The 144,179-nt window shown below is 33.2% G+C and overlaps 11 protein-coding genes and 1 long non-coding RNA gene across 23 annotated transcripts in view; 6 read left to right on the forward strand and 6 right to left on the reverse strand.

The window, feature by feature from the left end:
- Positions 1-15,087: 15,087 nt before the first annotated feature.
- Positions 15,088-18,765, reverse strand: LOC122520809 (protein Skeletor, isoforms B/C). Its single transcript, XM_043641085.1, has 13 exons — positions 18,509-18,765; positions 17,885-18,104; positions 17,713-17,821; positions 17,387-17,625; positions 17,138-17,306; positions 16,941-17,052; positions 16,725-16,861; positions 16,491-16,626; positions 16,237-16,426; positions 15,998-16,098; positions 15,664-15,918; positions 15,459-15,566; positions 15,088-15,372 (listed from the first exon to the last, which is right to left on the reverse strand). The coding sequence occupies exons 1-13, from the start codon at positions 18,573-18,575 to the stop codon at positions 15,185-15,187; spliced, it is 2,031 nt and encodes a 676-aa protein (XP_043497020.1). The 5' UTR covers positions 18,576-18,765; the 3' UTR covers positions 15,088-15,184.
- A 697-nt stretch (positions 18,766-19,462) lies between these two features.
- Positions 19,463-30,640, forward strand: LOC122520812 (fibronectin type 3 and ankyrin repeat domains protein 1-like). Its single transcript, XM_043641088.1, has 5 exons — positions 19,463-19,625; positions 19,698-19,943; positions 21,055-21,182; positions 21,282-21,558; positions 30,400-30,640. Exons 1-4 carry the CDS (start codon positions 19,465-19,467, stop codon positions 21,554-21,556), a joined length of 810 nt encoding a protein of 269 aa, XP_043497023.1. The 5' UTR covers positions 19,463-19,464; the 3' UTR covers positions 21,557-21,558; positions 30,400-30,640.
- On the reverse strand, positions 21,747-23,404 carry LOC122520811 (luciferin sulfotransferase-like). The gene is made up of 5 exons (XM_043641087.1): positions 23,180-23,404; positions 22,886-22,982; positions 22,497-22,801; positions 22,298-22,392; positions 21,747-22,072 (listed from the first exon to the last, which is right to left on the reverse strand). The coding sequence occupies exons 1-5, from the start codon at positions 23,373-23,375 to the stop codon at positions 21,776-21,778; spliced, it is 990 nt and encodes a 329-aa protein (XP_043497022.1). The 5' UTR covers positions 23,376-23,404; the 3' UTR covers positions 21,747-21,775.
- Positions 24,799-30,409, reverse strand: LOC122520808. The gene is made up of 5 exons (XM_043641084.1): positions 27,340-30,409; positions 27,118-27,249; positions 25,398-27,039; positions 25,154-25,325; positions 24,799-25,081 (listed from the first exon to the last, which is right to left on the reverse strand). The coding sequence occupies exons 1-5, from the start codon at positions 30,006-30,008 to the stop codon at positions 24,858-24,860; spliced, it is 4,839 nt and encodes a 1,612-aa protein (XP_043497019.1). The 5' UTR covers positions 30,009-30,409; the 3' UTR covers positions 24,799-24,857.
- On the forward strand, positions 30,503-31,310 carry LOC122520810. Its single transcript, XM_043641086.1, has one exon. The coding sequence runs from the start codon at positions 30,657-30,659 to the stop codon at positions 31,251-31,253; it is 597 nt and encodes a 198-aa protein (XP_043497021.1). The 5' UTR covers positions 30,503-30,656; the 3' UTR covers positions 31,254-31,310.
- A 1,274-nt stretch (positions 31,311-32,584) lies between these two features.
- LOC122520813 lies at positions 32,585-35,113 on the reverse strand. Its single transcript, XM_043641090.1, has 3 exons — positions 34,622-35,113; positions 34,166-34,339; positions 32,585-34,085 (listed from the first exon to the last, which is right to left on the reverse strand). The coding sequence occupies exons 1-3, from the start codon at positions 34,691-34,693 to the stop codon at positions 32,634-32,636; spliced, it is 1,698 nt and encodes a 565-aa protein (XP_043497025.1). The 5' UTR covers positions 34,694-35,113; the 3' UTR covers positions 32,585-32,633.
- A 128-nt stretch (positions 35,114-35,241) lies between these two features.
- LOC122520853 (ionotropic receptor 93a) lies at positions 35,242-42,151 on the forward strand. 3 transcript variants are annotated; one of them, XM_043641163.1, is made up of 17 exons: positions 35,242-35,339; positions 36,663-36,682; positions 37,139-37,300; positions 37,368-37,463; positions 37,579-37,728; positions 37,871-38,094; positions 38,239-38,403; positions 38,495-38,662; positions 38,739-38,972; positions 39,037-39,216; positions 39,685-39,915; positions 40,164-40,311; positions 40,541-40,892; positions 40,962-41,093; positions 41,212-41,372; positions 41,499-41,636; positions 41,924-42,151. In XM_043641163.1, exons 1-16 carry the CDS (start codon positions 35,320-35,322, stop codon positions 41,594-41,596), a joined length of 2,541 nt encoding a protein of 846 aa, XP_043497098.1. In that variant the 5' UTR covers positions 35,242-35,319; the 3' UTR covers positions 41,597-41,636; positions 41,924-42,151. The 3 variants fall into 3 exon arrangements, with proteins under 3 accessions (XP_043497098.1, XP_043497099.1, XP_043497097.1); XM_043641164.1 differs by having other exon boundaries at positions 35,242-35,334; XM_043641162.1 differs by lacking the exon at positions 35,242-35,339 and having other exon boundaries at positions 36,005-36,682.
- An 84-nt stretch (positions 42,152-42,235) lies between these two features.
- On the forward strand, positions 42,236-48,513 carry LOC122520854. Of its 2 annotated transcripts, none has more exons than XM_043641165.1 (7): positions 42,236-43,277; positions 43,624-43,925; positions 44,145-45,246; positions 45,327-45,532; positions 45,821-46,006; positions 46,458-46,680; positions 48,238-48,513. In XM_043641165.1, the coding sequence occupies exons 1-7, from the start codon at positions 43,241-43,243 to the stop codon at positions 48,375-48,377; spliced, it is 2,196 nt and encodes a 731-aa protein (XP_043497100.1). In that variant the 5' UTR covers positions 42,236-43,240; the 3' UTR covers positions 48,378-48,513. The 2 variants fall into 2 exon arrangements, with proteins under 2 accessions (XP_043497100.1, XP_043497101.1); XM_043641166.1 differs by having other exon boundaries at positions 46,458-46,599.
- LOC122520852 (serine proteinase stubble-like) lies at positions 48,489-89,442 on the reverse strand. Of its 4 annotated transcripts, none has more exons than XM_043641158.1 (9): positions 88,899-89,442; positions 56,146-56,235; positions 52,716-53,722; positions 52,344-52,606; positions 51,674-52,040; positions 50,891-51,402; positions 50,382-50,679; positions 50,159-50,284; positions 48,489-49,791 (listed from the first exon to the last, which is right to left on the reverse strand). In XM_043641158.1, exons 2-9 carry the CDS (start codon positions 56,225-56,227, stop codon positions 49,633-49,635), a joined length of 2,814 nt encoding a protein of 937 aa, XP_043497093.1. In that variant the 5' UTR covers positions 56,228-56,235; positions 88,899-89,442; the 3' UTR covers positions 48,489-49,632. The 4 variants fall into 4 exon arrangements, with proteins under 4 accessions (XP_043497093.1, XP_043497095.1, XP_043497092.1 ...); XM_043641160.1 differs by lacking the exon at positions 88,899-89,442 and adding an exon at positions 70,356-71,054 and having other exon boundaries at positions 56,152-56,235; XM_043641157.1 differs by lacking the exon at positions 88,899-89,442 and adding an exon at positions 70,356-71,054.
- Positions 89,443-104,256: 14,814 nt separating this feature from the next.
- On the reverse strand, positions 104,257-106,187 carry LOC122521055. Its single transcript, XR_006304645.1, has 2 exons — positions 105,845-106,187; positions 104,257-104,478 (listed from the first exon to the last, which is right to left on the reverse strand). It is a non-coding gene; the product is annotated as an uncharacterized LOC122521055 (long non-coding RNA).
- Positions 106,188-107,569: 1,382 nt separating this feature from the next.
- LOC122521514 lies at positions 107,570-111,778 on the forward strand. Of its 3 annotated transcripts, none has more exons than XR_006304785.1 (7): positions 107,570-107,764; positions 108,135-108,465; positions 108,537-109,165; positions 109,564-109,784; positions 109,852-110,006; positions 110,094-110,401; positions 111,604-111,778. XR_006304785.1 is itself a non-coding variant. In XM_043642340.1 (7 exons), exons 2-6 carry the CDS (start codon positions 108,151-108,153, stop codon positions 110,259-110,261), a joined length of 1,488 nt encoding a protein of 495 aa, XP_043498275.1. In that variant the 5' UTR covers positions 107,570-107,764; positions 108,135-108,150; the 3' UTR covers position 110,262; positions 111,604-111,778. The 3 variants fall into 3 exon arrangements, 2 of the variants coding, with proteins under 2 accessions (XP_043498275.1, XP_043498276.1); XM_043642340.1 differs by having other exon boundaries at positions 110,094-110,262; XM_043642341.1 differs by lacking the exon at positions 111,604-111,778 and having other exon boundaries at positions 110,094-110,436.
- A 588-nt stretch (positions 111,779-112,366) lies between these two features.
- The window catches only part of LOC122521515 (probable serine/threonine-protein kinase DDB_G0282963), a 57,587-nt gene continuing 25,774 nt past the window's right edge, over positions 112,367-144,179 (forward strand). For all 4 annotated transcript variants that reach the window (XM_043642342.1, XM_043642346.1, XM_043642345.1 and 1 more), the window contains exon 1: positions 112,367-112,587. The gene's annotated coding sequence lies outside the window, so the exon portion shown is untranslated. The remainder of the gene's footprint in view (positions 112,588-144,179) is intronic.

The raw sequence follows: 144,179 nt of genomic DNA on the forward strand, positions 1-144,179 counted from the left end.
ATTTGTGACTTAATATTCTTGAAATCTTTAGAAAATTTCAAAAAAGAGACGGAAAGAGAGAATTAAACGTTCTCTTGCGTTCAATAAGTATTTACTTCATAACGTTAAATTCTAAATGTAATCTCTACTGATTAATGCTTTTTGAGTAAGTTGAACGTTCGATTTTTCATTCCGGGTTATTAATTCGAGTAAAGTTAAAAAGATATATCCAGGAGCCTTTAGAAAGCTTTTTGACGAATATCGTTAACAAGATAAAACGTAAAAATAACTTGCTAATAATGATCTAAATGAATAAATAAATTGTAATACGTTATTTATCGAATTTAATGCATAGTTAATCAACGATTTATTATAGTACCATATATAAAGATTCGAAAAGAAGAAAATAATATTGAATGCATATAATATACTATGAATACGATATTAAGGTCGTATTATTTTTGACTCGACCTGTATTCGACATCTTCCTGTTATTCCACTCCTGTTCGTCAAGCTAGCAACCTTTCAGGTAATAGCATCGCATCACATTGAGTGATTTTACACTCTTCCGACTCCCCTGTCAATATCCTCGATAAATTAAGAACTCGAGATGGAAAAAATGAAGCTTAAGATAGGAAAGAACGAAGAATGAAGTGACGAAGATGAAGATAAAGAGAGAGAGAGAGAGAAACCAAAACATTCTTTTTACTCTTTGATATTTAAATTTCGAATTGAAAACCCACTGATACGTGATATGCTATTATTATTGTTGTAATTACGAAATAGATCAAATTTAGTAGAGAATATGTTCTCGTATCATCAGCTGCGAGATTCTTGTCTATTCTCGTGGATTACCACATTTACATATCCCATAGACAGTATAGAGATGAAATGAAAATGTCCAGTTCTCTAACCGAGAGAATTTGCACTGCAAACATTTCCAGGTAGCGCGCTGTGCAAATACCAAACACGTAAGTATGCCACGTTGGAATATTACACGTCGTTCTAAAATTTTCTCTCTTTCTCTTTTTTTATCTTTTTCTCTCTTTATTTATTAACGCACACGCGTGCTAACCCATATGATTTATCTACCTCGCAAAAACTCTCTTTTTATCATTGATATGAGAGACAAGAGAGAAAAAAATAGATGATGCAAATAATCGAGTGATATTTCATTTTAATATTTAATAGAAAAAATTTTGTGGAACAATTCATCAACCTACATAGAGAGGAATATTTATAAAGTATGTTATTTTCTTAATTGTGAAATTAAGATTATAATTATGAAAGTGGTCTAAGTCAAAATTAAAAAAAAATAAGTTTATTAGTTATTTAACACCACATTATTTTAAACTAAATTAATTCAATGTAATTTTCACGATATTGTCAAAAATGAACCGTTAAATAGTGTTTGTTATTTCAATATTATATAGAACTCATTTAATGTTCAAATGTAATCCTTTAAATATCTGGAAACAAGAAATATATATGACTTAGACCACTTTCATAATTATGGGCACAATTATTTTCTACGTTGTTAAACTTTGTCCGAATATTGTAATTTCGGGACACGATTATAGGAGCATTCATTATTAGAACCCGTAAATAAATACACGAATAAAGGCCCAGAGCAAAAGAGACAGACAGATAAATAGATAAATAAATAAATAGATAGATAAAGTAGACGTTTTCTTTTATTTCATCATAATGAAATTGAAATACCGTAAAATAAATCGTTTTTTATTTGACTTGTTTTATTTCACTTCTCTTATTATTTCACAAACTAATTGATTGAATGAAAACTGTCGGAATCACCCTTTCCGATTTTAGAAATCATCTTATTAGTCGAATTACTTGCGAAAATAAAGATCCAAATTTCTATTAATATATCTACTACGCTGTCCCTACATTTATCATGATAAAATAAACAGCTTTAAAATTTATATTTTTATTAACATTTACGAATTTTTAAAATAATTTCTACTCGTTACATGGCACAAATTTCATCGAATTCAATTTTTCTCAATTATATCTATCCATCAAAGCAAGAGCGCGTATCTTATTCTCTATATTTTATCTGTAAAATATTCTACGGTATAGATAACGTATTAAACTTTATATTTTATAGTACAAAGCCTTAATTGTTGAAGTCCAATAGTGTAAGGTCTGAATATCTAGTTGGTCAGACAATGTGTCCAGCTCAAGCAATCCATCATTTTTTACGGCAAAGTTTTATTCAGAAAATCAAGGAAGTTTCAGAAATAGTGAAATGGAGGTTCATCTTGTTAAAAAATCATATTGTGAACATCTAACTGGGGAATGAGAAAATTGATCAACAAGTTGAAATAGACAATCACAGTGCATATACACTTGAGAATTCTCTAACATGAAGAACTATTTTCCAAATCGTTGATTCGGATAGGTTATGTTGAAGTGATGAAAACATATATAAAATAAAATATATATATAAAATAAAAAACCTGATGGAGCCAACAGAAATAGAAGAATTTATTTCCTCGTTAAGCATAAAAATTCTTTTTTTACTGTATGTGAGTATAAAATTAGGTGCATATAATGTGAAAGAAATCAGCTAGATTGTCTCTCGTCGTTGGTTATTGTGCACTGAGGCGAATTATTATGGATAGTAATGACAAGTTGGGATTCACCTGGTAAATCAAGGTAGTCCTACTTATTTGTTGCAATGTTAGTGGAATAATGAGCTTGTTGGCTTTGCGCTTCAGCATGTCGTACAAGTGTAAAAAGATATGATGTGTGGTACAATAAGATAATTATAATTGAATATAAAAATAATTATTCGATCATTAAAATTCGTCTTTTTTGTTCGCGGCTACAAGGGGTCCTTGTGATGCAAAAATGGATGACCCGTTGTTTTTTCTTTCAAAAGATTTGTCTTCGAGATCGACCGACAAGAGAATCTTGCTCGCAGCTACAAGAGGGGCCTTTGTGATGCAAAAATGGATGATCCGTTGTTTCTTTCCAAAGATTTATCCCCGAGGTCGTCCGGCAAGAGAATAGAACGAACGTTTTCGGAAGCTGGCTCAGCAAAGGGCTAACTAAGAGTAAGGATGTGGTTGATTACCGCTTTGGAAAATTCCAAAAAAATTGAATACACATTTAAAAATCTACGGTCGTTTCCATTATGTACACATAATGACAGAGAATTGTGTGAACAAAAAAGTTTGCGTGTAATAAAGAAAACTTGATGTGTTATTGATCGTTAAAACAACATACCTTATATAGTAGTATTTCAAATAATTTAATCAAAATAAATTAATGAAGTTGTGTTAATTCGATTATGATACATTCTGTTATCTTTCGAATAATGTAATTAACGCGAAGAGACAATACCTTGGAAATCATCCCCGACATCTTTCTCGAAAGAAAACAATTACTAATTAAAAATTTTCTAAATTACCTTAGAAATAGCGTTCTTATTACACCATCTTTCGAGTTTTTTCCTTTCGAATTTTCTCAAAAAGGAAAACCAGAGATAACAATAAAGACAAAGAACTTCTGTTTTACGACAGGTTTTACATGATTTTCTCAAGTCGTACCTATTCCATTCTTCTCCTTATCGTTCTTATCGCTTTTCGTAATACGCGAAATACTTGCTTGTACTTATATAAACGATGAAATCAACGTAAGCAAAAATCACCAATTTGGTGGAAACTTTTGGCTATGAAAAAAGTTGAAAATATCTATGATAACAATCATTTTACTAACGCATTGTTACTCGACATGAAAATTATCTACACGTAATTATAACTAAAGAAAGAGAGAGAGAGAAAGAGAAAGAATAAACGAGAGGATAAAAAGGGCCAAGACATTTATTTATCATTTAGTTTAGCTTTGCACGCGATTCACGAGGGTATAATATTCTAGAATAAGAGGAAGAAGAAAAAGAAACAGAAGGAGAAGGAGAAAATGAGAAAATCAACGACGACGTAGAAGATGGACGAATGATAAACGTTAGTGTTGGGAAGAAGGATGACGAAGAAAAGGAAAACAGTAATACAAGCATGGCTCTGCGACCGGTGCGTTTTATGAAAAAGAGAGAGAAAGAGAGGAAAGATTGTCGAGGAAACCGGAGACAGAAAAAAATGAAAGAGGAAGAAACCAAGGGTGAGAAGCAACGGAGAAACGTTAAGGATCCATAAAAGAGAAAAAGGAATATAAAAAGATATAAAAATAAAAAATAAGAAATAAACAAGAAACACACTCTCTAGAAAATACGAGAACGCAAAAGCTAATGTAACAGATTTTTTATTCGTAAGTATGTAATCCATTGGATATAGGAAATAGTGATAGTAAAGTACTATCACCATAAAGTGATATTAAATTTCATAGAGTATGGCTTTATGTATGAAGTATAAAGGATATTCTTTAACGTGATATTTTTATTCCATTTTTTACAGCAATATGATTTCGTATTAATTAACATTGAAAATATTTTTAAGGAATAAGTAATATATCATTTAAAAGAAACGATTAATACACAAATTTAATGATTATATTATAGATACTATTTCATGTATTTTATTTTTTCTTATTTCTTTTCAATAGGAAAAATTTACAATTTTCTTCGCTCCTTAAAAGTAAAAGAAATGAAGGAGGAAAAAATGTTCTAGAACGAATCAATGCGTATACCCATTCAATCGTTATTTCCACTTCCTAGCAATTTTTTAACATTTCTCCATCGAAAACACTTTCCTCGTTAAAAACCTTTTAATCGAGTTTCCACGCAAGGAGCCATGAAAGAAGCGAAGCCCTTTTCGAGAATGGCGAACCACGAAAGCACAAATCACTCTCTCTCTCTCTCTCTCTCTCTCTCTCTCTCTCTCGTACACACATACACGCGCGCGCGCACACACACACATACGTATAGAGAATCTTTCCAAGAAAAGACAGACTCGCAATGAGTACTTTCGACCTCTTTTTCGTTTTTCTTTGACTTTCATCAATGAAAATGTACTCCAATAGATTTCTCCTAAAGCAAAATTATCCAAAAATACTATTGCAACATTGACAATGACCATCTGTGAACTCCGATTGGTCCATATTAAAATCTTACGGATTGTTTCGATCATCTACGAACACCGATTGGTCTATATTAAAATTTGACAATTCATTTCGATGTTTTCTGTGTTGTAAATTCGAATATTCATCTCCCTTTCCCTTTTCCTTTCTCTCTCTCATTCTCTCTCTCCCTCTCTCTATTGTTATCACAGTGTTATCTTAAAACACGAACCCTTGTCGTGATAGGCGTCAGAATCGATAGGAACAAACTCGTTCATTCGTATTTCGAACGATATCGACGCTGCTAATCTTTTCGTCCCGATGAAACTCTGACGTAAAACTGAAAAAAAAACAAACAATAAAATAGTAAAAAAAAAAAAAACGTAAACAGAAAAAGAAATATAGGATTGACAAAACGAAGAGTAAAAGTCGATCAGAGATGGAGAACGGCACTGTTCCGAGTTGTAGACGGAATGAAGGACATATATACATACATAGATCGACGACGTTGCTCGGATTAAAGGATCTCCTCTCTCTCTCTCTCTCTCTCTCTCTCTCTCTCTCTCTCTCTCTCTCTCTCTCTCTTTTTGTGTCTCTCTTCCTAGTAGATACATGAACAGGATGGATCGTTCGATAGGATTAAGAGTAATCGTTCCATGTTTTCTTGCTTTTTATTTATCCTCTCCCATTTCTTTTATATGCGAAATCTCTCAATGTATTTATATACGGGATGTCCCTAAAGTCTCTATACCAAACTGAAAATTTATAAATTATGTTGTAGTTATTTGTACTGTTAGGAATCGTGGACCAACGCATTATCAACAACGCTCTTACTAGAGATTCAAATCTTCAAATGAAAGACATTATCTTGCAATTCTATTTAATGAACCAAAAATTAATTTGCGATATTGTTCTTTTTCCATTATTCTAACTAAAATTATTATTGAAACACCCTTTATTGTATACAAATACGTATATTTAATTATATATGTACCGGCATAGTGGGAAATCCGACAATGCTAGCAATATCTCGGCATTGTCCGCAATGCAAAGCGTCTTTTGACAAAGTCGGAAATGTATTCATGTGAATATCGGTCTAAAGGTAATATAATCTTCTCTTACGATAAGTAACAGTGGGCCCTACATAGTAACACACCAGCATTGATTAAGTTTCAGTTTACAGAGGTATGCATAGTATAACGACACGCGCAGTCTCAACAACCAGCACCATGCTCGCTTTTGTGTGTGTGTGTGTGTGGATTGTTTGTGGGGGGTTGCGTATGCTGTGTGTATCTGTTGTCCGATAATGTATTCTTTTCAATATTGCCTAAGTAGCATTTGGTGTTCTATAGAATGCCTAAGTACTATGTTCAATGCTTAGGAAAAGTCCGTACAAATTCTTCTGTTTCCGACATTGTCTAGAGACGCTTTGCATTGCGGACAATACCGGGATATTGTTAGCATTGCCAGATTTCCCACTATGCCGGTAACATATACATATACATACATAAAACAATTAAATGTTTATCGAATTAAATTTCATTCTTATAATTATTTATGATTTTATTATGACAGATTATGCAAATGGAATTAGAAATCTCTACATAAAGATCTGATAAAATATATTATGACAAATCCCATATTCAAAAATCAAGGAACAAAGATACGAAATATGAGGAACAGTATCGGTTAGCTATTTTGATCGGTTAAATAATCGAAGCACTCTCCCAATCGATAACGACGCCATCTGTGCAGAAATAATTTTGATTGATCTGCGTTGTTATGGAATTAATTTCGAAGCGTGGATCCTGCTTTACAGGTCTGTGTTACATCATAGTTCACGCGGATCGGCATGGTCATTAACTTGCTTTTAGCGTGAAAACATTTTGCTCTAAGCGATTGATTCGATCCAAAGGTAGAGCTACTCCTACCTTTGAATGCTTTTCATTAACTTGGATAAGTGTATTCAATTTTCTTCGATAACTTCTTCCTTTTGATTTCTTTTCAACATTTTTTAATTTGATAAAAAATAAAAGAAAATTATATATTTAAAAATAGAAATTATTTATTATTTTATTAATCTATTTCTGTTTCTCTTTTTTTCTCTACACCTAAATTATTTATTATAACATTAAGAGCTTATATTATATAATTATATTGCTTTTTTTAATTGTCTTTTTTAAAGAAAATGTATGTTCTCATTCATGCGTCAAATTGACTTAAACCTAGTGTTAAAAGTCGCTTAGTTTATACACTTCAAAACCCATTCAAAACCAAATATGATACTAATCTATCTATTCAGTTAATTCATAAATAAATAGATACATAAACACGATATATTGTACAATCATAATTCCCTAGATATATTTTTTTGCATGATTATTAAATTGATTCATAATACTGTTATACTCTTAACGAAAAAAAAATATCTTACAATAAAATGATTCTTTTTTTACAAATAGAAAATTATATATTTGCGGTCTGAAATATTAAGACAAAAAGAAAAAGACAAAATTTCACAAAACAAAAAGGAGACAAGTTAAGAAAGATAAGATAATTTTGAGATTGGCGTTAGAATACGATACAGCTATCCCATTCGAATTATTCGAAATTAGAATTTGGAGAGCTGCCGGTGAGCACCGCAGACGCGCCCGGCGGGCAACTAGGGCTTGCCGAAGGGATGAATGCCAGACGGGAGGGGGTTGGATGTGAGGTGGATATGGGGGTAACTCGACGAACGGGCCTTGCTCTGTCTTCGCGGTGGGCTCGATATGTCGTCGCATCGAGGCCGACGCGCTATTGCGATTGACGTACAACCGCAACGTCGACGCCGCAATCACTAAACGCAAAACCGTGGATAGACGTGTATATATGTGTATTTGTGTGTATGTGCACACGACTTATTGCATCTGTATACGGGTATGTATATACGCGTGCGTACATTTGTATGTCTCTGGGTTCGTGTATTCGCCCGTACGTACCTTTCGGTTTCACTAATACGAAACGGCCCTCGCGCGCTCCGTTAATCTGTTTTGTTTCCCAAATTGCATTCGACGCGGTATGCATTACGGAGTCGGCCAAACGAAATTTGACGTGAGTTAGAGAGAGAGAGAAAGAGAGGGAAAGGATGGAAGAGAGAAAGAGAGAGAGAGAAGTTTGATTCTACGAATAATCGATCTCTAATAACAATCGATTCAACTTCTCACACGAAGATGTTTCCTTTTTCTTTAACTTGAAACAATCGATACAATATTAAGGTATGATCAAATTATATTATAATTATATAAGATTAATTATATCTTATCAGACTTTTTAATCATTTTAATTAGATATAAATATCTTTTATCGAAATATTATACTATTTCTTCTTTTGATCCTATTTAAATAATAAGATATTTTAGATAGAAGGGGGGATGAATTTTTATTCTTCGATGTATATTTTATGTGTCCGTATGTGTATATATATATATGTATATATGAATATATAAATGAATGTAAGTATGCATGTATATGTTTCTACATTTTCGTACTCTATCCGCAAGTACATCCAGTGATGCGAGATGATTTCCTTCGAAAAATAAAAGGAAAAAAGGTTAAAAAGAGAAAACCAGAGATTTTATCCGATTTTGAAGATAGAAGGTCTTATCGTTCACCAGTGAAACCAAGACGGATAGAGAAGAAAAGAAAAAGTGCATGTCGAACAGAATTACGATTTTCCGCCATTGAAAAATTTCAAATATTCCGAAAAAGAATGGAGAAGAAAGGGAAAGGAAAGAGAAAGAGAGAGAGAGAAGAAAAAAGAGTTAGATCATGTAAAATGAACTTTCTCTCTCTTTTTCGATTTTCTTTCTCTTTATCTTCTTCTTTTCTTTCTTTTCTTTTCTTTCGAGGGTCAAACGAAGCATCGACATCGTCGCTATTCACGTAAGCTGGTTCTTTAGGAATGCGAAAGAAAACGATAGGCGAACCCAAAAAATGCAAAGTTAGCCTCCAAAAAGAAATGGTTTTCGTGAGAGGCCTTCCGAATATTTGACAACGTGTTTTCCCCGACGATCATCCGGAAGTGAAAGCACGGCTAGATACCCAAATGTTAGGTATGCACACACACGACAAATACAAAGACAAACGAACTTCTTTTTTTTCTAGTGCTTAGCAAATATTTTATTTCCATGTTATTCCAACAAAATCCTATATGGAAAATCTTTATGAAATAATTTTATCAATATCGCTTATCGAACTATATATATATCAGTGCGTATATACAAATAATAATTAATATTATTACAAATCCTGACAAATTTAAATTACTATAAATAAATACATTGGATTAGTGATTAATTATTTCTTTACACTTAATATTTAACATCAAATGTCTAAAAATAGTTTTTAATGATACATTTATTTATAAGAAATTCGATTTTGTATTATTAAGCACTAAAATAAGGTGCTGCTATTTCTCATTCTGTTGCATGGTTTTTCTATTCCATTGTTAAAAAAAGAGGATTTCGAAAATGATTAGTACATATATGTATCATTATACATATATACACGTATGTATTAGTACATATATACATATATGTATAAATGTATATATGTATCTATGATTATTGATAATCACAGATTGAAAGACGTCGATAATTAATCATCTGATTGTTATCAACCTACGTCGATAAGTAGTTTACTTCATGTTACCGACATATGTTGATAAGTAGCCGACTTAATAATGGATACCGTCGATAACTGTAGTACTACTGAATTTTAATTTTTTAAATGTCACATCAAATATTTTTTATCTATATAAAATCTAATTCCGTAAATATACACATATTATATCCTTACAAACCTTTGGTATCTTCATTTTTTGACAATCCTAAATGCAATAAATGAACAAAATAAACAATAATGCCTTTTAATTATTTAATTTAGAAAATCCCACGAAATACATTTAATATTCACTCTCAAAAATAAATAAAAAAGAAATTATACTTTTCATAAGTAATCCAAATAAATAATAACTTAAACGTTCTTGATTTGTTTCAAATGCCAATATTAAAATAATTTAGGAAATAAGTAGATAAATAATTAGAGATAAAGATAAGATGTTAGAAAGATGTTATGAAAAGGATTGATATCTAAAGGAAACAACGATGAGAAAACGACAATACAGTCTTGGAATGAGCATACTAATTATAAGAGAAATTATCTTGGCTAGGAAGTCGAAATAATGTCTATATATAGTACATCGATCTAATTCCTTTAAACACAATAAGGAATTTCTAAACATCTTAGAGAGAAAGAGAGAAAGGAAGACAGGGAAGAAAGGGTTAACTGAAAGTGGTCGTCTTCAAACAAATGTGCTCTTTCTCTTTCTCTCTTTAAACGCAAATGTGAGATGAGTTCTAATCCAAAATTAGCCAAGTTAAGAGCAAGTAAGGGAAGAATAGTTCATAGACGAGATATCAGACAGAGCTTCCGAAGTTGTTTCCTTCTATGAACATAGAGAACACAACGTAAACCTTGTGGCATATGTTCGCACTTCTACGTTCTCAATATTGTACATCCGTTATGTGAACTTCAACTTCCAAAGTCACTTATCCTCTTCTCTCTCCTTCCTCTCTTCGTTCGCTCTCTCTTTCTCTCTCTCTTTCTCCCATATACATTTCTCCAAATTTACATTTAGTAAGTAGAATCCCAGAGTTGGCTTTCAAGCTTATTCGTGTATCTCTGTTGACCCACGAAACAATACCAAATGATTTCTATCGTTCAAAGGAACTTACGAGAGAGCTGACCATTATCAAATTGTTTTCCATTTATTAAAAATATCTCAACAATGCTTTAGCATGATAATGTTCATCATTATGAATATTATCATTATGAATATTATCATCATGTTTATGATAATAATATTTTCTGTAGAATGTGTAGAACAAATAATTAATTATAGCAACACTTGCTATTTACCGAGTATTTTTACGCGTATTAAAAATTAGTGTAGAAACAATCTTACCATTAATTATTCACAAATGTAATATGTTTAAAAGTCCCATAAACGTATAATATAGATTTTTAAAAATTCAATTGTTAATTATGAAACTTTTTATTTTTATGATATTCCTTCTTTTTTATTCCAATTGATTTATTTGATTGAAATTAGTTTTTATCTAAAATCTATCTAAATTTTTTTTTTAATATCTCTCGAACAAAAGAAAAATTACTTGTATTATATTTAGTGGAATGGAAAAATAAACTTTTAATTTTTATTAGTTTTTTTTCTTTTACTATCGAAAAATATACATACGAATAAAATAGAATAAAAGATCCCTTTTTTTCATTGTACGATTGTAAAGCGATGTTATCTCGTCGATATTATTGCCAAAATTTTATTTATATCTCTCTGTTGTCCATTGTATTCGTGTAAATTTGATTAAAACTCTGGCTCTACCAATGTATATATACATACTATAGATCGTGAATTTTATCACAGGCAAGCTTATCCTCCGTGCTGATGTTATATTGCCAGTGAACAAAAATTATAACCGAGAGCCAGGGGCCGATCGAATTCACAATTGACCGTCGGGTTGCGAAATATCTTGTGTACCTACGATATCACGATAACTATAAATTTAATTGAATTTCATGCTTAGTTTGCAATATCTCAAGCAATGTAATAACATCTCGCAAAGATATAGAAAAACAATATGACTTATTTAGATAGTCTCTGATGTTTTCCAGTACTTGATGCCCTGAACATGAAACCTTTAAGCTTCATAATACTACAAATAAAATATACGAATATTTCTTATCTTTTCAGTTACATGTGTCTGCACCTAAATCTTTTCATCGGGTTTAGTTTGGTAACATAAACATTTTCATTTAGAACATGCATTTACATAAATCACATAAGTTAATAATCGATACATGAGTTTTAAATTAAAAAAATATAGAACTTGAATTTTTTCTTTTTTTCTTATTACTTAGATTAGAATTCATAAACTGATAAACAAATTAAATTTTGTAAATGATTATTTTTCTTATTCTGTGTTTATTTTTATCATGACAAAGAAATGATTATGAAAATATAGCATTAAAAAGTTGGCATAGAACTTCAACAGCTGAAAAAAATGAATAAGTGCATTTAATTGCTAGCTATTTGCTAATTCAAAATCCATAATTGCTAACTTTTTTATTTAATTATTTAATTAGTAATGATAATTGAAAATGTGGAAACGTCACGAGTAGGAGATATGTTATACGCATGCGCAACTACAAATTCAAGGCGCAAGCGCACTTTGAAAAAAATCTCCCACTATTTAAATAATTTATTAAAAAAGTTAGCAATTATTGGATTTTGAATTAGCAAATAGCTAGCAATTAAATGCACTAATTCATTTTTTTCAGCTGTTGAGGTTCTATGTCAATTTTTAATGCTCTATCTTCGTAAATGCTTGACAAATTTTCGTATTTTAATATTCTTTCTTTGGTACAAAATTATTCGAAAGAAATAAAAAATAATTAATAACGATTAGACAATATGTCTTCTTCTTCTTCTTCTTCATTCTTTAGTTTAGGCAAATTGCCTGTTTCGTAACGACGTTTTTCTGCCTATTGCACTGTTAAATTGTCGCACCATCGTTTTCGTGGGCGCCCCGTGCTTCTGCGGCCTACCGGTGACTTATCCCGTGCAATTCTGACAATTCTTCCGTTGTCCATTCTGTTGATATGTTCGTTCCATTCTTTTTTTCTTTTTAGTATCCATTCGTTAATGTTTTCCACTTTGCATGTTCTTCTTATATCTTCACTTCTCTCTCGATCCAGTAGTGTTTTTTCAGCTATTCTGCGAAGAACTCTCATTTCGGTTGTCTCTAGTAACTGTTTCGTTTTCGCCGTGTCTGGTCGAGTTTCTGCGGTATGTGACATAATAGGTCTTAGACAATATGTATGTCAATTAATTTCATAAAAACATAGAATAACTTAATAATAATGCATTTCAATTTAAAACTAGTGCCAAAATATATTCTATTTTGTAAAAGTAAATTACCCCTGTCGGTAATTCAAATTCGTGTAGATAAGATCTTGTTAAATGTCGCATGTACATTTATCTGTTAATAGTAAGATCCTAAAAAAGTAGATTTCTTAATTATTTTACTCTACGTCGGTAATACTTTATATTAAAGTTACTGACGGTCAACATTATTAAAGTAGAAACGGCCATTAACAACGGTCAATATATTTAAAAAAAAATCTACTATTACCGACGGTAAATAAGATACAGGTAGAGCACTACTATTACCGATATGGTGCTTAGCCGGCCTGCCACTAAAGTGGCTTTTGGAGATATTTCTTCCAGGTCAATACGCCACTATAGTGGCTCACTCGAGTAGTTTACTTGCTCACCGTTTGAATTAAATAATCGTCTTCATAGTCATTGATATTTAAGTGAAATGTAAAAGTTTAAGTTTATACAATATATTTTTAAGAAAAATTATAATTTAATCATTAAAGAATCTTTATGATTAAATGTGTATAAAGGAAATAATACATTTAATTAATAGAATTTAAGATTATAACGTTCTGATTTTAGTATTTTTATCTATTTTATGTAATTATTTTAGTGCTCTTGCGTAGTGATAACTTCGAGGGTAAAATTTGTCTTTATTATAAAAAGAGTGGAATAATGTATTAAAATAATTATTAATTAATCGATGGAAATATCTATTATTGTTTAAAAACACCGAATATATGATCGGAGTACCGTCGTCTTTGAAATTCACCGTTGAATTGAGTCATTGTCCTCTGTGAAATTTCTTTTATTGAAAGTTGTTTATATAACTTTCCTTAAAAGGAAATTCTATTTATTACGAATATTATTATCGTTACACATATGTAGCCTTCGGGGAAAATCGTATAAATAAAATTTAATAAAAGAACTTTCACAGAGGACAATGAACCAGTCTAACGACAGATTTTGAAGAGGACAGTTCGTCGAATTTATACTCAGTGCTTTTCAACTACAATACACGTTTTTCTCGACTCATTATCAATAAATTAAGATATATCTAATAAAGTACTGTACTTTAATAATTTTTTTCATTCAATACATAAAATAATTTTAGGATACAATTCTATTATAACCCTTCACTTATGGTGGACTTAGAATTTTTTTTAGTCGTCTTATACGGAGTAGACACAGTCTCATTTTTTTTTAATAAATAAGTAATTTTTTTCCGTTTATTTCGTTTAATTGTAAAACAACATTTTCGCCGTTGATCATACCAATGGGATAATTCTAAATTGATTTTGACTAACGAGCTCTCATTTGAAAGATAAAAAATAAAAAAGTTATGAAAAATATAAATATTTCTTATTAATATATAAAATCACACATTTTATAAGAAACTACATAGTTATAAGAAATCGTATCTAAATGCATGTCAGAGTATAAATATATAGTTTTTAAAAATTATATAAAAATTTAGATTACAGATATTTATATGAATTTTAAAAATACTATTTTCTAAATGTACAGGGAAATTGATCACCCTATAATTTATAAGAATGCATAATGAACATAATACTTAACATAATCGTTTATATCTTACATCTTATATAAAAATTATTTCGTGATATAATAAATATATGTAGCACTTAATAATATATAATATTTATAAAACTTAATATACACACACATTGATATTCATATGAGTATTATGTTTGATACTAATTAAAGAATAATGCAAATGCATAAAAAACAAAAAGTATATTTAAAATCAATCGTCTTATCTATTATTTTATTTCCGATCAAAATTTGATTAAAAATTAATTAACAACGTACGAAGAATATATAAAATGCGTTGCTTTTGGCAGTTGTAAAATAGTTTCCTTTGGCACTATAATAACAAGCAAGGAACAATACATAGATGGAACATAAAAAAAAAAAAAAAGAAAAAAGAAAAAAGACGAAATATATAAAATGTCATGTGAGATGAGTGTGATTCTCATAATATGATAAACCTGAGTCATTCGATCATAAATAAAAAAACATTATAATGTTAAGGATTATTGTTGCCAAGTTTGACGATGAATAACGTTATCGAAAATTATTTATGAAAATTATTTCATTCTCATATAATAAAAAGGGACGATCAATTTTCTTAATTTGTATCGATATTTATAAGAGACGAAAAAACACAGCCACTATTCCAATAGACAGCGATAAATTATGTAAAATTGCTTCACTTCGGGAATAAGCATCAACGATGTATATTTTCCATCCCATATTAGCATGAGTAAAGGAATTGTAATAAACGATATCCGGCCACGTGGTATTAGGTGTAACTTGTAGAATACCTCCTTCGCCTATAAAAATACGATTATAAAATAAAATCATTAATAAAATCGTATAATTTTTGTTTTGCAGAAGATACACTCAATCAAAAATTTACCAGGTTCGCAAACGTATATGAGACTCCTGTTAAACTTCTTGAACGATGAAAAGTCATCATCTAATCTCCTGTCTCTACCGTCATGTTTGCTTAAACAAAGTGGACCCACTGTAAGTGAAATCATAATTTATTACATCTATCAATTGGTATAAGGTTAATTTTTTGTTTTGTTTGTTTGAAATAATAATTTTCTTATTCAAGGTACCTGCCGTTGGCCTTGGTCGGCCTCTTCTCGTAAATTCAACACCGGCCAATACTCTTACTTTGCTTTGTGCAATGTCGCTGAGCCTATCGTAACCCCCGTGAGGTTCATCTGTGATAATTAAAGGATGATACAAATTAGGACTGTGAGGATTATTACCCCCGTGGATAACGAAGTTGTAAGTTAATCCTCTGCGTAAGTACAATTCTGGTATTAATTGGCCTTCGATGTACCACGCGTATCCCATCGATGTTTGTCCTGTTACACACAAATTTTGATCATACTAAAAACATTATTAATTAAATTAGGGGGGAAGTGATTAAACGGGTGTATCAACCTGTTATTCCTCGGTAACCCTTCTTTCCTCCGGACGGTCCAATAGTAGCTTTAAAAGTTCGGATACTCCTATCGAATATTTCTGCCTTGTCCCAAGGTATCCTAAACAAAAAAAGTTTCATACAAATGAAATAAATGTCAGTATATTATATATATAATATAATATAATATTAATATAAAAGTATAATATATATATATATAATATATAATTATTAATTAGTAACGAAGTCTAATCCTTACACGAGCTTTTCATTATTTTCCGTAAAATCCATACAGGTATTTTCCGGTTCCTGACGATTCAGTTCCAATTTCAAGTCACCTTTAGGATAGTAATCATGAAAATTAGGTTCCTTATTTTCATCTAATCTTCCCAATGCCCAAATTACATAAACCGGCCTATCCGTAGGATATTCTTTATCTCCTGCATCAGCTAAAAATTACAAATAGTTATTAGTTACAGTTTATCGTAATTATTATATCACATTTGTACTTACATGAATTAAGGGTTCGCCTATATGTAATGATATTGATGCCATTTTCTCTTATCGCGGTATACATTTGATTGCTGTCTTGTCCGCCCAATAGTTCATCCTTGCAAACACCTTTATACTGTCCAAGAACTTTTCCACACTGTTTTACAAATTATCAGTCATTTTAAGTAATTTCTATGGGTATTTTTTTTAGTTTATTTTTTTCAGTAAAAATTACGAATGTAAATACACACGTACCGGTGCTTTCGCGGTAATATTATAATCGGTGGCATAACCACGCGTACCATCCATATAAGCAACGGTAACATCTGCACCTTCCATTTGACTGGAACTTTCAGAACCGGATAAACCGAAAGCCATATACTCGTCTTCGGCTATATTTGTTAAAGTTAAATCTTAAATATCCGATATAATAATTCAATTAATTTGATGTGAGATAATCAAATTACCTACCAACTTGACCAGCTAATTGAATTGTAATCTGAGGACCAAAGATTTCCCAGCTAACTTGATACCGTTTATGAAGTTGAACACAATTCGGTAATGATTGCGTATGTTTGACGACCTGTCGATCGATAATAAGTTAAATAAATTGACTTTAAACAAAAGTGAGTCATTTTTACATATCGCGACAAAATAATTTATTTTACTTTAACTAAAGACGGTGGTACGTTAAGACCGTCTGGTATAATAATCGAGCCATAATTCGATTTAGTTTTAACGTCAAATACGCTCAACCAATCGACGTTAAAGACGGTCATTTCTCCTGGCAATTGAATTATTATATCCTCTTTTTTATAAGCACGCAGTGGATCCAAACTGACGAAAAAGAAATGAATAGATGACGAAGATGTACCTCAAACAAAGTTTATTATATGAACATCATTTATTCTACTTACTATCCATACTCATCGGGAACTTTGGTTCCTTTACTCGAAGGTTGTGGGCCTAAACCAACCCAGAAAAACGTATCATTCCCGTTCCCATCATACGTGAATTGAGGTATACTAATCGTCTTAGAATCCAAGATCACTATCGACTGAGATGATACATCGTGAGATCTTTTTGATAGTTGAGAGATCTTTTGTGGAGCTGGTGGATCAAATTCTTCAGGAATATAAACATCGCCGAACGTGTTCTACGATATCGAAGATAATTTGTTCAAAATTATACGCGTAAAAGAATAAATAATTATATTTGAGAGAATTTTTTATAAAACAACAACCTGACTAGCCAAATCGTATACGGCAAACCATTTAATATCTGTTATTTTTTTGTTTTCCGGCAAAGACAATGTAAAATCCCGATTAAGATAACGGCCGAGTACGTTTGTCCTAAAAATCATTGTAAAAAGTTAAAAGGCATGAAAGTTAAGAGAATTATTCAAGGTTGCTTACTTGCCCCACTCGTCAGGTACGATGAAACCTTGAGGACCTGGCCGATTTGATGCACCAGCCCAGAAAAATGTATCTGCACCGTTACCATCGTAACTGAAGGAAGTTAGAAGCAACGTGTATTCATCTACCGCGTATAATTCACCAGATACCTGATGGTGATACGCGTTCAACCTTCCAAGATACTTTCCCCTGTACTCTTCATCATTTTCCTGCGCTAAAGCTGCAGATCGGATTACACATCTTGTTAAATCGATATAATTAGGCTTATTTACCTATTCACTCGGATTTATTTTAAATCAAGCTTTAAAAAAGAATATAAAGTTCGTAATCGATTTTTGTTTAAAACAAATATTTTTCATGCAATCAAGAAAAACAGAAAATTATTCTTCTAAACAATGACGCGATCCATATCGTTCTATTTATTACATTAAAGTGACTCATAATTCGGAATTTGAAAGTCGTGAAATCGAATCGATCCTCCCTTCGTTTCGAAAAAATTGAACAATGATTGAAATCAAAAAGTATAATAAAAAGAAATAAAATATAATTTGTGATAGTCTCCTGATGGAAAAAATTCATCGGTTAGGAGGAATGATCGCCTGCTGTTCGATCAATGACACGTACCGTTATAAAAGAAAAACAGACACGCCATAAGAGCGCACGCTCTCCACGTTCTTATGGTATTTGCCATAGCTTCATTTTATCGAGCTTCCCCACGAAGTTCAGGAAAATGTAAGTTGTGTTGTCAGATCGGATTCTCAGATCGCAAGAAGTACTTCGATTAATTATTATAGAAGAGAATTATCACTCGCACTCGCGCGTTTCAGATACGAAACGGTACGAAATGAAAGGAACGACGATACGAATGGGGAAGACCGAGTTAGTTTGTTCGACCGGTTGGTTGGTTGGTGATTCGTTACTTGAAACGAAGTATCTCGGTAGAAAGTAGACTTTAGTTCTCCGAATGGTTAGTACGCGAGCTAACGCACCTTCAACTGGCTTTGCTCAAGTGGTTTCAGCCTTCTTTTCAGAAGAGAAAGTATATGCACACTGCGTTAAAACTGGCTGCACGTATCTCTCAACACTGTTTCGAGTTGAGTCTCACGTCTTGCTTCGATTTTCATCGAATCAACCAACGTTCCTTCTTTCGATAGTCAGACGTTGACTTAGAATAAGTTTCAAAATGATCCTCGATAATCATTAATTAAATATAATATCATTTTTTCGCGCGAGATTTATATATTTATAATTCATTTCAAATCGGATCTCTCCGCTTTTTACGCATCTCGTTAATATTTTTATTTTATTTTTTCTTTTGTTTTTTTTTCTTTTTTCTTTTTTTAGGATTTAAGCTAATCAATGAGACGTGTTGCACGTACTTGTAAGATTAAACGTTTACTAAGGAATCATGTTATTTAACATCAAATGAGTTCTTCGTTTTTTCTTATGCATTGTAATAGTAATTGTAACACCGTACAAGGTAGATACGTTTGATCGATTTAAATTGTCACGCGCAGAACGGTGCTTTGATACATTATTAAATTTACTTACGTTATTTCGTTGGTTGTTACAATACAAGTATGTCAATGATTTCAAATAATTCGATATTGTACTTTTACGATGGTCAGTCTCATTGTTTTGTTAAAGATATTTTGGTGCCCGGTTATACCATCGAAGAGGAACTCATCAGACTCGTTGGATTTGCTAGTTTAAAGAAGATTAATGATTTCATTTCTAAAATGTAAGTAAGATACGTTAATTGAGATTTCAAGGTATCGTGTAAATTATATTGAGTTGTGCATATTTTCCATAGTTCCAGACATTCAATAAATTTGCATTATCCCACGTTCGACTTAAAAACACCCCTTTTAGAAGTTGTTCGTCGTGGCGATGTTCAAATTTTAGCATTGATTCTCGATAAGATTCCAGTCTCTTTGGATGATACCACTACGCAACCCTGTGGAAAAACTGTTCTCATGAGTGCTGCGTACACGAGCAGAAATCCAGAAATTTTACGATTATTATTAAAAAAAGGAGCTGATCCTAATAAACTCGATGTGTGAGCAAACAAAAGAAAAGATATGAAATTTTGTAATCATTTGTAATTTTAATAACGCGTATACGGTGAAACTGTCGCTTACAATCGTACACCGTTACTCTTATTAGATTTTTTTTACTTAAAAACTATTGATATAATGTGTTTCCGAACGTTACATATGTATAACGAAAATAATATATGTAATAAATAGAATTTTCTTTTTATGGAAAGTCATATAAACAACTTTCAATAAAAGTATTTACATAGAGGACAAAGGCCCAGTCTAACACGAGACTTCGAAGAGGACGGTGCTCCGAACATATACCCAATGCTTCTAAATTGCAATACACATTTTCTTCGATTAATTAATAATTATTTTAATACTTTAATTAACTCAATATATATATTATATAGGATTATATTCAAACAAATATACGTTGGTTTAAACATTACGTATCTATTAACATACTTTCAATATTCAATAATTTCGATTTGATATTCTTCTAGACGAAAATTTTAGCCTGGAAGTCATCACTGCGCAGGAGCATTAAAAAAATTACATAAAAATTAAAAGAAAACTAAAATCAGAACGTTATAATATTAAATTCTATTTATTAGATGTATTATTCCCTTTATACACATGCGCAACGTTCGGAAAGTCATATAAACAACATTTAATAAAAGTAATTTGATAGAGAGCAATGTCTCATTTCAACGGTGGATTTCGAAGAGGACGGTGCTCCGAACATATACCTAGTGCTTCTAAATTACAATACACATTTTTTTCGATTAATTATCAATCTTTTTTAGGTATATCGAATACTCTAATGTATTCTATTAATATTTTGAATTGTTTTAACGTTTTTGATCAGTGTTTATTTCGAGTTAAAAATTTTCATCTAATAATAGATATCAGATAGAAATTGTTTAATATTCGAAATATATTAATAAATATGAAAGCTTTTAAATGAAATTAATTAAATATATAATTAAGATATATTAATGTATTTATTTCGAAATTTTCTTTATCATATACACACTGTACAAATAGTTTTTAATCAAAAATCTAATAAGAGTAACGGTGTACGATTTTTAAGAGAAAATTATTATATGTATATATATATATTTGTAGTCGTAATTGGACTTGTCTTCAATATTCTATAGTTGGAGAACGTATAAAAAATGTAGAAATTCTTTTGGATATCGGTTTGGACATCAATGCTCGAGATTACAATGATCGAACACCGTTAATGATAGCCGGTAGGTATGGGCAAATATAACGAATACGAAAAAGTATTTATTATTAAAAAATGATTATTTAACGATGTAATATAATTCAAGTATGTGTATAATTATTAGTTATTTTATCAAACTTGGACATCGTTTCGCTGCTATTGAATCGTGGCGCTGATTTTATGGTCAAAGATCGAACAGGCTTCACTGCTTTACAACTTGCAATATTACGAAAAAGAAGAGATGTTGCTATTCTTTTAATCGAGAAAGGAAGCAACGTTAATTTACCATTACCACTGACCAAGATTTCGCTTAGAAAATTGTCCGAAATTACGTTGCCAAAGTTATTACCTTTTATTCAATACGATGATGACGTTCTCGATTACGACGATCAAGATTGAATGTAAGTTTAAGATGATAAAACGATTAGTATTTTCATTTTTGTCAATTTTCTATCGTCTACGACAATTATAGATAATTATTATTAACATTTCATATATTATGATAAATTCGAATTAGTATCTAAATAAGTAAGGTTTTTTATTAAAATATATTTCTCTTAGAATTTGATCAGTTCGAACAGCAATTACTTGGAAAACGCGAACTCATTCAAAAATCAATTAAACGAAATGAAGACCAATAGGATCGAACATTTTTCTGGTCAACTGGTCAAATTTTTCTATTATGTCAAGTGACAATTTTCCCTTCCATTGATTAACTTCTCCGCTTCGGATAAACGTACCATCGGTGACGGTTAATTTAACTTTCTTGTAACTCTCGATTATTTCTTCATAATTAACCGAAGGATTATTTTTCATATTCGTGAAACTTAGATGCTTGGCTAAAATTTGCACCTCGTCATCCGTAATTCGTTTATTTAAAAATGTTGCTGCTTTCTTGATTATCGACGGAAGATCCTACAAGTATTATCTTGATTTAAAACAGTAACACTGAATACGATGAAAATGTTTGAAAAAAAAATTTGTCGTTAACGAGCAAAAAGATCTGTTTCACCTTTCTTTTCTTGTTTTACATTTTAACGCAACGTTTTAATGGTCAAGATAATTGTAGAAAAAAAATTGCACATTCTTTAGAAAAATAATAACTCCTTCGTAAATATTATATTACACTTGATTACTTACAGACTTCATATCTTCGTATTTCAAGAACAAAATGTTCATGTCGTTTCTCTTGTTCCAATAACCAAGGACGTGTTTCCAATACGGTGCATAAGAAACTGACGAAAAAGATTAAGTATACGATGCACAGTTGTTAAAGTCCTATTATTTCGAATCGTAAAAAGGAAACAATTTGTACCGTTCGAAAAAAAAAGTAACTCACGTTTTCCACCCAAGAATAATTGACAGAATTCATCGAAATCACCGCGATAGCCTTCGATCAATTTGCTATGATGAAAATAAGAGATACACGTATCCTTTGGATTTCTGGCAACATTGATGATACGTGCTTTCTTCTCGCCAGATCTTAATTGTCGTGGAAGTAGATGAAATGGTAAATGGGTTTTGATATATCTCGGACTGGCTTGATTTTTCGTGAAGTTCACGCTATTTTTCATTATCTCGTGGTTCGCTAAATTTGAAATATTCGACGACGTACATCTTTCAAAGTCGTAAATAATTGAGACCCTAACATGACGAATCTTTCATTATTTATTATCAACGTTGGACAATTGATAAATGATTTCAACTAAATCGGGGGAAAAAACTTACTCGAAGAATGGAAATCTCTCAGACAATAATTGTTTCGCGTTTTCGAAATTCAAATCGTTGCCGATGCACCAAATCATTTCTTGCGTCCACGTGGTACCTGATGATTCAATCATATAACAAATTAAATATATAAATAATATAAAATGAAACGTAATCAAGTGTGTCCTAAATTTTGATTTTATTTCAACACTTTTACCTACGATTGTACATCCCAAACATCCTTAAGTTATTCATTTAACTAAAAAGAAAGTAAAAAATTTAATGCGTACAAGGATGCATTGGTTCAATTCTCACCAGTTTTTGGAAAGGTACAGACCCAAACATCGTCATCTCTGATCTCAAAATTTTCTATTTCTTCTGCAAAATGTTTATAACGTTCCGGTAAACAGACATCCCCCACAGTAACGTAACCACTACGAAATTCTGAGGTAAACTTTTCCTTTAGTATTCGATCTAATGTAACATTAGTGTTATCTATTTGCGGAGCCATTTTTATCGCTGTTATTCAATAATTTCTACTCAAATACTTGATTACTTGGATGCAAAAAATGTAATGTAAGAGATGTAATATGTAATGTTGCGTATACGGAACTGTGTTTTCACTGAAATATTACCACAAATAATTCTTATGTTTTATTTTATCTATAATGATCGTTGATAAGGGATGATAATACGGATTTCTCCAAAGCTAGAGAATCAAATTTGTACATTAGAATCAAATATATGATTGCATAAGACGATAAAACGTTCAAAAAGGAAAAGAAAATAGAATTAACTATTAATAATTAAGAAAAATCTTGGGTGTCGAGAAGTAAAACTTTACTGATTGATTTGAAAGTTATATTCGCTCGTTTATATATGGTACTGAGAGAGATAATTTCAGTGAAATCAGGATATGAGTACCAAGTAATTATCGGTAATTCTTTTTTTTTTTTTTTTGATAGTTTAGCGCTCGTACAAGATTGTAACGTGTTATTTAAAACAGGTCATGGAAACAAATTGTTTTTTTTCGAAGAGGAAAAAGTGTTCACATGAAATAAACTTCTTAATTAATCATATCACGAAAAAAATCTTTAATTTAAATGAAAATAATCTGAGTAAAGTAATATGTTCTTTTTTTTCTTATTTTTTAGACATAGGTACATTAAAAATCGTACAAAAAAGACAAGAATACATTAAAATACAATCTAGAACTGTTATTAATAATTTTTCTTAAAACTTACATCTAATAAATTTATTCTGTACTTCATTTCAGGTACTAACTACTTCTAGTTTCATAAGCGTTTCAAATTTTTCATGGTCGATGATTCGCTCTGACCAGAATAATTTCTTGTTTGTTTTCTTGCAACGCGATTAACAAATTTGATTATTGATGACTAAATTAAACAGGTCCATCTATTTACTGAAATAGTATACTAACTATGCTTGGTGTATATAAGAAAATATCTTGGCAAGACAAGAGCAAATTAATCTCATATAAATACTTAAACTAATACTTCGGTTATGCAACGTTTTAATATATTTATGCTATATCCATGCAATGATAATATCTTAAAATTGTTAATTTTTTCGTGAAATTTTTGTCATTCACGCGAATGATTTAAAATACATACATATATAGATGATTGAGGTAAATCATTGACAAAAATATATATATATATAAATTACTAGTACACTCTCTCTCTGCTATATAATAATGAATTCGTAAATTGTTCAATCGGATAAATAAATTATAAAGTAATATTAACGAAAAATTAAAAATAACACTGGGTATAATTGCATCGAATTAACTATGTAAAAATATTGATAATTATTCTAAGATAAAAACAAAAAAATATAATATAAGCAATATCATTAAATATAAATTTCGAAAAAAAAAAAGAAAAATTAAATATTCACGCGATATTTTTTCATTTCACAATGTAAAATTATAAATATATTATATAGAATTATCGTCAGTGAGATTCTAACATTATATATTAGATATCACACTGACACTTTGAGATAGATCCACTTGGCCCCTCAAAACTTTTTGCTGTAATTTTTTACAAAAAATTTTGGCCATGAGCTTATTACGACGCGTTTCTTCTTGCCTTTCTTGTTCTCGTCGCTTAACCCGTACCTCGTTTAGTCTGCGGTAACGTTTACGCAATCGTTCTTTTATTTCTTCGTCAGAAATCCTTTTTTGTACATTAACTAAATATAAAATAATCATTTATTAATAAACCCCATAAAACATTGCAATTAAAAATGATATTTAAAAATTACCTGCTGGTTTGTATGATTTGGGAAATTTAATTGAATTCGATGTACTAGCCATCGCGAGCAATTGGATACGTTTTTCTTTTCTTAATTGTCGAAGATGCGCTATCTCGGACACATACTGTCTACGCGTTTCAGCATTATTTACAAACTCTGGCTTGTTTTTTGATAAATAATCCTAAAATAATAAAATGTCATTTAAACATCTCAAATCGATTATAGATAATAATTGAAATATTTAAAACTTTACCTGAAGAGTTGTTTTATCATTTTTATTATTTTCTTTGTGCCTTTTACTGATACAGGTACACTTCTCCGATTTAATCGCATCATTGATCGTATTAGATAATGGCATCTTTTTTATTGTGCTAATATTTTTTTGACTATTCTCCTTGGTAAATGATATTTCATATGCCACTGGCTTTGGATATGTTTGACGGCAATTACATTTCCTTGTGTTTTGATACACCTTGCCGCATGTACGACAGCATTTATAATTTTTATTGGAATCATTGGAATTAGATCCATTAATATCGTTTGATTCCGTATTATGCTTCGTTCTATGACTGTTACTGTCATCTTCTTTTATTTTATTAGGGCAAGAACAATCCATACTGCAGTTGCATTTTACTCTAGTTTGTACTTTTGGTTGCAGAGAAGTTTCATTCTCTTCTGTGTTAACTAGATAATAAGGTCGAGTATGTATTTGATACCGTTCTGCTTTCGAGCAACTCTCAGAATGATATCTTCTGTTATATTCAGTCTTTAAATTTGAGCAAGTTTCATGCGACGCATTTGGCATACAACTCTCACTTTCGAGCTTATTCTCATAAGAATAATCGTTCGAACATCCACATAAATTAACGACTTTCTGTTGGTTATTACAATCAGTTACAGGTCTACTATCTTGAAGACAGCTCCGATCAGATCTCATAGTCAATATATTAGTTTGTGTTTCATCAATTACTTCATTTGTACATTTACATCCATTCATTGGCATGGAAGTACTTTCAATAGGTTGTTCTTGTTTTTTACAAGTACAAGAATTTCTATATGCACTATAAGTCCTTGCATGATATAGTTCACAAAAAGGTACATTACCAATGATTTCCATTGCGGGCTTTACGTGTATTGGACATGTTTCAGGTTGGGTATTTTGATATGTTGTCTTCTTATTCATTTTATTTATGCCACATTTACATTTATTATGATAAGCCTTCAATGTAGATTGACAATTACACGCGTATTTTGATTTAGATGCATTTATTTGATTTTTAGTTTCTTTTTGTTTTAATTGATTCTTGCTCTTATCCATATAACGGTGGTTTTGTTGGGAAGAATTTACACTATTACTATTTGTACAAGATAATCTTGTTGATTCTGTAGCTGTCTCGCTATCTTCTTTTGCAAAATCATATTTTATAGGAATATGACATCTATTTTTTATCGATGGATTTTGAGACTGGCCTTGTGGACAATATAAACACGCATTTGGTATAGCTTGTAAAGTATCTTTCTCATTTTGTTCTTCTTGATTAACGTATTTGCATTTATTTGGTGAATGTGTCAAATTTTTATGAATCAAACATTTTGAGGGATGCGTGGTTCCGTTTTGTATATACGAAGTAATTGGAAATATTTCCTGATGGTATGTTTGTATACCCGTATTAACTAGTTTCAGTGTATTTTGTGCTTTTGATGTTGTTATAATTTCTCCTCCTGTTCTGGAGTGTGCATCAACTACTTCAGTAGCTGTTTGCGACGAACTATTTCGTTTTTTTGTGCGTTGTATGTTATTAGTATAATCGGTATCAGTAGAATGACAAGTTGCTAAATTGCAATGTGAAGACCATTGCTCTCCAATGAAATTTCCTTTTGAATTTGATGGATTTCTTAAAATTTGTGTAAATTTATTTTAATATAATATTAATTATTTATATACTCTCATAATTTATAATTTCATTACTTACTTGTAGGCAAAATCAGTATCAACAGATTTTTCCTGCATCATTACATATACTGGTTTCGTTTTAAACAATGCAGGTTTTAATTTTCTTGGCGAACTTTTAGATCTTTCCAGTCTTCGTGGCTGTTCCAATAATCTAGAAAATAACAATATTTTTGTGAATATTTTCAATTTATACATTTAACTCCTAATAAGTATAAAATATGTACATATAAAAAAAACATACTTTTTAAGATTACTAAGATGACTAATTTCATTTGTTATCCAGAGAAGTTGATTTCTTTTCTCCATTTCAGCATAATCGACTAACTTTAAATCTCCTGGATTGGAACTTTGACATCGTTTCAATTCAAATTGTCTTTCCGATAATGTAGTAGGAAATCTCCATTGAGAATCTGTATTATTTTCAATAGTTTTACTAGATGAAGTCGAAGTTTTTCTACTTAAGACTGCATCTAATAACATTCTATTGCGATCAGGTGGTGTACTATTCGTAGAAGTTGTATCGTTTCGTTGCAATACTTTACATTTCTCTTTCAAACAAAATGTATTCTTCATCTTATTGCCTTTCTGATTTTGTTGTGGAACAAAACATTCCGAGCTTTCACTCCTGTCTGGTTCTGTTGGGGTATTACTACTTTGTGGACAGTCATCAGTTCTTAAACTCATTCTTGCTTTTCTTCCATCCATCTCGGTTCTGTCTGTATTTCCATCAAATTTATCACTATTACTACTTACTAAAGTTTCCTGTGTTAATATTTCTTGATCATTTTTCATAGACTTTGGTATAGAATAACTTTTCGTACTGGTTTTCCAATTATCAGATGAAGTAGTAGTACTATGTTTCTTTTTTGAAGCATGTAAACTTTCAGTTTGATAGACTTTTTGCCTAGCATCATCCGGATGCCATGGTATATTATCTTCTATATTATGATCAATTTTATCATCAGCATATCTGGCTGTTACAAGTCTTTTAACGACGTGATGTATCAATCGTTTTTTAACTTGTTTATCGCATTTATTGGCATCAACTAAAGATTTAAGTATATTAACGCTTCTTTCCAAATCTCGTACTAAACTGTTAGAATTGCCCCACAATTTTTCGCTTAAACTAGAACTAGTGTTAGGGAAAGTCGAATTGGATTCTCCTGTATCAATAGAAGAAACATGACTACCACTTCTATTTGGAACATTTTCATATATATGACCAGGAAAATATTCGAAACTGTTAACTCTTCCACTAATATTTTCTGCCTCATCAAATTGAGGCGTTAAAGGAGTTGATTCACTTTGCGATATATCTGAGCTACTGTGATATGTTTTGTTTCTTGTTTCTTTTCTGACACAAGCAACGCCACTTTTATGATCATTCCTATTTGTTTGGGAATTTTGGATCTTGTATGTACTCTTTGGATTCTTTAAAATAGATTGTAATGATCTTTGCAAACTAGTTCCTCTTTTAGGTAATGGTGGTTTTTCTTCTTCTTGAACGGATACTTGTATACCAATTGATTCTTGAGGAAATATATTTAAACTTGTTTGTATGACTTTATCACAGGTAGTAGGTTTATTTACAACTGTAGATATGGAAGATGTTGAATTAAAAATTAACGGTAATGTTACCTTGTTTTTATCTTTCGCATATAGATTTAATTCACTTTGACTTCTCTTTAAGATATTTTTAAAAGTCGTTGGAGTTATTGTGTTCATCGAGGTACTCTTTTTTAAAAGAGAGTTTGGACAAAAATCTTCATTATCTAAATTTTTGTTATTTATAGGCTGTTTTCTTTCCATCGAATATTTTACAGAAGGTACTTTTAAAATATATGAAGATTTTGGTGAATTCATACTTGAATCTTTCTCCTTTAGATTTTGAGTTGTAAGACTTAATTTAGAATGTTTGGGAGAATGTTTCTCTTCCGATTTGATATCACTACCCGTGATTATGCCTGGTAACATATTTTTCATTATAGGAGTTATTTCAATTTCACTTTCTGATTCAGAAATATTTTCCGTTATTAAAGTAGAACTTGCTTTAGGATTTTGCAATGATTTTGAATTGTGTTGCATTGTCATGCTTCTTCCAATGACACCAGATTCAGTAGTACCTTCTGGATCTAATCTCAGAGCTGCAGAACATCCTCTAGCCAATGCCATACGTTCTATGGTGCTTAATTTCTTGTTGTTATGTTTATTATGAGGTAAAGAATTGTAATATCCAACATCTGCACCGCTATCCCATTCCAAAGGTTTATGAGAAGTGACACTAGAAGTAGGCGAAGATATCTTCCTTTCGTTACCTTCTAGAAGTACTTCTTGACTTTCGTTTTTGATACCAGAACTTCTTTCAGAAGTTGTAACGTGCTTTAAATCTGGTGATGGAGATTGTGGATTTGTCAACGGTTGAATATATAGGGTAGAACTTTCAGTGCTGGAAGACTGACCAATTAATGGTGGTCTTACCCATCGACGTCGCTCTCTAGGAACATAAGCTGGTAAATGATATTCTTCTCCAATGCAATCTTGCCTGTTGTTACCTAATTTAGAATTTAATTCATAAACGTCGTAATAATACTTAACAGATTCCGTAGGTATATTCGATGCTGGTAATGAAAAATATTGATCCAAATTAGAACTATGGGAATATTTTTCATAATATTCCATTACTTGTGCGGAAAGACTTTTGTTGGCTGCATCTAATGATAGGTTTGGTTGCTTTGGTACGTCTTTCGAAGAATGGGAAGGTAAAGTTACAGAAAAATGTGACGCTTGACCACCCTTTTTTTGTTGTTGCTCTTTTAATTCTGAAGGTTCCTTCGTTGCTTGTAAATCTCTCAGATGACTTTCGCAACTAGATTCAGAATCATATTCCATATTCAAACGATATACAAACATTCACATTATTAATAACGTTCCTATGTAATGTCATACATAAATAATAAATGATTGTTTTTTTGCATTAAATTCATATACATTTGAACAATAGATTCTGAGTCATACACAATTGCAATTTAAATAAGTTTTTACAAAATGCTTTTCTTTTTATTTACCAACGAAGAACAAACTATTTTTATTTCTTTTGATATTCATTAAACATTATCGCACTAAGATGAAATTTGTAGAAGTAGACAAAACTTACGAAAAACTATTTATTCTACCTTATGTATATCGTTCAATTAACAAACACTTTTGGCGCCACTTTAACAAATTATGCAGTAGATGACTATTTTCGGTTACTTTAAAACTGAAATTGTTGTTTACATTTGCTCTAAATCTCTTTTTACAGCCACAAGATGGCGGTGAATGCTACAAACGATTACTGCACTAATCGATATGGAACTACTATCGAAATTAATTAAAGTCGATTCTAATGTTTCGATTATAGCTTTTGGCGGCCATTCCTGTTTAGAAGTCACGCATAGGAGAGCGGAATCTATAATTTAAGTTGTATAGTAAACATTATAATCTATCTGTTAATTTGTCCATAATATTAAGTTAAATCTGTATGTGAATATTTTTTAGTAGAAGAAAATTAATAAAATTATGTTCGGGATACAACAAGTGGTACGATTAGCAAGAAATATTAGTGCACAAGATTTCGTCAAATTTCGTCATGTATCTGCGTTCTTAAAAACATTCTCTACAAATACCTTACAACAAAAAGATGATCATTTAGAAGTCGATAAATCAACTAATAAAACGAATGATCTTAATAAATCAATTAACGAAAATGGCAAACAAGAAAACCAAAAAGTATTAACTAAAATAGAACCAAAGCTTCAAATAATTTTCACTTGTAAAAAATGTAATACACAAAATAATAAAACAATGTCCAAGTTAGCATACCAAAAAGGTGTGGTAATAATACGCTGCGATGGTTGTAAAAACAATCATCTCATAGCTGATAATTTAGGATGGTTTAATGATTTAAAAAAAGGTATAAATATTGAAAAAATCTTGGCACAGAAAGGTGAAACTGTATGTAAGATAAAATACGTACCTGAAGGATTTCTTGTTGTTCCGAAAGAAGAAAGAGAAAACTTTGATGAATCTAAAAATGAATTAAGTAGTCAACAAGAAAAAAAAAATTTAGATGAATCCGAAAATGAAATTAATTCGAAACAGATTAAAGATACGTAGAAGTTGGTAATAAAAAATTGTATACAATGGGTAAAAATATAAATGTAGACACGTTAAGGCTTTATTATAAATTTATTTTATAATATGTACATCTTCTGTTGTAAGGTAAATTTATAAATTTTTTGTAAATATACATAAATGCGTATATATATTTAAAATGTTTAAATTTTAATTAACATGTGTGCTATCGCATCATGGAAAAGAGATTCCAACCACAGCCCGAAACTTATTTTTTATGTTGATTATCGTCACAAATGTGTGATGCTGGATTCTCAATGGAACTTGGTGTGACACAGACATGCAACACTTATAGAGAACGTGTTAATATTACAATATCATTCATTTATATTTTTCTTAAAATATTTTAATTACAATGGTCTACAAAGAATATCTTTAATTCTTTAGCATCATGTTTTATATAATTATATTAAGATCATGTATATATTAGCAAATTATATTTGCTATTATTTGTAATATTATTTGTTTAAAGAACTATATCTAAAAATTGATAAAATATTTCAAAGCATGGCAGATCTTTACTTGGCACATGAGACGTATATTCATGTAGACACACTTCGCAGACTTATTTCAATAAAAATCTATTGTTTATATTGAAATTGTTCTATGTTAATGTATTTTTAATTAATATAGATACTATGTATAAACTATAGATCTTTGAAGAGGATTATATTGGTTTCTCTATAACATTAGGGATATAAAAATAAGTTAATACATTTTGTTTGAAATATAAATAACATTTTTGAAAATGGATGTAAATTATCATTCGTAACACAAATGTAATAAAGACATTTTTAAAAATCTAAGTACACTAAGGCACACGTTCAAGAAGTTATTACATTTTGATATATAAATTGATAAAAAATTCGAAGAAGTGTACTATAATATATATTCCAAATATAATTATTTCTTTTATAGCATTATCAAAGGCACCATGTCTGAATCAGTTATGCTTTATACAAATAAAAAAATCCATTATACGTCAACTCTTAAACAAATATTTAAAATAATCTATTCCTATTTTCAAAGTAATTTCTATATGTTGACAATGGTCAGAAAGACTAGCGTATAAATAATCATTATAGGAATTCTGTAATATCAACATTAATAGTTTGTGTAAACAAATGATTTTTTTAACTTGACATATTAATGATGAATTAATATAAAAAAAATTTATGTTCAATATCCATCTTTGTTTTCCTTCTAAAAAGAAAAGGAATGCTTTTGTAATGATTGTATAGACTAGCATATGTCTTATCTTATTTCAAATATTTAAAAAAAAATATAAATTGTGACAACTTTACAATAATTCATTCGCTTATTTCATGTTTTATATTAGGGGGAAGAAAATTTTTGGAGGTTTTACACCCTTTTTGGTTTTGATACAATTGCATATTCACCATCATTATAAACTTCAGGCTTTGGTCCCATATTCGCATTAATGGAAGTCGATTCAATTGGAATCTTTTTTCGAATAACAGCATATCCAAGATGACTGTCATCCGCTAATCTAACAGAAGAAATATCTTCAACGATGTCATAATTGGACCAGGTTGCATTAGAATCAGCTGTAGGATTTGATACCGTAGATTGAGCCGTATTATGCGTATTCTGAGTACTCGAAGATACGGTTGAAATTTTGTGCATAGATATTGGAATAAGTTTAGATGCTGAACCAAAATTTTGCAATTCGTCGTAGTCGGACGTATCGGGGGTTTTACAAGATGTAGTATAAAACATAGATGACGAAATACTAATTACTTCACTGGCATTGTTTTTATTTTTGGATAAATTTTGAAATGTGGTAACGGGCATCATTGTCTCATATTGACTATCCTCATTATTTTCTTTATCTGTATTATTTTTAATTAAAGAAGGATTATATTTTTCCGTGTGATGTACGTTGTCTGTACCATGAGTCTTCCAAGCATCATTTCTAACTTCTACTAAATCATAGGAATGTTTTTCTTCTTCTAGTATAGAACTACTAACACTTTTTTGCGACAATTCCGGGGAATTAGTATTACTGAAAGTTTTCTGTTCACTAGAACTAGGAGAATCAATATTATCCGAGTCGATATTTTTTTTATCTAATAAACCAGTAAATATATTTTTGCGTGGCGGTTTAGCAGGCTTTGGTCTGACGATGGGTGGAGAAGGTTTTGACGCAGTAGTTGAATCTGAGCCAGAAGATGAATTTAATTGTTTCTGCGAATTAGGAGTTATAGCAGCAAAATCTATATCTATTAAATTTGCAGAGCTATTAGGAGAAGGTGGCAGTGGGGATCTGGAGCCAGCTTCCATAGACAAGGCAGCATGATATTGAGTGTCGTTGCACTCTATGCTCGGGCTATTGTCTCCGTTTAATAATTTTTTCATAGATTTCATTTTTAAATACATGCAACGAAATATTTCTTGCTGGCTACCGTGCTCCAAACAAAAGGAGCCTTCTCCCGATTCGCATTTTCTCCCAGCTTCAAAAGTGAACTTTCCATCTTTATATCCGTATCTTCTAATATATCTGTAAGGCCATGTAAATAAAACTATATCCCCGTCCATCAATTTAATATCAACAGCGGCGACTACCAAGGTATAAGTTCTTGTCTCTAAACCGCAACGCTTAGATGCATCTGTCTCTACTACCTTCACAGAAAATACTCTTTCGCCATTGGTGCAATATAAGTCTGAATTCTCTTCTATTGTTTGCTTCGACAACTTATCTTTAAATGCAACTAATTGGAATGCACTGATCCAGTTATACATATCTGCTACCGAACAACATCCAAAGTAATGTACGCCTGATTTTGTAACCACCTAAGAATTAAAACATATATTATTACTATCAATCGCATAAAGTTAAAAAAAATCAAAGCTATATAAGAATCGATACTTGCAGTAAATACATGGGAATGATTACTCGGGGCAATTTTAACACAAGCTTCCAAAGTAACAATCCGAGGTGAATGTAATTGCAATATCGCTTCTTCATGATTATCATAGATCTCCAACCGTTCGATTCCATAATTACTTGCCTTGAAGAGCTGACAAAATCTTTTGTGCCACGATTTCTACAAAGTAACAAAGTTACATTGTCAACTTACTCTGAACTATAACAATTTAACTAAAAAAAAAAAAAGGAAAAGTATATCATAGATGGCACATAAGAAGAAGGAAGAACAATTCATTACAAAGTGAGGATAATAATAATAATAATAATATACAGTCGTTCCAAAGTTACATATCCAGATACAAGGTTATTGTATCTCAACAAATTGGAATGTTAAATCCTACAAAAGTAAATCCAACTAGACATAGATTTCATCGTGCTGGTAATCAACCAAGTAACCAACCTTGAGTTGTCCTAGCATTCCTTGCGGCGGTAGAAGAAGAATTCCCTGTATCAAAGGTACCTCGGGCTCCATTGCTTAGATCGATAGAGCATCGATCGACGATTTCTTCGATTAACTCCTCGATCGATCAAAGAAAAATTGGGTATCAAAATAACGACCTTTTTTACGTCGTTTTGATTTTCACCAAAGAAAATATCTATTTTGTTACTTTCACTCTGTGCAGAAGAACAGTACGCCTTTTCTTTTCTTCCTCTCACCGCGAGGAGATATCCCCTTATGCTCAAACACGTCTTTCTATCGTTTAATCTGACAGTCTGGTAAATGCTATCGCTACTTTGGATGACACTCAACCCATCATAACGACGCGTGGTGCTTGACATCTCACGAAAGAACGTTTCTATTTTCTTTATTCGATATCGCACTACGACCTCACACAATTTGCGATCCGAAAGCGCCTTTCCGCGTACCCGAGAGTGCGTGCGCGCGCGCGTTTACTATTTTATCGTTCAACATGGGAGAGAAAAAGAGAGAAAGAGAGAGAGAGAGAAAGAGAGAAGGAGATAGAATGAGAAGAAAGGAGAGGGAAAGAGAGGATGGAAAAACTAGAAGAGAGAGAAAGAGAGAAAAAGATGAGTGAGCGAGTGAGAGGAAAGGAGTGCTGAAGAACGAAAACTACCACACGTTTAACTAATGTGTTCATGAGATGTATGACGGTAACGTATGTGCATACAAACAACATAGGATCATGCATGATCTCTCCACATCGCATTCCGAATCAACGTCGTCCAAGCATCGAGCAGACGACTATCTCTCTCTTTCTTTTTTTCTTTCTATCTCTTTTTCTTTTTCTATCTCTCTTTCTCTTTCTTGCTTTTTGGTTCTCTGCTTCGTGCACGTCTCGGTGCCTTAACGATGACGACCGAATTATCACGAATGCGAAACCGTTAAAGGAGGAACGAATATGTTACTTTTTTAAAAAAATCTTCTTATTTTTGGTTAATATATTTAGTATTATTTTATCATATTATTCGCATGTGTGTAATTTTATATTAAATAATTATTTATTCTGTTATTGGTCTCTCTGGCGGTATCCTTAAAAGCGTATGTTGGAAAGTAGTAAAGAATGTAGTCGACGGAAGCGGTCTTTCTTATCGTACTGCTTGATCGTACGGAAGTGGTGCACCGTCGTGCCACATACTATACATTGAAAATAAATATTTTATCTTTTTAACCTTCTTTTTTTTTTAATTTATATTTTTTATTTTTCTTATCAGACTTGTTTTATCGTCTATATTTAATATATTATTTATTGTTTATCTATATTTATAATTTTTATGTAAATAAATATGTCGTATAATTCAGAAAGAGAGAGAAAGAGAGAGAGAGAGAGAGAGAGAAATAATTTTGAGAGACACCCTGTATAGACAAAAATGTTTCTTTACGAGGGACAGAAGGTCTACAAGATGTTATCTATATGCAATTAACGATATCGAATCGGTAGTTTCAATTTCCCCAGACAGAATCACCACGTTTATGGAATAAGTTAAAAGTTTATGTGTATATATATCTCTCTCTCTCTCTCTTGGTGGAGTGTATCAACTGATTGTAAGTGTAGTATAACTGGATCAATGATGCATCTTATTTCAATTTCCACGAAAGATTCGATCGTTTCTTAATAATTGATTGAGAGAACGAACGATCGACCTTTCCGTCGATTCGTTGTAGAAACAAACGTTGCTCTCTAAAAAGAAAAAGGGATTATATCACGCCCTATCGTTATTACGTTTGGTTCTGATCAAACCACCATCGCGATATAATGGCTGAAAGAAAGTAATGAACTTTTCTATTATTCATTAATGTCTCCCGAGTATGTATATATACATATATATAGTATGTACACGTAGAAAGCGGATATATATCGGTGAGATCGCATATCAAGTTCATCGATAGTAATGACTTCCTTCCTTTTCTTCCTTTTATTGAGCGTCACCGTCTTGCTGCTATTCACTGATGCTTCTTCGGACATTTTGCCTTTGTCTAGACTTAGGAATGCCACTATGGGTACGTCTATCTTCTTTCTTTATTTGTCTTTTTATCTTTAATATAGAAACTAATGTGTCTGTTGTGTATATCATAGTTATTCACGTGTAATTGATTTTCTATCTCATTATTATCGAATTAAATTTCTTTTCTTATTTTTTTTTAGTATTATCATATAATATTATTTTTCGTATATCAGAATGATTCATTCGTAATTGATTGTATTAAATTATCATCGAACGTAACTCGTTCTATCTTCGTTTTTTTCTTTTCTTTATCGTTGTATTCTCTCGTGCATCATAACTATTAGCGGTATAATTGATTTTATATGATTATTTTTAAATCTAACTTATTCTTTATTTATCTTCATTTTCTTTTTTTTCTTGCCTCCTTATCATAGTAAATATCTTATGCATCATAGTTATTTACGAGTAATTGATCGTATTCAATTATTGAATATTATGTTGTTATAAGTAGCTGTCGTCATTGACAAAGGATTTTTTACGGGAAGAAACTTGGATTATCGGAAAGCACGTACAATTATCTTAGATTCGATTAACGAAATTGCAAATAAAGATATGCACGTGGGTTATATAATTGTACGTGCATTGCAGGACACGAACGTTGATCTTCGCAAAGGTAAGATGTTCGTTAAAATTAGATAAATTATTTGTATCCTCTCATTGATTGTGTTACGATTTTACAGATTACACGGTACTGCTGTCGATTGCGACATGTGATAAAACGTGGCATTTACATGAATCAGCACGACAATCTGGAGTTGTACATCTCGCGATAACAGGTAAATATAGTGATCTTTAAAGATAATGATAAATAATCAGGATGATTAACGTTAGATCGAATAATTTTCTTCTTAAAATAGAGAGACCAACAATTAATCTTAATTATTATTTTAGATCCTAACTGTCCACGAGTTCGAATATCCAATGGTATAAGCGTCCCGTTGATTGTTCCTGGTGAAGAATTGCCACAAATATTTTTAGATCTTCGTACTGCTCACGCATTGTCTTGGAAAAACGTTATCATTTTACACGATGACTCTTTTGGTAATCGACAAAAAAACGTACAATTTTAATTTAATTTTATTTTTATTTTCCCTTTTCACACACACACACACATACACAGTCCACTCGAGGATATGAAAGATATGTGACAACTTTTTTGTTCCTTTTTTTTATGTTGTTTTAGAAAAGGAAAAAATAGACCACGTAATTCGAGCCATAACGGGTGATCTACCGAATACGAAGTTGAACACTATTTCCAAGTCGATATTTTCCTTTAAACATTTTACTTCTGAGTGGGTCAGGAGACAACATATAAGGGGTATACTTAGTAACTTTCACATACAACAACTGGGCAATTGTTTCCTTATTATCGTCAACGTCGATACGATCACAGATGTTATGAAAGTTGTAAGGATCAACGTATTCATTTTACTCTAATTAATTCATTCGATTTCGTACAATATATGCAGTGAACATTTTTGGTAATTCTAAACTTTCGATTGGCAATGCATATATTTATGTTTATGTATATATATATTTTTATCTTGAAAGGCTAAATCATTAAAACTGGTTCATTCCGGTAATCAATGGTTGTACGTACTCACAGATGCCGAAAAAAGGAATAAGACGAATGTAACATATCTTGCAGATTTATTGCCAGAGGGTGGAAACATTGCTCTTATTTATAATATCACTAAATCTGATGATACCTGCAATGTAATCCTTTTTTTGATTAATATAAATATTATTTAAAAAATATAATTTTGATGAATAAGTCTCGATTAACAAGAAATTTTGTATTTTTTAGGTCGATCTTCTCTGTCATGTCAACGATTTTGTTCGATATTTTGCGAATGCTTTGAAAAATTCATTCCAAATGAAGAATGATTCGTCCAAGAACATCACCGATATGGAACATGAAATTTTCAGACCAACCAAGTTTCAAATACATCGACACATTCTCAAATACATTGATGTAAGGATTATTATTATTAAATTGTTCGTTAATGAGTTTTATAATTAACAGAAATGCTTTCTCTTGTATGTTTTAGGCGCAATTTTTAGAAAAGTCACACGTATCTGATAGAAAATGCGGGCATTGTTTGGTTTGGAAAATTTCTTCGGCTATTACTTGGGGAACTTATTTTCTTCACTATAGAAAGGCTGCTATTCTGATAGAATCGGGCACTTGGATGCCAAGACGTGGTGTTAATTTGTCTGACGTAATATTCCCTCACGTTGAGCATGGATTTAGGGGTATAAGTTTACCGATAGTGACTTTTCACGTGAGTAAACTTTGATATAATCAAAAATATATTAAACTTCATTAATATCGTTTTTTTTTTTTAGAATCCACCATGGCAAATGGTAAACGCGGTGAAGAACAACGGGGTGATTTACGGTGGATTAGTATTCGACGTGATCAAATATCTGAGTAAAAAATTAAATTTCACATACGCGGTTATTGTTCCGAAAATTGGAAACAACACGAAAGCTCGTGGTTCTACTAAAACGTTAAAAGTTGGAGAGGTCAGTCTTTCATGTTGATTAATTTTTAATTCTGACAGAAAATGTAAATCAATGGAAGAATTTGGAAGAATGTTGCGTATTCTAGGGTATACCTTGATATTTAATTTTTGTATAATAGAAAAAGGGTCTATGTTGCATTAGCAATGATTTAACTTGTCATAACTTTTTCTGGTTCTCTTATAAAGTTTGCATTATATAACGCAGCCTCTTTTTTCCAGACACGTTTAATTATTACTTCTATCAGTAAGAAATTACTTCTAAAGCCCCTGATAATAGACAATAAGAATTTTTTAATACTGTATGAACGGGTTGCCTATTTAAGGGGCGTCGACAAAAATTTCTTACCGATAAGTGATATTTGCAACCATCATTACCGACCATGTATGATGTGAAATCTATATCTAGGCGCACTATTTAAACTTAAAATTAAATTAAAATCTAATATATACAACGTATATAAATTTGTAGAGACCGCACGGAACTTTGACATCAGCAACGAGAAAATTACCTGAAGAGGTGTTAGAAATGGTTCGAACAAGGAAAGTATTTCTTGCTGCTTGCGCCTATACAGTCAATGATCTTGAGAAGAATGCCATTAATTTCACAACACCTATCTTCGTTCAAACTTATAGCTTCTTAACGTCAAGACCGACACAATTGTCGAGAGCTTTGCTCTTTACTTCGCCATTCACCAAAGAGGTATATACGATTTAACGATAGTGTTCATCATTCATACCAAAGTTCAATTAAGTAACTTCGAGAAAACTTACTTTACTTGTCTTACCTAAATACAGTGAAACTTAATGTTGAAATAGACATTTACGTTAAAACTATCGAATTTCTGACTGGCCAAATTACCAAAGTTAAACCAATAAAGTTTTGACGTTGTATCTTTTGAATTTACGCATGTTATACCATCATTCACGGTTGTTCGTCTTCTCTTTCAGACCTGGGCATGTCTGGCCGCAGCTATTATTATAATGGGTCCAATCTTATACCTGGTTCACAAGTACAGTCCAAGTAGTACGAAAACATCCGGCTTGAATTCATCCTGGCAGTGTGTCTGGTATGTCTATGGTGCGCTTCTTCAACAAGGTAATTATTCATCTTCTTCTCTAATTTATTATCTTTAATATAGTTGAAAAGAAAAAAAGACAAAAGAATTCTTTCCTTTTTATCTTCATCTAATCAGGAACAAATGGAAATAAATTCATGATTAATATTAACAATTTAATAATAATTATTAGTATTACAATAAATTTTAGATACATTTTCATGCATCATAGAATGATTGGTGGCTAATATTATGTAGTTTCGATTTTAGGAGGAATGTATTTGCCTAAATCAGATAGCGCGCGCATATTGGTGGGTATTTGGTGGTTGGTCGTAACAGTTCTTGTAGCAACTTACTCCGGAAGCTTAATTGCATTTCTGACATTCCCGAAAATGGACGATCCAATTTTAACGGTAGACGATCTTCTCGCACACAAGGATAGATTAACATGGGGTTTCCCGAATGGTAGCTTTCTCGAGGAATATTTACAAAATTCGGAAAACGAACAATATCGTTTGTTACTTTCTCGTTCAGAAAGGCATAACGATACGGAGGAGACAGATATTATTAGACGAGTTAAAGAAGGCAAACACGTTTTCATTGATTGGAGAAGTTCTTTGCGGTACATATATATATATATCTATTTGAATTTTATTCGTTAAAATAAATAATAATTATTTTCTAACGATAGGTTTCTAATGAGAAAGGATTTGTTATCCAGCGGTGTTTGTCATTTTTCTTTGAGTACCGAAGAGTTCATGGCTGAACCTATCGCGATGATCGTTCCTAATAACAGTCCTTATTTGTCGATCATAAACAGCGAGTAAGAGATTTTACAATATTTTTAAAATAAAAGAAAAGAAAAAAAAGCAACGTCTTCAATAAGTTTTATTGCGATAGAAATAATTTGTGTGATTTTCTTTTCTTGTTTTATATTAAAGATTGCACCGTATGTACGAATCCGGTTTAATAAATAAATGGATATCGGAAAAAATGCCTACGAAGGACAAATGTTGGGTAGGTGCAAATTCTAACGAAATCGTGGACAAACGTAAGGTCAACGTGGCCGATATGCAAGGAATATTTTTCGTACTTTTCATGGGTAATATGACAATAATTATGAAAGATTAGCGCTTAAATAAAAATATAATGTGCAATAGAATATGAAAAAAAAAAGAAAAAAAAACAAAACAAAAAAATAACAACAAATTAAATTAATTTTCAACAGGAATAGTTTTAGCGATCATATTTCTCTGCTGGGAATTTTATTGGCATAGACGAAAAGTATTGAAACAACGTAAATTGATCCAACCGTTCGTATCCTAAATAGAATTTTTCTTAAAGGAATACACACACATGTCTTTACGTAAGATCATTATAATTGTTATAATTTTAACATTCTTACAATAATATTAATAATAATAATAATAATAATAATAATAATAATAATAATAATAATAATAATAATAATAATAATATCGAGAAGAATAAACTATAGCATTATTCTTGCAACAATGTTTAGAAACGAAGTTTTACAATTAGAGAAATATCGGTTTACCGGTCTTTATTGTTTTATGGTTAAACGGAAACCAGACTTCTTGAGTTTAGGTTTGCAACTCTTATGGTTGCTCAAGTCCAAGTTGATTATCCTAGGATTTCGACGATGGATCGGCGGAAATGGTCGGCAAACGGAAAAGGTCCTGCACGCGCGTAATATTATTATACCGTGTGATGGGGAATTGCAAGTGCGAGTTAATTATCGCACGTGAGGCCACTCACTGTCGATCCTCTCAATGTATTTAGCAACGATTTGTGTGATGGTGGTGCTTACCTGGTAAGCAAGGTAAAAGTCATGAAATTACATAATGTATTTGCTGTGGATATATCCTTTTCTTCTTCTTCTTCCTCTTCTTCTTCTTTTTCTTCTTCTTCTTCTTCTTCAAACTGTCTTCCTCGAAAACCGGGTTTTCGCATGGCGTGTTTTTTCAACCGCTTACGTTAGAAACGCGTAATCAACGAAATTTATAACTATATAATACGCAGTAAGGTATCGTTGAAAAGCAGGATATTGCATTTCTGTAATACTCAAAAAACATTTCGCAAAGGGGAAAAAAAAAAGCTCAAACGTAATAGGCTCTTCCTACGTTTAGAGAGAAGTTAAACGACACGTTTCGGCACGGTAAGAGTAAAACTAACTATATAATAGCGAATAACGAGATATTATAAAAGATCATTGGAAAAACTTGTTCGTACATTTACTATAACTATAAGATGGATCTTCGTGTTAAAGGGAAAAACATAATTGTCTCAAGAAACGAACGAACGAATTATTTCTAATAAACTTTCGTGTATATCCAAACATTTCGTATCACTTTTCGAGAAAAATAAAACTTATAAATATATTCAAATCAACTTTATCTTTCGAGGAATAAAAAAAAACAAACGTAAAAATAAAGAATGAAAAGTAAGAAAAAAAAAGAAAAAAAGGAGAACAAGAAGGGTACGCAATTAGGTTTATGTCAAAGCTAGGAAGAAGATCGAACGTTGGTAGGTGGGAAAGCGATAGGAGGAGGAACGGCAGGATGCGGGGTTGTCCACCTGATGACCTTGCCGTTGAAAAAATCCTGGAATGGCCGGCAGCGAGCTCGGAACTGCCGGTGTGAGCCATCTGCGAGCCAGTTCAGTCGTAGAACCCGCGAGACTAGGACTAATCCTAATAAACGCCGACGTCGTCACTGAAGTCGGATAAACGAGCACACGACGAGTTCTTAACTATACTCTTTCAGTCTTATAGTCTTTCAGTTAATCGAGAAATTACGGTTCGATGAGTCGTTTGCCGATCCCCATGAGGTGAGATCAACTCTTACGAATACCGAGAGAGAGAGAGAGAGAGAGAGAGAGAGAGAGAGAGAACCAGATCCAAAGTTGAAGAAGAACGTCACGTGAGAGTAAAACGAGAAATAGAAAGAAATGGGACTATCACCGATCTGTATCTTATTATTGCAACGTAAGTATTATGGTTTTTATTCTTTTCTCTTTTTCATTTCCATACCGTGATTCTTATTTTTACGAGAATTTTATTTTTCGTTTGATATTTTAACGCCTGTTATTCTTTGATTTCCTTCTTGATGCTTGTTCTTTTCTTTTTTTTTTTTTATCCCTTCTTATTATTCTTCAGCTCGTGGCATTTATGGACAATTATTGTTGATTCAAAATGTTAATAAGAAATGATTGAATAATAGTATTAAAATAACTTCAAAAACTTTGACAGATTTTCTTCGATATTAGTATTTAGTAATATAAATATGTTATATGAGATAATTTTATGTATTTTTTGTCTTTTTTATTATCAGTGTCATCCGGTATCGCACACTCGTATCAAAAAACAGATTTCGATGGTTGGTATCAACCGGTTGCACGTCGACCAGTCGACGTTGTTACCGATATTGTCAACGATCTCGGGGTGAAGATACTTCAACAATACAATAATATTGGAAATGTTGCATTTTCACCGATCGGAGTTGCATTCGTTCTTGCTGCACTTTACGAAGGATCAGCTGGCGGTGGAAGTCGTCAGATAACCGATGCATTGGCTCTGCCACACGATCGAGATATCACCAGAATTGGTTTTCGTGATATTCATCGTCGACTAAGAGTAAGAATTCTAATGATTTGCAATGTTGCGTAAATAATTTCGATATAGATCGTGGCTCGTTTCGCGACATTAGTTTTCTTTCCCTTTTTTATCGTTTAGTTTATAATTTTCTTTTTTATCGCGGTTACGAAATTTCTTCGAAAGAAACGCGCGTCGTCAAGGCGTGTATTGCTGCTTCAATGAATTAATTATTTTTCTTGTTTTCTTTTTCTCTTCAAGACTTACCTGAACGCCGACGGTTTTTTGGGCGGTTTAACGTTAAACAAAGAAAATACAAAACTTCGAGCAGAATACGAGGACATCCTACGATTTTACGGATTCAATCTATCTGACATAGATGAGAAAGAATTAAACGATACGACGACAACGTTTGCACCAATTACCGAAGCTACGAATGCACCTATCACCGAATCAGAGGATTCGACTAAACCAACGACAATTATAATCGACGTTAGTCAACCCTCAGTATCTCCCACAGTTATCACAGAGTCTACAGAGTTACCCGTAACTTCAACGGTATCTCCTATGACCGAAACATTTGGAACTACGATCGATGAGAAAATGGTATCGGACAGTCTAACACAATTATCTAATATTACTACTGCGATTTCCAACGCGACCGAGGCTAATACCTTTCCAACAACTGCATCCGATGTTAATTCGGAAACTACGTCTCCAAATTCGCCAGTTTCTACACAATTGCCAGCTGTTACAATGCCATCGGAGACAATGCAAAGTACAAAGATGGTCGGCCAAACAACTATCGGAGCTACGAGTACAATCATATCGAATATTCCTGATACGACTACAACGATGACGACGATGATGATGGGTGACTCTCAGACAACGGTTAACACTGCTACTACGAATTCAATGGAAAATGTGGGAAACACGATGACGCCAACGAGTACGTTAACTGTTACTACGATAATTGCACCAGTAACATCTTTGGATATGCAAGGTAGTTCAATGGATTCGACCGGTGGTCAGACCGAGGCAATGACCTTGCCTATGGATATATCGTCGACACCGATCCAAACGAACATAACAACGACTTCGGTTTCCGACTTAACGGCAAGCATGCCGAGTAATCTCGAGGTCGTAACTCCCACCGAGGAAAGTACCGTTTCGACAAATCAGCCGACAACGGGTGGACCAATTACCATGCTCGGTATTGTGGACCTTGGAACTACGAATTCTATGAACCAGGATGGACAGCAAGGAACTACCACTGTTCCAGTTACGTTACCAGATGCCTCGGGGAATCGGCTTCGCAAACGAAATACTAGAAATTCCCGAGGCTACTTCTCCAGTTATCCAGGTAATTATTAATTATTTATTATCGATTATAACGAACGATCATATGATGGTCATTAATCTTATTTCATCTTGTTTTTTCAGACGAGGGTATTTGGATGCAGGACCTTGGCATTTGGAAAACCAATCCGATCGTCAAAAATGAAGCTTCCGTTAGGGATTCCACTGAAATATCATTTCTGGTGAACGGTTGCGACGTGTCCTCGGTAATGGCCACCAGATACGTTGCGGTTCTACCTTTTGCGTACTTTCCATCGTTGCAAGCTGTTGCTGTTGAATTTCCCTTGGACGTAAGCCGCAAAATTGCTTTTTAAAACAAATACGAATGCACGAATTCAATTATACAGGACAGTATTGTGGCTGAGCTTACGTGCCTCGTTGAAGTATCTCCGTTATTTTTTTGTTTTCGCAAAATGAAATGCTGAGCTCATTGGATGATTGGATACACACACATCGTGTTTTTACTTTTAAATTTAAGGGACTAAGAACGCGTATTTGAAAAACATTATAAGCTTCCTCCTGTTGTGGTTTGTCTCGTGAAACACGATGAAAGATTCTTCTTCTTGTTTTTGCTCAAGGATCCGAGATACAACATTCTTCTTCTTATGCCAACGGATAGAACAGATACGCATCGTCTTGCGAGAAATCTCGGCGGGAAGTCATTGAGATGGTTACGGAAGCAGTTGCAACCAGCTTGGGTCAGGGCCACCATACCTTCCTTCATGCTACGAGGTTTTGTCACCCTTACGCCTTTCCTTCAAAGAGTGAGTAGTCAACTATCTTTTTTTTATTTCTAGTTTTTTCACACATTCTTCATCCCAATGTCGTTTAAAACGTCTCGGTGGTCATTGTAGCGTGTTCCAAAAGAAAAAAAAAATATACAAGACAATTTCAAAAGTAATTACTATTTCTATCTTCCGGGTTAGGTTGCTCGATATTGCATCATTAGTCTCGGACATTAAATTCCTAATTACTTAATCGCGTTATAATTCGCTTAAAAATCTTCATTCTATATACCTGCTACGAAAAAAATCAAATTTCATTTCTCTCGGAATCATTTAGCGCTCGCCTCTACGGTGTCGTACAAAATATTTTCTTGTTTTTCTTTTCTTGTTTTCTCTTTTTCTTTTTCCTTTTATTCGACTTATAGTTCGATTTTATTATTTGTCAGATAGAAAATTAATTATTAACGTTTCTTGTGTTTTATTCTAATAGCTTGGAATAACCGATGTTTTCGAGCCAAGAGTAGCCGACTTGTCACCGATGACTCCGGATTTGGGTGTCTACGTTAGAGACGTCCAACAAAGCATAGGTGTTAATATAAGGAATTACATGAAACCGGACAGGACCCACTCTCGTGAGTCAACTAATATCGAATCACCGATTCTTCCCGTCGTACAACCTCGTCGGGATTCTTACCGTTTTCTACTTCATTCAGGTTTTATTCTATGCTTTGTACATACTATTGCACACTATCTTCCTAATATATATATTTTTTGTTTTTTTTTTTTGTTTTAACTTATCAACCTTGACCGTTTCTCTTCGAAACACTTGTTTTTTTTTCTCTCGGTCTGATTTTTTCCAATTCGAAAATTATTCAACGAACGAGATTATGTTCGTTCGTTCGAGTAAAATCGCAAAGTATAATGTTTTTTAACGCGTGATACGAACAACGTACTTACGTTTGTCGCTTGTCAAGTATTTTAAAAGAAAAAACGTTGTTGAATGGGGGAGAATGATTATTACGTTGCAACAATTTGTCGCAACCAGAGAGTAAAATTGCAATTTGTTTCGCCTTTGCTTGTTGTTCCTATCGGAAAGATCTCGTATGACAATTTGTAAATGACAAACCGTCCTACGTCATTCCCTTCTCTCCGACACGTAAGGTTCGACAATGGCCGGTTATTACTACTGGCGCGTTGCCCGATTGTTGGTTTTTTTTCCTTTTATTTCTTTTGCTTTTCATTCTAACTTCGTTTTCTTTATATTCCCCGTTCCCTCCTCCCTCCAACTACCTACGTTAGAAAAATAGGTGCGCTATTATCGTCGTTAACGATGGTAAAAGATTTGTTAAACCACATTACCGAAACGCATTATGCGTTTCTTTGAAATTACGTGCTACGATTCTTGGTTTTTCTTTTTTTTTTTCGAAAGTGACCATCACGAAGGTAAAAACGTTAAAGTCGTTCGTATCAAATTATATTCATGTTATTTGTTAAATTTTACTTTGAAATAAATTCGAGTTTCTCTTACCGATCAATTTCTTTTTTTTTTTTTTTTAAATCGTGCGATTTGAAATATTTTTAGCGTAAGATCTGTAATTTTCAAATGAGGCATTTTATTTAGCATTTATTATAATTACTTGTAACGTTGTTCAGGGCTTGAGTGAGATTTAGTAGAGAGAGATCGTTTACTATAGAGAATATTTCTCAGTATTGTTGTAAAGTTCGTTTAATTTAATAGCTGATATCCTGGGTGAGTCAGAAAAAAGAAACGAAGGAAAAGACCTTGCGCGAAATCTTTTCGTAATTTAACATTTTTATTATTATTTTTATTATTATTATTATTATTATTGTTTTTATTTACCTGTTGGTTATCGACAATTTATATAGTTCTTTTAATATGTATGTGTTTGTTTGTGTGTATGTGTGTGTGTCTGTATGTGCATTTGATTTGTTAATTACCTTATCCTTGCTGCATCTGTACACTTATTATTAGAATTTTTTTTTAAACTAATAGCATGGTGATTTTATTAATATGATACGAAAATTGTTTAAAAAATATCTTACCTATGAGTATATTTTTGTATATTAATTTGTTCACATGTAAAAGATGAATATATCTTTTAAGGATTATCTTGCCATATGAGTTTTTACTAAATAGCAAATACTTTTTTTACATTCAATAATATACTCATAAGTTGTGTATTTGTTTAACAATTCTTGTATTTATATGTTAATAACGTTGAAATAATAAAATATAATATCATTTGTAGGAAATGGTTTATTCGAACGTGCCGGACCAGTGCCTTTCACAGTCGTTCATCCATTTCTTTATTTTATCATCGATACTGAAACATCGGTAACATTGATTGCCGGTAAAGTGGATGATCCTCTTAATTCAAGAATCATTTAGAATTAACATCGATAATTAATTTCAACGCGAATTAGATACGATGATCATTCGATAATGATTAAACGAGTATGTTCGAGTAAATGAACAAACGAAATGAAAAACTCTCCAAAGTAATAATAAACGTATATTTATTTGACGACTCTTATAAATAACTACAAACTTATAAACAAGTATACATATATATATGTATATTTATTTATTTAAGTTTCCTTTTTCTCTATTTCGCACACATACCTTTTTTTACTCTACAATTGTTCACTGTACGCTGTACAAGTTTACCTGTTTGTCAAGAAGAAGAAAAAGAGGAAAAAGAAGAAGAAGAAGAAGAAGAAGAAGGAGAAGAAGAAGAAGGACGAATCGAAAATCGAACAAAAGAAAGTAAGAACGATAACAATAATTATTATCGTTAATAAAATGTCGTAAGGAACGGGGCAAGATATCTCAGCTTTTTTCAATGATTCAAAAACGAAATAATAATCGTCATACTGCAGACAATTTTAAGAGACAACAACGAGTTATACATAAAATAACGATAATAATTAAGTCGAGATATAATAATTCAGGATTTTTTTAATTCGATCCATATTAATTTTGTTACGATGATCAAAAATATTATCGTATTTCTATCATACGAAAAGTTTCGAATCGGTTCGTTTGTTCGATGATTCGTTAACAGGACGTTTAATTATTTTATTTCTTATCGTCTAAAAAATATATTATCATCTTACTCGTATAAATACAGTTCTATCACGAGCGCGAATAAAGCGCGGGGACGTTCCTTTCGTTCCTGACACCGAACTTGCAGCTCGTATTTTTTTACTTTCTTGTCATTTTCAATTAAAAGGACAACGTCATAAGAAAAACGACACGATCATTGATAAAACTCGATCATCGCGTGCAACGTGCAACCACGTGCATTTTTGTCACGATGATGTTTCATCCTTTGCACAACATTTTTTCGTATACGAATATGAACGATTTCCTAATAGCAAAATCAATAACATTTTCTTTCTTTTTCAATGTAATAAGATGAGTGAAATCTTTTTTGCTCAACTCCCTCTTTCCCTCCCTCCCTACTCCGCCCACCATGATCGAAAGGATAACGCGTTAATTGATATTTGCATTTCGCGAGCATTATCATCATCATCATCATCATCATTTATCGACGCATCGACGATTAGGAACCGTTGACGAAGATTTGTCTTTGAAATAAAAAACAAAATAAATCGACGTCCGTATAAATAAGCCCGAGACGTCATGTCACGTTTTTCAATATCCAAGGTACGAACTTGGATATTCTCGTACATACGCCTGGTAAGTTGGCTTCGGCACATCCTATACCCCAAGATATTATTCCAGCTAGAAAATATCTACCATCTTTTCCGCGTACTTGAAGAGGACCACCCGAGTCGCCCTGAAAACAAAGAATTTTCTTTTTAACATTTTTACGAAATTGATTGACACTTATCACACTCATTTCATTCTACCAATCTTTTTACGGTCACTCTTGTAATCGAACAACACACGATTTTTGTCTTTCGTTTCTACGATTGGATCATTCATTCATGTTACCAATCGTGTATTAACGTTGCTTGATCAATATTTGTTTGAATATTTAATTTAACATTTAATTCAATAATTAAGATCAATATAAAATTCCAATTAATCGGATCGTTGATCATATTTAATATAAATTTGTAGTTTATCCAACATTTAATATATAATATTATCATCGAGCAAATGTATAATAAATTCGTAAAAAAATGAATGAATAAAATTACCTGACAAGAATCCTGTCCTCCAGTCTCGTAACCGGCACACAAGAATATGTCCGGTATAAATTCGTGTCTGCCCGCCCTGAGGAACATCGACTTACACCTGTCGTTACTAACGATCGGCACAGAAACCTGGAATCACAGAAAGCACGTTGACAAATAGGCATAGAGATTAGACGGGAATGTGTTTAGTTGGAAAGGATGAAAGGAGTATAAGAAAAACGACAACCTCTTGAAGCACGGAAGGTAAGGTTCCACCTTCGCTCAATCTTCCCCATCCAGTGACGGTCGCGTTTTCTCCTATAAGAAGATCGTCGGTAGCTGGCAGGCATATTGGCGATATGTGGGGTGCGAAGGTCAATGAACTTTCCAATCTGACCAATGCAAGATCGTACTCGTAAGTAAAAAAATTGTATTTCGGGTGAACCACTTTCTTGGCAACTCCACGTTCGACGTAGGGCAAACGTTCCTGGACCGACGAGAAATCATATTCCCCGACCCGTATTCGAATTTGCGATGTCAGTAAGCTAAAAAAACATCAAACAACATTCATTTAAGCGGGACATTTTTCTTACGAGTCAAATGATGTTATTCGAGACACAACAAATCTATCGATCAAAATCATTCGACGAAAAGAATCGTTATGCTTGCCGTGAGAATTTATTAAAAGTTATTGATAAAAGATAGAAAGATGTGTAATTCATTTTGCCGATAATAATTCTCGTAATTCGTGCTTACTCGTCGACACAATGACCCGCAGTAGCGATCCAATTTTCATTGAGTACCGCACCGCCGCAACGATGAGTACTTGAAAAACCGAAGAAGGACGTACGCCTAACCGACACCTGCCAAGGCCATCGACCGAACGGTGCATCCTTGCCACCGACGATCCTGGTTTCGGGAAGTGGAAAAAGCGGAGGGACACCGCATTGCGTGCCCTTATTGTCGGCTACCGCTGACACCGTCATCATTGTTCCTGTCTTCGTAATGGCCTCCGGAGTTGTTGATTTTAACATCGATTCCGTAGACTTTGTAGTAGACGTTGTTGCAGTCGTAGTTGATGGTTTTTCCGTAGTAGTCGTAGTTGTACTGGTAGTGGTAGTAGTAGTTGTTGTACTGGTGGTAGTCGTTGTTGTCGTGCTAGTGGTCGACGTTGTGGTCTTCTTCGTCGGTCTCGTTCTCGTTGAGGTCTCAAAGTGGGACGTTGTTATGTAGTGCGCCGAACCCACGGGTTTGTGGTATTCGGTACTCTAAGAGGAATAAGGTGAGTACATAAGTAAGAAGGTTAATTTCGTTTCCGTAAACAAAGTATGGTGAGATAAGGGTAATTACGTTTTTAAAGAACAATCGTTTTTCTTTTTTCCTACGAACTGTTCACAGGTCAAAACGATTAGTCTTATTTCGAGAATTATTTAAAAATTTGTTTTAATTATTATTCAAACACTCTCTCGAGATCGAGATATTAAAATCAATATTTGAATAATTAAATAATAAGGATTTTGATGATCGTTCGAAACGTACTTCTTGTGACTCGGTAGGCTTGAAACTCGCTTGATGAGGAAAACTCTCAGGTCCGTTTTGCATCAAACTAGGATTATCGGTCCAGTGTGGTTTCAATGACGGCCTGGGTGGAGTCCAGCTGTTTTCCGACCAGAAATAAGAGCTAGCACTGAAAGGTCTGGTAGTTTCAAACGTGGTTGACGGTTTTGCCGATGAAGAGAAGGTTGACGAGGTTGTGGAGGTGGAGGCGGAGGAGAAGGAGGACGAGGATGAGGTTGAGGACAACGACAAGGTGGACGAAGACGATGACGAAGGTCTTTGCTTCGTTACAAACGCCGGCTCTGTGGTAACTTGCCAGTGAGAGGTTTGTGGTACGGATCCGGCTGCGCTAGAATGAAAGAAAAGTTTTAAGCGTTGGCTCGGAAACTTTCATCTCCACTCCCAGTACTTTTCTTTTATATCTTGCTACGCGTAATCGATAATAAATAAAATAGAGATATGGAACGCGCGCGCGCAACGCGGCGTGTAATTAGAAGCAAAATTCCAACCCGATAAAGATCGATATGCGTTTTTTCAATTCATTTTTCCACATTTTCATAACTTTCCCTCTAAATTCTTCCCCCTGCCCGTTTTTTTTTTTTAATTACAATAATATTCGCAAGTTTGATTACTCGACCACGTAGTCGGATACCTGGTCGGTTGACTGTTGAAGTACGTAGGTCTTGGTGATGTGGTTGTTTTTGGGGACACGTCCGAATTATTGGGTTTCAGGACGAAGCTCGGTCTCGCATCGGTTTGACTGCTCAAAGAAACTGGTCGAAATGTTGTAGTCTTGATTGAGAAATACGGCTTGGAGAAATCCGTCAATGGTTTCAGGGTAGCTGGTTTTGTGGCCCATTGCGGTCGTTCGGTGTGTATGAGATTTATATTGGAATGCTGATTTTTCATGGGTTCCTAATAAGAAATAATAAATTAATATATCTCGTAATAATAAAAATATCAATATATATATATATATAGTTATTTATATTTAATACTAATAAATAATAGATATATTTCTTACATTTTCATTAACAGAATTGACGTACGGTCGATGTATCGTTTCCTGCACGCTGAGATCAGCATCTTCAACCTTTTCGTCATCTGGTCTCGACTCCGAGGGTCTTTGGTTGTTCGGCCAGTTAGGCCTCTTCGATTGTCCGTCGTTCGACGCATGTTCCTTTCCAGGTAAGCGTATCACGAGTGTATTGGGCGAACTTCCCACTTTATCCTTAAAACCTTGATAATTTGCGTGTCCTTGAAATTGCAGATCAACTTTATCTTCCGCGTTGACATCTGGCCTGATCTTTTGTTGAGGCAACTGTGATTCATGGAAGTTTGGTTTTTTGGTACCCTGAGAGTTGTCGGCCCAATAAGAAGAAGAAGAAGAAGAAGAAGAAGAAGAAGAAGAAGAAGAAGAAGAAGATGAAGAGGATCCAGCCGGTAGGACGGAAGTCTGAAATCTGTCAGTATGTTCGGACGTTGGTTTTGCGTGGGGTCTCTTTTGCAAAGGTCGAGCAACGTTACTCGAAGGTGTTTTGAATGGTCTCGGTGAAGCGTGTAGTCCAGTGTGAGAAGATGATTGCTGATGAACTGCACTCGGCCTGGAAGTACTCGAGACCGGGAAGTTGGTATGAGAGGTCAAGGTAAACCTAGTCGTTTCACTTCCCAGTACTTCCGTTAGTATTGGCCTGAGAGTATTCGACTCATGATGAAGATGATGATGATGATGATGATGATGTTGTTGTTGTTGTTGTTGTTGTTGTTGTTGTTGCTGTTGCTGTTGCTGTTGTTGCAGATCTCCTTGTTCCTCGTGACGATGATCTTGTTCCTGTTGATGCAACTGATGTCCTTGGGAGACTATTGAGTTAACCGTAGAATTGTGTACGCAACAGCTACCGAACATGAATGTGTCGACGCACACACCTACGTGCGTGCCTTCCGATTTGATACACTCCCAGACGAACATGCAAGTACCTTCGTGGCCACCTGGACCGGGCACTTTGCAAGGCTTCGGACTGATCTTGTAGCCTAGGATCAAGCAAGAACTACGATCGCAATCTCGTTTGATCGAGGAAAATCAAAACGTTGGGTGGTTACTCTTCTTCTAGGTTCTCGGTCATGGGTGCAGAACCATAAAAGTTGGTATACCAACCGAGCTACAACTACAAGTAGCTGAACGAGGAGCACCGGTAAGTGCAAGTAATGCATGTAATACGATCGTCGAACGGACATCGTGCGCTCAGGGTCACGATAAAATCTAACGACCGTGGAGATTATATCGGGTGTCTAATGAACGGTTACTTCGCTCTCGCGATAATCTAGCAGGAGTTATACGTTTGGCGCACGACAAGTCTATATATATATATATATATATATATATGAGTGTGTATATTACGTCCTAGTGTGTATGTGTGTGCGTGTGTATCGTGTGGAAGCAAATCGATGCGTAACACTCCTTCACCTAGCGTTTCTACTTCTAGCGGTTTCCTTAATTGAATTTACCTATTAGTCGTTCGGTATTTGTTCGCTCCAACGGATGGGATTATTATTTCGAGAAAAAGACACCTCTCTACGCGCCGGCTTTCGATACTTTTATCATGAAAAATCGCAGAATGCATGCGAGCTACTATTACACCACCACCACCACCACCACCACCACTACTATCACCCAAGTCAAGTTACTCTCGCCGTAGTAAAGGAGACAAGATTTAACGGTTATAAATTTGCCGCGTGTTTCCTCGTATTTAATCATCGATTCCATTGATCTCTGGCGACGCATAACAACAAAAAGAGAGAAAGAACAAAAAACAATTTATTATTTTTCTTTTGACACACGATAAATACCTATACGTTTCACATACAGGCATATCTATCTATATTATTGAAATTGATAATACATTTTTCACATAGTTTCGGGAAAAATAAATATGGAAATTTAATTCAAATTTACATCCACGATTTATAAATTTTCATTCGAATTATGAACGAATGAGAGACAAACGTTTATTTTCAATTATACGAGTCAAATGAATTTTATTTCATTCCCGAAAGGAAACCTGTTGTCGGAAACGTCATTAGAGTGCATCATGGATGAACTCCGTTGTCCCCCTCGATGTCGCGTCTTCGTCTTGCTGCTAGGTGAAAGTGTACCACTTGTCGATAAGCACGCGCACGCTTACCTGCGAGCTTCGGCGAATAACCAAAAGGAAATAAGAAGGAAAATAAAGAAAAGAAAAAAAGAGTAGAAAATAAAAGAAAAAAATAAAATAAAAAAGAAAAAAAAAAGCAAAGAGAGAGAGAGAGAGAGAGAGAAATAAGAGGCAGAAAATACGTCGAGGTTTTTTAATTGCGGGAATGGAGAGAGACAGGTACGTACGCACGTAAACCTGGGCCAGGTCGTTAACCGTGTCGTTTCTTCTTCTAGTTACACGTACGCTATGTTGTTACACGGAAACGTAAATTACTAGCGTCTTTTGACACCGCAATGCATTTCTTTTTTTCTATTTTTCTTTTCCTTTGTCAAAACTCGTATGCAACGAGTAATAGGCAAAAAATGAGATGCGATGAAACGTGTCGCAAATACTTAATAATTTCACTTAAATTCAAATTTAATTTAAACGTTATAATTTTCTATCAAAAATTTTCATTCGTATCTAACGAATGTAATATCTTTAAAAAAAAAAAGGTGAAACACGAGTCCAAGATTAACCGCGGAGATTTCGTAAATAAATTAAACGACGTGCCGTTAAATGTCGGCTACGAGTTAAATTTTGTTCGTTCTCTGGAAGGGCTCGGGGTAAGATGGGGGAGGGACAAGGTGGTGGTTAATCGTTACGAATGGTTTTTTCTCGAATAGTTTTTGTTCCAGGTTGTCTTTCTTCGAATCAACAGAAAGTCAGACGACGACGTTTACGTAGTCTCTCTCTCTCTCTCTCTCTCTCCTTGTCTTTCATTCGCTTTTCTTTTCTCACGCTCAAACACGGCTGGCTGCACCTTGACCGATTTCTCTTTCCAATTAGGCGTTACACATTTGAGAAAAGGAATCCACCCTTGGGTAAAACGGAGATTGAAGATAATTGAAGGTGAGTATAGACAGAGAAAGGTAGAGAATGAGAATGAGAATGAGAATGAGAATGAGAATGTGAAAGAGAAGTAGAGGAAAAAAGTAGTAATAGTAGTAGTAGTAGTAGTAGTAGTAGTAGTAGTAGTAGTAGTAGTAGTAAAAGACACGGATCTTTTCTTTCTGTGAGTAATATAAGCAAGAAGAAGAAGAAAAAAAATAGAAAATATTCTTTCTCCATGACACCAGTCAAATGACCATGTAAAATCTTATATCGGCTAATGGGCTTCAATGATCCCAACTCGAAAGTTACACAAACGTTTACCGCCGAGCAAGGAACACCGAAACCATGTGTGTAATACGTTAAAACACCAAAAGGAGTATTACTGACTGTGACCTCGATTCAGCGTGCTGAGAGACCTGGCGATGCCTGACCACCAGAGAATTGTGGCCACGTAACCGATCCACCGCATCCTGATCCCTGAAAACATCAATGTCATTCGTTATAGTCGAGCCATCGCGTCAACGTCTCTCTCTCTCTCTCTCTCTCTCTTTTTATCTCTGACAATGAGATTTATTGTCATTTAATATCGTATCTTTTTATCAAATTGATCAAAGAATAAAGTATTCTATATATATTTTTAATTCAAAGTAATTTAAATTACAATTTTTAATAATAATTCATATATTTATTGTAGAATTTATTTTGTTTCATTTTATTTTTTTTTATTAGGATCATTTGGATCAGGATATAATTAAAATGATAATGATATATATTACAGAGAGTAATTAATATTATATTATTAAGTAATAATAATATATATTACTATTTAATAATAATTCATGTTGTAGAATTTATTTTATTTTATTTTATTTTTTATATTAGGATCATTTGAATCAGGATATAATTAAAATGATAATGATATATATATATATATATATTACATTGATGGAAAAAAATATTGATTAAGAATTTCTTGTTAGTTGTTAAAGAAGATATATATAATATTTTAATATTCTTCTTCTTCTTATAAGTTAATCGTAAACGTAGAAATGTGCATTTCTTACGTCTCCTAAGTTCTCGTCTGTTAATAAGCATACCTAATGCGATACGTTCCTTTCACGTGTCTCGGAAGCATGCCAAAGTACGAGCTCAATGTCGCGTTTTCGCTCTCGACAGACGGAATTATAATGCACCGAGGCGATGGATTCGCCAAGCGATTTCTACGCGTTTAGAATGAAAGATTAGGCGAAGTAGCCGCGCGCGTTAGAAGAATAGGCGAACGAGAACGTCGAATTTATCACGGGTGTTTAATCGTTCTTATGTATACAAACTCCTTTAACTATTAGTTAACATACGAATCGATGTTTTCAATTCGATCTTCGTAAAAGCTAAAACAAGTAATTCAATTGTTAAATCGTGTTCGTAATTAATTAAAAGTGATTTCTGTTTCGATTGCTATTAGATTAATTATTATCTTCGATTAGTATCTTCGTCTATTTCACACAGGATTGATTTTAAATTAACGAAAATTCTTTACGATTCGTTAAAGGAAAAACCATTAGCTTTAGGTATCGTTAATCCCTTTTTCAAACAGAACTATTAATTTATATTATCAGCAATTAATATAGTAACCCAGTTAAACGATATCCAGCAATTGAAATATTCCGTTACGTGTTTAATCGAATAAAACGAAAATAATATATATATACATATAATATATATTTCAAACGTATCTATATAATTTCAATTTTATTCCTATGTTAAAAAGTTAACATACGTAAACTGTTTAGTATAAAAAAAAAGAAAAGGAAAAAAGTGTAGACAATTATCTATAAATATATGATCGTAATCTTATCGAAATATAGATTATCTCGTATAAGAATAATAATCGTGGCAAACATTTTCTTGTTCTCGTTTTAATCTTCTTTTCGCGACTTACTATTTCTCTTACTTTTCTGAGTGAGATTGTCTGCTGAACGACGAGGGTCCGCGTCCGGTCGTCGGTCAACGTCGACAAAGACGTCGAATGAAAGAAGACGGATGTAAAGCAATCAGTTTAAAGAGAGAAAGAAAGAGACAGAACCAACGAGACCTGAATGCACCTGACTTATCGCGTTACCAAAGCCTCTTTATAAGTCGATCTCGGTGCGTTACGACCTACTTTGCGATTACCACCAACTCGCATTCCCTACAGATCGGTTTAAGTATAACACGGCTGAAACTAAATGCGAGTGATGCTGGGGATATTACTTGATTGACTACTGGGGGGACGTTAGACTAACAATAAGCATTCGAAGAATTAAAAGAAAAGTTTATGGTTGCGTTTTCTCGTAGCCTTGCTTGCGTGGCTCCCCATTAGACCGTGCCCGGACATAGTTTAGCTTTGACGATCCAAGATTACTACCGTTAACAACTCATACAACTCTTACTTTCTCGAGTTATTATACCGCTACCTCGGCCGTGGGCGTTAAGCGAATTATTATTATCTTTTTATCTTCTTTTCTTTTCTTTTCTTTTCTTAAGGCCACTCGTATTGTTTCCCAGTCTCTTTCTCTATTTCTCATTACACAATCTCGTTCGCACGGTATTTTCGAAATCGTAAGAGTGTGATTAATCAGTGTCTAACTAAAGCCTTACAATTTTTTTTACTCTTTTTTTTTTTTATCTTCCACTTATCGACAATAAATGAAAAATAAAAAGGAACATTTCTAATTTAACGTAACGTACGCGATACAATTACGTTTTACGTGTCGCGTAACACTCTGTGTGATCGATGTCTTTATTATTTATCTGTAATTAAGATAATTAAGATTGATTGAGATCATCAGAATGTATCATTAGAGTTTAGAATCTGTTTGCCATTGTTTTTTTGTTTCTTTTCCCAAGAATTTTTCAACGATCAAAGAAAATAATTAAGAACGTATATTAAGGAATCATCGAACTGTTATATATATATATATATACATATATGTGTATATATATCACGTCGGAACGACTTTATACTCGCATCGTCGAACATCATCACGTGTTTATCGAGCTCGAGAAAAGAAATCGTCATACCGTAACGGTTTAATGAAACGCGTGCGATCACGCTGGACCGTTCAGCCGTGTCGTTTCTACTCCTCCTCCTACTCCTCGTCTTCTTCTACTTTTTTTTTCTGTATACGCCTCACGATCAAATCGTGAACGAAATTCTATGATTACGTTTAAATAAAGTAATGATAACTTAATAATAATTACAGATCGTGAATATCGTTTACGCGTAATTGTAAATAAATAACGAACGAACGAACGAATTTGTTTCATTTATGAAAATAATTGAAGTCTCGTTGTGCAACGAGATTATTTCATTTTTATTTATTTACTTTTTCAGATTATAATTATAAGACTGAGAAATGATCACACAAGAAGTCGATCACAATTGTTCCTTTTTCTTTTTCTTTTATCATATTACAGGTGGGGATTTTATTCGTAATCGTTTAATAATCGGTTGACGACTAAGTCAACGTAGAAAAACAAATGGAAAAATCTGATATCAGATATAAAATATATCATCGCGGAAGAAAGGTCCGTTAAAAGAGTTCATAAATAGTGATATAAGCTTTACAAGTTTTCGCCTAACGTTCTTTCCTGGCGGATAAGAGTCAAACGGTTGCATAAATCAGGTGGAATCGACCCACATGCGCAGCCATTCTTCGAAAGCGCGTACTACCACCACCACCACCATCACCACCACCACCACCATACCATGGGGATTTAATGTAGCTTGATTTATGTGGCGTGAAACGCGTTGACGTTTCCGAGTGCCGTACCAAGGCGAATCGAAAGCCGAACACAATGTTTTCAGACCGAGCTAAGCCATTCTCTCTCTTGCGTTGAACAGTAAAATTCGTTTTAAAGCGATAACTAGCCGTTTCTTTTCTTTTTCTATTATCTTACAAGTAGTTGTTCCTTTTTTTTCGTTTTTATCGTAACATATTGTTATTATTTGAACATATATGAAATCAATTTTGATTGTACGTTCATGAAACGCGTTTAAAATTATTATCAACAAAATAATAGGAGTTACGGTATAATAATTATGAAAAGAATAAGAAACAAAAAATACCACGTACACATACCTATACCCATACATACGCTATATGTTGCATCATATAACATATCAGAGAGAGAGAGAGAGAGAGAGAGAGAGAGAGACAGAGAGACAGAGAGACAGAGAGACAGAGATAAAGTATAATTCATTGCAATTTCCACAACTCGCGTGTCAACTCGTAAAGAATCGATACATTGATCTTATAAGACTATCATTTCCCATCGCTAGTTACGAGTAAGAAATGAGGTAGAAATAAAACATATCCTTCTTATCGATCCGTACTATAGCTGGATGGATACTGGTTCACATAGTGTTCGTTCGACCGGTATCGGAATTACCTTTTCCTTGATACGAGTAATCTTACGGGCAGTAACACCTACCCGTTCCCCATACGGAATATATCTGGTTACATTGCTAAACAAAAATAGGATACTTTGCCAATCAGTTAGATGAAATTAGTATGAGAGAGATAGATTGATTGACGTAAGTGGTATTGACACTATAAACCTTCGTGATCGGTATTATTCAATGTGGAAATTCCGGATTTTCTATCTTAATTACTTTTCTTTATTTATTTATAGAAATAATATGATTTTTTTTAGATTTACCTTTCGTCGAGAAAAAACTGGATTTAATAATTATCTTATCATATACATAAATCTTTCCATACTTTATATGATGAAAGAAAAAAAGAAAAGTAACTTTTCCATACATTTAAATATTTTAATCCTAGTTTACGAACTCTATTTAAAATTACATTTCTATAATTAAACGCGTTTTCTTTTTACATTCCATAATCTTAACGTATATATTTATCGATTGATAGGCTTTAAACTGGTCATTTATAGACTACTAAACTAAAATTAGACTTGTTCATTTAAATAGATATTATTAAATATTATTTCTCAATATTCAATATCTCATTTTGTTTTTCAATATTATTATTCTTCAAAATCCTTTTGATATTATCCAAGAATTCGAGTTGAAATATACCGATATTTTGTATAAATCCGTTCATTACCGATAACTAAATTTGTTAACGAAATCCTATTTTTCTCTTTACTTCATCGTAGTACACTTTTCTTATCCTATCCATTGTCTTATCCTTCTGAATTTGATAAATCACTCTCGTAACTTTTAACATTATACATTGTATAGGTACTTGCCTATAATAATCTTACAAAGTACGATATAACACGTTAAATAAATTTAATTGATTTATCTCAACAATACAGTTACGTTTGCGGTTTTTTTTTTTATTTTACGGATCATCGTAAAAAGGATGCGTTGTTTGCTGCGTTGTTTGTTGTTCCCTTTCAGAGAAATCTTTTTTTTTTTTTAAATTGTTTTACGTCGAATACGTAGAAAACGGATACACTTGTGGATTTCGTTGGGAATGTGGCGCGGAGGTAAAGGAAAAGAAATAAAGAAAAAAAAAGACAAAAAGGGCAGGAGGGTAGACCGGGTTCTGCACGTTGTCACCGAATTCTGGTTTCGCATACCGGGTCATCGACGTCTTCGGAGTCGCGTTTGCTCGTTCGATCGAGTTCCCCCCTTTCTCCCTGCCTCCCTCTCCCCCTCCTCCACCCCTCCTCCCCATCCTCCAGGAAAGTTCATCTCAAAAAGAGAGATACCTTCGTTCCTTTCTCTTTTTTTAACGCGTTCCTCCTTTTTTTGATAATTTGTCGTTCTAGCACCGATTCTCCCTCGGATGAAAAAGGGGGCCCCCAAAAGGGCCCGTGTCTTTCTACTCGTCCTCCCAGGACCCCATTTCTCCCGCGGGCCCTGTTCTCTCCTCTTTCGCTTTTTAATCATCCCTCGAGGGTTTCGACGAGCGTGCCATCTTCTTACTACTGTCTCTCGTCTTCTCGTCGTTCGAATAAAAAAAGAACAAGAAATTCGAGTGAAGAGAAAAGAAAAGAAAAAAAAATAAGGAAGGCCCAAAACGAGGGGTTGGGAAGGGGGGAGCCCGTTTCCCCTTTTTGCGGGTTGAAATAAAGAAAGAGATGGGAATCAGAGCACGGAGTGTCGCGTTACCATTGCCCGTCGCGAATATTTTATTCGTGGTTAATTGTATAATAAAAGAAGAAAAACAAACAAAAGGATCAGGGAAAGAAGTAAATAAAAAAGGAAAAGAGATACATCTTATACAATTCTATTTGATATTTCTGAAATAAGAAAATTCGTTTATAATCTGATACGTGCGAATGATAAGAAATAATAGTTGTATGGAACGTATAGAAAAAAAAAAGGAAAAGGAAAAGAAAAAAAGTACAACGATTTCACCAATCAAAGTTACTAATTTAAGTAATTGCGGGTTAGGTAAAGGTGGGATCGAATAGTAATTGAAATTGAGGAAGGCTTTTCTTTTTTGTTTTTTTTTTTTCTATTGAATCCGGTTATCACTTTGGAACAAGGATTGTGTGAAACGTTTGCTTGCGTGTGGGTGGGTGGGGGTGGTAGTCGACGGACAGCTTCTCATAGATGAAAGGAAGAAAACTTACAATTAGTTAAATTCTCACGTATATTTTGTTAGATTGGTAATCGGGCCAGGTCGAGTGTTAAATTCAACAGATGATAAATAGAATTTCTATTTATTATCTCGAAGAAATAAGATTTCTTACCATGATGATGATGATGATGATGATGATGATGATGATTATGATTATGATAATAATAGGAAAGAAATAACGAAGATGAAATTTTTCGCATTTAAATCGTTTGATTATCGTCTTACTTCGTGTTATATTTTCTTCGATATCTTAAAACACGAAAACGTACTTTGTTTTCTTTATTATATGTATCAGTGTTTAAATCTTTTTTTTTATAGATATAGTATATTAAAATATGACTTTTAAGTTAGAGTGTTAGTAACATTTTCTAGTTAGTGCAAAGGCCAGACATTATTTCGAAGAAAACGATACATATCTCTTGATACTTGTTTCTATACAACTTTAAAGAAAGTTTATATCGTAGTACGGTAAGACGAGTTAGAATCGTATCTGTGAACTTCCATCTTCGATATAGGTGCGTCTACGCTATGGTGAAAAAGGAAATCGAAGTTTTGTTGGTAACAGTAAGAAATGTATTTCTGTGTACGAATAGAAGAAGAAGAAGAAGAAGAAGAAGAAATATGAAAGAATAAGAAAACAAAAAAAAAGAAAGAAAGAAAAATCAGATAAAAAGGTGTCAGTTTTGAACGTTATTTCGCGAAGATAGAATTTTATTTGATTTCTACCTTTTTTTCTCTTCCCCCCTATACCACGATCCTCCCATTTCGTTTTCGTCAACTATTTTATTTCGTAAAAAATAAGACAAAAATAAGAGAAACATGTAACAAGATTCTAAGCATGAGATTGAATATAACAACACACATTTCAAGTATCATTTTGATGTATGTGCAATATATAACTATAGAAAGGTATAAGAGCATAAAAGGCGTGTAAGAACATAGGTACAGAGAGAAGTAAGCAAAGACAATATAAAGAAATCAAATAAAATCAAATAAAAATTAAATAAAATAAAAAAAGGCAGGAAAGAACGGTTAAAGCGTGTGCCTTGTTGACGGTCAAGGAAGAACTGGGCCGTGATCTCGTGTTACTCGACGGTACATGCGTGTGTTGTCTCCCACGTGGGGTCTCTCGGTCGTTCGACAAAAAGTGACACGCATTTCAGTAGAAGAATGAGACGAGCAAAAGGTAGAAAAGAACGTAGGGAACAAATTTAGTTGGAAACGATGAAATGAAATCAAATGAAATGAAAGGAAAGGAAAGGAAGAAAGAAATAAGACAACAGGGAATAAAATGAACCAACTAACACCACTCGGATTCGATATTCCTTCTAATGACGTCCTCTGTTCGTTCTAGCGTGAAGACCAAATAGAATCGTGTTGCCGGCGCAAATCGATCCTCGACCTCACTCATATTCTCTATTTCTCTTTTTCTATCTATCTATCTATCCATCCATCCATCCATTTCTCTTCTATCTTTCTTTCTCTGGTTGGTGTGCGCAACCCGTCAAGATATTCCACCGATACCAAAGTCATTCGAGATCGGCTGGACCGTGGACCGTTAAGTCCAGTTTGCCAAGAAGAACCTAAAGAAACTGTTCCACTCTTCTACATGCTTCGAATAGTGTTCCGATAGGAAGGAGGCCTCTCTCTGGGGCAAGGTCAAGAAGCAAACAGTAGAAAACTGTCACCGTTTGCTCTGCTCTTGCACTGTTCTGTTCTGTTCTTCTTTCCTATTTTCTCTTCTCATATTTTTTTCTATCTGTTAATTTACTCGTTGTAACATCCAACTGGCTAGAATACAAAAAAGATGCTCTCTCGCGATGACCTACTACTACTGATCGCGGATTTTATTATCTTCCTGCGTCTGTTATATTCTTAGAAAACTCTAGGACCCTTTCGAACGATCATTAACCCTTTCCCATTACAAATTATATTTCAATTTTGTTACCGACAGATCACGATGATTTTGAAATTTACTTTAATTCAAATAATAATAATAATATATATATATATATATATATTAATTATGTACTCTCGTTTTATTTACACTATCGTTGTATTTTGTAATATCCGAGTGTAGGTACGATATTTCTTGAAATAAAAATTGATGTCGAGTGACACACTCGACATAAGAGTGCAAGGTTTGACTTCAACTATCCGTTTAGAGTTCTTTAGAGAATCGAAAGAATTCACGAAGATTTCTACGATATTATTCACGCTCACGAGATGATACTGAAAGGATTTCGGAGATCTCGATGACGAATCAACGAGAAAGAGAGAGAGAGAGAGTTTTATTACACCTTTCCTACCAACGTTTCTTTTCCTTCTTCTCTTCTTCTCTTCTCTTTCCTTTATTTTATCTTTTTTTCTCTCTTTCTATCGTATTAACCTTCCTTTAGTCTTTCAGAACACGTGTCGTTTCTTGAACGTGAGAAAATTTCTTAACGAATCGTTAGCCAGTCGTCTAAAAGTGCGAACACACACGGCAAGGACGTTGATCCGCGTAGTAGAACTCGGAAAAACTTTCTTTATCTCTTTTCTCTCTTTAGTATTACGATTTTTAAAAAGAACGAACGATTTATAGATGATAGGGATAAATCGAATTAATTCATGTAAAATATAAATTTATTGTTTTTCTTGTTTTTTTAATTAGTCATAAAAGAAAAGAAAAAAAAGAAAATATGCGACGAGATAAAAAAAGAATATATATATATATACATAAATAAAAAGCTAATATATTTTCGTTTGCGTTCAGTCAACGAAATATTTCTAAGATTTGATGAACATTTTCTTGCAAGAGCAAGATAGGTGCTCTGCTACCGTTCATCTTCCCTCGGTCGATTTCTCGTGTAGTAGTCGTCTTCTTCTCGGCGATTAGCGTTGCAAGGCAATTCCATGACCGTTATACGACCGCATCGTTTATGACGGAATCATTTGCGATGAAAAATGACAGAAGAGAGAACAATGACGATGGAGAGAGAGAGAGAGAGAGAGAGAGAGAAAGGGAAAGAAAGAAGAGTCATGTAACGCGTTGATTAATTAACTTTCCACCGACTACCTTAGGTTGATCTTAGGTGATAAGAAAAAAAAGAAATTGTTCATTTAAAATAGATAAAACATATATTTATTTGCAATCGTATATTTGTCTGAAAAATTTGAGTTTTTTGTTTGTTTAACGAGAAACAACATAAAGAGGGAGGTGTGTTTAAGAAGTGAAACGGTTGTTCGTGGAAATGATAGAAAAACAAGTTGTTCAATCTTCGAATGACTTTTTCTCGAACGATCATTATCGCGGATAAATGTTAACGAGAGAAAATAGGAAGGTTCTACGATTTGTAGAATGGAATAAATGCGATAGGAAGGGGACGTGGGATGCCGTAAATGGTCAAGGCGCCTTTTCCCCATTGTACGTCATAGCTCTCTTGAGCTGGTAATACGGGGTCGTAGTTGGTTCTCTAAGGTGCCGGTTAATGAATCGGCCAACTTGTCCACGATAGAACAAATTGCATTCACGACGAGATACGATAGACAAGGAAGGTACAATACGGCGCCTAAAGTTCCGTAACCTGTTATACAATTTCGAATAAATTCACGATCAATCGTAATTAAGGATGTTCGACGTGTGTGTGTGACGCGTCGAATTAATTAATCTCCGGTGGAATGAAATGACTCGTTCATTTTTCACGATTTCAAATTTCCTCTCTATGGATTAAACGTTGATTATATTATTACGTGTTGTCTTTTTTTTGTGTTTTATTCGACTAGAAAACAAACGAAAAAAATTATCTTTGCGAATTTGATATCGACTAAACGAGATATAAATCGTAATTAATTTAAATGTCAATTCAATTTTCAAAGTAGTTAACTTTTCTTTTTGTTTTTTTTTTCAACGATAAATTCTACGGTATCTAAATTTTCTTGTCAATAATAACAAATAAAACATCTTGCTAAGCTAAACGAAGTACGTATCTCGTAAAACGATGACAACATTTTTGATCATACGTATAGAATATCAGATTAACTCTAACGAATTAATCAAGGTTCCTGGCAAATCTTGTAATTCATTTATACGCTAGTGGATGAATAGAAATTAATACGAGACAGGAATAGTCGATGACAGGGGAAAAGATAAACCCGAAAAATTTCGTAGGAAACTTTTTAGGATGCTGGAAACCAAAGTCCTAGAGAGTGCTAAGACTTCAAGATTTTTACTCTCTCTCTTTCTCTCTCTCTCTTTCTCTTTCTCTCTCTATCTATCTGTCTCTTTCCTTTTCTCTCTTTCTGCTCGCTTGCACATTCTACTATTCCCCTTAATCATCCGTCCGTTTCCTCCGGGCTTTGTTACGCCCGCTTATTAAACGGAGCAAGGTGCATTGCCACTCGACGTACCAGGAAGGACATAAATTAAATTACCCGAGGGCTAAAAGTACTACTAGCACCTAGGACGAGTTAGGAAAGTACGATGTTCGTAAACTCGGAAGCACAAGTGATTTCGCACATGATCCTAAGAAAGAATTGTGTTACTTAAAGAATTAGTATTATCATTTTCGAAATATATATCACCCAAAATTTAATTGACCTTGTCAAATTTCGAAATCTAATTATTCTAATTAGATTATCTCCTAAAGATATTAGAAAAATTGATAGAAATATCTTCTCTTAGATGAGAATTGTCTCATTCTCGATTAATAAAATACAAAAAATACGGATTACGTGTAATATTATTTCTTACTTCGAATAAAAAAATTTAATAGATCATCGAGAGACAACAATTATTTTGTATATATTTTATTATACGGTACGGAGATATAAACGTTGGTTTATTAGATCGAATATTTTTCGTTTTAGTTTATTTTTCTTACAAAACAAAATCAAAATTTGTCCTGTTAGCCAAATATGCGTGACACAATCGTAGGGTGTAATAATTTTCCACGATCTACGTGAACAAATTATTGATATATATTTTTGTGCTACGTATTATCGTTCGAATTCTTTTTTTCCTCCATGAATTACGAGACAATTTCCGTTTTTCATAATCGTGACAAACGCGATTTGTTCGTTCGCGTTGATAGCAAACAAAACTAAACTCTCTCTCTCTCTCTCTTGTTCGTACTATCTTGCAGAGACTCAACTCGAACGGGCTTCATCAATCTTGTATTTTTTTTTTAATTTTTTTTTATTTTCTTCCTCTTCTTTTCCCCCCGTGCGTGCTTTCTCTATCGGAGAGGCGGGAGGGGTAGGAGGAGGAGGGGGGGGAGGTCTCTTTCTCTCGACGATTAAAACGCTGATCGATCGGTCGATCCATCAATCTCGTAAATCGCAGGAAAGTGCACGACTTTTTAGATAATGGAAAATTTATCCTTATCCGCGAGTTTAGTTTACGAGCTTTATATACGAGACGGTTATAAATATTCATAGGAGAAACCAACGATTCCTATATACATATATATATATATACACACACACACACACATATATATATATCTATAATTTATTTTTTTCTTCCTCGTTTTACGCTAGTCCAATGCTCGAGGAGTGAATTTGAAGCGAAAGGACCGCTCTAGGTAGCCTTAATATTTCAACCAAAAGAAAAAAAGAAAAAATAAAGAAGGAAAGATTGATCGATGAAAAAAGAATGAATAGAAGTTGTAAGGTGAAAAGACTTTCATATCATAGTAGGACAAAGTAATGGATTAATAAATGAATTAATCTATCAGTCGGGTACCCGCATCTCAATCGATCAAAATCCAAATCGTAAATAAATCCTGTTAATCCGATTAATAATTAATAATGATTAGGAATTAAATGAGGATAGGACGAACGTTATTTACGTTACGAATGTTAGTTACGTTTCAAATACAGTGATAGGGGAATATATAATATAATCCGTTTAATTAATTATTAATTATGATTGAAATTCAGTCTTTACTGAGTTGTATTAGTGTTATGCGTCAGACTCGGATTGAGTGAGGGGGGAAGTAAGGGGAGAAGTTAAAAGGAGGAGGAGGAGGAGGAAGAGGAGAATGAGTATGTTTAATGCTACGTGGATGTGTAGAAGAATGCAAAAAGCGAGAGGAGTCCTTTTTGTTGCGATAAGCGCGAAATCGAGCCACCGTACCGGTATCCCGTTGCACGAGCCTAGAAAAAAATAAGAAGAAAAAAGCAAAAAGAAATAGAAGAAGAAGAAGAAGAAGAAGAAGAAGAAGAAGAAGGAGAAGAAGAAGAAGAGAAGAAGAGAAGAGGAGGAACTTTTCTCGACCCGTTCGAAATGGGTACGTGCCAAGAAGAAGAAGAAGAAGAAGCAAGTTTTAGATCGATATAGTACCGGCAATCAGGCCTCGTACCTACGTTCTTACCTGTAACACGGCGCCGCATGAGTTAGATATTATTAACCTAATGCTTGTGTGTACATCCATGTAGTAATTAACGTACTAATCGCGTCGTTGATTCACCTGGACGTTAACAATAAATTTAATCGTCGATTATGAAGTATTTGAATCTTTCGCGTAATCATTAAAATGACATATATTCTAATATCGTTGGAATATTCATCGTTTATAATAAATTTTGAATAAATTGCGTTTAATCGGGATTCTTTCGTAAATCTTATTTGTAAACAAACTTTTCAATTTCGTTAAATATCGAAATAATAAAGAAGTAGAAATTGAAGAGGGGGGTTTTATGATTTTTTTGTCTTTTATCTTTTTTTTTTTTTTACAATTCTCACGGGCGTCTAACGGTTTTAACCGAAGAAACGTAGACGTGCATAGCGAATGTAATTCGAAATTAGAAGCGGCACGAACGTGGAAGGACTTTCGCGTAAACGAGGAAGCTGGGATGGATCATCGTGAATCCATCCGAAAGAACGGGATAAGATCGAGGAATATATTGGTAAACTCGGTGAAGTATTATAATATCGTGCGAAAGTTATGGTAGATAACCGAAAAAGAGAGAGAGAGAGAGAGAGAGGAAAATAAATAAATTGAAAAAGAAGAAAGTGTATTAACTTATTGCACCAAAAAAGTGTCTATTGTCCTACGAAATATTAATGCAAATAAAAGAAAAATAATATATAAACTAGAATATAAAAAAAAAAAATGAAAAATATTTGATTACGAAAATCGAAAATATAGAAGTACATTGAATGAAATATTTAATAATAAAATATAATATATTGTTTTTTTTTATATGAAATAATATTATTAATAATTATACAATATATTAAGAAATAAATAGAGAAATAGCAAAGCAAATAGACGAACGCACAGAGATAGGAAATAAGATACATATAAATTAGTTCGACGATGTATCTATCCTTGCTTCTGACTGATACGCGAATGTGAACGTTATTAACGCATTATTAATAAACTCTAGGTAGATAAGTATTACGGAAGTATGAAAACGGTAATGGATAATTGGAAACTGGGAGGAGGAGGGAGGATCAACGGTGGCGCGTAAAGAACCGAAAGAGATTAACGTGATAGTTGGGTTAGCAGCGATTGTACGAACATAAGTCACGTTCGATGTATTTTACGGTATTTACGAGCAACTCACGAATCAAGCTGAAATCACAGTAGTGCGACAAAGAGAAAAGAAAGAAAAAGAAGAGAAACAGAGAGAGAAAGAGATGACTGGGTTTCTTCGAGATGCCGTTCAGAAGCCGAGATTGTTCGTTCGGATTAAAAAAAAAAAGGAAAGGAAAAAGGAAAAAAAGGAATAAGAAAAAGAAGAATGAAAGAAGAAGAGGAACGGGAGAAAGAGATCGAGGAGTTCATCGTTCGACCCTTCCCTGACTTCTCGCCCTTAACGAGATGAGTCACGTGCATTCATAAGAAAGAAAGAGAAAGAGAGAGAGAGAATACAAGTGTTGGTCATCGTTATAGTTATCTTCATAGTCATCTAATTTGATGATAATAAAACGACCACGGGAAGAATATAATAAAAAATAAGAAAGCGTAAAATATATAGATTAGTCGTTAAAAAGAGGAATACCTGGGGGAGGGTACACCTCTGGGATCCTGATCCGCGATTGGTCCGTTTCGCGTGATCACTTCATCCGCGATCGCCACGAATTTCGTTGGCCTTTATGCTGCTCGAGAATTCGTTATCCAAGCGAGTAATCTCTTCGACGATGCCAACAACAACAACAACGACGACGTTTACGTACGCTGATATCCCCATTTTGTGATTTTGTTCCTTTTTTTAATCAAAGTATTATCGATCCTTGACGTTCAAACTCTCTCATCCTTTCCAAAATAATAATCAAATCGATAGACTGACTTATTCTGTTTGTTTTTTTTTTGTTTGTTCTTAATCGTATCGCACGATCGAATATAATTCAATTGCGTGTTCGCGTGTATGTTTATTTCTTTTTCTTTTTCCTTAAAAACCAACCGTAAAATCACTTCAGTTTTTTTTTTTCGAATGAAATGAAATGAAATGAGAAGACGACGATTGGGAACAAAACGAAAAGGATAATTAAAGGAAAAGAGAAAACTAGGCTTAAGAGGGGAAGGAGTTTGTTACATTGAAACAAGTTGTTTTGCGGGAGGTTAATGAAGAATGTCGTAGACGACGAGGGGGTTCTCGATCGGGAAAGACGATCTGGTGTCGCGGATATTCAGTAAGTTGAGTGGTTTAAGATTTAGCCGTGACGAACGCCGGGCTAGCACTGAACGGCTTAACCGGTATACAACCACTGACCATCACCATCGCAGCCATCGTGGCTCTCTCCTTCTTGATCTCTCTTTCTCTCTCTCTCTCTCTCTATCTCTCCCTCTCTCTATCTCTCTCTTTCTTTCTCTCCTTTCTCCCTACTCACTCGACGCATTCTCTTCTACACCGCTAACTGCTATCTCGTCGCTCGTCCTTCTTCCAGGACGTATCCTAACTCTTCTCGGTGACTTTGGATATTCAAGGCCACCGGAAGAAGACCCTTACAAAAATCTTGACAACCATTCTCTCTCTCTCTCTCTCTCTCTCTGTAACGAGTCCAGGTGATCATTATCGAAACAGTAATATTTGTTTACTCTAACTTTTCGTTGCATCGGATTAACTTTATTCCATCAAAATTTGTAAAATGTTCATATTGGGGATTGTTACAGATTTAAGTATAAGTTTTTATGAACGTAATATTTATTTCAATCGATCGAGAATAATGATTACGATTACAGTTTAGAGCAAAAGTTATCGACTTTTCCTCCGTTCATCTTCGGTGCCGTTCTTGCGAGTCGTTGTTGCGCGTCGAGTCGCGTAAGAAGCAAGAATGTTGGCACGATGAACGAGGAACGAGGAAGAAGGAGATAAAAGAAAACTATAGTTTAACGTTAGATGAGAAGGAGGAGGAGAAGGAGGAGGCTGACGAACGAGTAGAATAGAGAGAGAGAGAGAGAGAGAGAAAGAGAGAAAATAGAAAACGAACGACCGTCGTCGGCCCGTGACGCGATTAACGACGAAATTATTTCCACTAATTACGAACCGTTGCGAGAGCACCAGCAACTGCAACTGCAGCAGCAACTGCAACAGCCGTTTCTATCTTCTCTTAAGTTTCACGATTATTTCTTGTTGTTCCATGGGGTTTATAATACTTTGAACCGAGAGGACAGGATAAATCATCGTGATCTTCTTCTTCTCTCTTTATCGAATACCAGAAAAATTTTCTCTTTGTTTTTCTTATTGTTGTTGTTGTTGTCGTTATTGTTTTATTCAATCGACTCGATAAAAACGTAATAATACTTTTGCCCCTTTTTTTTCTTTCTTTCCCGAGATCTCGGAACATTAATTATATCGGTTAATTAAAAATGTATACTCTCTGACCACTTACTTTTGCTAAATACAAAGTATACGATATTTCTTATTTTTTTTCTTTTTTCTTTCTTTTTTTTTCTTCTTCTTTTTCTTCTTTTTTCATTACAGGATCCGATCGCACGGCACATTACGTGGAATTTCCAATGGTATGCCACGTACGCGATGACACGTACAACGAACGAGGTGGATACCGAACGATAAATGCAATGCGATTAACGGCCCCTTTCTCCCTCCCCCCTATCCCTCCCCCATCTCCTCCCCCTTTTAGCGAAAACTCTTAAGAAGATCTTACTCTTGGGAGAATGGTTATAATACGAAAAAAGATCGAAAAATAAACCGGACCTCGAAAATAAGAGATAAGAGAATTCGGGAAGTCAAAGGGGGTCGGATGGGGTGGGGTGGGGGTGATGTGGGATGTAGGGGGAGGTTTGAGGGGTAAAAAAAGAAAGATCGATTCGAGGAGATAAATACCGTTTAGAATGCAATTCCACGTGTCCCTCGTAAATTCGACAACTCTTCGAGATCTTCGATTAATGGTTGTGATGCAAAATCCTTGGTTGCATCCTTCTCGTCGTCGTCGTCGTCGTCGTCGTCGTCGTAGTCGTCGTCGTTTGCAATCGACGATATCAACGACTTATACGATTCCTTAATACGGCGACGAGCAGAGGAGAGAAATCAAGATAGAAACACAAAGTATATATAAGCGTTGCAATACGCACGAGCAACGGGGTCTTTTACCTAATGTTTATTCATTTGTTTTAATTAACCGAGTCTACTAAGAGGCAACACTGAGTTAAGCCTTTTCTAACTCGCCGGTTGTGTGGCGCTATAAAAAGAAATAAAAAAAGAAATAAAAAGGAAGAAGGTGGAAAATAACTGTAAAATTAACACGAATTATCGTCTCTCGGAAGTTCAGTGCCGAACGTTTTTACGTAGTTCCAAAGTAACAAATTTAGAATTGCATTCTATAGTCTCTTTCTCTTTCTGTAACTATTCGATAATTCTTAAGATACAATATTTTCTTTTATTTTTTTATTTTTTTTTTTTTTTGATACTATATCGAGAGAGATCTTTCTTTTTTTTTTTCTTTCATGTTACGAAGAAGTAAATTAGGACATTAGGTAGAAAATCTCTATCTTCGCAAATATTTTTCTCAAGGATAACATGTAAATTTCGACTACTTGGTATTCAGATCGCAAAGTGTTTACTTACTCGGGTATTTCGAGTTTTCTTTTTTTAAAACATTCATTAATTCCTTTGAAATATCCTCGGTTATTCGAATCAGAAATTATCTTTCTAATATAGATTTATAATTTAATATTATAAGATAATGTGATCACAAAATCATTATGACGATAAATAATTAAATACGATTATTGTTACGTCTAAGAATAAATATAATTATTATGGAAATTATTCAAATTAATTTCTACGATTAATTGGATTTATCAAATAACGATTATTTGATGTATTATGAAAAGAAAGAAAAAAATTGGAAGTATCTAGTCGTCTAAAATGAAATCGGTTCCACTTTAGTATAGTAAAAGGGTAGCGTGTTGATTAAGCGGAAAGGCGATGTTTCTAAAACGATCCTGGCACGTGCTCTTCTCTAGTTCCACTTTGGTGCAATTAACGGAAGTGCAGCTTGAAGATGGGACTGCTCTTACACGAACAAACGAGCAACTCGCGTAGATGGAAACGCAAAAAGAAAGAGTAAGAGAGAGAGAGAGAGAGACAGAGACAGAGATCGTAAGTGTAGCTATGATTGTAATCATTACTATAGTGAATTGCAAATGCGACTGTTTTAGTCTGATCGATTAATTAACTGGTCTTAGTGTTGTTACAACATCTAAATAATAATGATAATTTATATTTCACTCGTTAAATAATTATCTTACAAATAGGATTGATATTAACAGATACGAATATATATATATATATATATATATATTAATTGATTCAAATCAATTGTATATAATTGTGTGGTATAAATTTAATATGAAAAAAATGTTAACATATAAATTTGATATTTATATGTTACGACGAATTATTTTAATATTAAAAAAAAATGTTAATATATTAAATTTGGTATTTATATATATATGTTACGACGAATAATTTTAATATATTATTTATTATATATGAAATTATTTGAATTTGATTTATATATGAAACACGGAAAGAAATGAACAATTATTGGATTATTGGTTACAATCATCAATCTCTTTATTTATCATCGCACACAACGATTTTCCGATTATCGAGGAGAGATACAAAAAAATGGATACTCGTGCAAAGAGATCGATTTGCCTTCTTATTTTTCGTACGATATTTACCGAGTAAACATTGGTATTGACTTTGTAGTCGAGTGTGAGGCTACGGTTGGAAGAGTTCGTTGGAGAAGGATCGTTCATTGAACGGACGCTCTCGAAACCATGCTGGGTAAAGTACTACCTCGAACTTGATTTTTCTTTTTCTTTTTCTTCCATTCTTTCTTTCTTTCTTTCTATCTTTTTTCTACTGAAACACGTCTGATTTTACTTTTTCTTCTCTATTAATAGATATAATAAAATCTTAAACATTATACTGTACTTTTAGAACAAAATTAGAAAGATGAAAGTGTTTCGATTAATTTTTTTTTATCTTTTTTTTTTGTTTTTTTTTTTGTTTTCATTTTTCTTACAACGAAGGAAGATCACGGCAACGTGAAAAGTATTCGATTTTATACTTTGATTGTTTTGCAAATGGGATATCTCGATTGTATTGAATTTACGTAAAGAGGGTTCGGAACTTTTGATGTTGCAGTGTAAGTTTTTTACGACGAAAAAAGGATTAACAGTAATATCGAAAAAAACAAGGAAAAAGAGAAAAGCGAGATATTACGATACGATCATCGATCTATCGATGAATGTAGGAATGTTAGCGGATCCCTAGTTTTAAAAGAAAGAGAACGGCACACGTAATGACACAGTATTTTCCGTCTTCTCGCATGACTCTTTAAAATTATAGATCTTACTATAATAATCATTCTTCACTTATCCATTATTATGTAAGAAAAAACAAAAGAAAAATTAGTTTCTAACACCTCGAACATAAAGAAAAATAAGTTCCCAAACAAAGCGCGTGATTTTGCACGAAATTATTTTTTGGGTATACCAAACAAAAATATCTAGAAAAATATCTAAAGATTAATACAATTATCCGAATTATCTCGTTATCGGAAATGTCTAAAATTAAATAGGATCGTCGAGCAAATTGTCGAGCGGAAACTATCGAGTTTGACGTTTAATTAACGCGAAAATTTCGTTCGAGTTTCTAAGAAGTGAGCGTAAACATTAAACCGTGAGAAATATTTGTACCCTTAATCCACGTTCCGATAATTTCTCGATGATTTTGATAATTTGACGATCTTAAGATCAACTCATTATTAAATTTAATAATAATAACAATAATAATATTTATAATAATAATAATAACTGAACTTTTAATACTTCTTCAATTTCTGTTATCGCGTAACTGAAGTCAGCCTATTTCGTTTTTCTCGTTCGTTTTATAATAAAAGATCATAATCATATCGCGATAGTGTACCCGGTCACCGACCGGGTTCGTACCGATAATAGTCTTAAGCCAACTCGTACATACCGTGACCGTGCTTACGTATTTAGTATTGCAACCAACGAGTGTACCGTACCACGTTCGTCCCATAAACGCGCGCGAGATTTTCCTATACAAATCATATTCTCCTCTCGCATAATCTCTCTCTCTCTCTCTCTCTCACACTGTTGGTGTAGTCGAAGAAGGCAAAAACCCGTTTTACGGAAAGATTATCTTTACCTCGTAAAGATTAATTAAGTGTCTCCCTCTTCGATGCATTTTTTAAAATTTATATTTAAAAAAAAAAACGAAAAAAGAAAAAATTAATAAAAAATAAATTATATAAAAAACGAACAAAAAGAGCATCCTCAATCTTTATCGTTCTTTCTCTCTTATAACTCTCTGTCTACTCGAACCGAATTTAGGTAAGATCGTGATTTCATTTTCTAGAAAGGAGGGGGGGGGATTAAACCCCCCACCCCACCCCCTTTTTTTCTTACATGTATTCACGGGCCAAATTTCAATGAGCACCCAAAGGCAGACTTTACGGAGACGCGGACCCCGTAATTAACGCGGCGAGTACACGAGTTAAGCTCCGGGGCACAATACATCAACGTGTCCGAGTGATTACGATGCCTTCCTTTGGTACAGTATTCTCATTCCGAGTTGGGCCCTATCGCGAATTAAATCTTACTCTCGTTCGGTTTAGCCCACAAAAAAATATAAGAGGATCCACACACCGTCCTCGTCCTCGTCGTCGTCGTCGTCGTCGTCCTTCGTCCTTCGACAGGCTTGTTTTTCCTCCTCTTTCTCATCCCCCTCTTCTCCCTCCCCTTCTCCTCGTCGTCGTCGTCGTCGTCGTACGTGGCCTTTTTATCCGACGAATTTTTTTAAAGACATGTCCGTCTAATCGAGTGAAAGTATACTTCTTCGAGTATAATCTTTTATCTGTCGATTATTTTTTTCCCCTTCTAGACCCCCCCTCCCCATCCCCCTCCCTCTTTCTCCTTTTCTCCCCCTCTCGCTCTCTCTTTCTCTTGTGTTAGATCGAAAGAGAAAATACTGATGGAATTCATTGAGGAAAGCGGGTAAGGGAAGAAACGATGATTCATGGGAAAAACTAATGTGTATTTTTTTTTTTTCAATAATTTTTTTAGGACTTTCAACCTAATTCCTTTCTATATACAATAGAGATGTGTTATTCGAGGAAAGGAGAATAGAAAAAGGAACAAAAGAAACAATTGTTTTTCCTACAAGTATTCTCGATTTGGATCGAATCCAATGAGGGAATTCCATAGGAGTATGCGTAAAAGAATACAACGTTATAAAAATAAAAATAAAACTAACCAACATGATTTTTGTCATCGAATTTGACGAAATAAATAATAATATAAATAATTATAGGAAAATATGAAGGTGGTATCATTGATACATTAATTTTGTTACTTTGCTTATTTTTGTTTTTCTTATCAGATTAATGATTTTGAAAATTGAATACTTATGTAATGTATATATATATATATATATATATATGTGTGTGTGGCAATTTAAGTTGAAATAACACAGGTACAACTATAAGTTTTACTATACCGTACACGAGTTAATACAAGTGACCGGGGGAGTTTAAAGTCGTTTACAGTTACCGTTAATCGATGTCTCCTAACATTACGTTTTACTCTTACCAATCTTACTCAACGAAAGTCTAAGGAGGGACTATGACTACGACTACGAAGTAGGAGAAGTAAAGAGAGTAAACTAGCTCTCCACTCGAGATAAACGTTCTACCGAACGAGCAATTACCGACTCGCATATACGTCCTATGCCATCGAGTTAATAACTCACGTTTTAAGAGCTAAACAGAAAGAGCAAAAGAATGAAAAATAGAGAAAGAGAAAGAAAGAGAAAGAGAAAGAAAGAGAAAGAGAGAGAGAGAGAGAGATTTTCGACTTGGCAAGTCTAATTGCTTCCGACTAAGTTCTTCTTCTTTTTCTTTTCTTCTTTGTTCTTACAAAAGATTCCTATGATCGACAGAATTTTTGTCTTATTTCATTTCAGCAATATCGGTTTATCGAAGAATGAGAATCCTTGGGGATTGTTTCAAAGAAACATTTTCGAATTCGCGTCCCTATATCAGGTTCGAGTAAATTTTGGTAGTATTAACAATTTATTATTAACATTTCACTTGTATATAAAGTAATTTTATTGACTTCAACAAAATTGCATTATGATGGAACAACGCAATAAACTCACAAACTTTTGGTTCACTCTAATAATATTATTTTGACAAAATTATAAGTATAGTACGTTTATGAATTTATAATAACGAAATAGAATTGCGATAATATTATATAATATACCAATAGTATATTATTAGAATATTATAGAATAGATATTATTATATTAATATACGAATAGAATTGCCATAATATATGTTCGAAGGGGGTGGGAAGGGGGGGGTTTAGTAAAGTGGATAAGTTCGACAAGTCTCGTTTCAGAGAGATTATCGTTCGAAAAGTATTAGTTTATATTTGTTGTCATATCTACTCTTAAAAATAGTAATAATAATAAGCATAAAGTAATTTCGTTATTTCGGGTTCGTTCGAATGTTTGAAAATATTCGCAAAATAGTCCGTTATACCCTAGAGGGGTTTTATCCCGGACCGTTTTAAAAGGTCGAGAGACAGCATAGCTAGCTAGCAAACCTCCCGTCGTTAGCATTGTGCTTTAAGAATGACAATAGAAGAACATGTTGGGTGCATCGAGAATCGTGACCGTGGACGTAGCATGTAGGTTGGAGCGTGCTCGAGGAAGCACCAAGGCTGGTCAATATTTATCAGAATATCGCGTCCATAGGTGTACACCACCTTCTGTTTCTTCTACCTTTTATTCTTCTTCTTCTTCTTATTCTTATTCTTCTTATAAGTTCGATAATAAAATAAGACTTTCAAGAATGATCTTGTAATGCGGAAGAAGAACGTTCAAAAAGTTCATTGTCATTGGGGTTGAATAAAAAAAAGAAATAAAAACACATACACACGCAGACATACACACATGTGTCCGATGATGCATCCCTATGATGCATCCTTACGATGATGCATCATCACGATGATTTAAATTCTATGCAGTATGAGTGAAAAATATTTGATCGTGGTTACTTTTTATATTATACCGATCCCTGTCGTAACATAAAACGGTCCCGTAATAAGTCGACGATCTCGGCTCGGCCAAAAGGATTGGGTAGAAAAAACAAAACTTATATGAATGATTACGGTTGAATCAGAGTTTTGGGAAGGTTCTTATTCGAAGTAGAAGTCATCCACCGGACTACTCCTCCTATTCGTCACTGTCAATGAAGATAGAAGTCAACGTACGGGAGATAGAGCAAGGAGATCACTTTCGAAATGGTCTCGTTTCTAACTACGTTAACGATGAGACACGCGAGACAACTTTGGATTATCACGCAATTATTTCATCCAATCTTTCAAGCTCTCGATTTTCTTTTTTATCTCGTCTTAACTACAAAATCTTTTACAAAATGGATTAAGATATTATATACCTATGTGTGTGTACTATCATTAATTCATCGATGATAAATGAAATACGAACGGTTATTTTTTTTACTACAATTCTACACGGTGTTACAATATTACGTATTATTCTTTTTTATTTCTTTTTTTTTTTTAGCGTACAATTACAAATAACACGTGGAAGTTGTGTCGTACGATTCTCATCTGGTCACGTAACGAACGAATTATATTATACTAGGAAAAGAATAAGAAAATTTGTAACTTCGGTTTGGGGGGGGGAATAGGGGCGGAGGGAGTCTGTCTGTCTGCTTACTTCCGGCAATTTATTTTTATTTATTTATTTATTTATTTTCTCCTTTTTTTAAATAATAAAAACTAATTGCGTTCTCTCCAACGCGAAGATAATTTTAAATAGGTTTAATGAGAACAGCGTGGTGAACATGTATTATCAAAAGATTATTTAGAAACACGTTGTTGTTTTCATATTCTACAATAGTTTTAAAAGTAAAAGGAGAGTTTGCTAGTTGGAAGCAGCCCTATCTAATATGAGCGTGTCGTATCTACTCAGGGTTAATTTGGTGAAAGTACTGAATTATGAGTACAAAGATTAAACAGAGAGAGAAAAAGAAAGAGAAAGAGAAAAAAAGAGAGGAAAATAAGGTCTCGTAACAGTCGTCATTATCGGCGTTGAATGGACACTAGTTGTGTCGTTATATATGCTTGACGAAACTCACCGTCATCGAGATTAAAATCTATCTCGTATGTAAGTTAAAAAAAGTAGATGTAGAAGTAAAAATAAAAATAGAAGAAGAAGAAGAAGAAAATAGACGAACGGCTTCGCTAACTCCCATTAGAATCGAGCCACTCTTAGGCATGTGGCTCGTTAGTTCCGTTTAGATGATCTTATCGCCTACGATGCTGATTTTCTTTAATTAGTCGTCGGGCAGGTGCAATTAAAGCCGCCTCTATTGTGCGACGTTGATTAATGAAATACCCGGATAAACGGATACGGAGCAGAAGCTGAGCCGATTTTAACGTTCTTTCGTTCGTTCGTTCGTTTATTTCGTGCGTTCGTTTCGTTCGTTCTCTCTTTCTACGACGATTTATAAACTTACTCATGATTTTCATTTTGAAGAGTATGAAAGTTTAAATATGTATATGTATATTTGAGATAATGTTAAAATATTATTGTCTCTACATTTTCTAGGATTATTTTTATTATTCTTCTTTTTTTTTTTACCCGATCTCTTTTGCACATTTTTTTGTTAATAGATTTATCCCGCAAATAAATAAATAAATAATCGGATATTTATGTTTTTTTATTTTTTATTTTTATTCGAATAATTCGATTAAACCGTCTATTTGTAGATACTAATGACGAGTACTACTACTACTACTACTACTCACGGATCGTGAAAGTAAAAGAAAATAAGGAAAAGTAGACGGCATATTTATTCGTGTCGTTTTACTGTATTATTATTATTATTATTATCAGATACTTCAATTTGTTTCGATGATGCATACCATCTGATCACTCGATTTGATTTTATTTCTAATATAAATTATCTTTTCTTTTGCTTAAAGAAGGATTATTCAAATTGGCTTTGAACAAAATGAAAATAAGAATTATTAGAATAAATTTAATGACCCGACAGACTGTCTCTTCCTCTAATAAAATAGAATTAAAAGATTGACCGCAAGATTTATATCCGTCGTGTAAGATAATCTGTTAAAAATAAAATGAAAAGAAAAAGAAAAAAACGAAATAAAGGATACAAATAAAAATGGTTCCTAGTTTGAACCAGTAGTGAAGAATCTTGAATCAATAAAAATAAATAAAAACCAGTTTCCGAAGCACGTTATATCGATATAATAATTAAACTTTGTGTTTAAATTAATTACACGTATGTATATTCATTCGTACATGTGTATGTACACGTGTATATACATATAACGTTTGTTAACGTACTCTCGTTGGTTATTTAAATGCATCGTAACGAAAGGATGAACGGATGTTACCAAGCACAACGTAGACAGACAGACAGACAGACAGACGCGTTTTCCTTTATGAAGATCAATTTTAATTGCATGAAATTTCCGTTTTGCCAGCTCAGTACATTTGTCAGCTTTCGCTTCTTTCTCGATATCCTCGCGTCATTTTAACTCACTCGCGATCGACATCACGAAGAAGAAGAAGAAGAAGAAGAAGAAGAAGAAGGAGAAGAAGAAGAAGAAGAAGAAGAAGAAGAAGAAAACCGTTTCGGAGTCAGTGAAAGTTATCTGCCGAACGTAAGAATGAAAGAGAGAGAAATAGTCAGCGTGAACTCTCAACGTGCTTTCCGTGCATGACACACGACCAGTGTGATTCACCATTTCTCATTACGAATTCTCTTTTAGATATTTCAAGGATTAATTTTGTTTAAAAAATATTTTCGAGATAAACGCGACACGCTTTCTTTTTTCTTTAGTTTTTTATTTTTTTTTTTTTCTATGCCTAGGCTATTTTAAATTTCGATCAATTTGTAAATTTTCCTCGATTTCGTTCCTGTTTCTTTTTTTCCTTTTTTCTTTTTATATACCGAAGAAAGTTTCTATTTTAGAAATAAGAATAGATGATTAGAATCATGTTTAAGTACATGCAGCAAAATTATTATCGAGACTAAACAACTTGACGATAATAAATACCTTGTGAGAGAAAGATTCGTGAGAAAATTTAGATTCTACGTTAAAAATTGTAGAAATAACCTTTCGGAGGGGGGAGGGGGTTAAATAATATCCGCGAACTGAACTTTGTCGATTTCTCTTCGACGAAAAGATATTTTATCCAGCAGTAATGAGATTTCGTCTCGCGTGATCATCCTTATTCCCATTGACTCTAGTGAAAACTTTGCGTGTCGTTCGAAAAGTTCATTTCTTTTTGTTTTCCGTAATAATCATAGAGGATTCCTTTTGAAATAGTTAAAAAATCTATGAAATATACACTCATTTGTGTAAAATTTTATCTATGAAATAAGCCAATTTCTACTTCAAATCTCAAATCATTGTAATACATTCGTATTAATTTTTTGTTTACTCGTATAATAATATTTTGACTAAACTGTTATATTTAATTCATTTTTTTATGCCTGTATAATTTAAAATAACTTGTTAAAAAAAATGTATCATATCCTAATAAGTTGTAAATGAAGAAACACCAATGAAGATTTTCGAGTAAATGAAGCATTAAATATCTTCGTTCGTTTAAATATTTGAATACAAACAACGATTATATTTATAATAGAAAAATACACTTGCGAAGATAATGGAAAGATAACGATTATCCCATTTGGTTTATTTCGAATATTTGCAACGTCAAAGTGAAAACTCGAGTTGATAAAAGCTCCGATAAAGAATATTTCTTTCTGATTTTTTGCCCCTTCTTCGAAATCACATGTTGTGTGTGTTCTCTTTGACAAAAGTACTTTGACATTCGTCACGACGTATGAAACTCACGTGATGTCTCGCGTTCAATGCGAAGACTTTATCGAGCACGTGCCATCTACCTTGACCTATCCTTCCTTTTCCTTCCTTTCTTTCTTTATTTATCTTTCTTTCAAAGTATCCCACTGAACAAAAACAAAAACCATTACACAAAGATTTCAATTATATATAAATTTCGAATCGATAAAATATACCGATCACGATGATACGTAACATTTGTTTTTATTTTTTTATTTTTTTCCTTTAATTTTATTTTCCCATTATTATCATGCATTAACCATAATGAAAATTTTCGATAAAGAAATGATTAATCGTTTGAGTGCCACGGAGCGATTTTGCGTTTCTCCTCTGTCCCTCGAACAGTGCCAGCGCTCTAGGCTGCGAAACCGATAACCGCGACACGCTCGGTTTCTGTCGATGCGCGACTTTACTCTTACTGTACATACCTTTTATATATGCAATAAATATTTAAATTATATTCTTACATTATTTAAAGACGCTGATGAATCTGTACTTATGCTCAGAAATATGACAGATCAACACTGAATTGAAACAATTACAGCTACTTTATAAAACTGAAAACAGCGCAATAGCGCTTTTTGGTACTTTTGGAAAGAGAATAAGACAAGCGCTATCACGGCGCTTGGTATTTTTGGACAGCAAAGATACGTGGCACTCAAAAGGTTAAAGATGAAACAAAAGTTCATCGGTTGAATTTAATTGCAGTGAAACTTTACTTTTAAACTGTATAATGGGATTGATTATTTTTGTAATAATTACTTTGGAAATATTAATAAAAGAAAAAAAAGAAGACCTAGGAACTTTTGATTAATTCTAACAGAAAGAAACTCGTAAAATAATTTCTTACGTATACGTATCGTTTTACAGATCGAGGACAACATACGGAAAAGTCGGATCTCTCGTAAGAAGGTCGATAAGTGAACGCCGTGGGCGATGAAACGATAAAAAGAAGATACGAGGAGGTGGGGAGAGGAGGAGGCGGAGGGTTGTGGCGGGGCGGGGCGGGGGCACAAAAAAAACCCATCGAGAAATGAGAAAGAAAGATTAAGTCTTCCCTATTTTTCTTTTTCCTTTTTTTTCTCGTTTTTCTTTCTCTCTCTCTCTCTCTCTCTCTCTCTGTGTCAAGATCATTGGGGGAGTCAGAGAGATATTGAAGATTAGAATCGATGATTGGCAAGGTTGGATTCTAACTGGTGACCGTTTTGTACCGGTAGAAATCTCAACGTTCGCCATTTAGAGCATCCTGTTGGACCCGATGAAATTTATGGTGGTTATGTGCCATGTGACACGCTGAAAAGGGTGTTTCCACCGACGTACGACGCATTTTAATGGCGCCGAGAAAGCCTGTTTTAAAAGGCACCCATCGAATACACAACGTTATACGTACGTAAACACATTTTCTCGCCGAAGGAAAAATATCTTCTTCTTCTTATTCTTCTTCCTCGTCTCTTTTACCATTTCTAGAATCTACGATCCTACTTACTTCGTTACGCGTTTCCGTTTTATTTTATTTTTGTCCATGTTAGAAATTGTGTAAACGAGATATACTATAATAATACACAATCATTTGTTCTGAATCAATTGATATTTTGTGTGCTTTTTTTTTTATTTATTTATAAATCAAATGGAAAATTTCATTTGTGAAATCGGCACGAATTTCGTCGATAAATTTAATCGAAAGAAATAATTCGAATTATTTATATAATATTTTTTTATTTTTCTTTCAATACGATACATAATCACATTCGTTTATTATTCTATACGAGTGATTTTATCAGACCATTTTCATAGGTTACTTTCTCGTAGCTAACGTATTACATTGAAGTTATTAAATGAAACACTGTATGTGATCCGTCACGACTTTCATATTAATCACTGTATCGCTACGACACACCGAGTATTATATTCAATCGAGATCGTGGGAAGTACTTTCTTAACTCCTTTCTCTTTTATGATTAGAACAAAACGCCTCTACTTTTTTTTTTTTTTTTTAATATACGTACACACGATTACGAGCGAATAAGAAGCTCGTAAGTCATATCCAAGGTTCGTCTCATTTCCATTCCATCGTTTTACGACGTAAATTAAATTGGAAAAGAACTTTGTTCGCATCGAGACTTTATTTAAAAATTATTGGCCCAATAAATAATAGTCGACGTTAAAAACGACGTTCGAAACGATCAAAATCGTTTTTTTTTTTTACACATTCGCATTTTATCTTTAACATGTTGTAAAACGATCAAATTAATTAAGATAATTAGATAGTAGATATCGAATGGTACAACATCATTTAACGTTGATGCAATTAATTAACGATCTTTGCATACAACGATTGTTATTTCATACTATTCGTTAATTGTCGTTCAATTTTAGAAATAACTTAATGGGTTATAAAAAAACATAAGAATTGTTCGAGGGTATTATTAAACGATTTCGCGTTAAAGTTATCCCGAATAAATTTCATAAATTTACGATTTATTTCGTTGTACTTAACAATAACGTCAGAATTTTATATCGAAAAATTTTCACGATTTATCGATCGATCGTGAAATCCAAGAAATATAATAAAAATACGTTTGAATTTGTATTCATAAATGGAATAAAACATTTGCATGATAGATATGAATTCATTGAAACGAATATCGAATTTCTATAAGAAAAATGTTTAAGGATTCTCAGAATTTACGTTTTTATGAGAGAAAGTTGTTTAAAAATGCTTTCATTTCCTTAGAAAAATAGGAGTTCCTATTCGTCGTATCGGAGAAGAAGAAGAGAGATCGTTGTAGAGATGAGCATCGTGATAGTAAAAAAGAACCGCTTGTCTTGAAAGAAAATTTCTCTCGATGACATTGATCCCGGAAACGTTGATTATTTTTATCCGACAATTTTATTTTTTTCCCCCCTTCAATTTTTCATATATAATATATATATATATATATTTTTTTTTTTATAAGGTATATTCCTTCGATGTAAGTTGCATTGCGTGAATATTAACGTTAAATCGAAGAAAATAAAAGTATCGTTGAATTTAAGGTGTTTACAAATCATCGTGAATAATTATTAACATTTATAGTTATTCGACGATTACTATCTGTCTTTTTGCCAAGTGAAAAGAAAGAGACATCGTCTTTTGGCTCTAAATAACTAACACGTTGCACCGTGTTCGTTTATCAAGCACGTTTCAAATTTTCACTTGCTCTCTATTAGATTTAAATCAAACTATGTCACTGCTTACCAATCTGTTTCTTTTTTTTCTCTCTCTCTCATTCTCTCTTTCTTTTTTTATTAATTACAATTATTTAGTCAAAGATCTAGTCACGTTGTTGGATTACGAATGTAAACGAATGGATGATCCGTTCGGGAAAAAAAAAAACAAGAACCGTGTACCATTGATTCGATAAAAAGAGATTCTAACAGATGTTAGAAAATGTTCTCAAAAAAAAAAAAGAAGAATCATTCGTATCTGTATAAAAAGGAGAGTAAAAAGACACGATAAAACGATGCTTAATTAATAAATCATTCTATTGAGACAAAAATGAAAGGTTATTTACTTAGAAACAAAATATTATTCAATTGCAAATACAAGAGAAAATAGAAAGAATAATTCTGATCATTTCAGAATTAACGATCGAATAGAATATGACATACTGAAAATACTATAAACGGTTCTTCCATACATCCACGTGAGAAAAAGGAGTCTAGGTGGGGGGGGTGGGAATAGGGGTGGGAGTTAAGTGGAGGAAAGGAGATCAAAATCGATACCGTACGCGATCGGGTGAGTTAGTTAAAATTCTTCAATTAATTTCGATCGGTTGGTTTTTGGGATAGAATCCAACAAAAAAAAAAAGTAAGTCCTATTGGTCGTCCTTGATCATGATCGTTCCTTTTATAGAGGACAAATCTTTTATGGCCCGGGGACCGTGACGACGGTGAGACGGTCTAACGGATTTCACGAGTATGTGTGTGTGTGTGTGTGTGTATGTGTGTGAGAGAGAGAGAGAAAGAAAGACCCAAATCCATCGCGAACAAAAGCGTCTCTAATTTGTTCCGAATCGGCACGTCCGCGTTACGAAATCTGGAGCGGAATAGCGATGCTCGAAACTCTTACTCATCATCATCATCATCATCATCATCATCATTATCATCATCATCGTCGTCCAATTCATTCCCTCCACCTTTTCTTTCTTTTCTTTCGACTATCCAACATAGAGAATAATAATATTTGTCAAAAGAATTATGTATCATATGATTGATTAATATATCTAAATATCTATACGAATGTTCATTAATTGATCATAGAAAAAAATGATCGATTAGTTTATATCCGTGAATTGTCTAAAAAAGAAAATCAATTTGAAAGAAAGGAAAGAAATAATAATTGGCCGGTAATTTAATTGTAAATCGTTTTCAATGATCGTGTAGCAGTAAAATAAAAAGGTATAAGTAATACGATAGGGGGTTGATAGTAGTAGTAGTAGTAGTAGTAGCAATAGTAGTAGTAGTAGCAATAGTAGTAGTAGTAGTCGAGCAACTAATCAGTGAAAGTGGGAACGGATAGGATCGTAAACGGATTCGTTCATTTCGGAATAGGTTTGCAATTCGACCTAGTTTACACGGTTATTTTGTTGCAGATATTATCTTGGGGGAGGAGGGGGGGAAGATGGGAAACCCGGATAATATTTTACAGAATAATGTATTGGAAAAAAAAAGATATATATATATATATATATATATTCGGTTGATCTGTTGTTGTTCGATTGATTCGAGTTTAATGAGAAAAAGTGGAAATGTTCGTTTGGTTAAATCGCGCCAGTGGACCGTTCTAGTTAAACAAACGTCGTCATAGTCATCGTTGTCGTTGTCATTGTCTATGATTCTCTATTACGAACCATCTAACGTAAAGTGGGTTACACTCCTTTTGTCTCTAACCACTCGCCTACTTCTCGCCTTCGGACTAATAGCAATAATTCTTCTTCTTCTTCTTCTTCTTATACTTCTATTTCTATTTCTTTTTGTTTTCCTCCCTTCTATTCTATTCTATTCTATTCTATTCTATTCTATTCTCTATTACGATCCCAAGTATTACTCGGACCGATCCCACTAGACGATTCCAATTATCAGAGTTTAAGAGGATAAACGTGAAAACCTGCGATTCGAAACGAAACGAAACGAATCGAATCGAATCGAATCAACTCGTATCGTTCTTCTTTCGTTTAATTATTGTTTCTTGAAAAACTTTTAGAATTAATCTTTTCCGAGAAAGTTTTTCTTTTTTTTCGAAAGAAGAAATAATGAGATTAATTAAAATGTGTTTTTATAACTACTGATTTATTATATCTTTATTATTAGTTTTATTAACGTGAAACGATCGTTGTCGATGATAATGATGATAATGATGACGATGATTACTCGAGAACATTTGATGTTACTCGGCGAAAGTTCACTAATATTGAGGGTACTGTGTCTCGAAATCGTACCGTCGGGCCCTTAACCTTTTAACTCTGTTAATTAGAGAGTAGTCGCACGTGCAGTACAATTTAAAACGTATAATCATTTATAACGTTTTCTATATTTATAATTCTACATTTAATAATTTCACGGTTAACGCGAAAACGTTTGTTGTTAATTACAAAATATGTACTTTCGGTTGCGATTTATTCGCTTGATATATTCAAATTAGTTAATATATAAATAATTTGCCTTTTTCGAACGTCATTCGTATTGTACAAAAATTCGATACGAATAATTTCATTAAGTATGATCGGTTTGAATTTGATTTGAAACAAAAAATAATAATAATTATATATATTTATAGATGTGTTATCTGTACTATTGTGAAATATGATATGAAATTTGAATATTATAGAATAAGAATATATAATATATCATCGCGGATTTATGAATCATCGACGTTTACACCTTCCCCTGTCAATTTTGTTCCTACTTTTTGTGTATCTTACCGTTGAATACTTTCAAGCAGTATATTAGCAATATAACCGGTAGTCTATTCCGTTTTTTTTCTTCGACGTTTTAGAGAAAACGTAAACGTTGTCCAATCTTAACTGTCTATAAACGTGTTTAAAAATAAGCAGCAATAAATACTTACCAATTAGATGCCGATCCTTCCTCGCGGATACAGTCGGCTTCGTATTCGTTCATTCAATACATCTGGTCATATTAATTCTCAATTAATGTCAAAAGACATAGAATTCCAAGTGACACAATTAGTCGACCCGAAATTAAACTTCCTTTCCCTTATCTTTGACAAATTTTCAAAGTAAACAAAAAAAAAAACAAACCACAAACCGAGGCTCCTTATTGTTTTCCGAGACACTGTTTTTTCTTCTATTAGAAAATTTGTCAATGATATAAAAACATTCGAATGAAATGGAAAGGGCCAAGTTTCTTTAAAATACACGATTCATATTCGTAACACAAATTCATTTAATATCGTCACCGAGAACCCGGATCGAAACGATTGGATCGTGGTAGGAATGGATTGGAGTGAAATGGGTTGATGATGAGGGGATGATAAAGGACAACGTGCAGATCTTGCTTGATCTAAAGATCACCGTTCGTTTCTTCTTTCGTTCGTTCGTTCGTTCGTTCGTTCGTTCGATCAGGTAGCACGTGCACGCTGCTCGACTACCGGTCGCGCTTTGAGGTTCGCCTCATTGCGTTCAGCATGGAGACGATGAAAGCAAGTTTCAAAGGAGACCTGTAGTAGGGGACACCTTCCTACGTGTTGCTGGTTATTCGTGTTCTATTGCAGAAACCACGTGTCCATCTCCCCCGCCGATTCTACATGTCAATTTTGTTGTTTATTTATTTTTTAACTTATCTCGAGTCAAACCTTTTAAAAAGAAAATAATTTCAAAATATCCCCTTTCTTAGGATTCCTGTTATTCTAATCTTTTTTTTTTCTTTTTTTTATTTTTGGATTGAAATTTTATCTTTTGATTATTCGATTAATTTTGATATCTTTTAGGGATCGTACTTTGACAAAATGAAATGTCACGTGGTTGAGAAATAATGAAGATATCTTATAGAAGTAACAAGTAGCACACGTGAACTTTATACACGTGCACGATCCAATAAAGATAAACCAAAAAAAGAGATAGTGTTTCTTTCTTTCTTTTTTTGGAAGAGGGGGGAGCTATTTTATCTTTTGATGCTCTTGATGCTATTTTACGTTTTTTTTTTTTTTAATATCGTCGCGACCAAATGAATCGTCGTTATTATAGTAAAATGGAACACAAATTATGTACGAAGATGCGTGTAACGTGCATGAATTTTTAATATATCATCCAATAAAAAGATGAGATAATATTCTCATTATTATTAAAATTCATCTTTCGCTTACCGAAGTGATTGTTGTATGTAAAGTATCTGTACCGATATATAAAATCAAATGTCGTGTTTAATATAACGAACAAATCAAAAGTATATATGAAACGATAAAGGTTTTTAAATTAATTGAATATTTAGTAATAGTCAATATATAAAACGAAACGAAACGAAACGAAATGAAACGTCATGTTGAAAAAAATAATGAAGAAAAATCTGAATAATAAGAAACGAGTAGTGGTATACGTGAGCATCATATATGATCCAATAAAGATAAAATGAAAGAAAGAAAAAGAAAAATAAAAAGAAAAAGAAGTAGAAGAAGATATGAGGAAGAAGAAGTAGGGGTGGGGAGGGGAGGGTGGATATATTTACGTACGTACGGTGTGCACCGTACACGTATGTACCCAACTGTCTACCAGTACGGTCCCTCTCGTCTTCAAAGTGGGTCGACCTCTTGGAGAACAGTGCGAGGCCGTCGGCCTCATCTCTCGTTGCCGTCTACCTGTCGGTGTTACCTCCGTCTAGGTCCCCTAAGTTCTCCTCCCCTTTTGTTTTTCTCATTTATTTTTCTTACTCACGCATCGGAAACATGCGTCATGTCATTTAAAAACCGTTCACCAATATTCAAACGATCTTCCGACCGTTCCATTTTTCTCAAATATCGATCGTACTTCGATCATTATACGATGATTCGTATCAGTATAATTCCGTTATAATATCATTAAACGTTGACAAATAATGTTAAGAGGTTAACAAAATAAGAAAAAGAAAATATAATCAATTTGAGATAGAATTCGAAAGATTTATTTCAACAAAAAAAAATAAAATGAAAATAACCGTATCAATATTTGTTACGGTACTTTCGACTAGTTTTTTATCGAGTAAATTTTTGTTTTTTTTTTTACAACACTCTTGGTAACATTTCGTAGAAGTCAGCACGTCGTTCATTAAAATATTAAACGAATGATGAATTAAAACGAACAGGATTGCATAGACGTTTACTTACGTTACTCTGTTACGTTTTTAAATAATTGATAAATTTGTTCGTATTTTTGTTTCTCGTTAATTGGATATCAAGAGTTGATAATCGAATGATAAAGGATAGAAAAAATCTTGAAGATAGAAGGAAGATCGTTGAAATAAAATTTGACAATACCTTTGAATATCCGACAAATAGATATTTAATAGTTATTTAGAACGTGCAAACGTTCACATGCCAAGTTAACAGCAGATAGTATTAACCAGGACGAGGAAAGTTAATACAAAGTAGACGCTCGGGAGTTTACTGTTCCGTGCATATAAAAATGTAGGAAACGCCCACGGATTCCACTTTGAACTCGTGATATAACAGATTGAGTCAAGATTTACTGCCAACCGAAGAAAACCAGGACTGACATTTGTATTTTGTTCCAGATCTATTCTACTGTGATCGTATTGAATAGCAAACTCCGATGAATTTTGATGATTAGTATTAAATCGAAGTAAGTATACTGCGATGGGAAATCCGAAGATCGTGTTTTATACCAATTGATTGTCATCGAAACAATTGGAAGTATCAGAATTGAAATGAATTAATACAAATAATTAATACCTAATGAATACCCAAATAATTTTGTTGTGTCTATCCAAAATTATTCCATATTTTTAATTTCTATTCGATTATTTTTATGTTAAATTTTGTTATCGTCTTTCAATAGACTTATGTTCATAAATTCAAACGCGTCGAAATGATTTTGTTCTCGTTTGATGATATTTTTTTTCTAATAATATAAATTTTATCATTTAAACGACAAATAATTACGTAACTATGTATAAAATATGCGATTCGTTTCCGATCGAATTCCCTTTCGTCGGTAATGCGAAGATTGATAGTAGAGATCACGTTGAACATTTGTATTCTAATGACTTACTTTTCACAGTGAGACCTCAAACGAGGTCACTGGCAAAGAAGAATCGGGAAAGAGTTGTACACTGCGGTTGAGTTTATCCTTCGTTACAATCCTGAGAAACCGCAAGGACGTGTGTCACTTATTAGCCGTTCTTCTTTCCCATCTTTTTTACATTATCCTTTTCCTTTTATTCTTTTCTTCAACGTTTTCTCCGTTGATATACGAACCCCCTCATTGATTATTAGTATTTTAAATCTAAAATAATGAAAAATTAGTTTATTATATAATAGTAATATAAAATATTGAAAATATCTGATTTTTTGTTCTTGTGTTAATAAAAAATATGTCGTAAAAATTAATACGACTTATATAACCACTGTTACATTTGATTTAACAAAATTTCCGTATATATATATATATTTTACCGTAATTATACTTATTATCAATAATTGCAAATATAAATCTCGTATTATATAAGAAATAATCTTAAGTAATTGGGAATAAATTTAACTGTTAATCGTTTCTCGAATTATATCTGGTGGTATGTAATTTTTTTTTTTTTATAAATTCTTACGTATTTACGAATTAAAATAAAACGTATGAAAAAATGTATAAAAGTATTCGTACGTTGTAGGATATAAAAGAGGGCAGACGGTAAAAATTTGCAAGACGGTCGTGGTCTTTGTCGTTCAGGAAATAACGTCGATAAGTACAGACCCGGGTTCTCTTCCAAGATGTTTCTTTTTCTTTTTTTCTTTTTTTGGGTCATCGAAATAAATATTCGCGTCAAAGGAGGAGAAGGCTTGTTAATAAAATTACGACAAGGAAGAGGCGCAATAAGCAACTCGAAATAAAATGTTACGAACCATGGTAGGCACTTAAAGTGCGACATAAAAATAGATATTCGAAGTGTACCAATAAATAATTAATTTAACGATTGGCCAAAGTAATATTGAAAACCTATCGAACGAGATCGTTTCAATATAAAAATTCGCAAACGAACGATAATTATATTTATTGATTTCTTTTCGTTAAAAAGTAAAGTACTCGGAACAGTTTCGAATTTAAATTTATTTACTCGCGAGCCGCCGCCTCTTTTTAATTATTCCAAGTAATCAACATAAAAAAAAAGAAAAGAAAAGAAAAGAAATTGAAAGAGAAAGATAGAAATGATCGTTAGATACGAAAAAGGTTAGCTAACTTCTTATAAAGTCATTATAATACGTCTATAGGATATTATCCTATTGGTGGTGCATACACATGGTGCATATACATACGTTATAAATTACACGTCGTTAATTAAGATCCAAGTGTATTTGTATCAAATGCACCGGCTAATTGTTGATGCGTGAGGTGGGAAAGGCCGTTGGGTAGTTGGCTGCACTAGATAGAGATAAGTATTATAGAAACATAGCACGCGTTTGCGCGCGCGCGCGCGTACTCGCGTATTCGCGAAGGCTCATGTCAGGTGGCTCGCATAAGCAGCAGATCGTCGGAGATTCAGAGTGGAAATGCATATAAACGTCTGATGAAATTGAGATTTTTTTTTCGTCTCACGGGAGATGGTAAATGGGTTATTGGATCGTGAGCCGTTAACTGAGTGCACTACCCCGTTACTATCAATTAACACATTTTTCTTCGTTCGTTATTTGGCTTCTACCATTTATAGAACGAGAATAACGTTGAATGAGCCAGAAGAGGTGGCAGGAGGAGGGTAGGGGGTGCCATGGGGAATTTTGATTTCCCTTTTTATTACAATCAAACGCGAATCGGCCTTCTATAATACGCGTTTCTTTCTCATGAATACGAATAATCGTCGTTTAACCTCTTCTAATTAGCCTCTATTTGTTCGAAAACAATTGTGCTTTCACGGCTGTCTATCTAATTACCACACGAGGATGGAATCTTTTTACGAGGAATAGAAAATTTCTCTTTATATCGTAGATATTATATATATGTATATATGTATACGTTTTATGTTTCTTCTCTCTCTTTCCATTCACCGTCGTTCGTATTCCTTTAACAAAGTTAACAAAGTAGGTAAAGATCTAAGCAAGCGTGAGTTTTAATTATAGTTTTTTTTAAAATTATAACATAATTTTATGTGAAATAATAAATGAACAGATTAAAAAAATAAGAAGAAAACATAAAGAATAATAATAATAAGAAGAAAAAGAAGAAGGAGATAGAAGAATTCGGTAACACGGTTATACACGTTTTAAGGGTTTGAGTTTCCTTTTGAAAAATCCCTTCGTTCAATAATTTCGTGTCAGAAGAGAGCCATGCATTGTATCCTTTTGTTGAAGGAGTCAGGCGAGATCGTTTGCACGGTAATCATTTGCGAGCTAACGAAACTAATTTAAAATGGATGCATTCTGCTACGGCGTTCACTTTCTTTCTTTTTTTCTTTCTTTTTCTTTTTCTTTTTCTTTTTATTTTTTCACGGCAGGGGGGATGAGAGAAAGAAAGAACGAGAGAAAGAAATGGGGGAGAGGGGGTAAGAAGAGGGCTTGTAAGATGCCTCGAACTCTCCGAACTCACGCGATCTAACAGCGAGGATCTGTCTCTCTCTCTCTCTCTCTCTTTCTCTCTCTCGAAGTCTTATCTTTTTTAAGAATATAACCACGTATGTGTACGAATGATGCTGCGATATTTTATCGGTTAATCACGGACCCTAAGTACCGCTTAAACCGAAATCGTCTTTTAAAAAACGAATGGTTATAAGTCGATACGATTTGATCCGGACCACAACTGTACTTTTAAACTGTTTAATCAATTTTTGTCCTTCTTTGTTTTTTTTTGTTTCACATCCAATATTATTTTTCGCGTCATTTATTATTATATTTCATATATTTTCATTCAATTGTATTATCGAATAAACGTTATTAACGATAAAATACATTCGATGGTATATAACAGTGATATAAATAAATTGAAAAAGAAATAATTTGTTTAATATTATAATTTGATTTTCTCTCTCGTGAGAGAAATGTGAAATATTATTATTCAAAATTTACACTTACGCCTATGTGAAACGGGCTTAGAAATTGCTCCCTTCTACTTTACGTGGACGAATGTTCGTAATTACTGGTTAGTCTGGGTGTATCGAAGCTCGTTAATTGCGGCTCGTTATAAGGGTAGCGCGTTGTGGATAAAAGAAATAAAAAGAAAGTCCAGCTCGATCCTTTTATTTCTTTTTGTTTACATCTCTTATTATCTCGCAACGTTAACTCACGCGTATTCACGATGATGATTCGGTTCCGTAAACGAAAATACCGAGAGGATACAAAAATTACGAGTTTTTTTTTATTCGACGTTGCAATTTTATTACAAAAACACCGCGACTGAGAATAAAATGAAAAAGAAAAAAAAGAAATGAAAATATAAAAGGAAACGTCAGTAGGAATTTTCGTTCCGGTTAATTCGAAAAAAAAAAAAGAAAAAAAAAGAAAAACAAAACTTATTTTGCAATAAGTATTAAAAACGTACGACACTCGTTAGAAAGAGAAGGAGGAACGGTAGAAAGTTCTTACGTAGAGAAAGAACCGGTGTCGTAAAGTATGGTTTGGTCCAAAGGATGAGGACATTTCGAAGGTGGTTTGGTCATAAATCTCGGATGGACGGATGTTATCTTCTCTCGAGAAGAAGAAGGAGGAGGAGGAGGAGGATCGAAATGTGCATCGAAACGTGCATCGAAACGTGCATCGAAACGTGCATTGAAACGGGCACATGGCATAATTCTGGCGCGCCCTCGTGTCGAATTTTCGTTTCGTGTTATTACCATCCTAATTGACGTGGTAACGTTGCACTACTACTATAGTGGCAGCTTTATGGACGATTAGGAAGGAAGGAAGGTAGAAAGAAGATTTTCCATCGGGTCGTTCATCCTCGGTTAAGAGTCGTTATCTGGCATGCATTTATATTCCTTTATTTCGCAATATTCTTCAAGTAGGGTTTTACGAAAGAATACGATTTTAACGGGGCTAGTTTTATTTTACACTCTCGTACGCAAATCGAAATTTGCTTTATAGATATGTATGTATTTTTTCTTCGAGTTAATGTTAAACTCAAAACAAAAGTAATGCACCTTTATTATTCGTTACGTTGTGTTAAAGTTGAACAAGTAGTTTTTTTAGAAATAGGTTTCATTTCCGAACAGACAGACAAACAGACAGACAGAATTATTACGAACTTCTATTATGTTCTAACTTCAAACGATAGTATTTTGAAGGTAATGCTATCTTGCACATGAGAATAATCCTTTAAAGCGTTTATTACGAGAACGATGATGATGATCCTCTTCTACTTTGCACTCAAGAGTATCCAGTTCTCTCTTTCTCTCTCTCTCTCTCTCTTTCTCTCTCTCTCTTTTTCTCTGTGTTCTTCCCCATTATTCTTCTCATTCGTTCGGTCTTCTTTTCTTCATCTTCGTTCAAGTCATAAGTGGGTCACTGTATCTTACTCACACATACCACGGACTTCTACGGATAACGAATTGAATTTATTTATAACAGAAAATCGAGCGTACGGAGGCATTCGGATTGAACCCGGACTCTCTCTTCTTAATTACCGTTCTCTTTGCAGAATTCTTTTTTTTTTATTTCGTTTCCTTTTACCTACAGATTTCTTTATTCTTTTTTAAATCATTTTTCGGAAAGATATATTTATGTTTCGTTCGAAACACGAAGTGAGCACGGTTTGAACTGATATAAGTGGACTCTTATTGTAATAGAAAATTCTTTTCAGAATCGCGCGATAGAATTGTTTTCTTTCGGATAAATCTAAACGTTGCTGGTAAGATTAAAAAAAAAAAAAAGAAATTTCTTATTGTTTTTGTCAAAAAGATTCCTTACGACTAATCCTTTTTAATCTCGATGACAATGTTAAACTGTTAACCGTAGTAGAGTTTAATATTAAGGTCGAGAGAAAGAGAAAAGTTAAATGTTCCGCTTAATATGCGTCAGTAGCGATTAATTTTGATTACATTTAATACAGCAAGACTAAATTAGCGGACCTTTACTGCTTTGACTTCTCGCGTCTCGTAATTAAAATGCAATTACGTTCCAAGTCACGTGAGACAGGCAACCTTTGTCGCGGTTTGTTAAGTTGAAATCAAATTACGAGGGTGGAAAACGATCGGAAAAGGATAAACTACGTGTGAAGTGTGCCAGAAGAATAAATTGTAATATATTAAATATTAATTGCAACAAAATTTTAATGCTTGTCCCCCCCTCTTCCACTAATTACGATGCGTTGCCAAGTGGTTGTCGAGAAAGTGAGCAATATGACGCATGACGAAAATTTCTTAAATGAAACTCCTCATTCGTGAATAGTTTTTATTTTTGTTCTTCTGTTTGTTTTCTTACCTGCTATACGTTGCAAACAAGATAGGCAAACATTTCAGCATGCATCTTGCCGATTTTTTTCTCTCTTTCAAGAGATGATATTTTTCGACGAGTCATCCTTGCTCCGAATAACTCTTCCTTCTTCGTGGTTTTTTGTTTCTATCCAACAGTTGTTGGAATACGTTCGTTATGGTTTCTCTCTTTCTTTCTTTCTCGTACTACTACATCCACTATGATGTTTCATTGAATATCCAAGAATTGTAGGGTTTATACCGACTGCCCATAGATATATATATATATAAAGAAGCTGACTCAAGAATTCTTCTTCTTCTTGTTGAAACGTTAAAACATCGGGCAAAAAGACGCGTGCCTTGGGTACTAGAATGAAAGGATCTCCAAGCGGAGATAACGGTTGGCTTAGGATCGGCCTACTCGCCGATGTCACTGGGTCACAATACGCATTTTCTAGCTCACCTGGAATAAGAATTCTTCTTTATTTGCTCTCCTATCTTTTTCTTCTTCCTCCTCCTCCTTCTCTTTGATCTTCGGAATCGAAGAGAGATAGAAAGAAAAAGAAGAAATCAAGATAATAAAGGTTACTTTGAAGTAACCACACGACAACGAACGAACGAACCTAAGTACGTTCGAGTGCCGTTTCGTGAGAAGACACTCACCTTGTCTCTTTCTTTATTCCATTTCTTTCCGTTCTTTGATTCTTTCTTTCTTTCTTTCTTTCTTTCTTTCTTTCGCCATCTTTGTTAGTTGCCTCAGCAGGCAACCAGCCAGCCAGCCAGCTCACGTGCCTGCCGGGCTCTCAATTAAAGCCGTATGGATTTATCATCGGTCAGCCAATTAAGAAGTAGGAAACGAGAAACTGCCCGTTCCGTTCCGTTCTGTAAAACCGAACGGCGAACTCTACTACTCCCCTCTTCGAGGTGTCCGCGAAATCTCCATGAGGTTTTTATGTATTTTTCTTTCTTTCTCTGTCTCTTCTTTCTGAATCATTCAATGGAAATATAATATAACGTTTAAATTCGCCGAATATCTTATTAATCGTAATCTTCGAATTATCACTAGACACGATCTCTGCTCTCTGCTTTTTTTTTCTCTCTTTTTAATCGATTTTAATCTCGTTATTATAATTAATGGTTGTTCTTATTTCTTTTTTTTTTTTTTTTTTTTTAGGAAAATACCATTGCCAAAATGTAAACGGGATATTATTCTCACGTTGAAATATTTCATTCGATCGAATTTAAATATAATCGTAATGATAATTATATTTAACGTCGACGAGTTATATACGTTGCACGGTTATTTCGTTTGAATTCTAAAAGACAATCGTTTTAATAACCCGAACGATTATACAAAGTTTATGTTTTTTTTTCCTTTCTTACTTTTCCGTTCAATTATGCAAACGCGACGTTCCGAGCGATGAATTTGAAGTAAATTGTCGGAATGAAGGACGAAACTAACGTAAGTAAAAGAATACAAATGAAAAGTAAAAAATAAGGAAAGGAAAGAAAAATGAGAGTGTTATTGTGTTTAATATTATCATTTCGTAATATATACATAGATACCTGGTTGGAAATGTTAATGATATCTCGTTTCTCGTCGTACCTGTTGGCAAGAGAGAGAGAAAGAGAGAGAGAGAGAGAGAGAGTAGAAACAAGGATTTATTTATCTTTCTTGACAAATTTCTAAATTAGCATGAGATAAACATTAGTTGTGAAATATTATCGATGTTAATCAACTTATCGTTCTTTGTTTTCTTTTTTTTCTCCTCTCCTTTTATTATTTATTTCAATTATACTTCCTCTCCCCTTGTTTAGGTTATATATATATATAATTTAAATAAATAAATTATTATTATATTTAATTGAACATTTTGCGAGTTCGTATGGCAAAGAAAGAAAAGAGAAACCGCAAAAAGGGTAAAAGGAAATTGAACGCGAATCGAACGATGTCGGTAAAACGATGCATACGAGACGGTATTAATGACACAGCGTGTAGAAAAGTGAGAAAAAAGAAGAAGAAGAAGAAGAAGAAGGGAACGCATAATGCACAGTGGTGAAAGTTTCCCTCGCATAAGCCAAGTCGTATTAATGTCACGATCCTCGTGCTTGCTAAATGCATCGTGCGAATTTTAATTCGTCTCCTCGTCCTTCTCTTTCTTTCTTTCTTTCTTTCTTTCTTCTTTTATTTCCTTTCTTTTATTTTCTTTATTTTCTTTCTTTATTTTCTTTCTTTATTCGCGTGGGATTTTTCATGAACGGGGTATTTCTAAAGGAAAGACTTTTCTCATCACGCCCATAGCCTATATTCCGTATTTGACTGACATAATAGTTCGAAAGAAAGTACACGCGAGTATGAAAAATGTCATTTTACATATTTTTTGTTTTTGTTTTACATGCATAAATAAATTCGTATATCAATTCTTACGATATTATTATCATCATCATCATCATCATCATCATCGATGAACAATTTTGTCGTTCTAAATATAATTGAACATACGATGATCAATGATCGTACGCGAATTAAACCATGAAATAAAAGAAAATTGTTTATTATTGTTTTATAATATAATATAATAAGAATGTGTGAAATATATAAAAATAATCGTTTAAGACAAAAAAAATAAAAAAAAAGGGCAATTTTTATTCGAATAAAATATTAACGGAAGATTTTCTTCGTTAAAATATGATTTTATTGCACGTAATTTAACGAGAAAATAGGTCAAAATTGTTTATGAACTAAATATCCCGAGGTATTACACGTTCTCTTTACACGACAAGCTCTTTTAGGTCCCAAGCGACTTTGTCGTCGGCATTAATAAAGATATGCATGTAGTGCACATGTAATATCGTGTAAGTGTATTCTTGACCGAGTATTCGTGTATAACTACCAAAGTACTTCCTTTCCTGTCTCTCTCTTTCTCTCTCTCTCTCTCTCTTTTTCTCTTTATTTTTTTCTATCTTTTTTTATCTCGCGAATCAAGGTGACATTCAACGAATAAAATCTATTCTTTGTTTCTTGTCACAGTTTACGATCATTCGCATCAACGAGTGTCACTAGACAAAGGTGATAACTTTTTAACTTGAAATTACAACCTTCCGAGGTTAACTCTTGCCAATTTAAAGTGTACTTTCTATAACACAGATCGACTTTATAAGAAGACCTTTTATAATAAATTGATCGTTTTTTTTTTCGAAAAGGGATGAGTACGAGTATTATGAGAAAGAATTAAGATCATAAGTTTTATGGGTAGTAATTACCATTTTAAAAGTGTATAAAATAATATAAAAAAAATAATATTCACATCTCCAGATATCAGTGGTGGTAATGAAAAATGTAAAAATTGTGTGAAAATCTATGAGAAATACAAAAAAAAAGGCTAGGATATATATTTGTCTTCTCACTTCATAATTACTAAATAAGTTCAATTAATATTCGAAACTTATTGTATTGAAAATAATATTAACTTTAAATACACCCGTCCGATATATTTTATCGATGAATGAAATTTTCACGAAAAAAAAAACAAATTGCGTGGGAACTATAAGAGTTACGTAGTAGGAAGAGAAATTATCGATCGTAAATGCTTGTAAACCGGTCTTGTCTCTTGCGGTTATCTAATTTCGAATACGTTTATATACGCATAGGAGGAATGAACAAGACGATTAGTTATTTAATCTTGAATATTTTATTTATTTTCCGTTTCGTTTATACGCAAGTGATTCGTGTGGAAACGAAGTGGAGAGTGGGGGTGGGGGGAAATAAGGATTTCATTATAGCGGCCACACTTAGAACAGTTTTTCTACATTGTTGAAGGAACAACACAACGGATTGTTTCTTTTGTTGTGCGGGTAGAATAAAATAAAAAAAGAAGAAAAAAGAACATTACTAATAAAAAACAAAGTAGAAGAAAAAAATATAAAGTTTTACCACCCGTACCGGTATTCTTCGTTTCTTGTATGTACAGTTACGGGAGTTACGTAACAACGCTACTTTAAAACATTGTAGAAAATACATGTGATAAAGATAACGGGCCCTCGGTGCATGGTGCAAATGACATTACGATCTTCGTTCTGTTATATACTTCGTAACTTATATGTGCACGCACACGCCTACTTTCGTATATATATACGATTATATATGCATGCATGGATTCATTGTGTATATACAAATGTATCATACGTAGATATAATACACACGGTTATAAGTGTCCGGTAGAATAGGCTGCCGGCATTATCGTAAATCACAACCGAGACGATCTTCAATTATTCTTTCTTATTCCGACGTATATTAATTTAACATATTGCTCCTCCTCCTCCTCCTTTTTCGTTTTCTTATTCTTCTTCGTAGTTCATTTACTATCCTCCCCTAAGATTCATTTTGATAAGAGGGTACAACAATTTTTGTAACTAATTCGATTCAAAAACGATTTCTTCTTTTATTCGGATATTAGCCAGTCTTTTTTCTTCCTTCTTTATTTTGTTGTTGTTGTTGTTGGTGTTTGTTCAAACCGCAAGATTTCACGTAAATCGTCGAGATCGACGTAATTCGAAAAAGAGAGAAAAAGAGAGAAACATCGATTCGTTCAATCTTTAAATGAAAACAAACGAGGAAGAAACGAGAGAACGAGCAAAAGAGAGAGGAGACCCAAATTCAGAAGAGTATCATTAAATCGAATGCAATGTGATTCTCCCTAACCCCCCCCTATCCTCCCTCCACCCTTCTCAATATCTTTTTCCTTCACGAGAAAGTACGGTCAAGTTAAAGTAAAATCGCGTTATTCGTACGAACGTAAATCGTGCGACCGAATTAAAATGGGTTACCTTTGATCGTTACCGCTTATCGTTATTGCTTACTTATATAAATTCGATTTTGCATTAAACAATTTTGACAATTTCCGATTAAACACGAATTTAATCATGAAAAATTAAATGACAAGAAGAAAATTTCATTTAATGTCGTACGTTAATTTTTGTTTACTTCGAATCTAAAAAAAAGTAACAATGATTTATTTACTTTTGTATTTTAAGTATATTATCTTTCCTTATATATTACATTTATTTTAATTCTTTTATGGTTTTTTTTTTCTTTTTCATATTATTTCGGCTTGATTTTTGTTTGTCTTTTCCCTCCACCCCCATCCCCTAATCGTTTAAAATAAATTTTCGTTCTTTTTTCGTTTCATTTTCTCTTTCTGTTCTTTGTCTCTTCTGAAAGGAATTTCTTTTTTCTTTTTTTTGGGGTGGGGGGAGGGAGAAATAAAACGAGGCGCATCGATCTTTCATGAATTTCTGCTTTCATGCAGAAGCTATTAAACTCCGAGACGTTCTTTGTGAGAACGAACGAACGAACGAACGCCTCTTCTCGTATGCTAATGCGCGAAACTTGTAATTGCTAATTTTTTGAACGTTCTATATGCATACTCCCTTTTTTCTCCTCGTTCCCCCACCCCCAGCCCCACCCCCACCACCCCACTCTTTCTTTCCTGTTCCCTTTTTTTTCAACAGTATATTACCACTTCTCCGTTATCGAATCTTTCATCTGGACGTTTACACGCGTCCACGCGTTAATAGAAAAAATGACGACTCAACTTGTCCGCATTAATTTAACCAAACTACACAACACACACACACACACACATACACACGCATGCACGCACTCACATTTGGGATATAAGATATTCTTACTAAAAATATGTGGGAAAGAAAAATAACGAAAAAGTATTGGCTATTGGAAGAAAAAATGAAAATAAAAGAAAGGGGAAAAAAGAATCAATCTCGTTCGTGCGAATAAAGATACTTTACTCGTCATGTTGCATCGCGAAGAAATAATAAAAAAAAAAATAAATAAAAATAAAAGGAAAAAGAAGGATACGCGTTCGGAATAGCAAACACTTCGATTTACTAATACGCTTTTAAACGATCCGTCCCGACGCTTACTTAAATCGTTTCTTGCATACTAAACGATCTCGGTTTAGTTTAGAGACATTTTCCTTAGATTTTATTTTACTTTACAGATTTATTCGTTCGTAGTATTTCTTGTAACCGTGTTCTTACTCGCGTATCGGTTATGTAATAAGACATTATAAAAAATGATATATTTGTATTTTTATTATAAATGCAGAATGGAAATATATATTGAGATGTTTGAGACTCGTATACGATGTGACCTTCTTGCAATTGAATAAATAAATTTCCTGAGAGAATATAAAAGGAAAAAAGTAAAAAAAGAGAAAAAAAAAACCGAAGAGATAAAGATCGTTGTCGCGTTGTAACAATTTTCTATCTTCTAACACGAACCTCTTTCTCCCTCTCTTTCTCTCACTCTCTCTCTTTGACATTTCCTTGCAAGGAAGATCATTGGAACAAAAAATAAGCATCGATTAATGGAACGAGGAATGAAATACCATCCGAGGTAAGAACAATGAGTCTGCGTATTTTCGATTTCACGCTTAGGGCAAAGATCATTCGAGTACGATTTGCGGATGACCGACTGACTGGTCGCAGAAATGTAATCGTGATAATTGCAAGTAGGTAACTGGGTAATACACCTGCAACTCAGAAAAATTCTTTACATTTCTTTATTTTCCTTAAAAAAAAAAAAATATTGAATATTATCGCTTGATCAATAATATCATACGTGATTGGCTTATAATAAATAAATCTGCAAAAAAATAAAAAAAATGATAAAAATAAATTTCAACGATAAGTTTATCCATCTTCGATACTCTCGAACTCTTATAGGAAGAATAATTATTTTGACCTATTATTGATTTTAACAACAACAAAATTTGCACGAACTAATACGATCAATTGAATATAATAATAATTATTAGGATTGAGAGGAAGGTAATAAGACAAAGAAATTGAGTGCAATGTAATTAAGACTAATATGCCTATTTATTCAAATAACAGTATAATACATATATACTCGCTGGATCATCTTCCTCGAAGAGTGAATCATTCGACAAAAGAAAGGTTTCCGTTTAATCCTGGTAGATAAGACTTTCCATAGAATACGATCGTTATTTTCTCATCCACGTGATATTACGTTAGCGCTTTTATTCTGAGAAGAACCAGGGCGAAAGCTGTTGGAATTTTTAACATATATATATATATATATACATATACACAGCAATACACAAAAACACACACATATATATATTGAAATATAAACATATGTACGTACGAATTTCACCCATTAAAGTGAAATTTTATACGTTTATACGGGGATAATTGATAAGGTTCGTGATCATCGGCAGGGAACTTTCGGAATGTGATCAAAGAAAAAGAAAAAGAAAAAAAAAAGAAAATGAGAGGAAAAGGAGGAAGGATGGAAATAAAAAGTCGTTTATATGCAGTAATTAAGTGCAATAGCTTGGGTTGTAAAACTTTCGGATATGGCCGAAGCAAAATAATCATTTTAATCGACTTCGATGGTTAACGATAAAATATCTGATAACAAGTATCAAAAAAACGATGGAATGAGAAAAGATAAGATAGCATTAAAAGTAAAGTAAAGGGATATTAGCACAGCTTTCCTCGTCACCCATGGGGTACCGTGCCCGAACGCGTCCCCGTTCTTTTACATGGCGGGATCCCCAGGAGGCCTACACCATGCCACACATTACAACCGTACGTAATAGTAACGGCCTCGTGTGGAGAACTATAAGCGAAAAAAGAAAATGTACTTTGGATGGAATGATGCGAAAACAGAAGTGTTTTATTTTTGTTTTTCATATCCGTATATATCAGCACACCTTTAAGTTTTATTATTTTTGAAATAAATTCTTATTCGGTGGATTTACGTGTGTTTCGTAAATAAAATATATAATACGCACGTGTCTTTCTATCTGTATTTAATAATTATAGTATGCGATATAATCGTTAAATACAGGGTGTGTTAATGAAAATCGAATGAAAATTTGTCTTAACACGTTTTCTGTATATATATATATATATATGTATATATATACGGATAGTTCTACATATAAAATAGTATGCAAGGAGTCTATGAAATCTCGTAAGAAGTTCATCTTTCTGATTAAATTCCTTCGTTTTGTTTTCTTTTTTGTCTTTTTCTTTTTCTTTTAACGTGCGAACGATATTGACGCGATACGAGTACGTTTGTATGCTAATGTTTAATCGATAAGAAACGAGAACGAGCTTGTCATTTGATTCAAAATCTACGTTCTTCCTTTTGATTATAAGATAAACACTATGATATTATATGAAATCAAAATTTTCACGTCGAGATCGATCGCAATAATAATCGGGATTTGATCGTTTAGACGACGCCAGTTGATCAACCATGCGTCTTCATTTTTCTTTCCTTTTCTTCGATGTTACATTATTATTATTATTATTATTATTATTATTATTATTATTATTGTTATTATTAATTATTATTACTTATACTAGAATCTTACTGTAGACGTAAATGAGTGTGTTTACCTCCACAACGATGATAATAAGGGAAAAAATTTGAGAGCTTTTTTTCTTTTTTATTTTTTTTTATAAATTAAATGACACGAACCAATCAGAATCGAAGAATCGAGAGGTGTGGTTTTTTTTTCTTTTTTATAAAGACTTTTCTTGTATATTATGTATGTATAAATATATATATATATATTTTTATATATATATACTTTGTATTATTTAATACTCGGGACGCGACGAGCTCTCTTCTTTCGAATACACCGCACAACGTTCACTGGAACAAAAGAGAGGGTAACTCGCGTTACGTGAGGCAGGATCTTTTATACCCTGGAAATTATTGATTTTCCTCTTTACGACTGCTCGGTACCACGTGCGCAGGTCCTTTCGATACGGCGCACGAGCAAAACTCGTTGCATCTTACGTGCAGTGTCAGTTGTGAAAAATACACTTATGCATCATCTCTCTTTCTTTCTCTCTCTCTCTCTCTCTCTTTAAATCAAAGAACACCTTTAGTCCTTTCATCTTTTTTTTTTCTTCTTACTTATGATTATTATGTTATTTTCTTTTTTTTTTTTAACAGGTACAATCGTTACGTTACTTGCGCGTACCATCGTATAATATTTATTAAAAGTGTAGAAATTATGTTATATAAATAGGTTCAATTAGGAATATTATTATGAATTTAATATAATTATGTCAGGAAACAAAGAGAAAAAAATTTGAGAAACGAAACCAGAAAATAAACGAGTAATCCTGTTTGGTCGATATTAATGACTACCACTGTACGAACGTACGGTGCGTATGGCAACACACGTGTGTTTCTATGACTGTCGTAAAGGCGAGATTAACGGCAAAAATATGTACCAGCGGTCGTGTATTACGGTAAATGGCGCCTTTTAACGGAGTATACTGCTCTGGTAATATAAGAAAAGAAAGTACGCGTATGCACATTTTGGTATTAAATGAACACTGACTTAAAGATTACTTATGATTTCTTTTTTTTATTAGTCTGAAGAACTCGTAAAGGATTTTCTTTTTCTTATTATTATTCTGTGGGGATCGATCGATCTTGTTAATATTTGTTCCAGTATTGTAGTACTTAAATATTTTAAGAAAGCTGAGAGAATAATGTTCAAGGAGATAGAATATTGCTTGTGAGCAAAATTAGAAAACGCGACGCTTCTTTTGCCAGTTTAATTACAATTTATTACCTGAACTTTATCTAAGAGATTATAATTTGTTCCTTAGAACAGTCTAAGGATTGGTTTTTGTTTTTAGTTGCCATGATATCGTTTCTAATCACGAATGTATATAAACGAATTATAATTAATGTCAAAATAAATATTTTGAATATCATTTTTAAATTTATATATGCATAAACGCATTGATATTATATTTATTTCATAGAAATAGATAATTGTTTTTAATTGTATCGTTTTGTATTAAAACTATTTATAAATAGAAATTAGAAATGTTCTTGATTGTTATTTTATAACATGAGAGAATTTGTAATTAAATTTAATTAGGATTTTAATTTCGCTCCATAAAAAGTCGTATGATAAAACAGAAGGTAAAATTATTAGTTTCAATTTTTGCCGGTAATGGCGCTACTATCTTTCTCAAACGATACATCGATAATGCAGATTCCGACATAAAAATAGTAAAATGAGATTTTAGTGTTCTATCGATAACAATTATGTGCGACAAAATATTTTGAACTACGTAGTATGAAATCTATGACGTGTACCGTTAGCATCTGGCCTGGGATAAACATAAAGAAGATCGTTGGATGCAGTACAGTATAGAATGCACTTCGTGAAAGCTAATGTTTTTTGTTTAAATATTAATCATTAACAACGTGGTGCAAGTATTGAATTTTTAGTAATAAGAAAGTGCATACTCTGCATACTCTGCATACTCAGCTTGGTTAAATCTGTAAGTAAAATTCTATTTAGGTTATAAAATTACAAAAAAATTAAAAAAATAAATAAAAAAAAAATAAATAAAAATTAAAAAAATAAAATTAAAATTATAAAGATTTATTGCTGATCAAATGATTTATAATTCAATATTAACACGTTCCGTGCCATTTGTACCACCGTTTGTACAGGTTAAACTTGATCTTCAGGCCACATGTACCACCAGTCGTATATGCGGTCATATTTATTTAATGCACTAAATATCAAATGGCTTAAAGAACAAGTCAGGCAAAAATGGTTCTGCACGGAACGTGTTAAAGATAATATTTTTTAGGATCTTCTTATTAATATACAATAATTATATTTGTATTTAATATTTCATATAGTACGCAGTTGGAGAACATGCATAACGATATGTCACAGCATTATTTTATTTCTCATAATCGAATGGTACATACTATGCTTAGAGATGAATATAACAGTCATCAGAGTACGTCAAAAGAGATTTCTACTCAAGAAAGTTTAGACGACTCAGAATATCCTGAACTTGGTCAGAAGAAAACGAAAATCAAGAGTACACCGGATCAATTTGTTTCTCATCATAAATCTGTTTTTGCAGAAACTATGATAACCTGTGCTAAGAATAAAGAGAAAAGATGTAGAGAATGTTTTGAAATGGTGTTGATGGCATATTTCAAGTCAGTAAAATCTAAACGGGTTAGTATCGATATTCAATTGGTAACATTATATGTCCATAATAATAATTCTTAATTGGTATTTATTTTTAGACTACTCAACACATATGCGAGCAAATACAATCTCGTAATTTCAAACTCAACATTTGCAAACCAAGCGTGAGTGGAAGTAATAGGAATAAATCTAATGAAATGAATATCCCACTCAGAAAAAATAGATTGTCTGATGCAATGTTTAAAAAACCGTCGAGATTAAAGAAAACGATTATAACAGAACGTAGAAATAATATGAAAATGAAACATCAAGACGATGACAACGCTGAGAAAATATATGAAATTCATGCAAATGTGAATAGTATTAATTTAGATAGTTTAAAGATACAATCAGATCCAAGAGTCGACATAAATTATGTCAAACATATGTCAACATTAAATGTTTATGGTACGAATTACAGACATTCTACAGCGGAAAATATTTCAGACAATACTGTACAGTACTGTCCAGATTTGACTCAAAAGTTAAACGAGTTAAAAATTTCTAATGTTCAAGATAAGAAATCCGTATTAGAAGTTCTTTTTGGAAATTCAGTTGATGCTGTAAATAATTTAATTTTTCCTTTCAATTCGTCCCTAAAATTGTCTCTTACCGATGAGAATAATGTAAATATTAAACCAAACATTAATCATTTGTATGACGTTAAATATTCCAAAAATTTTAGAGAGTAAGTATCATTACTCTTTTGAGTATATTTTATAATGATGATGTATTTTAAAATATACAAAGAAAAAAGAAATAAGATAAAATATTAAATTGAATGCATTTTTCTTTCTAATTTGTTACTCTCTCTGTAGTATCTAAAAAATTCATACTTGTATATTTCATTATATATTGCAAGTGTATATTTGTAATCTAGATAACGAGACTAATATAGTTAGAATAAAGTATTTTATTTTATAAACAATACCTCGTGAAACTGATTAATTTTAAATTAGTATGTATAATATTATAATATCAGTATTCATACATAACAGTATACAGTTCTAAATTTTTCAACCAAGCCTCGTATTGTAGAATAAATGAAATCGAAGATTGCGTTTTGATAGTTCGATTACATTACAGATATTGTAATAATTTAGTAACGTTATCTCTTAACGAATCCTTGGATAAATTTTTATCCGAAATTCGAAGACTACAAAGTAAACTTTATCGTAGAGATGAAAATAAAGGCAAGTATAAACGTCGTTATTATTCAGGCTTAAAGGAGGTACAAAAACACGTTATTTTGAAAAAAGTACGATTCGTCGTGATAGCACCGGATATTGAAAAGATTATATCAGCAGGTAAAACAAAAAATGACAATTGGAATATCACGATCGTCGAATTAATCGACTCTTTTATTAATTTCAGGTGGTTTAAACGAAGAGGTCGACAAATTATTAGAAATGTGCAGAAAGAATGGAACAGTTTATTGCTTTGGCTTACGTAGACGGAAACTTGGCTATTATGCCCATGGTAATGGATTCGTAAGCTGCATAGGAATCTCTAATTACGCTAATGCCGAGGTAAGCGATCAAATTTAATACCATGCAAGATATCATGCTTTTGTTCTTTTTAAATGAAATATTAATAATATGAATTATTCTTGATAGGAACTCTTTTGGAATGTTCTCGTCGAAGTAGTAAAAGCGCGAAACGCGTTTGAAAAATTACATGGAAGGTTAAAGGAAATGGTCGATGTGTCCAAGTTAACTGAAGAAAATGGTCTTTTGATGGACAACATTGACGCTGTGTTAAAAAGCTTAACGTCGATAAATTAAGGCAAGCAATCTTCAAAAATTTTCTTCTTATACGTTGCGAAAATGAGAGAGAGAGAGAGAAAGAAAGAAACAAACAAATGCAACTCTTTAAATTTGCATCTGCTTAATTCTGGTAATTCTCGGGGATATAGGAGCACTCAGTAAGTAAAAAAAAAGAAAAAAACGACAGAGAAAAGAGAGAAAAAAAAGGAAGTTCGGTAGCGAACTGCATCTGCTTAACCTTGAGGCAATGAACATCTAGGGCATGTCCCGATTCAACTCAAGTATGAAAAAGAGGATGTTGGATTTGATAAATGAAAATTGCAACTCTACTAGAAAGACTTGGAATTGCTTGAAAATTATTATTTTTTTCTTTTTTTATAATACACGTCGATAATAAATTCATAGTGACGAAGATTTATAATATCTTTCCTATTAAATATCTGTTGGATAGAAAGGAACGTAGCAACTTAATGGCCTTTTGGATTGAAAGTTGTGCTTTTAAAGCTCTTAAAAGAAACTCCTTTTTAAAGTCTTGAACAAAAACAGTACCGAGAAAAATTTTTTTTCGATAAATTTTAACATCTCAAATACTTTTCTTGAGCAAAGTAAAAAAAAAAAAAGAAAATAAAAACCTATTACGAGTTTTTCCACTTTACGAAGTACCGAACTCGCGTTTATTTTATGTTTTTTAATTTCTGTATACTTTAATCAACTGTAATATTTTATACCCTTTTTAAAACGAATATATACTTAGTTATTTTATGCATTGAATATTTCATCATTTTCTTCGTATAGTCGAACAACGAGAGTATTATCTTAGAAGCGATATTTTATAGAAAGAGTTGTTTCATTTTACGAGATTGGGCCAATTAAAAGATTGATATCATCCCCGATTGTTTTGCTCGAGTTGAATTAAGGCCGAAGGCTTTACTCGATTATTTCAAAAGTATTTCGAAATTTGTTGCTTCTACGAAACTCGATGTGTCGCAAAAGAACAGCTGCGCGATCTTGAAGAATTCCAAAGTAATAATGGTGAATGTAGCGATGGATTCAAATACGTACTCAACTTGATTTCGGCACGTGCTTTATTTTTTTCTTTTTCGATTGATATCGAATCCGAGAGACTAAATACTAACAATAAAAACAAAATATATATATTAATACTTTCATCATTTATGTATGTTTTCTCGCAATTCCGTTTATAAGTATATCATGTAAAAAAAAAAAAGAAAACAAATTTATCAAAGAAATGGAATTTCTTTCATAAGCAATATTATTGAATGTTTATGTACCATTCGATATTACCGATAAACGTATTCATTGTCAGGAATATATAAAACAAGTTGAAATTTCTTTCCAGTTCTTCGAATCGAGTAACATGATCATGTAGTTTGATAAGGATCCAAATATTCAATCTACGACAAAAACAAAGGATAGCCACTAAAATCATGAGAGAATGGGGACAGAGACCCAAGCAGATCAGACCCATTGCTAGAACGAGCAACACGAAAGGGGATAGCTGTATATATTAAATAGAAAACGTGTGCATGTGCGGCTATATATATATATATATATATATGTATATATATATATATATATGTATATATATATATATATATATAGTTGAGATGCAATAAAGATAGAAAGAGATAGCGTGGGAGCAAGAAAGAAAGAGAGAGAGAGAGAAAACGAAGAAGGTGAGGTTGAAGTGGAAGCTGGAACGGAGCCTGAAGACTTGGAAGACTAGAAAGGAGAGGCAAACTCTGGGACCAATGAGAGACTGGAGAGGGATTGGAGAGGTCAGAGGAGGGTCCCAAGCGGGACCGTGAGTTCTCTTTCTTCTCTTTCTCTCTTTTTCTTTGCATGTGTGTTTGGTGTGTGTCGGGTCTGTTGATGCAAGTGTAGTGACTGTACGACGACCGGTGCTGACTTGCGGAGTCAGTCAGTCAGTCAGTCAGTCAGTCGGCATCGGCCGCGACGCATCATATGCGAGTCGAAGAACACGCGTCATCTCATTCTCATTCGTTTTCTTTTTCTTTTGTATTTCTTTTTATTCTTTAATATCAATTATAAATATTTGTTTCTCGTTTATTCATAATTATCGTATTTTGATAATACCCCCTCCTCCTTCCGCCCCCCACCGTTCATTATCTTTGTTCTTCCTATCGAATCGTTTATATATATCGTTATTTAAAAGGAAGAATATATTCTATCTTATTCTCTTCCATTGTTTATTGTATTCTTCATCGAGAGTGACCTTGCGAAGGGATTTTATCAAGACTTTGGAAATCTAATACTTCTGTCTGTCTACTTCGTGGTGTATCTCGCCTGAATTACGTCAAAGGTAAAATGCATTATTATTTTTTGTTGTTAAAGCATTGTTTTTGATAATGTTATCTTTTTTTTTGTTATTAAACTATGTATTAAAAATAATATTATATGTTAAGAGGATAAGTTTTATTTAACGCGCGTGGACGCATTGGCGGGGGCCCCAAGCAATTTGAAAACTTTTATCTGTATCATTTAGGAAATTAAATGTACAACACTTTCTTTATAAGAATAATAGTGTAATGTACAAATATAATAATAATGAATATTTTATGTATTTTTTATCTAACAAAAAAAAAATAACATCCATAATATTAGGATGAATATAACAATTCAATGTTTCACAAGGAAAGAATTATTATTGTATTTCGTTGCTATCAAAATAATATTTGATATTAAACCAAATCATATAAATATAACAAGAGACATATAAATAAAAGTAATATTGTGTCGTAAATGAAATGGCTAAAGTTTATCAAAAGTTCAATTGTAATACTCGTATAATCCTTGGTTAAATTAACTTTCGCGAAGTGGCGCACACACACACACACACACACACACATATTCTAGGAAAGTTTATAAAGGATTGTAATTTCGTGTAAGAAGCGGCGACCTTTTCTACGAGATTCAAAGAGATGCAAGGATGAAACGATATACGTACGTACATATATATATATTTATAAACAAGCTTACCAATGTTAGTATCCTCAATAATTTCGAAATCCGAAATGATCGTAAAGTTTCCGGTTCGAAAGGTTCTCTCGCAAGGAGATCAAGAAGCAAGCAAGCAAGCCAAGTCTCTTCGAGAATCGTGACTTGTATTGCGCACGTGTGTGTGTGTGTATGTGCGTGAGTTCGTTCGACACAACAATTTCGAATGCCGTTAGGCGTCAATGATCGACGAATCCGATGACCGTCAAGCAAACGTAGATAACAGAAATGTTAAATTTTTGGATGTTTTAAATGTATAACTGATTGAAATATAAAAACAAAAACGAACAAGAGAATATTAAATATTCAGATAAGGATTGAAAGAGAACGGTAACAAGCGATAGATAGAATCTGGAACGTTGTTAAATTTTGTGAACGTTCATGGGGGAAAAGAGAAAAAAAGAAAAAAGAAATTTATTCTTGTTATATTATTATACTCGACGTAGTCGTCACGATGAGTCAGCTACGTTTTTATCGACGTGGGATGAAATATCAATTTTTCGAAATGACGTGAACCTTTGACAAGCGCGCGGGTACACGTTTTTTAATTAATGGTTAAGCACCACGTGGCTGAGTGGGTGGAGTCACAAATGGTAAGAGGATTTTCGTAAAGCAACGTTATTTAATACTCTCGCACATGCATCGGATGCAGTGAAATGGATGATCGGTTATTTTTGCAGATATAATAAAGTATAACGTTTTAAACAATTTTTCGTTAAAATATACGTACCACAAGTGTCGTTTCCTTTTCCGTTTCCGTCGTGAAATTCTAATATGCGATTTTCGTAGGTAAACTGACGTGAGACTAAACAATAAGAGAGAGAGAGAGAGAAAGGGAAAAAGATAAGGAGAACGATTTGTCATTCGTTCATTCGTTCGTTGGAATCCCGTCGGGATTTTTGTTATATTTTTTTTCTTCTTACTGATAAATGTTCGCGTTTAGGAGAACCAAAGTGGGCGGTTACGTGACACACACACATACACATACACACACATAAAAAAGAAAGAGGAGATTCAATTTTTTGTATGAGATAGAGAAATTATCGCGATTTAAAAAGAAAAAAAAATATACAACAATAATAATAATAATAATAATAATAATAATAATAATAATAGTAATAATAGTAATAGTAGTAGTAATAGTAATAGTAGTAGTAGTAATAGTAGTAGTAATAGTAATAGCAAGAAGATTAATTTGTAAGAATAAAATTGGAACTGTGTGAATGAGAAAAGCGATTTTTTTCAGAGTGATTTCTTCAATGTGTCATGGCTTATCGGTCAAAGAACTCCCTTCTCATAGTTCCAATCGTCAATCGATAGTAGGACGTTTTATCTTTCTTTTCATTCTCTAGTTTCCTCGAGCGTGCATAATAAATGTGAATGATAGAAAGACTCGTTTTTCTTCCTTTCACATCGTTGGAAAGATCGTTCCTTTTCTTTCTTTCTTTATTTTTTTCTTTCCTCTTACCTCGTAACAGAAGAGAATTCGAATTGGCGTTGGTGAGCCGGTAAGTCAATCGGGAATCCTTGAATTTCTACGACATCCAATCGTCGAAATTCTAGAAAGTAGAAGTAGAAGTAGAAGTAGAAGAGAAGAAGAAGTAGAAGGAGAAGCGAAAAATGTAACGTTATCGGGAGAAAAATAGGAGATTTTCCTTTAATTTTTTGTCCTTTTTTTATTTTTCATCCCCCTTCGGAGAAAGAAGAAGGCAGTTATCTATATAGATGTAACTACTTTGTCCCATGAGTACGACGACATTTCTTTCGAATACTTAACGATTTTTATTCTTCCTATTCTTTATATCATTCTCTCTACGTTCATAAGATATTTCTTATATAGTAATTCATTATTCTCTTCGTTGGAATCGCTAAATTATCGGATGAACCGATACGACAAAAGTTTATCCGTCGAAATCGTTCGATAATCGTCATTTCCTTCCTAAGTTTTATCGAACAATAGATTAAATACAAAGTGAAAATAATTGTATTGCACAAATGGTTAACCACTTGATGTAAAAATCAAATTACATTTCTCTTACGTCTATTTAATATTATTTTATTTTTTATTAACTTAAAAAAAATATATAATATTTACTGTATACTAATAATCATTTGATTAAATTGATAACGAATGAACAATAGTTACCTTAACATTATTAACAAAATAAATAGTTCTGTAGAGCATGGTTACTTAAATTTTCAATTTAGCTAGCTAGCCCCCTTTACCTGAGAGAAAATATTTTCATAACCCTTGTGCATAAACTAATACGATCTTCTCTTTCACTATAATAAACTCGCAGGATATATTACATGTGTAGTCTTGCCAAACTGGTTTCGAATGAATTTTCGGTCGTTGAGCTTTCGGACATTTTTTTTTTTTTACTTTTGTTCAAATCTCTACGACCCACACACACGCTGCGAGAAAACCTTGTCGTAAAGTCTGAGGAAAATGTCCTCTAGACATCATTGAACGCCGAGTATTTTAACCATGCACCAATTAGAACGAGAAAGAATTTTGATTAAAAAAAAAAAAAGGAATTGGTTCATTCGTTTCATTGATATCATTTACGGCACATGTGATTGAGAAAGAGGGAGTGGGGGAGGGACAGGACAATTAGAAGGATACTGGCAAACCTGCACGTTGCTATTAAAAAGGTGGAAATATTCTTAACGTTGTATCAAAATGTAGCAGATTTCTATTTGATACTCGCATAATGTTCTCTATAAACTTTCATTTTGATTATGATGGTGTTAGTTAACTTTAAATAGTAAGGGGAAAACGGATTGATTGATGGTGCCGTAAACCATACGTGGGCGAGTTGTCTGCAATGGGCCGCACGTTCCTCATCATCAATCAATTCCTTTCCCCCATTACTTTGGTTCACTAACCATCATCAGTTCATGGTTAAAAACAAAAGTCGTACATCCCATGAAATTTCACGAGCCACGGCAGTAGCGGTATTAAATAATTAGGGGATTGTTTTTTTTTGTTTTTTTCTTTTTCATTTTATACACAAGTACAGGTGAGCATGGGGGGAGGGCAAATGAAAAGAATTACCTGTGGATCTTGGTGAAGTCTTGGTGATGGTGGTACTGTTGGGGAGGGGGGTTGGGTTATTCACCTATTATGTCGTAAATTTGATAGTATCCGTTAGCCAATGTACGTGGATGTTGTTTTCAATAATAGCTTCGTTAAAAGTTCTTCCCTTTTGCGTTTAAACGGGGAAGTGTAGAAATGGCCCTCTTAATTGGCTACACTTATCGAGTAACCACCGTTGTGCACTTTGTTGCACTTTGAAAAAGAAAAAACCTATATGCTCGAACGGGCTTTTTTTTTCTTTCCTTTGTCGGTTAGCTTGAAAATCGAGATTCTTTCGAGTATTAGATGGATAGTCGTTAGCAAATACGTTATATATGATTAATCTGTTAGATCTTTTAACGATGCAGGAAGTCACGTAAGAAATGCATATTGCGACGGTGCGTATGCGCATGTGCCTCACCTACGTGAGCATTTATAGTAATACTAATCTAAAGATAAATATATTCCGTATGTGTGTGTGTGTGTGTGTATGTCTCTATACACTATCGGCTAAAAGTTTGGAAAATTTATGCTACGTTAATTATTACATACCTACATTCCGAAAAATAGGATTGTAAAACTTTTTTTTTTGGATATATTTTTTTTTTATTCACCTAAGCATCTTGAAAATACCGATGACATCATTTGATAATCATCTTAACGTAATTTTTATTATAAACTTATTTTCACGTTGAGGAATTTGTAGAAAAAAAAAATCATTAACTTGATTTTAAAGAACGTGGCATTCGTGAAAGAAGAAAAGAAAAGAAAAAAAAAAAGGAAAAATAGAAAATATGTAAAATAAACGAAAGTTCGCGAACGTAAAACTTTGAATGAGATTTCAAAATTTTGTTTCGTAGTGTATTTTATATACATATATAATTACTTATAATCCGCTAAATTTCTAACGACGATTTATTTTTTACGCTAAGTTGATTAGCATTTCTCTCTCTTATGATAACATTATAATAATAAAAAAAGAATCTTCTTTTTTTGAAAGGTATATCAACGATCGTTTATTTAATAGTACGATTATCGTATAATAAGTTTTTGATCATTAAAAGTCCAGGAGCGTTCTATCGTTAAATTTACTATTAACACGTAATATTAGAAAACATATACGCGATACACAAGGATAAATAAATATTTTTCAACGCGCTCATTCTTCATAATCGTTCTATGTGCTCAAATGCTGCTACTATGATTTATGCGCGTGAAATGAGGATAGCGTGTTCGCGTATGGAATCAGATAATTAATCTAATTTCGTATATGCGACGAATCGACCGTTCTCAATTGTTACGCGCTAGATTATTATTTTTCTAATTTGCATGATTTCCTATGCATTTGCTCGGTAACATTTTAATCCGTTAATCGAAAATTACATTTTCTAATTTGTTACGATTATATATTTAACTTTCTTTCTTTCTTTCTTTTTTCATCTTTCCCTAATTAAAACATCTACGAATCGTTTTTTCTTACTTATTCCAATTGAGAAAGTGGTTGCATATTCTTTTTACGATACGTTCATTTATTCATTAAGCACTTTTCACTTTTGCTTATTTCGTATCGCTTGTTTTGTTAATTAAAAAAAACTACATACGTACATACATATACGCGTAAGGTTTAACAAAATGTGACACAAGTATAAGGAAAATGTTTTCTATTCAAAGTATAATTACTATCGATGAGCAATGTATTTAAATGCGTTAACTGATAGATTTTTCTTTCATGACACGTGTACAACTAATCACGAAGTCTTTTTTCTTTTTTCTCTTTTGTTGAACGTACACCTGACGTTGTAGCAGTATCGTATAACCGAGGTGTTACCTCGACGTCGAATACTTTTGTTCGAATTTCGAGTATAATATTCTGTTTTCTATTGTTAAAGAATATCATTTTTCTTTTTATAAACACATGCATAGAAAATTCTCAAATAAATAAATAAATAAATAAATAAATAAATATATATATATATATATACCGTAAGTGTATAAACGTAATCGAGATAAATTTGACATCGTACTTTGCATTACGTGTGTGTTCTCGTGTATGAGTTTCTCCTCGAATGCATCATTAACGAGCTGGTGTTAATCACAGCCGTGACTCATCACTACGTTTTGCAGTTTTCTATCGAGTACTCGAGTACTTCGACAAAAATGTCTTTTCTTTTCTTTTCTTTTTTTTTTTTATACAGTCAGTGCCACACGTCAAAGTCATTGACATCGTTTCGTTTAAAAATTCACGTTCCTTTACAAAAATTTTACAATTTGTCGTAGGATCTATACCTAATATCACCGAAACTAATTTCAATTGTAAGAAAATCATTAACATAATAAATTCAAGATTTCTTTTAGGGAGGTCCTCACATAGGGGACAGGGGAAGAAAATTATCGAATTCGATTGCCATTAAACTCTGACGTAATCTTGACACACACATACACACACATACACAGAGACACATATTACTGGTAAAAATATTCTCTCACGTAGATCACAAATTTGTGCATAGAACCACGTATGCTCGCAGTATGTCCAATATTTTGTATTCTACGTTATTTTACTACAGTACAATATATATATATATACAGTGTATTATGAAAAAAAGTAACACAAAAGAACGGATTTATATACGTAGAAATGAAATATTATATTCGGTAAAATGAGATTTAAAAAAAAAAAAGGAACAAAATATAAAATATCCATGTAAAATTAAATAAAGAGAAAAAAAAGGGCAGAGCAAATAACTTTGGAGGGAGTGGGAGGGGGATCAGGAACGATGTATATTTTATCGTTAATGAAAATAATTGTTTTCAACAAGTAGGGAAATCAGTAAGAGAGAGAGAGATACAGTGTGTGGTTTATTCGTGTCATTAGTCTCACGGCTTTTCGCAAAACCACAGAGTTAACGGGAATACATTCGAGTGGAGGACGGGTCCAAGTAGGGTAAACCATTCGCAGTTTAAGAGCACACCAAACACAATTACGGTTTAGTGGCCTTAGCGCCCTTAGCCTGACCTCACGGTGTGACGTATCGAGAAGAAATGAAAGAAAATGGGAAATGGTTGGGTTAAAAAAGAAATAAAAGAAATGAATGTTAAAAAAGAAAGGAAAAAAAAGAATAGGTTCCACTTGGAATGACGTTATAGTGAACAGCCACTCCGTTAATTAAGCTCGCGAACTCGTTCCTCGAGTACTCTTGCCAGGTGTTGTTGGTTGTACCACTATGGTTTAGTTTCAATTGGAAACGCATCGAATTATTTCTCACCACTTTGCCACGTGTATTTACACCTACAAAATCTTCCCTCCCTCCACCCACCACCATCGTTTCTTTATTTCCATGTAGGTTCGCAAGATAGAAAGTATCGTAGAAAATAAAAGATCAATTTTGAAAGGTGTTGAAACTTGGAAAATTGAGAGATGGGGAAAAGTAGAAAATAATAATAATAATAATAAAGAGAAAAAAAAATCGATAAGATAATTCTTTTGCCTTTTTTTTTTTATTGCAGCAGCAGCAAAGTTTACTCATAATCCTCGCGATTTTTCTCGCGATTACGTTGTACGTTTTTTTTCTTTTTTCAAACGAACGTTATTATTAGCAGCCCACTGCTACGAAAAATCTTATTCCAACTTTGTGTACGTTTGGCGAAATGAATTATCGTCGTAAAAACGAGTTTTGAAAAGGAACGACGACGGTTTGTCGCGTTTTGCAGTCGCGAATTCTTACGCGAATGGCGTCATTCTTCGTTTCGATGTTTGATTTTCTTTAGCTTAACGTACACGGTTATCTCGAACAATGAATAAACAAAGAGATTGATAGTCTTCGCGTGTCTTCGTTGTTGTTGTCGTTGTCATCGTTTCGATTATCTCATATCGTATTTTTATTAATTAAAAGTAACGTGGGAATAAATGAATAAAAAGAACAAGGGTTAAAAAAAAGTTATTATTAAAACGATATGTAAATTTGTTTCACGTTTTGCATCGGATAAATAAATTATTAAAACAAATGATAATAAAAAAGAATTATTTCAATAAAACAATTATAATGAACGATAAAAACATTATACAAAAATTAGTCATCGCGTTTGAACGATCAAGAATATTATAATTGTTTCATGTTATGTTTCATAGTATATAAGCGAGAAGTAATTAGAATCATAATTCCGCGACTTTGTTGTATCATTCATTTTAAAATCATTCGATGAGTAGTCATAGTTGTTATCTAATGACAAATCGACTCGAGAGAATAGGTACACGCGTACTCTAAACGATTTCATATTCGTAAAATTTACTTTTAAATATTTTCGAACGGTATTGGTTTAATTGTTTAAATCTAACGCCCGTTAAGTTAAATTTAAAATGTAAACAACCAAATTTTATTCGCTTTAACAACATATCCATTTATCTGTCGATTATTTTTATTTATTATATTTCATTCCCGTTACGAAAAATTATTTATTATGAAAATAAATATAAACGTAGACTTTTCGAACAAAATAAAATAAAAAAAAATAAGAGGAACGAGTTAAAAAGGATTAAAATATCGAAACGGAATAAGTGTATTGTCGGTCACACAATACATTTTTCAATTATACAAAGGGAAATTTGACGAATTTTATTTGACTGCTTATTATTATTCTTTACCTTTTTCTTTTTGTTCTTCTTCAATTCTATTTTAGAATATTAAGTCACTATAGCACACGGCCAACACGTCCTCCAATCGAATACACAGGATGTGGGCTCTCTGGTTACCTGCGAGTAAATAGCTTCTTGAATTTCTGACTACGAAATCTGAAGCTCTTCGGTATGTGAGCATAAAACAACGTTGATACTTTTAACGTACGTACATATGTGTGTGTGTGTGTGTCCAAAAGTATCAGAACTTTTTTCCTCTTTTTTTTTTTTTTTAATTCTTTTTTCTTTCTTTCGACTAACAACGCACGCTTTTTGTCAATGTTTTCTAGACACTTTAAAAATGAAGCTTTTAAATTATTCGATCAAAGTTTCGTAAACACGATGAAATTCTTTTTTTGTTTTTTTTTTCTTCTTTTTCCTATATGTTTCGTATTAAGGATGATATTTTTTGTTTTTAAAAAAACAAATTTAAACTTCGAATTTCATTTTTATTACGTTGGATTGTAAGGCACAGTGTTGTTCGTGGTATTTAATGACAAATATTATATGAAAAATTGCCAACAAACTTTAGTTCTAAATACGCGTGCATTTGCGTAAGATGAAACAAACAGTCGTACGTCACAAACGTAAACAATTTTTTGTGCAAAAATATACAGTTTATCGTGGAAAATGGGAATTAGATTCTTAAAAAGCAAAGCAAATACAATTTTTACGCGTACATTGGGACAAAATTCGTAATTGTTAAGTGGCGATATGAGAATGTAATAAAACACGCTTCGATAAAAATTTAAATGGAAGGAAAAAAAAATAACGAAAATAACCTAATACTAAGATTTAACAAAATAAACAGAAATAAACCAGAAACGGTTGATTCGTATTAAATTATCCTCCCAATGATTCGACCTAATCATTTAAATTCTCTCTTTCTATTATTTTTTTATTTATTATTTTGTTTCTTTTTACAAAATTCCATTTGCGACATATTTTCTTTCTTTTTGGTCACAAGAGCTTTCTCGTATTTCCGTTATATGGCATACAAAAAAAATTTTTTTCTCGTATGAAAAGAGAATGATTTCCATTAGCTCGGAAAAATAATAACTTCGTGAAGTCTCGAAAAATCATAATGGAAATGTATTGTCTAAAACAAACACACATAGACACACACACACATACACGCGCGCACACATACATGCATACGTAATAATACGTATTCATACACGTGAAATGTTATCATACAAAATGAAATATACAATAGGAACCCTTCGCACAGTATTCGAATGAATAGAAAGAAGAAATGAAGGAATTTTTTTGTAATCGCGATTTTGTGAGCCCATCTAATAATTAAGAAAAGTAATATAATAATAATTTGGGAAGAAACGCATACACGGGGAAAAAATATTAATCTATTCGCAAAATAATTTTTTTTTGCAAATATATTGTTTTGATGGTAAACGACAAAAGTAAGACAAGTTTATATATACGGTGTTCAAAACGTAAAAACGTTTCAAATATCGGAGGTTACATTGTAGTTTTAAGGTTGTTAAAAATATAGTAGGGTAGTGGGACGGGGGGGGTGGGTGTGGGAGAGGAAAAAGATTCTAAAATAAATTCCGTTATCGTCACGAAAGTTTGGATTTTCTTTCGGAAGAAAAAGTTCGTATCGATGCGTCATGTTTCCCTCGTCGATACTTAACATCAATAAAAGAAGAAGTGTCAAAGATAAAAACTAAGTTCTCGGGGAGACATTTTTCTTTTATTTTATTTTCTCTTTCTTTTTTTTTCTTTTATCTTTCATTCTCGTTATCCTAGATTTCGGTTATAATAGTTGTTGTGTTGGGGGTCGATAATACTTTTAAGGAATGTCATTCAATTAAAATGAAACGAGTCGAGATTAATTAAGAACATTAACTTGAGCATCCCTCTCATGCATGTTTAATGAATTTTTAAGAGCAAATATTAAAACAATCGAACGCGAATTTTCTCTCTTTTACCGTTTGCTATTGTATTTTTGTTTCCTTTATATATATTCCCATTGTCCATGTAATTAATTACGTTCGTTTATATAGGCTGTTATACGATAAATTACCTGTTTGTTTATTTTCTTCTCTACCAAAGTTTTGTTTAATTGCAAGCACACACATTTTATTTAGCTTCATTTATTTTATTCAATTGCTTTTTTCCGAGCTTATTTTTCATTATCTCAAAGTCCACCGGATATTTTTCCATCTCGTTTACGTTTTATTATTATTACTTATTATTATTTCTTCGTTTTCATTATCTTAATAGTGTATTCGATTTCTTTCTTTATTTTCAGATATAATATATCATAGAAATATCTAATTACAATCGTTTAACTTGTTTTATATTATACTTTGATTATTTTCTTTTTCTAACGTATGACGAAAATAAAAAGTAGTAGTAAAAAGGAATAGTAAAAAAAAAGGAATAAAAAAGGGGAAAAAAAATATATATATACGCTCTCCTCAAACTGCTTATGGTTTATTCAATATTGAAAATGTAATAACAGCGTTTAAAGGATCGTCTGGAGAGAACCATAAGCAAGATTCATAGGCCATCATCTTCATAGTAACACAACGCGTACAAGAAGTTCGTATAGATAAAGACAGGAAAAACGATTTCTAAACCGCTGAAATGAGATCCAGCATGACCATACGGTTTTCTCGAACGCGCGCGCGCGTGCGAACGAGCATGTGTATGTGACGTTCGTGTGTTCGTAGATCCACAAATATATGTATGACAGAAAAAACGTTTACGTCCCGGACGACAAATGTTCTAACACACGTGCAATCGTACGTGCAATCGTAAATGCATAATTGACGGAAGTTGACCGACCATACCCGCAGAAAAGTAGAGAAGAAAAAAAAAAAGGAGGAAAACATTTTATCATTGTCCTTGGTTGTGTATTTGCCGCAACCACATACGGGGTAGGGGGAAAGGGGGGGGAGGGGAAATGATGTGCGGTAAAAATGGGACTATCATAGGAAGCTTTGAGTATGATAAAGCCCGTAGCCTTGGTTAAAATATGTGAGGAATAATTTGAAGAGAGTACGATTATGTGCATACGTAGATACGGAAAAAAAAGAAAGGAAAAATATAAAAAAATAAAAAAAAATAAAACGAAAGAATGTGGGAGTGAAAGAGTATTAAAAAGAGAGATAGAGATAGAAAGTAGGTCTACTTTTATAGAGAAAGAGAGAGAGAGAGAGAGAGAGAGAGAAGGGTTGTTGTTGCTAGTTTCGTGCATAAAAAACATAGCACGTGTCCACTCAATGTTTCTAATTACATAGAGACGGGATGTGTTAAGGAGTGTGAGATCGGCCAACGCAAGCCATTCTCAAAGAGAGGAGGAGGAGGAGGAGGAGTGCAAAAGCGGCGGATGATTATAATTAACGGTTAGAGTTAAATTGGAGAAAGCAAAGCGGTGGCTGGTTGTGTTGGTTCTCCTATCGATAATAATGGCTTCACGTATGCATCGTTTAAATGAACAATATTATTTTACGCGTTGGTACAATTTTTCATTCGAAAGGAAATAATGAAAAGAGAGGGAGGGGGCATCCTTGCGTTTCAACTATACCACCTATTAGGATCAATATCATTATCCTTGATCGAGATGATTTATTCTCGGTCATATCCAGCATAAATAAAAAAAAATAAAATAATTAATTTCAACCGTTTGTTTCTATATGAATGTTCAAAGAAAAAAAGAAAAAAGAAAAATCATTTTCCACGCAGAAAATGAAATAGCAAAAGAGAGCGAGTGTCCTTTTTTCTGATCTTTTCGTCAGTCTATCCTCTCGTGGGAATTTTTCAACTATGGTGGGTGGTGAACGGGAGGGGTGAAATCTTTTATCGTATTATGAAGACGTTGCAGGACGAAGGATTTTCTTGGATACATACTTGGTGTCCTTATATGTCTGTGTGTATGTAAGTTATATCAGAAAAAAGAGAGAAAAATTTGAAGATGAGAGAACGAGAGAGAGAGAGAGAGAGAGAGATTTGATATGATAGGGATAAATCTAACGACAGAACGACACCACCTACTTACCGGGCGGATAACTAGACGTGATCGGTAATCTCCTTTGACAGGCGGGTTTTATACGTTAGTGGTTTGTCCTATATTTGTTCTCGGAAGCTGTGAGAGGAGGAAGAGCAAAAGATAAAAAGAGAGAGAGAGAAAGAGAAAGAGAAAGAGAAAGAGAGAGATAAATACCTATACCAACACACGGATGCCGTGCCCGTTTCTCTCGACACGAGGATATCCGCGGAAATTAGATTGTTATACGCGAGAACACGGTTATCCGTTGGTTGCATACGCGCGTGTCGAAATTTACGCGAAAACTTGTATTTTTTTTCTACGAACAGAAAATAAACATTTTTTTGAGTTCTTTTTTTTCAAATTCAATCCAATGGATGATATCGAATATTTTCATCGGACTATACGACACGTAAACGTGAAAAATATTTGAAAGAGAGAGAGAGAGAGAGAGAGAGAAGAGGAATTTTGTTGATAAATATTTCAGTCATCGATCAAACGTATATAAATTAAATAGTTAATCGTTTTTTGTTTGTTCTTTAAAAGTAATTCACTCGAACGTTTTCCGTAACAGGGAAACCTTGCGGATAGAGACGATTTACAGTTCGTCAAGGCTAATTAAAGAAAAATTCTTTCGTTAGATGGATAGAAAACTTGAATGAGATACGGAAAAGAGTTTGTTTCTTTTTTTTATATTTTTTCTAATACGTCTTTAGCGATTTCTACAATGTTGGACGTGTGTATGAGAGAGAGAGAGAGAGAGAGAGAGAGAGAGAGTGACACAAAAGTGTTATATTTATTTCTATTCTTTCTCTTCCTTATATATATAAATAAAATAAAAATACATTTGGTTGTTTCTTTCTCCCCGGAATGTATTTCATGCTTTTCTAGCCACGAAACTCAACCCAAACTCGACTCTTTGTCTCTCTCACTCTCTCTCTAACTCTTTCTTTCTCTGTCTCTCCCTCTTTGTCTTGTATATTCCTAACATGGAATATTATTTAATCTCTCGGATAGATCTGCTAATTAAGAAGTGAAAAGCGTGGCCATAGGCCGGAAGAGAAGCCTCGATTCAACGCGACGAGTTTCAGCCGGAAGTTTAAGAGAACCGAAGGAAAATGCGCGATCGCCTCTTTAGATTTGTTCTCGTGATTCCTGAAGGAACAACAGGGGGAGGAACTAGGAGGGGGGAGAAAGAAGGTAATGGGGGAGAGGAAAGAAAAAAAGAATGAAACGGTGTCGTCGTCGATAGGTGCTGGTTTCCACGTCCGTTGATTGTTCTAACTTTTGTCTGCATATTATATTTTTTTTTGTTAATTTTAATCTTATATATATATAAAATGATAATAATAATAATAATAATGATATTGTATATTCTACGTTAATGCTCTATCGATCATTCGTGATAGAAATAGAATGGGTTAATCAATTTGGGGTTTTGTTAGGATTCAAATTCCGATAGTTTTTAATATATTACATTTTTATCTTTTAATCTTATTTATATAATAATAATAATAATAATAATAATAATAATAATATTCAATATTTTATGTTAACACTTTATCGATCATTCGTGATAGAAATAAAATGGCTCGGATCGGTTTTGTTTGGATTCAAAATTGTGAAGAAAATTCTTGCAACATTATTAAATATATATACTTACGTGTATTTAAAAATAAATATTTTATATGTATATATTTTAAAATAAACATATGTATCTCATATCAATCGTATCGATTATTCGATTATCGTTCGATAAACCGTTGGATAATAGTTTATCGTATAAAATATAATAATTACATAAGATACTACTTAAAGATTATTAACGTTACATTAAAATACTTCGAATCGTCTTGACGATGATAACAAAGAAAGAAACAAAAAGAAAAAAAGAAAAGAAAACGAGATATATTATTATTTCCGAATGACTCGGTATCCTGTCGTGTCATTTAAAAAGGTATATCATTTAAAAAAGTATTTATATATATCAACGTATTACAAAGTTAAGCGCAAAATATCTCAATGTTATTTGATTTGTCTAATTTTCTTGATATAACTTTCTTTCAAAGAAATTCCTCGTGAAATGTTCGAGAGAACGTGGTGATACTACGCGTTGGTAGCATAAGCGTGACTGACAGAGAAAGAGAATGCATCATAATGCAGGAGAGACATGCGTATGCATATGCGCGTATTCGTTGATGATGATGGGCGGGCAATAAGAGAGTAGTATGCTACCGTTGCTATCGTACGAATGAATGGTGGTACGGGACACGACATCCGGTCCGAAGAAGAATGATGGTCTGCGAAGGAAAAGGAAGGAAACGTGGTTGGTGTGTTCGTTCTTTCCGTCTGCCATAGAAGAAGGAAAAAAGAAAAAAAATAAATGAGAGAAGAAAGAGAGGGAGAGAGAGAAACGAATGGTGGGGTGGGGGCGTGTAGAAGGGGGATAGGGGGGTACAATCGTATGTATTTATTTTCCACGATCGCGGGCTATTTCAAGCTACGATGCAGTCGGTACGGCGCACGCGTACGTACCTTTCTAAAAGTGCATCCGTCTCTGAGAATGGGCTGTCGAATGGTCGTAAAACTTTACGACTTCGTTTGAGAAGAGGATGAACGGGTACGAGAGAGTTTCTAACGAGGATTTATATACAGGGACATTGGAGTAAGCGAAATACTTCCTTCTTACCTTACCTTACCTTACCTTACCTTTCGTTTGATCTCGCTTTCGATAATATATTATATGTATAACGAAAGATTAAATATTGCTGATAGTATTTTATTTTATTAACATTTTACGATTAATTACAACGAATGGTTTTAAAAAATCGAGTGGTTTATTGTGTAATTGAAAAAATGACATTCATTTGTCAAGGTCGTAAGAGAATAATATTAACGATTAATAATCTTTTTTCTCTTTTGAGGAGGTTGGGGGGGTACGAATTGAGATATATCGTTTGATATAATATTTAATTATAATATATTTAATAATATATATTCCAGATTGAGGGATACGTTGGAGTCGAATATTTGAAGCAATATTTCGATTATTTTCGCACAATTATTATTATTATTATTATTATTATTATTATTCACAGGCATTAAAACGGTATTAAGCAAAAGAAACGACTGAGGAAAAAAACGGTGGGGGCGGGGTGGGAAAATTATTTGAATATCCGTACGATAATGCTTCCCGAGAATGATTTACAATAATAGTAGTAGTAGTAGTAATAGTTATGGTGCCGATCGAGCGTGAAAAACTGCATATAGCGAACAATTTACGTGTCGTTCGTTCGGGTAATAAGTTTTTCCTTCGCCATATTCTTATATTCGAGCTTGGAGAATTCGCGAATAAACTTTCTGGCGTGCGTTGCTCGACTTCCTGGCAGAGAGGAAAGTCGAGATCATAACGGTACATGGGACGATGATTTCGTGTATTATTCGGTCGCGTAATACTACTCGAAGAGACCGTAAACAACTTCAGCCCGATCTCTTATATCTCACTCCCATATAAAATATATATTCTTATGAAATCCCCATAAGAATAATATTCCCCACTGCCCCAAAAACAAGACGAGCGGGATCGTAAAGTTTTCATCGCTTTTCAAAGATTGCTACGAAATTACTTTCGATAATGAGAGAAAACTAGTGGTGGGGTTGAGGGAAGGGCAGGGAGAGGAGAGGGGAGAGGGGGAACGAGGAAATCCTTTTCCCAGGTTTTTTCTTAAGAAAGTTTGGTGCTCGTTAATCTCGAATGTCCCTTTTCCCGTAAGCTTTCGGTACACTCACTGTATCTTGCCCTTTGTTTTCATTTATTCCTAGCCAACATCTAAAAATACGTTTACTCTCACCCTTGTTGAGACTTTTACGAGGTACTTCGAAGGTAACACGAGATGCAATGGGTGGTGGTGGTGGTGGTGAGTTGGGGGAGCGGTGGGGCGAGGGAGGAGAAGGTGAAGCATCAACGAAGGGGTAGGGTCGTTTCAAGCTACGTTGTCCAAAGTCTTTTTCTGGATTCTCCAAACTTACGACGAAAATGTGTCTCGATTACTACGAGAGAGAGAAAGAGAGAAAGAGAGAACTCGAAATAGCTCGTACGACGAACGAGATTAACGAGAAGAGATTTTCGAGCGCCCTTAAAGGGACCGAGTATAGTCACGGCGTCTTCTTAATCCGACAGATTTATCTTACTTCCTTTTCCTTACCCTTTCATATTATTTTCTAAAGCTTCGAATGTTTTCTCAAGGAAACTACTACCATCACACAGTTATCACGACCATTACTACTACTACTACTACTACTACTACTACTACTACTACTACTACTACTACTACTACTACTACTACTATTATCTGTAAGTATCGAATCGTTTGAGCTCTTGGTTTTCTTCGTTCACGTTTTCTAAACAATCGAAATGCGAGCCCAAAGGTTTGGTATCGATCGATCGATCGATGAAATCGAACATTTCATTCGAAACCATTGTCTAATTTCGTCATAAACTAACTATTATATTATTCTACGTTCCTCCTCGTGAGAAGATGAAAGTGTTCTTATTCGATTTCGTGACCACCACGATTTCATTCTCTTTCTTCTTCGTTCTATCGAGAAGAAGAAGAAAAAGAAGAAGTAAAACGTGAGTTACTTTGAATTGTATAAAAAATATGTTCGTTTACTATTTATATCAGATCGTTCATCAAAGTTTTCTCTACCTTTGTTATATCAAATTATTTATACGTGTTATTTGTATTTCGTTAAACTAGTATATAAATTTTGTAGACAGCATTTATATATTCATTTTGGAATGAAATTTTTGTGTAGAAAACTGTGGATAAAAAAATAACATTTACTAAAAGGACCAAGTCGATTGTCAAAGTTTGGATTTCGGTGTTTCGTGCAACTCTAAGCCCGTGTAGGTGAATGCTGCTACTGCATTCCTTAACATCGACGAAGGTACCAGAACCAGGAGTAAGAGGAGGACCTAACTGTTAATCCGTCCCAAATTCCCTTGCCGAGGAATGGCGTTGTACCCTGTTGAAAGCTCTTCGACTACAAGAGATTCTCTTAGGGCTCGAGTTTCTCTCCAATGGTGCGGATCCTGTAATCGTCCAAAACCCCTCCCTGTCCTCGACATTCTCTTTTCTTTCTTCTTTCTTTTTCCTTTTTTTAACATTTTTCATTGTGCAACCGGACCGGTGTCGGATGAGAAAAAAAACTTAATTCCCCTTTTTTCTTTTCAATTAACTTCCTTTTTTGAAAGAACACGGTCACGTTGTTGTTGTCCGATTTGATCATGACGAACATAATAACAAGAATATTATTTGAGTTATATATATATATATATATATTTTACAGTATTGACTTTTTATCTCTCTCTCTCTCTCTCTTAATTTTTCAATATATTTTCAACATATTATTTTATGGTTTATTAAAAAATTTTTGATTACATATTTGCATAATGGACATAAATCGAATAAACTTTTTGCTCTGCTTTTTATTGCAATGTTCTTTATATATGTATATGTAGGCATACTTATACATATATTCTAGTCATATTATCTTTGATAACGAATGATTATGTTTGTGAATTATAAATAACAGCTATATAAATTCTGGTTTGTTTTTCATTACTTTATTAAAAGCTCATCGATCAATTAACGTGCATTTATGCTCGCAGCAATTTCACTCGAATATGATATTTTAAACAATTTCCTTCCCCGATGTTTGTGATCACAATATATTTCGTGTTTTTATTTTATACATATTTTATTTATTTATCTTATATTACGTATTCACTGGAGATGGATATAATTGTTAGCAAAATTTTTCAAATATTTTATTATATTTTTAGTCAAATACGAAAGATAGGAACACACAAAAAACAAAATAGAAAAATAACCCTCCTGCGGCTATTAAATCGCATACCAATAAATAGAGATTTTATTTCGTTTAATTTCATTTATTTTCCAAACATGACGTGTGGCGTGTCAATATATTGTTATTTAATTTTGTCCATTTTTTTAACCCACGAAATTCAAATTGATATAATAAGGAACAGGAGTCTTTAAAAATGTTCTCAATTCACGTTGTTAATTTATATTAAGCGTTTAACATTCGTTGATGTAACATTACATAAATATATTTTTATGGTTCCAAAAAAAAATAAAAAAAAATAAAGAATTAGGGTATAGAAGGTTAAAAGTTAACGAGAAGGAAGGATAAATGTGAGGTGTTGGAGAAAACGTTTAAAGAGAAGATTAAACGGGAAAGTAGGTGAAAGCAGTTTTTCTTGGCAGGGGGAAAGGAAGGAAGGAAGGAAGGGGGAATTTTTTTGCAATAAATTGGTTGGCACGATAAATGAATGGACGAGATATTCGATAGGAAAATCATTGTTAAAATGTTCGTAATATTTTCTTCGAAATTTTTTTTATACTTTCGGTTTCTTTTTTTTACTTTTTGGTAAGGAGCCATTGTCAATGTCACGACACGATGAGTACGAAAGTGGAATATATCGCGAAAGAAGTAGAATAAGAAGAAGAAGAAGAAGAAGAAGAGGAAGAATAAACGAACATACGTACTTTCACTTATTACACGGCAATTCGTTCGGTCCGCAAAGGAACGGTTTACCTTGCCTTTACCGTGCTCGTTTAACGTACGAGCGAACATCGTTTCGCACGAGTCAAGGCGAAAGAAATCGCTTGGTGTAATTACTCTTGAACCTTCTCCTATTTCCATGACTCGCTCATTTGCGAGTCTTATTACATCTTCAAACTTTCGGAATTTTTATTACCTTTTTTTCTTTCTCTCTCTCTCACACCATTAGTAAGATTTTTCTTTTAACCTTGTTATTACCGACACAACACGCGAGTTATATTAGTTTGCCTTTGGTATGGGGTGTGGTTGTGGGGATAGAAGCTGTCTCTCGATTCATAAATATATTTATATATGAGTATAATATTTGTTTTATATGTATATATATTTTTTATTTCAAAATTGGCACGAAGTTGAACAATTAAATAAATTAAACATCGATTTGAAGGAAAAAAAACAATTTCTCTAACATATATTTAAACAAATAAAGATATTTAAATGATGCACTTGTGTATTATTATTATTATTATTATTATTATTATTATTATTATTATTATTATTATTATTATTATTATTATATATGTAATATATATTCGAAGATAAAAAAATTCGTGGTTAGTATAAAAATGTCGAAAATTAGGACAATCGCGTAAAGATTTCCAAGCCACGAAAATTCCCAACGGGTGGTGGGCTCCGGCACGCGGGGTCAGGAAAATTTTCACGGATTACTTGGGTCGGAAATATATTTTCCGTCCTGTCTGTTCTTCCCGAACCCCTATCCCCCTTCCCCCATCGGCCAACCCACCACCCAATCTCCTTTCAACTACCACCGAGGTATTTCGCCTTCGTTAAATTCCCATTCGGTGAATCCGCATGGTGAATCTTTGAAATGCTGGCCATTAACGTTTTATGTACCGCGGAATGGACTATTTTTTTTTCGTTTTTTTTCTATCTTTTTTCGAGATTCCAAGCGGTAACACAGAAAAAACTTCCGTCGCGTGAGATTCCCTCCTTTCGGTCGGATTCTGTTGATTTCGCGTGCGAGATACAATTTTCTGCTACGATAAACCCGTAGAAAATGCTTTTTGAAAATGATCATTTATGACTCCGGGGGGTTGGAAGTTGCGAAATCGACCAACTTTTCCTCGACTAACGACTTTTTTTTTACACTCCAAATGATTTTTTAGAAACGAACCAAATGGGAAGGGGACCACATTCGTATTCGTATACGTTTATCTATCTTTTTCTTTTTTTTAGTTTTTATTAGATTATTTTGAAGTAGAGAGATAAATCGTCGATAACAGAAAAATGGGCGGGGGGGGAGGTTTTGTAGAAAATCAATCGTAGGCGTGTACACGATTACAATAGTTGAATCATCGTTCAAAAGCGATACTTTGTAAAGATAGTTCGAACACTGTTTTGATAAGAGTGACTTGAAATTATGGTGACGGGGTGGGGCGGGGGGGGGGTTAGATTTGAAAGTTAGGAAATAAATGTAAACGAATTCTATACGTGCAAGCGGAACATTTGTGCGTTTTGATGTAATATTACGAAAAATTATGATGAACAATTAGAGAGAAAATATTTTGTTATAATGTTAATAAAATTGATATACACAAGCGTTGTAATTAAATACCATTCATAATGATTTCAAAATCAAATCCATCCGTGTGCGTCATCCTGTTTGATTTATTTCGAGAGGAAAGGTCAACAACTTTTTCCTTAACATTTGTGCATTACTGTTTAGAAGAAACACACAGTGGACAGTGGCTTGCATTACGCTAATAGCTTGCATCTTGCTATGACGTGCATAATGGTTGTTATAGTGCGCGTAGAAACATGACACTTCGGTAAACATAGTAATGCTCATTCCGTTAGTCGTTCTCCCAAAATGCAATTTTCTATAAAAAATAATAGAAGTAGACATATATATATTGTTGATGATAAAATTAATAGAACAAAATATTACATACAAATATAAATAAATCAATGAACGAATAAAATATTTGTCAACGTTTAAAAGCATAGAAAGAAAAATCCATTTTCTATTACCATTGAACTTTAAAATTATTTCAATTAAATAAGAATAACACGAAAGATAAAATTTGTCTAATATAAATATTTTCTTAAATCCAAAGAGAAAAAAACAATATAGATATACTACAAATTTGATATTACAGATGAGTAATCTATTTATTGTCACTTGAAAACTTTTAAAACAGAGAAATTCAGTTATATTAGGTTAGATCGCTAGCTTATTTTTTTCTTCCTCTAACTAAATCGTAAATTCTTAAAACATAAAACCTCTTTCGATAACTAAACCATCATCGATGTTCTCTTACGAAGGGAATGGAGTAGCAGTACGTTCTCTATCAATGCTTTATGTTGTATCCTTATCCTTCTTCTTTTTCTTCTTCTTAAGGAGCTATGCGTTTCTATAGCATTCGATGATAGCAAACGTGCCAGCACGTAGCAGAACTTTGCCCTGCAAGTTGGACCTCGCGCACATGGAATCCTTCTATGAATGCCTATGCAACTTGGATGTGTGTGAACGTGAATACATATGTATGTATATGTATATGAGAACGATACGCCACATTCGATTCTATCTTTATTTGCTTCCTCTCCACCCCTCTCCTCTCCCCTCCTCACCTCTCGTCTCTTCTTTTCTCCTCTTTTCTCTCCCTTCCTTTCTTTCTTTTTCTTTTTTCGTCTCGTATCCGTTTGTAAAAGTTTTTACGGTGTTGACAAATCATACACTATGCATCTCACATCATCGAAATGTATTTTCGTCATCCGTAGTGTATCGTATAGTTAAAATCCCTAGAACGTGTCCTGTTTCCCTAGAACCGAACCCAACCCAATCCACAAGCCATCATTTTTTCTTCGAATTCATCACCGGACTTCATTCCACATTTGCCAAAACTTTTTTCTTTATTATTATTATTATTATTATTATTATTATTATTATTATTATTATTTATCTTCGATCTAGCCTATCTTTTCTTTTTCTTCTTTTTTTTTATTCCTTTTTTAATTGCAATCGAATCTGTGCCAATGAAATACGCAATTTATTTTCAATCGTTTCGCGATCATTGACATTCGAACGATCGAAAGTTTTGAAATTAAATATATATATATATATCGTAGCTAATTAAAATTAATTATGTTGATATAATCGATAGGATAAAATCAAACTTTACTTTTCATTATAGAGAGAATGAGAGAGAGAGAGAGAGAGAGAGAGAGAGAGAGAAGGAGCGAGAGGGGGAGGGGAAAAACGTGTAGATACCGGAAAATGAGAATATGCCGGTAGTGAAAATGTTATTGGAAGTCGAAGGATTATAAATTCCAGCTGGGTTAATCAGAATGTTAATATACATCGAGGCCAGGAAGTTGACATAGTGTGTAAACGTCAGTAAGTTTAATCCTTCATACGTGTGCTCTTGTGTGTGAGTACGTGCGTGCGTGCGTGCGTGCGTGCGTACGTAAACGGTAACTCCTATTTATCTTCTTCCCGTCTTTCTCTGCACACGTTTTAACACGTTTTTTTTTTCTCTTTTTCCTATCAATCTAATTCTTTCCTATTTTTTTTTCTGTGTCCTATTCGACGGGATTCCTTATCTTGACGATCATTGCAATCGTGTTTCTCTTTTTTGCCAAGAAACTTTTTTATTCGGCTCTAACTAATAATCATCGATATTGAGAGAAGAAGGAAATGAAAAAAAAAAAAAAGAAAAAAGAATTAAATTCGTAAGAGATAAAAAATAAAGAAGAAAAATTTTTGGCTTTTGGTCAAATTTCAAGGATATAAAATATTTACTTATACGTACGATCAAACCGAGCAAGTAAGAAAGCAAGCAAGCAACCACTCGATGAAAGAATGAGACAGATAATAAAGAGGCATTGACCTCTTTGGCAAGCTGTGCACGCAACTCTAGCAGGAGACAACTTACGCATACATATATAATATACATATATATATGTAGAAAGAGGGAGACAAAGACAGACACGTTATTCGCATGTGCGCGAACAGAAAGACATAATCGTTGTCGTCGATGGCGATAGGATAACTCGAGCGAGAAACGAATCGCGTTTTCGTCCAACGAATTCTAAAAAGCGAACAAGAAAAATTAACGAAATGATAACGGTTTGAAAACCCGTTTGTTGTTAACAGTTTTAACGCTCGGTTAGAAGCGCGAGGTTTAACCAAAAGAATTTTCAATGTTTTCCCAAGATATTATGCGGTACACGCCCGCACGTAATTTCTTATCCTTCGCAATCCCCCCCCCTTTCTCCCCTTTCCACCGTTCGTCGCGATTTCGAAACGTTGTCTTTGGAATTCGCTATTCGATCTTTCGTATGTATGTATGTTTGTACGTACTAACACTTATTTACTTACCTACTTATATTTCTATATATATATATGCATGGATGTGTATGTGTGTATGAACGAATACGTAGAATATATCTATATACACTTAGGTACACCTAGGTTTTAAACGTGGGACTTACTTTTCTAGGAAACTCGAGATAAATTGCTCGACTGAAAGAGAGGCGAGAATAAAGTATTCCCTTTTTCTCGAGATTAACGATCGGCATCTTTAAAAGCGACTACGTAATCTTTTGCGAATTAGTTTCTTCGTCCTTTAGTTTTTCTCAGCCGGTTTTATCACTCCATTGTTCAGAATATATACCGGGTGAGAACAATTGATTATACGTCCTTCAATCGATAATAACCGATTTTTATTACTTCGTTCGTTCGTTCTTATGTACGTACGTTCGTTGATTTGATTTAAAGAGGAACAAACAAATATATATATATATATATATATATATATTATATTTTTCTATTTCTTTTCGAAATCAATTAATCGATTAACACTGAACGATATTTGTCGTTTACGTTTATTGATTGTATATAAGTTTCCAATGATCGGCGTCTTAAATATTGGAAAATAAATATCATTATATGCTAGATTTCATTCGTGAATAGTTTATCTCTCTCTCTCTCGTAAGTCACCTTGTATTGTCAAGCTCAAAGTGTCGATAGAATGAAATCGAGTTCCCATATATAGCTATCGATTAAAGTACGATCCCATTCGTTCGGTATATCACAGGAAAACGGCACGCAAAGAGGCGAATATTACATCAAATCGTTTTGTAGAGCGGAAAACGTAAAACGATGGTGGCGGTGGGTGGTGGGAGGGGGGTGGCGGTGTTACATTTCAAACGAATTCACGAATCGATTTTGACGATTGATACGATTCGATCCGATCTCGGTCTTTTTCTTACAACCGTGAGGTGGATGTAATTACAAATTTTTCTCTTACCTATTTTGACGTGATTTCAAACTAAATTAAACATGATTCAAAATATATATATATATATTTATTTTTTTTATCTTGTCAAATAGAATTCGTTTAGTTTTATCGGCGTCGAGAAAATAGTGGGTGGTTAAATGAACGTACACAAATATTTTTTTTGTTTTTAACTCATAAAAAGTATTATTATTCTGTTGGATAATAATTTTCGTTTACCGCTTTAAAACGATCGTTTAAAACCGAGTCCTGTTTCTTGGCGTGCAGCAGAACGTCGACGGAGTTTTAACCTTTCCCGTTCGAACTTTCAAGGCGATTCCGACAGACGTTCGTTGTACAAAGTAACGAACGAATGAACGAACGAACTATCGTTAGCTATAAGTGCTGGTATTTCGAGACACGGTGTTATAAACGTTCGAATAAAGATACAAGAAAAGAGAAACTTGTCGTCGGGTGGGTATGCAATTGCTCGAGGGACAACAAATTAATACTACGCGATCATTTCACGTTAATATATGAGAAAAGTGAAAACGGGAATACAAAAAAAAAATAGAAAAAAGAAACAGAGTGGAGGGAGAGAGTAGAGGAAAGAAAACACAACTGTATCTCGGGGAACAATCATTTTAGAAAACTTGACAAACTTATTTCTAAATTCTTAAAGCATCCATTCTTTTGGGGGGAGGGGAGAAAAAAAATACGAGAAGTAACATTTCCTCCTTCCCACTTTCCCCCCTCCAACGACTAGAATATTTTCCATTATTCCACTACGCTTATTTCTTTTTTTTCTTTTCTCTTCTTTTATCTCGTTTTATATCACATCCTTCTGTCCAATCGTAAATGTGTACACCTATATATATATATATGTCAGGTGTACAGATATAGGTGTAGGTTATTACTCGCGGATAAACCAGAGAGCCGAGATAGAATAAAACCCTTTCAATTCCACGCTTATGTCGTAGAAATGTTTTCGGACTTTTCATTCGTCCTCGAAATAAGTTCCCGGAGTCCTGGTATAGTCCCAAAGGAAGAAACTGGCTGGGGCTTTAGTTTAAAAGACTACGTTCGCAAGAAACTACGAGAAGGAAGCAGCTTGTTACTATATTCCCGAGCCTTACTAAAAGATCATCAAAACTCTCTACATTCTAGGATTACGACTTTTGATTTTTCTTCTATGGTACGATCCCTTTTTCCCAAAACTTAACCAATAACTATAGTATACTTATCAAATTTTCTTTCTCTCTCTTTATTTTTCTTTCTCTAAGAATATTATTTCTTTACCGATAACTTTGACGAACAAATCAAAATCCTTTAAAAAAGAAACAACGTACAAATCTTTTAGTCCTGTCTGTCGTTTATATTTGATTAACCCTTTGACTTATATTGACGCATATATATGCGTTTGATAAAAGTTGCCAGCGTATATATGTGTGTGTGTGTGTGTGTGTGTGTTTGTCAATATGAATGTAAACAAATATTTAATGTTGTTTTACGTTAATGATTATTATTGCTTTCGAATCTTGACTGACGTAAAAATTATATAAGAAAAACAAACAACAGATCTTTAATTATTAAATATAATTTATTATTAGTATCTGAGATTATAATCATTAAAAACACTTCAATTAAAAGTATTCAGTATTCAAAGGGTTGATTAAACAACTCAAAAGAGAAAAAAAATAGAAAACAACAAAAAAAGGACAAGATGATCGATCCATTATCTCGATCGCGAGTTCTCCTTACCTACATTTTTTGAAGAAAAAGAAAAAGAAAAAGAATGAAAAAAAAAACTAGGCTGGACCGCAATTCTTAACAACTCCTTTCCACGAGAAGATTCTTTCACTCTTTCACTCTTTTCTCAATCTCTCTCTCTCTCTTTCTCTTTCTCTTTCTCTCGTTTCCATAATCATGTCTGCCTAGCAGCAAAGCAGGTCTTTGCACCTGATTTCTTTTTTTTCTTTTTATTATTATTATTATTTTTTTTTCTCCTTCTTCCGTACCTTTTTCTCTTTTCTCTCTTTCTTTCTCTCTCTCTCTCTCTTCTTTCTTTTAGTCTTCTTCTATCGTCGTAATAAACTCACACTGTGTGTCTATTATTCGAATTCTTGCTAACCCTTGATGCAAACGTGAACGACACGTACACACATATACACTTGCACACATTACCAAAAGGTCGACCCGTTGTGGGACGACCTAACGAGGCGCGATACAATTAAATGCGAGAAAGAAAGAGAGAGAAGGAGAGAGAGAGGCCTACTTCGCGAACGATGCACCTTAACCAACGTTTTTACTCTCCTTTGGTCGCATTTAATTACCGACTTAGAAGAAACAAGTCTCTTGCTTAATGAGGTTGTTCTCGATTCTTTAATCCTAGGAGGAGATTATTACTACTACTACTATTACTACTATTACTATTAATACTACCAACCGATTGCGCGAATTTCTAGGTAAGATTTCATTTATTTATTTATTTATTTATTTATTTATTTATTTATTTAGGGCTCGAATGTAGGCGTGAAAGAAAAAAAAGAACTATATATATATAGAAAGATAAAGAAAGATAGATTACATCCAACCTTCTCTTTTATCTCGTATTTCGTTCTACTTCAAGATCGACGTTCGACCTTTTCCCCCCTCCCCCTCACCCCCTTCAAGCATTACCTCTTTTTTTCTAGACGTAGACACGACCTTTCGATTGCCACCTGAGCGAGTTCTTTTCTTCCTATATATTTTTGTTGTTGTATCATTCTTTCCCTCGTATCGTTGAATTTGATCGATAAAATCGGAGAGAGAGAGAAAGAAGGACAGACTACTCTTGGTGTTTCCTGATTTCTAAGTTAGGAAGTGGCCGAATTTAAGTGGTACAAGGTCTCACGAATGGTTGGTTGGTTGGTTGGTTGGTTTCTCGTCTTACACATTGAGAAATCAGGAAAACCTTGTCCTTGATCTGGGACGACCTAATAAGTAATCGATCAAACTACTTTAAAGTTATTCGAGGAATACATACGGTTATGGTATAAGGAAGACTTATGGTATTATTTTCTTTTTCTTTTTGTTTGTTGAGAAATTAGAAAAATAGTTGTAGATTGTGGTAGATCGTTAAACCTTTAGTCGTCGGGGCCAATAACATCGTTTCTTTGGCAACGTGAAACGTCGTTTCACTTTGACGTTAAATGTCTCTTGAGAAATAGAAAGAGAGAGAGGGAAAAAAAAGAAAGAAGGATGTGTGTACGAGATTCTCGTGCGTAGTCGACGAGTATAGTATGTTTCTTCTTCTTCTTCTTCTTCTTTCACCTGTGTGCGTGTGTGTGTGTGTGTTCGTGAAATATCGAGGACACGATCGCGGAGCCTTCTCTGAGCCTTCTACGATCAATTAGAAATCACCTGGTGATGGTGATGGTGATGGTGATGGTGATGGTGGTGGTGGTCATGGTGGTTTCCACGAATGGGAATCTTCGAGATACTTCTTATTCCTCCATTTTCTCGCTTTTTGTTTTTTTTCTTTTTACTCTTCAAAATCGTTTAATTAACAAGATCTTGATTTTTTACCAACGGGAAATCAATTAATTATATTCGACGATTGTAACGTATTCAATTAATACACGGTTTTTTACGTGATTATTTCGTATTAATTGTATTTTAATTTAGAAACAATTAATATTACACGCGAACGTAAAATATTTTTTTATTTATATTTTATTTAATTAAATATTGCAAAATATTTTAATTATATTCGGTCATTATTTATTCTCTGATATATATAATTTTTATTAATTATATTTATATAATAATATTCTGATAAAGTTCGAGATTATATTATCCCTTTTAAATATAATACATTGATAATCGTACACAATCATATTATTTTTAATATTGAAAAATAATTTATTGAATATTAAGTATATTCATTTTGTGTTAGAATATATTATAATATAATATGAATTATTTAAATATCCTATATTGAATCATGTAGCTTATATTTTTATTTTCTTTTTCATTCGAATTCGATCCGACTGCGTTAAACAATAGCGGGTGTTGTATCTAAAATAATAATATTGCTTACAATTTACCAACGATACTTCATTAAAATTGTTTCGTCGAGCGAACTCGAACGTTCAAAGCGACTATTCTATAATAATCGACAAATAAAAAAGCTATCCTCCTCGTGACTGACATTAAAAACTCAACGAGAGAGTCTCATATTCTCGACGAGTGTGTCACGAATAAAAAAGAAAAAAAGAATTCCTGAATACCTACTACGCGTTTCCTATTGCAATTGCGAAATCAATTTTATGTTTGATTCGAGGTAGGAACAAAAAAAATTGTCTAATCCTGTAATCGAAAAGAATGAAAGTTATTCGGTGGGCAGGGGGTGGTTGGTGGGTGGTGGGGGGAGGTTGAAAAAACATTGCAATCTTGTTCGAGAAAGAAAAGTAAAAGTACACAAAATTATTCTCTACTTTTCGTTGTGATACAATAAAAATGTAAAGATAAATAAAAATGTAAGAGAATCGATTTTTTAAACAAATAACTCGCCCCGAATCGTGCATTTACATTTATTACTTTTACTTTGTTTTTATTTTAAATTGTCCTTATCGCGGAGAAAAGTATTCGCGTGAAAATGAGAATGCATGCACAAGCGAGTCGATTAGTTTTACGCGTGCCGATTTTTCGAAACGACACAATCGTCGAACGAAATGACAATTATTCCGAATGGAAAGAGAATCGGTAAAAGGGAGAAAGTGCGGTAAGGTGTGGTAGGGTGGGGTGGTAAACGTTGACCAAAAAAATTAGCATTTTTCTTACGTTTGCGAATTCAACAAACGTTTCAACGATTTCCTTCTTTGATATCCACGAATATTGTCGTGTTATGTTTAACGATTTAATATTTATAAATATATATTATCGTTTATATAATAATAGTTGAAATTAATTTAGAAAAAAGAAAAGATCGTTCAAAGAAATTTATATAATATAAAAATAATAATAATAGTTATATATATATATATAAATATAATAAATGTGTAAAAAATTAAAGGGGTACACTTTCGGATGAATAAATAGGTGAAAGACGAGTGTGGTGAAAGAAACGTCGATCGTTGGGGAGGGGGGTTCGTTCGTTCAAATCGAATGCGTAAATGTAATTTTCAAAGAAACGATTGCGTGCGTGTCGAGGCTTGTAAAAAAGAAAGAAAGAAAGAAAAAGAAAGAAGAAGAAGAGCTCGAGGAAAGTGGCCGTACTCATTTCACGAACTGCTTTCTTCGAGTTTACTGTTACGGTACTACTACCCGTTACACAATGCTCCAAACATTTTTGACTGAAACGACATAGCACTTTGTTCTTTCATATTCCTTCCCCTTTCTTCCTTCCTTCTTCTCTTTACAGCAAAGAATACTTTTTTTTTTAATTTGTTTTTTCCTGTTAACCCTTTGAATGCTGCGTATTATGATATATGTATGTGTTTGTCAATATTAATGCAAATAATGTAATGTGATTATTGTTTAGAGTCTTGTCACATCCAAAAAATAAATTTATTTAATATATAAATAAAAATGTTTAATTATATTAAATATTATTATTAAATATGATTAGAAAATTGGTCGATGAAATATTTCTGTTCCTACAAAATACACCAGTTAAAAGTATTCAGTACTCGAAGGGTTATTACATTGAAAATTATCAATGTTAGATAGAGACGTTTACTTGAATATATTTTCGTATAATAATTTGAATATACTGAAATTACAATTTTCAACGAGTTAATATATAAAAAAAAGTCCAACGAAATTCTATCAACTAATTAATTATTACAGTTTAATATGTAATAGCATGGAATACGTTACTAAAGTATTTTAATATCGGGTGATAATAATAATAATCATTATAATAATAATTGGAATTACGTTATTAACATTCAATTACAGATTTTGAAATGACGCAGAACTACGTCATTTGGTATTTAGCTGAAGAATTTCAAATGACGTAGAAAATTTAATTGCCGATCTCTGCGAGCATGTTTAAATCGTGTCATTACACAAAGCCGCAAGTTTGAGAGCCATTTAAACGAAACAAAAAGAATCAAATAAAATAAAATAAAATAAAATAAATCCTTTTTTTTATATGATATATTTTTTTTAATATAAAAAAGAAAAAAAATAATTTAATTCACTTGCAATCATTTACAATCGCATCGTTGTGATTTTTTCACCTGAATTTAACAAAGAACACACACACACACACACATACACATACATATATATATATTCGTTTGTTTTTGGAGATCGATGGAAACGATTTGAACAAAAAAGAGAAAAAAAAGAGATATATAAACGCATCGATTCGAGTGTCGAAACGCGGACGTTTCAATCTCACTTTAAACGACGTATGTGTATGCTTATACGGAAAATGTCAAGGTCGATGTACTTCAAACCCGGGGATGAGACGACTCTGCACGTAGTGCAGAGAATGTATGGTATCATTAAAATAAAAATAGCTTCTTCTTCATGAAGCCACGCGTAGGAGGAGGTGTATTAGCAGTAGCAGCAGCAGCAGCAGCAGCAGCAAGAATTCGCAAGCTTTATTTCGGTAGTTTGTTTCTTTAACGCGTTTGAAAATGGATGAAACGGTACGTTGACCGTCACCTTGAATAAATCTTTTTTCCAGAGAGAAAGAAACCGGAATAATTAAATTCTCTCTTAACGAACCCGACATTAAGAACGTATTTTCATTTAACGTTTTTGTGCATACCCCCTGCTAGGTTCAAGAATACTACTTGTTGTTTTTTTTCTCCTTTTTATTTTTTGTACCTTTAAATTCTCATTGCATAAGATCGTAGAACAAGGTCGAAAGAGAAAAATGTTATTAATCAAATGACAATTGTTTTATCCGTTTCTATTTATCATTCAAGTTGACAATTTTTAAAGAAAAATTTTGATTAGTTTGATTGTCGGGGGAAAAAAAAGAAATGATAAGAAATAAGAGAGAATTTTTGTCTGAGCTCGAGGATAATATTATAATAAAAGAATGCTCGAAAGGAAAACTTTAAAATAGCATGTGTGTGTGTATGTGTGTGTATGGTAGGTAAATAAAATTTTTCATAGGTAATAATGCGAAGATTCTTTGTCTTCGATGTGACTGTTAACCTCTCGCAAAAAGCTCTCCTACGTTTTGAAACTATTTTTCACAAGACCTTCTTACCATCGTTCCCACCCCACCCCCCTATTC

The sequence above is a fragment of the Polistes fuscatus genome, unplaced genomic scaffold (genome assembly GCF_010416935.1).
Source record: "Polistes fuscatus isolate 324 unplaced genomic scaffold, CU_Pfus_HIC Scaffold4, whole genome shotgun sequence".
Taxonomy (NCBI): Eukaryota; Metazoa; Arthropoda; class Insecta; order Hymenoptera; family Vespidae; genus Polistes; species Polistes fuscatus.

Bases quoted from the DNA above. Each gene is read 5' to 3' on its own strand.
- LOC122520853 (XM_043641162.1), top strand. From the start codon at position 36,574: ATGACTTCCTTCCTTTTCTTCCTTTTATTGAGCGTCACCGTCTTGCTG. The intron at 37,301-37,367 runs GTAAGATGTTCG...ACGATTTTACAG, and splicing joins GAACGTTGATCTTCGCAAAG to ATTACACGGTACTGCTGTCG. The intron at 37,464-37,578 runs GTAAATATAGTG...TTATTATTTTAG, and splicing joins TGTACATCTCGCGATAACAG to ATCCTAACTGTCCACGAGTT.
- LOC122520811 (XM_043641087.1), bottom strand. From the start codon at position 23,375: ATGGCTCCGCAAATAGATAACACTAATGTTACATTAGATCGAATACTA. The intron at 22,393-22,496 runs GTGAGTTACTTT...CTTTTTCGTCAG, and splicing joins ATTATTCTTGGGTGGAAAAC to TTTCTTATGCACCGTATTGG. The intron at 22,073-22,297 runs GTAAGTAATCAA...TAATACTTGTAG, and splicing joins AATACGAAGATATGAAGTCT to GATCTTCCGTCGATAATCAA.
- LOC122520810 (XM_043641086.1), top strand. From the start codon at position 30,657: ATGTTCGGGATACAACAAGTGGTACGATTAGCAAGAAATATTAGTGCA.
- LOC122520809 (XM_043641085.1), bottom strand. From the start codon at position 18,575: ATGGCAAATACCATAAGAACGTGGAGAGCGTGCGCTCTTATGGCGTGT. The intron at 17,307-17,386 runs GTAAGTAGAATA...CTTTTTCGTCAG, and splicing joins GTTCCCGATGAGTATGGATA to TTTGGATCCACTGCGTGCTT. The intron at 15,919-15,997 runs GTTGATACACCC...TGTGTGTAACAG, and splicing joins GGGTTACCGAGGAATAACAG to GACAAACATCGATGGGATAC.
- LOC122520808 (XM_043641084.1), bottom strand. From the start codon at position 30,008: ATGTTTGTATATCGTTTGAATATGGAATATGATTCTGAATCTAGTTGC. The intron at 27,250-27,339 runs GTATGTTTTTTT...GTTATTTTCTAG, and splicing joins CATCTTAGTAATCTTAAAAA to ATTATTGGAACAGCCACGAA. The intron at 25,082-25,153 runs GTAATTTTTAAA...TTTTATATTTAG, and splicing joins CAAATCATACAAACCAGCAG to TTAATGTACAAAAAAGGATT.
- LOC122521514 (XM_043642340.1), top strand. From the start codon at position 108,151: ATGCATAACGATATGTCACAGCATTATTTTATTTCTCATAATCGAATG. The intron at 109,166-109,563 runs GTAAGTATCATT...ATTACATTACAG, and splicing joins TATTCCAAAAATTTTAGAGA to ATATTGTAATAATTTAGTAA. The intron at 109,785-109,851 runs GTAAAACAAAAA...TATTAATTTCAG, and splicing joins TGAAAAGATTATATCAGCAG to GTGGTTTAAACGAAGAGGTC.
- LOC122520812 (XM_043641088.1), top strand. From the start codon at position 19,465: ATGTCAATGATTTCAAATAATTCGATATTGTACTTTTACGATGGTCAG. The intron at 19,626-19,697 runs GTAAGTAAGATA...TATTTTCCATAG, and splicing joins AATGATTTCATTTCTAAAAT to TTCCAGACATTCAATAAATT. The intron at 21,183-21,281 runs GTAGGTATGGGC...TATAATTATTAG, and splicing joins AACACCGTTAATGATAGCCG to TTATTTTATCAAACTTGGAC.
- LOC122520852 (XM_043641158.1), bottom strand. From the start codon at position 56,227: ATGCGGTGGATCGGTTACGTGGCCACAATTCTCTGGTGGTCAGGCATC. The intron at 53,723-56,145 runs GTCAGTAATACT...GCTTGATCCTAG, and splicing joins CACGCTGAATCGAGGTCACA to GCTACAAGATCAGTCCGAAG. The intron at 50,680-50,890 runs GTAAGCACGAAT...ATGTTTTTTTAG, and splicing joins GCGGGTCATTGTGTCGACGA to CTTACTGACATCGCAAATTC.
- LOC122520813 (XM_043641090.1), bottom strand. From the start codon at position 34,693: ATGGAGCCCGAGGTACCTTTGATACAGGGAATTCTTCTTCTACCGCCG. The intron at 34,340-34,621 runs GTTGGTTACTTG...GTTACTTTGTAG, and splicing joins GAATGCTAGGACAACTCAAG to AAATCGTGGCACAAAAGATT. The intron at 34,086-34,165 runs GCAAGTATCGAT...TTTAATTCTTAG, and splicing joins ATCATTCCCATGTATTTACT to GTGGTTACAAAATCAGGCGT.
- LOC122520854 (XM_043641165.1), top strand. From the start codon at position 43,241: ATGGGACTATCACCGATCTGTATCTTATTATTGCAAC. The intron at 45,247-45,326 runs GTAATTATTAAT...TTGTTTTTTCAG, and splicing joins CTACTTCTCCAGTTATCCAG to ACGAGGGTATTTGGATGCAG. The intron at 46,681-48,237 runs GTTTTATTCTAT...TATCATTTGTAG, and splicing joins CCGTTTTCTACTTCATTCAG to GAAATGGTTTATTCGAACGT.